Genomic DNA, 106546 nt, shown 5'->3' with positions numbered 1-106546 from the left:
AACAAAAAAAAAAAAAAACCAAGAAGCTCAAGGACAATTTTCTTAGTATTTGAAAGAAAAAACCCTAAGCAAGCTGCTTGGATGAGGGCAATAGGGAAGCAATAGAAAGTCATGCCGTTTAGCCAAATGTGGGGAGGGTAGTTTTTGAGAAATTGCTCACTTAGAAAACAGAAAAGTCTGCTTTCCAAAGGAAAGTGGAACAGCAACTGGGCTGGAAGGAGAGGATTCTGGGACGACTATTCCTCCTCCCTCTTTGGCATGAATTAAGGTAATAAGGCTATTAGCTAGTGCAGTTGAAAAAAGTTTCTTAGCCAGGCAGAGGTGGTGTGCACCTTTGGCCCCAGCACTCAGGGGGCAAAGGCACTCCGATCCCTGTGTGTTCAAGAACAGCCTGGTCGGGGTTGGGGATTTAGCTCAGTGGTAGAGCGCTTACCTAGGAAGCGCAAGGCCCTGGGTTCGGTCCCCAGCTCCAAAAAAAAAAAAAAAAAAAAAGAACAGCCTGGTCTAGAAAAGGAGTTCCAAGACAGCCAGGGCTACACAGAGAAAACCTATATTGAAAAACCGAAACTAAAAAAATTGAAATAAAAAACTAACCCATCCAAACCTTTTGTGTGTGTGATGAATATGGTCACGTGGATAGCATGTCACCTTTACATGGATTTGGAAATTAACGCAGGTACTTTTATGTACTGAACCATCTCACTAGCCCCACTGGCTACATTTTGTCTTAACTTAAAAAAAAAAAATTAACTACTTTGCTATGCTTGTGCTTTTCCTCCGTGTGCAGAGGTCAAAAGACGACCTGTGGGAAACGCCCTCCTGTCCCATGGTGCACTCCATGCCCACGATAGGCAAGAATTCTACCCCTAGGCTACACCTACCCAGCCCTCTAGAACCCATTCAAAACAAAGTGCCAATGTGAAAACTGATGCTTGCCAAGGAGCCTTAAAATGAGGGAGGTTAGTGACACAGGGCAGCAGGGGTTCCAAATCCAGACCACAAAACCACAACCAAAAGTCTATTTGTTTAATTTTATTTAAGAATTTTACAAAAACAGAAACGAAATCCAAACAAAAATGAAAAAAAAAAAACAAACCAAAAACAAAAACAAAACCACAAAACCACAACAAAAACCTAAATACAGAGAGTACTTTCCGTGTGAGGATCAAGCATTTTCTACTTGAGGACAAATGAGCTCTGCTCAGTGAGGCGGACACACTTGTATTGCATGAGACTGAATTCGAAAGTTACATATCAAAATGATGGTAGCACTGAGTTCTGGACACTGGGGAGCAGGTTCCCAGGAGAGGCTGAAGGCAGCAACGTGGCAGGCGGCGTGGAAAAAGCATGTACTTTTCCTCCGGATGGATAGTCCTATGCAGCGCAGCAGTACGAAAGGAAACGGACGAAGACAGAGGCCACCCGAGAGTCTACATCTGACGTCATTTGGAAAGGTCTCTGGACTCCTGCAGATGTCTCCAGATGCACCATGTCAGGTCGGGAAGGAAGCCCAGCGCCTTTATGTAAAATACCCTTTGCACAAGGAGGTAGAACCTGGCACAAGTTTTATTGCAGAGACACAGGGCACCTCTTCCACCCCTCACGGTCGATGATGAAAGTGGTTATTGAAAGAAGTTAAGAGTAGTTTGCAAATTCAGTAGAAACTATGAACTGGGTGACTTGTTTAGTGGTGAGGCTGTATTGTGCTATGTTTAAAACAAAAAGAAAAAAAAAAAAGAAAGGAAGAAAAAGGCCCCCGGGTCCCACAGAGTAGACCCAGGAATGGCTCAAGCCTCTTTACCCTCTTCAGTGCCAGTCACTGCAAGAACAGCAACCGCCTTCAAGACGCCTGAGTGGGGTCTGGGTTAGAGGCCAGAATCAGAAAGGCCGCACTAACTCGCCCCAGGAGACTGGCATGCTGACTCAGCCCTGAGGAAGCCTCCAGCGCAAAAGGCGGCCTCCGTTCCTTCTCCTGTTGCTCTGCACTAAATGGGTGTACATCATACTTAACTGTCTGCTGTAGGTTTCCTGGACTAACTGTGCCCTATCACATCCCCATAGACAGCTGGCTAATGTTGCAGGCCACAGGTCAATCTCAGAGACCAGAGGGAGGGAGCTGGGGTCAGGAGGGAATTTCTGCTGGAGCAATCTATCTGTGACAGATCCTCATTCGTGACAACTAACGTCCAAAGACTTAGCCAAATGTAGACAATTTGCAACCTGTCATCAAGTTGAATGTTCACTGAAATCTTTCCTGAGAATTGCAGAGGACATTTTTTGAGGGTGCAAAATCCTGCAAATAAACCTCACTGCTCTGCCCTGGGTGAAGATCAGCACCATCTCCACTGCCTTGTTGGCCTTTAGCACCAACGCCAATTCCGCAGAGCTCAGCACGTCTGCTTCTAGTCTGCCCAGCCAGAAATGAGTCCCCAACACTGAACCTGCCTTTCGTGCTTGTTGTAGCTCCCACAGTAGGACTACTGTCATCCCTTGGATGATGACTGTTCTCTAAGGTCTCCTGTCATGTACTACAAGCTCATCTCCTGCCTTCCTATAAATATTTTTGACCAACAGTATAATGAACAGATTATCCATGCTGGTTGTAAAATAAGTCTCTGATTGCCACCTGTGGGGTCAAAGGGTCAAAGAAATCCAAGGTCTCATACACACCATAGAATGGCGTGCAGCCAGGCTCTGAGCTACTGTCTAACTGCAAGGTTTTCCCATCGGGCAAACAGCAGGAGCGGGAGGACTGGAGCAGGCAGGTCTCAACTGGAGCAACAATGAGTCAGGCTTCTGAGGAGCTGCATCTGGCTGACTGAAGACGATAGAGGTGCTTAAGGGGAGTCCAGGAAGCATTTCCTTTCCTTTCCTTTCCTTTTTCAAATATGAAAGGATGAAGCTCACTATAGCTTCCAGAGAACGAAAAAAGAGCATAACCAGTCACCTGGTAACAGGATGAGGGGTGGTGCGCAGATGCATCCCAAGATGTGGGTAACAAGAACCCCAGAGCCACGAGGCAAAGACGAACTCTTAAACACAAAAGTACTGACTCTGCTAAGAAGTATTCCACAGTTTCCTAAGTTTAAAAAAAAAAAAAAAGGGACGAAGATGCCCCAGGTGGGAGTCTGGAAAAGAATAAATAGGAGGGAAAGGAAGAGGAGGAGCAAAAAACCAAGTGAACGGGTCCTGATTTACAAGATTTACACTCACAACGAGGAAGAGCTCACACTCGTCTATACATTCAGTATGTACATATGGAAGGACAGCACAGAGGAGAGGATGGGCACTCAAACTGCCACCTACTTGCATTTCCCTGTTTCTCTCCCTTGGGACTCATCTCATTTAGACGGCTAGCCTGGTGAGGCATTTTCTTGCAAATAATTTGTCTACTCAGCTGCAGCCATAACATGGAATGCTTGGTTCCTTTCAGCACTAGAGGACCAAAGTACCTGTGTTTTGTGTGTGTGGTTCACCAGAATCCATACCCACAGGACAGACTCTTAACAAACAAACCATAATAGCAGTTTCTCTTGCCATGGGGATGCCCCAACTAACTAAACATTCAGTGTGTCGATCCTGGATTAATAGCAGCTTTGCTGAAACTCCATTCCTAGGAAGTGCAAGAGTCCACAAGGGTCTTCCCTTAAAAACCAGGATCCCTGGGTAAGGTCTCACAGGATAAGAACCTCTCCACTTTCTTTCAAAATCACGTCACAATGGCCCTTGTGCTAATATGGGAAGAGGAGGGCAGGATAAGGGTCCCTCACTGTAAATGGTGGCTCCTCCTACCCCTTTCTATGCTTTCTCAGAAAGTGTTCAAATGGCATAGTACAGAAACCAGCAAATAAAAAAGGCTACAGCCAAAACTGTGGCTATAAAATGCTTACTTCCTCTTGAGTTTGGTAGTTTAGAACTTCTCTCTACACAGACAGAACAAATTATAAGCTTTATTGTTGCAGCTCGAAAGCTTTCGTAAGTGCTGAGTTAAGAATACATACACGTATGTACACACCTATGGCATCTGCAGTGCTCTGGGTACACATTCTTGCTAGTCTACACACAGGAAAAGAGACCCTGGAAGCAGATCTGAGATTTAGTAGTAAAGAGAGAAAACTGCTGTCTCACCAACTTGCATTTACAGAAATACTTTCTGACTGACCGCACCAACAACTATCTGACCAGAACACGGAGAGGGCAAGCCTGCGGCACAGGGATCGCTAGGGGAGGAGCATGGCCTCCCCAGCTAGCACACCTGAGCAGCGTGGGACCTAGGAGTGATTTTCAGCACAAACTTCTGTAAACTCTGAAAACACTGATGGGACCAACACTCGGGTCTGCTGCTCAGGGCTACGTTACAAAAGGCATCTCAGAGGCTGACGGCCATATGCTGAAGAGAGTTAAGTGAGGCGTGGGGTGCCTGCCTGCCTGCCTGCCTGCGTGGCATTCAGACCCCGAAGGAGACTGAACCGACTTTACAGGACAGTGGCTGAAAAGACTTGGATTTGGACAAAAGAAAACTCTTGAATGCCAAAGCTTGCCTTATGACTTTTGTAGGGGCAGAGTGCAAACAGCACATCCTTCCCTCCAGAGAGGTTGGGCACCAATCCCAGGCATTTCTCTCACACAGACACAGACACACGGACACACACTCACACACACCCCCCACAGTGGATGAAGGCTGACTAGCTTCTATCTGTCCTGCCATACTATTTGCCTTTTGAAGTCTGCTTTGAAAGGGCTTTCAGATGCCTAATATTTGTGGTCTTTTCCTTATTAAACAATAAAAATGTAAAGAAACGTTCTTTGATGAACAGGACACACAGATACTCGTGCTCCAGTACCAAGTGTCACAGCATCATCAACATGGGTGATGTGTCCACTAAGAACGGACTAGAGAAATCCTGTAGGTGCTGCTTTGAAAGCACTGGATAAACCAGGACCTGCATAAACAGACATCCACACACAGAACAAGGGGGCTGGCACCTTAGGACACAGCATCAATCTCATCCTCTGTCACTTGGTCTCCTGGAGAAAAAAGTCAAGTTATACTGCTCTTCCTCGGGCTTTTACTTCAGTATGACAAGAGAGCTGAATGGTCCGCCACTTCAAAACAAAAGCTCGGAGGCTGTGTAAAGGAGGACACAATCCCACTCTCAGTGGCCACCTGGATTAGGGCCACCGAGGGCCACTGTTTGATGTTCATGAGATCACTCACTGCCTGAGATACACGGAATGAGGATAACAGTTGCATCCACTGGGCAAAACGTGCCCAAGAACAGAAACCATTCACCATTTGTTCTTTGAGGCACTAAGAATAAATAAATCCAATGCAATATTACGGTAAACTTAATCCTAGTAACTGGACAGAGGGAGAGTCCCATGTGCTCCATCAGGTCTCTGTCACTAAACACACCTCACCCAATTCTTTGAGAAGATTAAAAAGCTACAAAGAAAACAATTCGACTGGAAAAACATTCAAAAGTACCATCATTTACCCCATCCCCAAGATGGCCTCAGACTTCAGCAAGGGGCTCAGTCAGACTCTAAGGCTACCTGGAAGGCTAAAGCAGCACCAGGCTCTACAGAAGCCCTGCTATCCTATGCCTGGAGTCCCCAGTGAGGGCCTAAGCAAGAGTCCACTTCGTTAGTATAATAACTTTTTTATTCAACATCTACAAGACTTTGTTGTCTTGTAGTTTTAAACCAGATTTATACAATCTCAATTTTTTAATAGTGCAACCTGTGCAAGCAAAAAAGGGGGGAGGGGAGAGGGGAGAAAAAATTTGGGGAAGGGGAGGTAAGGAGATAAAAACCAAAAGACCAATTGTCCCCTCACTCAATTTTTTTTTATAAACATCTATTATAGGCGAAACAAAACTTACCCATGTTATAGATAAGTGTCTATTCACATTTGTACATTAGCATTTTAAACAGCGGAGATAATCTCGACAATGTCTTACAGCACATTAAACAATATTCAAGTTACTGGGTAACGAGAACAACATACAGCAGAAAGAAGCCAAGTGTTTCTCACTGTCTAGTTTACAACTCAAGTACGGTTTCCGGTTCGAATGACAAAGCAGAGTCAGATAATGAAGTAGAAAAGATTGTGTGTAAGACAGAAGCCAATCATATTTCTTCCTAAAACTATGCTTAAGTTAAGGAAAACGTAACTTATGATAAGGCTCAGAGCCATGTTTGCAGCACAAATTAGGAATACTATTAACATATTAAAATGAACTTTTAAAGAGTTTTATCACAAAAAAAAAAAGTATGCACTTACTACTTTAACAAGAAACTTGGGTCAGGGAGGAGCGGGCAGGGTTGAGGGCTAGAAGCAACACCCAGGTATCAACACTAGAAATGCAAAACCCAATGCTGTACATGTCCAATGTTTCTCTCCATATGTGACTTCTGTGGTAATCTTGATTACACATGCTTTCAAAGACATGCACCGTCAACAAAAGCTACAAATGAACCTGAATGCATGGCACGCAACGCAACCCTTCACTTCATGCTGTAGGAGACATTGTTTAAGTTGGAAAATAAACCAATATATATATTCAGTATTTAGACTTGAAATACATGCATTCGGGGAACTCCCACAGTCATGACAAGGATGTACTGTGTTAACCCTGAGCACTGTAGAAAGGAAAAGTAAAGCCAGTTTGAGAAGTTCCAAGCCTTTTCAACCAACTGTGGCCTTGTAGCGTTTAACAAACTCACAGACAGACTGACACATATGCTCACACACACATACATCCGCTCTGCTCACCCAAGGTAAAAGCGCACAGGCAGCCCCATGGAAGCAGGAGGAAAGACATGTGTCCCCTCTGCTCTGTTCGCTGTCAGCTTTGCTGCCTATTTCCAGGTTTTCCACAACCCTCCCCCACCCCCCAAATTAACTAGAGAGCACAACTGAAGTTAAAAAAAAAATTCTTTGGAAAGTGTCCCTGATTTTTATGCAAGTGGTGCTCTCACAGCACTCAACCACGCGAGGAAGCCGCTGCTCTTTACACGTTGCTCAAGTTGGTGATGCTCTGTGGGTGATGCTGTTGCCACAGCTGCTTTTGTTGGACTGCCAGTTGCTGAGACTGGTCTGAAGTTGACAGGAGATTTACAAGAGGAGACACGCAATTTGCCGGAATGATTAAACCTGTAATTAAGAAAACACGATGAAGTGGAGTTGTCCAGTAGAAGCCACAGTGCACTATACTTTCTCAGAGAACTGTAAAGAAAGTTCCACCAGAAACCAGATAGGCAGCCAGCACTGGACATAAGCAATCCCAGGCTCCCAGAAGCCTCATGTGCGCATGCACACACAGGAACGCACGCCCCAGTGGATCGCTATCCTCTGAGGAAGGAGCTCGGTGTGCAGTACAGCACTTTCCCATTTACACTCATCAGCTTCATAAACCTCACAGACATCACCCACTCTGCCACTCGATAAGATGTGATGGCTTTAAGACAGAGCGAGAATGAACATCCGAGTAGTCAGGAACGGCAGAGTTGGGCACACAGTCTGTGAGGGCAACTGGAGGCTCAGGTCCCAGCTATGGGAGTTTCAGTTCTGTTCTGTGGAGGATCTGAACTCCACATAGCAGTTAAATGCCCTTTTTCTTTTTTTTAAAAGCCAGCAGCTAGAAACTCATTTATATGAAACTTTTACAATCATAATTGGAGTTCAAATAAAGTTTACTAATTAACAAGGAGGCCTACTGGTCTCCCCACCTAGTTTCTGGAGGACTCAAAGCCTGAAACTGCTCAGCCTGGGAAAGGAATCAGGTTGTCTGGAGAGCAGAGAGGGGCAGCGGGTAATAAGCATGAAGAGCTGAGAGAGAGCAGCCCCAGAGACAGACATTCACAGGGTAATTACTGTCAAATCACAATGTCCACGACAAGGGTCAAGTACAAGCAACCACGGTGCCTGCTTGTAATCCCATCTCCTTGAAGACAGGCAGCCAGATAATTCTAGGTTTGAAGCCAAAAACTGCAGAGTAGCACGTTCTGTGCTCACTACTAGAACACAGGTGAGACAACAAATCTCTGATGTCAGAAGTGAAAAATAACTGGGGAGGATGTGAACCTTTCCCCACCACCAAAATAACAATGACGCTTACCTACAATCCGCTGCCCGTCTTCGGTCCTGAGCCGCACTATCTGCATTTTCACATTTGTGCCGCTGACAGAGGCCAGAACACCCTCCACCTTTGTCCAGACGCTCAGTACTGAGCCACACAGTACATAGTAAGTGCGGCAGCGGAGACCAATCTCACAAACCAATCCTAAGCTTGCTTTTTTGCAATTGCCACGCCTAGAAAACATTGAGGAGAAAGAGGTATAGAAACATGCTACATACAGGAATCATCTGTAAAACCTAGCCACATTTCGAGAAGAAAATTGTTATTTGACTTTGTCCTAGAAAATCCTTTGGGCTATCCTTTCCAATCTAAGGTGTCACGTTACGTCTGCACGTTCGGCTGTGCGTGGGATGGCCTGTGTGCACACTGGGTTGGTGGTAATCCTATCTGTACACTTGACACCTCAACACAGTCTCCGCTGTGGGGCACCTGCTATGAGAACCACCCACCGGCTGATGCTGGCACTGAGCTAGGGCCTGCCTCAAGGTGGATGAGCGGGAAATGCTGATACCTGGAGCAAACCAACCAGAGACGTAAACTGAGAAAACAAAAGGCCATACAGTCCTAGTCAAACGTTTGCCAATTCACTGACACATGTAAGTCACCACCAAAGCCACATAAATGTAACACAAGGAAAACAAACCAGGTGTGTAGGTGGCTCCTCCAGAACAGGAACTGTCGTCCCAGTGACCTACCTCGACTCCTGGATCTACACAAGGTAGAGGCTAACAGCTGTCCTCTGACCTCCCCATGTGTGCCCTAAAATAGTATCATCGAAGTATGCTCATGCATGTAAACACCCCGTATGAGATTTGATCTACTTTTATGAATATGGATGTTGTTGTGCCTGCATTACGTAGTGACTCATGTGGGGCATGTCAGTAGAAAGCATGGGGTCCAGCAGAGCTAGTCTAAGTTACGGGTGGTGCCTCGTCATTTAACATGGATGCTAGGAATTGAACCTCAGTTTCCTGAAGGAGCAGAAGGCCCTCGTAACCACTGAGCCATCTCTTTAGCTCCCACACCTTTTTTTTTTTTTTTGGTTCTTTTTTTTTTTTTTCCGGAGCTGGGGACCAAACCCAGGGCCTTGCACTTCCTAGGTAAGCGCTCTACCACTGAGATAAATCCCCAGAACCCCCCCCCCCTTTTAGTTTGTTTGTTTGAGACAAGGTTTCCAAACCTGTTCTAGAACTCCCTCTGGAGACCAGGATGTTCTGGAACCCAGAGATCTGCCTGCTGAGTGCTCAAAGGAGCTCTTCGGCTCCTTTTTCATTTGCTTGTTTTGAGGCTTAGTCTTGTACACTGTGGCCTCAAGTCTGAATTTTTCCTGAGTGATGAGGCAGCAGACATGAGCCTCCAGGCCTAAGCAGTTAAGGTAGTTTTTGATTTTAAAGACAAAGACAAAGCAAGAGGGATACAGATACAAGCATGAACAATCCCAGTATCCAGGAGAAGTAGTGCTACGTAGGAGTGTGCCAAATTCAAGGCATCAACTACAAAGTTTCATGGTTAGCATGGACTAGACACCCCCCCCCCACACACACACACGGGAATAAGGGGAGTGAAGAGGAAATGAGAGAGAAAAGTAGTGAGATGCAAGTTTTACCAGAGGGATAGCAATTAAGGCCATAAGTTAGAGTTCAATGTAGTCCAGGCTGAACTCCACTCTCTATGTAGATTAAGATGATCTGGAACATTGTAAGTATGGGATCACAGGCACTGACTACCACGGCAAGTCTCTGCATAGAAGTCTGATGAAGTAAACTGTGCCTACCAATAGGCAACTCATTTATTTACTCGCAACCGCCCATTCATAAAGAACGGAAATGTACTTAGCCAGCCATTGTGGCTACTGTTCTTGAGTTTGGGAGGTAGAAGCAAAAGGATCATAAGAAGACTCAACACCGGGGTTGGGGATTTAGCTCAGTGGTAGAGCGCTTGCCTAGCAAGCGCAAGGCCCTGGGTTTGGTCCCCAGCTCCGAAAAAAAAAAAAAAAGAAGACTCAACACCCTCACCTCCCAAATTAGAGAAAAAAACCCCACATCTTTAAATCATGTCTTAAAGAAATAAGTGAGGCGACAGGAAACACCAACCAGTATGCGTGAGTACAGGTGTCTGCAGAGGAGTTGTACTGATCCAGCCAGTGTACCAGGGCATCGTCAGAGACGACCTGCAAAGACAAGGGAGAACCACGCTGCAACAACTGGATAGCTGACCTAGACAGTAACCCCAGAGGGAGTCCACGGAGACTGCATCTTCATCAGGAAGCCCAGCCCCATGTGCAGCAGGATGCAAATATCACCAAGAAAGGTAGCCAGCCCTGGGGGCTGAGCTTTGCAGAGAGCTAGTTGAACAGTCACTTCCAAATCAGAGTGCCCAGGTTAAGACAATACTTTTCAGAAGGTACAGAAGAAGTAATGCTGGGAAAAGCATTGACTATTTTCTGGAAATTCATAGGATAAAAACTTGCAGCTTCCTCATGGCAAGTCAAAAGCTGGTTGGAAGGACTGTCCCTTACTAAACTGCTGCAGGTCCTGGGTACTAAAGAGCACACTTATCTTGTCTCAATGGGCAGTAACCGTCAAACTGCAACAGCAGTGTATCAAAAACTCACTACTGTACAAGAATCATCATCCTTGAACCCAGAAACTTTGAAGACATGGCTTCCAATCATGGAGCAAGCATTGACACAGTACAATATATAAGTGACAAATACCTTCTTATATTTCTTTTTCAGATCAGCATAAATTTCTAGTTTCAGTTGCTTCCCAGTGTTTGGTCGATAAATTAAGAATAGTTTCTTCTTGGGGTTTACTTCTTTAACTAAGATTGCAGTTTTTTTGTTGTTTCTTATCTATAAATAGAACAGAAAACGTAAGAAATTGACCCTACATAATTAAAAAAATCCTATCACAATATCACAGCAGCAAACAGTACAAAGACACACCAGCTGGGCAGTAAATGTGTAACCAGGAGTCTACAGTTCAGGCTTCAGCCTGAGCGGAGGCTAATTCGTTAACTCTGAGCAAACTGAGGGTCATAACAGTGTTTGCTTTTACTTTTCTTTGAGACCTTCCTCCCCCACCCCCAAAGCTGGAACTCACTACATAGTCCACAGGAGCCATGAACTCAGGGTACTCCCACCTCAACTGCCAATGTGAGCTCCTATGCTTGTATCCACACAGGTCTTCTTGTATAGCCATTTATTTACTGAGGATTCCCCCCTTCCTTTCTTTTCTTCCTTTTTCTTTTGTTTTCAGAGACAAGGTTTCTCTATGTAGTCCTGGCTGGCCTTGAACTCAGAGATCACCTGCCTCTGCCTCCCAAGTACTGGGATTAAAGGTGTGAGCCACCACCACCCAATACAAATTTTTAAATTAAATATAGCCTTTCTCCCCTTTCTTTCCTTTGTCTCCTCCCACATGCCTCCAACTTCGCTCAAATTAATGTTTTCTATTTTTTTTCTTTCTTTTTTTCGGAGCTGGGGACCGAACCCAGGGCCTTGCGCTTGCTAGGCAAGCGCTCTACCACTGAGCTAAATCCCCAACCCCGCCCTGACTGTTCTTGAACTCAGAGATCTACCCGCTTCTGCCTCTGAAGTGCTGAGATCAAAGATGTGCGTCACCACTGCCCAGTAAAAAATTCTTTATCGTATAGACAAAAGCAAATACTTCTACTATTAAACAATAAGAGAAACTTAGAAAACCATCAAATTACGGTATTACTACAATATTCCAAAAAGCGAGCTAACTATGGGAAAAGACTGGGCTGGTATGGTAGCAGCACGTGCCTGAACCTGGCACTCTGAGTCTGATGTGCATACACAGCCAGCATTGATACACAGGGAGCCCTGAGCTAAGATGGTGGTTACAGGTCCCATCTCTAGAACTTAAGGGACACATTTAATGTACTCAGGAAAATGTATGCCACTGTTGGTGTCACTGTAGTAACATTGTCTCTGAAGTCCCAGCGGCACAGTCAACAGCAGTCAAGTTAACATAGGCCTTCCTAAGGCCTATTCTCCTCCAAAACGAACACTAGGCAGACAAAGCAAACAAAAGGCAGGCAGGGTGACTGATGAGAAGAGATTACGTTGATCCACAGAATTAACCAAAGGCTAACAGAAGAATATACTCTGTAACTGCCCCATGCTTCCACAGCACAGAACTATAACGGCCCAGTTCAGGGGGTTTGATGCCCTTTCTGGCCTTTGTGTGGAAGATGGTCCACACTCTGTACAGACAGACATGAAGACAAATGTCTGTAACCAAGAGTAACAGTAACCCACATTGGAGCGCACACCCATACACACAGTGATAGTAGGTGAAAAATTAACTTAAAGGCTATGGTGAGCCCGCAGAGTCAGACACACAGCGAACACTGAGTTCAAGGCTAGTCTAATCGACAAAAGGTTTGCAGGACAGACAGGGCTACATTGTGAGATACATAGGTAAGAATCAAAGACATAGGGCTGGAGAGATGGCTCAGCGGTTAAGAGCACCCGACTGCTCTTCCAGAGGTCATGAGTTCAATTCCCAGCAACCACATGGTGGCTCACAACCATCTGTAAAGAGATCCGATGCCCTCTTCTGGTGTATCTGAAGACAGCTACAGTGTACTTATATATAATAAATAAATAAATCTTTAAAAAAAAAAAAAGAATCAAAGACATAGATTCTTGGTAGGACTTTAAGAAAACTCAACTCGTACTTGCAACGATAAGTAAAAGCCATCGTCGGGTCCTGTCAGCTCGGCCCAAATCTTGGTTGCTTCATCCCAGGACATTCCCCTCTCCACACTAATCTGTGAAAGACATGCAGAGATTGAAATGGAGTTCATGTATGTCAACGCTAGTACGGAACTTGGACACGGAACATATATGTAGACTTACTGTATATAACTCTACATGGCCAGAGGTTGAGTATCCTGGAGTCAGAAACTTCTTGACATCACTCTTCCTCACCTTTTCATCTCCAGAACCCAGATCTTACATTAAGATAGAAACAGAAGCGTGTAAATGGAGAGACACTCAGGCCCGGGAGCAGAGTATAGTGAGGGTCCCACTCACCTAGGATTCCCATGTCGTATCTCCCATTCTTCTTGGCATTCTGAACAACTGCAGTGAGTGTGTCTGCAAAATACTGAAACAACGCATTCTGCTGATGCACCTCCATGCCCAGAATTCTGTTTAAGAATTTTCCTATATTATTATAGTCTGCAAAGACAAGATCGTAAGAAAAATTCCATGAATTCCCTTGTTAAATTAAACATTTATTCTTTAGCTAGGCAACCTTTCAAAGTGTGATTTGTGGGTGCAGTCTCTCCCCAGGTGTTGTGGTGCTGAAACCTGCCACCAGCAAAGCAGCACGAGCTCACAAGACAGTCCAGTTTCCTCCCTTTCCTTCAATGTAATTTAGCACATGAGATGGCTAACACCAAGTCTGTTTTTTTTTTTTTTGGTTCTTTTTTTTTCGGAGCTGGGGACCGAACCCAGGGCCTTGTGCTTCCTAGGCAAGCGCTCTACCACTGAGCTAAATCCCCAGCCCCAACACCAAGTCTCTTAGGTTTAATTTAACACATGTATATTTTCCACATATGGGTAAGTTTTGACTGGAAGAAATAGCTAGTGCTGTTAGCCACTAAGCCACTCCTCTAACCCTATTTACATTTTAAAGATAGGGTTTCTTTGCATTCCTTTTTGTCCTGGACCTCACTCTTGTAGACCAGGTTGGCCTGGAACTCACAGATCCACCTGCCTCTGCTTCCTAAATGCTGGAAATAAAAGCATGTTGTGTGTGAGGGTATGTGTACTTAAGTGGGAGAAAACTGAGCACAGATTCTCTGTAAGCTCTTAACTGCTAAGCCATCGTTGGAGAGTCCAAATTCTTTTGTTTTGAGACAGGGTCTCCATCTTGTCTCAACTTCCCCAATGGTGGAATTGATTACGACTTTGTGCCACCACACTCACCTTCCCATCATCCTCTTTACCATCATCTAAATTAAAGGCAGGTTTACTGGAAAGCTGCACTTGAGTGAATGCATTAGCGCAAATTCATTAGCCCCAAGGACCAAGGCCAAGTCACCATGGGAAGAGGGGGTAAGGAAGAAAGAAAGGGGTACTGGCAGAGAGAGGAGGGAGAGGGAGAAAGGGAGGGGTAGGAGGACAGAAGAGGGGAAGAGAGAGAGGGAGAAGGAGGATGGAAGGAGAGGGGGAGAACCCAACATTGAATATTTTTTTAAAGATTTATTTCTTTAATGTATGAGTACACTGTCGCTGTCTTCAGACACCAGAAGAGGGCATCGGATCCCATTACAGATGGTTGTGAGCCACCATGTGGTTACTGGGACTTGAACTCATGACCTCTGGAAGAGCAGTCAGTGCTCTTAACCGCTGAGCCATCTCTCCAGCCCCCACCCCCAACCCACACACCCCCACACACATTAAATTTTAACTTCAAGTTCAACTGCTAAATTTGTGGCTCTCGACCCTGGAACTGGAAAGCCTAAAGCTTTGGAAAAGGACTCATGCCTGAATTGTTTCTGGATTCAGATACTGCTTTTTTTCTTTTTGACAGTGTTTTTCTGTGTAACAGCCCTGGTTGTCCTGAAACTCCCTCTGTAGACCAGGCTGACCTCAACCTTTAGAGATGTTTCAGCCTCTGCCTCCCCAGTGCTGGAATTAAAGGTGTGTGGCAACTACATTCAGCTCCTGATAACTTTTAAAAAACTTAACCCCTATGAACTATGGGGATGGATTCAGCATTTCTTTAAACCTTAGCCAGAGAGGGTAACTTAGCTTATACCTGTAATGCAAGCATTTGGGAGGCTGAGACAGGAGGACTGCTGCAGCTGAAGAACAACTTTGGTTACATAGAGAGTTATAGCATAGACCACAGAGTAATATAATGACCTGTCTGGAAAAAAAAAAAATACCCAAAAAACAAGAAAGGCCCGACAAGGTTGATCACATCTGTAGTCAGTGCTAGACATAAAGGTGGGGTCCAAGTGCATGCAGCTCATCCAGTTATGTATGGACTAAGGCAATTGGCCCAAGACCTGCATACAGTAGACTACATACAGAGTAAGTTAAAGACAAACTTGGCTCATGCAGTAAGACTCTGTCTCAAAGCTAATCCAGAATACTCAAGGGCGGAGGCAGATGTTTCTTTCAGTTCCAAGGCCAGCCTGGTCTACACAGTGAGTTCCAGGACAACCAGGGAGACACAGAAAGACTCGGTTTCAATAAACAAATACACCAAGCAAGCAAGCAAGCAAGCAAGCAAGCAAATGAGAGGTTGCTTTAGCAAGATCTAGTCAAAATTATTGAGGTCATTGCCAAAAATCATCTGGAGAATAAAAGTCCACAAGAATACAAAAGTAGGGGTTGGGGATTTAGCTCAGTGGTAGAGCGCTTGCCTAGCAAGCTCAAGGCCCTGGGTCCGGTCCCCAGCTCCGAAAAAAGAAAAAAGAAGAAAAAAAAAAAGAAAAAAAAAAGAAAAAAAAAAAAGAATACAAAAGTAATGGCACCATCAGGGATGTAAGGAAACCCACTGTAACCCAAACAGGACGCTACGTTCTGGGAAAAACTGTTTTTAGTTGTGGCGTGGCTCAAGGCCTTAGCACACTTTTAATCCAAGAGCTTTCTGCTTGAATATTGTAAACTGGGTAAAGTCACGATAGTTCAAGAGGTGGAACAAGAACTGGTTGACAGGTAGGAACATAGGAATTAACAAAGAGACAGAGAGTAAGGGGAGGCAGGAGAACAGATAGAGATGCACAGGAAGTGGAAGTGAAAGTCAGCTGGGTGTTTCCTCTGCCTCTCTGGGCTAGCAAGGTATTTACCATAGCATCTGGCTCCCAAGACTTGACTGGTAAAATTCAAAGATTGACATTTTGTTAAAAAGACGATAGATACATTAGACCCCTGTTGGAACACTTTCTTTTCTTAGGAGATGGTCTGTAATTGATGGGCACATGTCTGTGCAAGGCCATGAAATCCGGGACAGGACACACATGGGGCTTTCTTCTTTCCCCTGCCCTGCCCTTGTCTCCTGTCTTACCTGTGACATTTGCATGGATACTTACTTTTAATAATTCCTATGTATAGAAACAAATGCTAAAAACACATAAGCAAATAAACAACACTGTACAAAGGAGGTGCCAAGCTGGGCACAGTGGCCGACACTTAGTCCTAGTATTCAGGAGGCAAGGCAGGCAGGTCTCTGAACACAAATCCAGCCTGGTCTATCTATAAAGTGATTTCTAGGAAGGCTAGGGCTACAAAGAGAAAACCTGTCTCAGGATAACAAAGCAAAGCAAAATAAACGAAACAAGATAAAAAATCACTAGAGTGCTTCAGATAACTGAGTGGAACAGCATTTCACTAGTACATAGAAAGCTCTGGATTATATTCTAGAACTACCGTAATCCCAGCACTAGGGTGTCTGAAGCAAAAGTAATGCCATGAGAACAGCAGGGCCAATCTAGCCAAGAATGTGACTGTGTCACAAAAATACAAAGTCACAACTTATCGGGAAGTGCTTGCCATCGGAGCCTAAGGAGTTTGATCACCAAACCACCATGTAAAAAGAGTCAGATCCAGTGGCTCCCATCTTGCAAGAAATCCTTGTAGGAGGGGGCAGACACAGGAAACTCACCCAGAAACTCAAGAGTCAACTAACTTAGAGTAGTCAGTACAGATGCAGAAACAGACTGTCTGAAAAGCAAAGTGGAGGGAAAGAACATTTCCCCAGTCATCCATGTGAGTTGAGGCTTCTTTAGTGCACAATAGCATAAAGGCAGCTCCATTAGTCCAAGTGACATACACATACAGTGTGATGTTACCTTTATCAAGAGTAAGAATTCCTGAGCGATCTTCTACATTAATCAAGCCCACTCCTATCAGTCCTTGCCGAACATCTGTAAGATAACAAAAATATGAAAATCTTCACAATCCAAATATCTCAATGAGCTGTTGATAGAGCATGAAGATCTAATGTACAGGGGTAGGAGAAATTGCTCAGCAATCAAGAACACTGGCTGTTCTTCCAAAGGACCAGTCATTCACGACTGCCTGTAATCCAGATTCAGAGGACCTGACACCTTCGCACAAACACACATTTAGGCAAAAGACCAATGTACATGAAATAAAAACGAATTAGCCTGTGTGTGCTGCTCTGTTGCACTCACCTTAATTGAATTGGTAATTAATGCACCCAGTAATCTGTCCAATCCTAACCCTAACCACCCAACCTCACTGAGTGCCGGGTTTGTCTTCTGAGTTTTTGTAGGACTGGAGACTGGACTGCAGCTGTCACCACTAAAACTAGAGACTGGACTGCAGCTGTTATCACTAAAGTTTCCCTCGCCCTTCCTTTTTTTTTTTTTTTTTAAAGATTTATTCATTTATTATATATAAGCACACTGTAGCTGTCTTCAGACACACCAGAAGAGGGCATCAGATCTCTTTACAGATGGTTGTGAGCCATCATGTGGTTGCTGGGAATTGAACACAGGACCTCTGGAAGAGTAGTCGGGTGCTCTTAACCGCTGAGCCATCTCTCCAGCCCTCCCTCGCCCTTCCTTAAAACAGCACTCAAGAGGTTGAGGTGGAATAGCTACAAGCTAAAAGTTCAGCATGGGTGAGTTTCAGGCCAACCTGAGTTTAGTAAGTGTGTCTCAAAAAACCAAAACAGAACTGCCGAGATTGCTCAGTAGGTAAGAATGCTTGCTACCAAGCTTCTGACCTCCACTAATGCTGTGAACATTGACCAACCAGCCCCAACACTCAATTATAAAAACATAAAAAGCCTTCTCTTTTAACAAGAGTGTGCTGTATATTCTAGATCCTTTATCTGGAAACCTAGACATAAAACTGCAGCAATCTCGCACAAGTAGGATAACAGCTGACCAGTGTTCACATAGAGACATTATATAAATGTGCTCACTCAGGTTTTGCCTACAATAATGCAAAACACTAAACATGGTAAATGTTGAATAAGCAGCCAACATTAATAGACCTCCCTCTGCATCCCCGAGGCAGGGTCTTGTCATGTAGCCCCTGCAGTCCTGTAACAAGGTCTGTAGAACTCACAAAGATCCACCTGCTTCTGCCTCCCAAGTGCTGGGATTACCGTTGCCCAGCAACAATGACTGGCTTGGTTGAACTTTTAGAAAAGATAGGTCTAGGTGAGTGCTAAGACATCTGGCACACTAGGCCCAAAACCATTTTCAATCCTAAGAACTGAAAAGCCCAAAAATAGAGAGGAATATTTGTGTTCTCCAACAAAGATATACAAATAAGATGATAGGATCAATATAGATCAACAGGACTCCTTTTAGGAATGAATCCTACTGGGTCAAAAAAACAAAACAAAACAAAACAATCAGATCACATACACCTAAAGAAGATACCTGTGGAAGCTCAGAGCTGCATTCTAGAAAGCATCTGTATGCCAGCAACAGTTGAACTTCATCAACAGGAAACTATTAGAAACTGGGTTGCCCATCATGGTGGTGCACAATGTTATAAATCTTAGCCCTCAAGGCAGAGGCAGGGAGATCTCCCTGAGAGTTCAAGGCCAGCTTGATCTATATTAGCATTTGCAGGCCAGCCAGGGCTACATGAGACCTTAGGAAAAAAATAAATGAATAAAAACCCAAAACAACAAAAAACCAAAAAGAAAGCCCTAAGTTCCCACTATAATGAAAACAACTGTTCTGTACAAGCACTGTATGTGAGGCACTCCTGCACACATGTGGCCCCTGACAAAACCAGAAAGAAATAAACAATAAAAGGTGACTTCTTTTTATTTTATGAGTATGAAATGTCTATATGCATATGCACGCATGTGCACTCTGTGCAGATTCCTTCTGGTGGCAGAAGAGCATGTCACATCCTCTAGAAATAGTTAAAAATTATAAGCCCCAATGTGGGTGCTGTCAACTGAACCTAGGTATTTTATAAAAGCTGTGAATACTCTGAACTGCTGAATCATCTATCTCCAGTCCCAGTATTATTTTTTAAAAGTAAATTTTTATCTCATTTGTATGCATGAGCATAGATACTTTTGCATGTGAAGGTTAAGACAATTAAACGGATATTAAATATAACATTCTCTCTCTCTCTCTCCCCCCCTCCCCCTCCCTCTCTGTTAAAATTTACCTAGGCAATCTTTTTTTTCTTTTTTTCTTTTTTTCAGAGCTGGGGACCGAACCCAGGGCCTTGCGCTTAGCAAGCGCTCTACCACTGAGCTAAATCCCCAACCCCATTACCTAGGCAATCTTGACAGTGTAAAAAGGGTTGAAAAACACCCGCTATGCAGGATTTTTACTAAGGATTTCTCAAACAAACACGAAGACATGTTACGCGCCACATGGGATTGGCACTCATTTGATGTGTCTTGTTACTTGGCTTTCATTTTAAATTTTTGTTTTGAGAATTAATTATTATTTGAATTTCTTTCAAGACAGGGTCTCACTATGTAACTCCGGCTATCCTGTAACTCACTCTTGTAAACCAGGCTGGCCTCCAACTCAAGAGATCAATCTGCCTCTGTCTCCGGAGTACTGGGATTAAAGAGCTGTGCCACTATGCTAGTCTTTCAAGATTTACTTATTTGTATGAGTGTTCTGCTTATATGTATGCCTGGTGTGCAGTGTCCATATAGGCCAGAAGTTAGCTTTGGATACCCGAACTGGAGTTACTGATGGTTTGTGAGCCACCTAGTAGGTACTGGGCCCCAAACAGGTCCTTTCCAAGAGCACTAGTGTTTCTAACTGCTGAGCTATCTTTCTACGCCCTGCTTGCTTGCTTGCTTGCTTGCTTTCTTTCTTTCTTTCATTCATTATTTATAGACAGGGTCTCACTATATAGGTTATTTATTTATTTATTTATTTATTTATTTATTTATTTATAGACAGGGTCTCACTATATAGGTCAGCCCTAAAGTCATCATCCTCTTGTCTCACCAGGTTGCATTCTGGGATTACCGGAATACAATCCTCTGCCTTGTCTGATACTGGGGATGGAAGTCAGGCCTTCACTCATGCAAAACATACAGTGTAGCAACCAAATAATATCTTTCCAAGTTATGATCAGTTCTAGGTTACCTTTAAAGAATTCTCCAGGGTAGTCTGGAGGTGGTGATACCATAGGAGAATCCAAGTTTACAATGGACTTCATAACAATTTCTAAAGCATTTCTTCCATACTGTAATAAAAAAAAATTATGTTTCAACCAGGTTCAACGTGTGGGTAATTCTTTAACCAAGTAAAAGCTATAAACTATAATTGTACCAAACATTCATAAACAATGGACATATGTTTTAGGACTACCTATTCTGTGCCTTTTCAGACAGTAGATGTTCAATACATTAATGACTTCTTTTATTTCTAATAACATATCTTGATGCCTTTCCAAATACTCTAAGAACGTTTTCCAATAGCAATGTAAAATGTGCGCACGGACAGATCTGTGATGTGCCAATAAGAAGATAGAGAAGGCAATGCTGAAAACAGCAGTAAGTAGAGTGCTTGGCTTCACACCGAGAGACAGGGAAAGGTACCTTGTTGTCAAAGTTGAACCTGCTGAGATCTCTAGATTCTGTTGCTCTTCTGTCGCCATGTGTAAGTGCCCCCTGGCAAAACGGAAAACTCCTGATCAAACCCTTATCAACTCTTCCCAGAAGTCAGTTAACATAAATGATCTGTAATGCACATCTAACACAACTCAAAACTCACCAGACTCTCAAGTCTCTTAGCAACAATAGACGCAAACCTCTGTTCTCCAGCCAGCTCCGAAATCAGAAAAACATACTCTGGAGCAGTCACTTGGTTTGACCTGTGTGTTCTTCCTGTAACAAAAATGTGTACAGTTCAATGATCATGCTCACTGGACAGAAATTAGGCTATTTTGAGACCCTAACTGTAGCTTTAATACTTAAAGGGTATTAAAGTGACAAGGTCACTTGTAGTAACAAGGTCTCATGTAGTCCAGGGTGGCCTCAAACACACTATGCAGTTTACGTCAGGCCTTACACCCCTGGTACTTCTCTGTCTACCAATCCTGTGTGCAGAGGACAAGCCTGCCAACCTGGCCAAGTTAGCACCAACAAAACACCCTAAAAAAGATTAAAGGTAACACAACTCTTTCCAGGTCCCTATAACAGCAATTTAAACTCTTAAACCTTGGCATCACGACTCAAGGATCAGAGCCTGCCATAAATGTCCAAATGCTGCCACCATTTGGCTAGCTAGTGTTCCTGCATAACCCCTTTGGATGTCATGGGTAGACAGATCACTAGGTCTTAGGATCATGCATATGAAAAGGAAGAGTAATGTTGCCCTCATGGAGCTATTAAGAGCTAAAATAACTGGGGAAATAGTGGGCTGCTGTGAAAGACCCAAATGGTGTACAAATCTACAATGAAGATACTTCTGGGGAACCCTGTTCTAGAAGGACAGGACTCCTTTGCAATCCATCAAAGATCTCAATACCATTTGAAAACAGGCAAAAAGGAGCTCATCATCCATTGCATACCACAATATATACAGAGAACACACTTCCAATACAGAATCTGAGAATTCTATAGGCTCCTGGTATCTCATACAGACTCCCAGAAACTCTTATCTGTCCTCCCAGTGGGATGCAGTGCAGATACTTACCGAACTGCTGAATGGCCCGATCAGCACTCCAGGGTAACTCTAAAGTCATATGAACTCTTCTCCTTTGATTCTTAGCTCTCCGATCTGCTTGTAATGAAATACCTGAGCTGGCAGCTTCTGAGATAATAGCAATATTCTGTGTCAAATTAAAAAAGGAAATAAAAATCACCTCTAGGCAAACTGAAAGAGAACAATCTTCAGTGGACAGTGATGGCCAGCAGTTTGTTCTCTGCTCTCTTTTCATAGGAATAAGATGCCCTAGTATTAGTTGGGAGGGAAAAATGAGTTCAAAGCCATCCTGGGCCATGGAGCAAGACAAAGACTCAAAAAGACAAAAATAGTGGTGGTCCTGCCTATTTCAGACGCTGAGGCAGGCGAATCACTTGAAATTTCAAACTGAAGAAAATGAAGACAGACTAGACAGAGTAAGGTCCTATCTAAAGAAAGGGACTAGAGAGAGAGGGGGTAAGAGAAGTAGTAAAAAAGCCTTTTGAGACAGTTTCCTATGTAGGCAAAGCTAGCCTAAAACTAAGGGTCCACCAGCCTCAGATTCAAAAGTTCCAAAATTACAAGCATATGATGTCACACACTTAGAAACATGTACACGACAGAAGAGGCATCTTATTTAAACCATAAGTAGGGAAAAGCAACTTCTGCATAGCCTGATCACCTGAGTTCAATCCCAGGAGCCAATGGGGTAGAAGGAGAGAACTGATTCCCATGTATTCTGACCGCCACACAAATGCCATAGCATGCCTATTCGCAAATGTACTTCTACACAAAAATAAATAAATAAATAAATAAATAAATAAAAATTTGAAGATACAATTTAGCAAAGTACTGAATTTGACAAATTCCTTTTATATTTGGGCCTAGGTTCATGAGGAAAAATCACATAAACTCTAACTCAAATCCCAGGGGACTTGACATAGTCTTCTGGCCTCCAGAAGCACCCAGAGCACACTCGGTGTGTGTATACACACTCAGGTAAAAACTCATACACCAACGAGCATGGTGGCACAAATCTTTGATCCCTAGTATTAGTTGGGAGGGAAGTTGAAAGAAGGGCAAAGGCATGGGAACTTCTGAGTTCCAGGCCAACCTGGACTGGACAGCTCCTGGCCAACAAAGACTACACAGTGAAAACTGTGAAAGAGGAAGGGAAGGGAGGGGAAAGCAAGGAAGGGGAGCAGAAAGTCAGCAATTGTGGCCTCACCCTTTACTCACAGCAGAGGCAGGCAGATTTCTGAACTGTAAGCCATCCTGGTCTACAGAGTTAAGTTCCAGGACAGCCAGGGATACAAAAAGAGAAACCTTGTCTGGGAAAAAAAAAAAAAAAAAAAGACAAGAGGCTGGAGAGATGGTTCTATAATAGGATCTGATGCCCCTCTTCTGGCATGCAGATATGCATGGAGATAAACCGCTCATTCTTTTCTTTTTTTTAATTTATTTACTTTATATATGTGAGTACACTGTAGCTGTCTTCAGATACACCAGAAATGGGCATCAGATCCCATCACAGATGGTTGTGAGCCACCATGTGGTTGCTGGGAATTGAACTCAGGACCTCTGGAAGAGCAGTCAGTGCTCTTAACCACTGAGCCATCATCTCTCGAGCCTGATAAAGCATTCATATACATGAAATTTTAAAAAAAGGAGAAAAACAGAACAAAACAAGAAAAATTCTCATACACAAAGAAAATAAATACAAAACTTTAAGAAAGCAATTACTTTCTTTGAGCTGGAGAGGACTCAAGTGGTTTGGAATACCTGTTCTTAGAGGGAACCAAGACTTGATTCCCAACACACACGCAATGGCACACTACCATCTATTACTCCAGTTCCAGGGCACTCAATGCCCTCTTCTGGCCTCTATGAGCACAGGCAAACACAACATTCATAAATATAAAATAAAGTTTTTCTTTCTTTGAGATATTCCCTGGCTGTCCTCGAACTCACTCTGTTATTAATCAAGACAGACTCACTAGACCAGCCTCTCTGCCGCTGAGCACTGAGATTAAAGTAATGCTGTAGCACTCACTTTCTAATCAGTTTGTTTGTTTGTTGAAACAGGGTTTCTCTGTGCTTACTCTGAAGACGTTGGCCACGTTGACCCCAAACGCAAAGAGATCTAGCTGACCTTACCTCCCCAGAGCTGGGATTAAAGGTATATCCCACCACTGCCCAGCAGTATTCTTACTGTTCTAGACTCAAAGTTAAATGACACTAGACTTCATGACATTATATGCTAATTTTCCTTGTCAGTTGACTAATGGGACAAATAAAAAAAAATTTCTGTGGGGTTGGGGATTTAGCTCAGTGGTAGAGCGCTTGCCTAGGAAGCACAAGGCCCTGGGTTCAGTCGCCAGCTCCGAAAAAAAGAACCAAAAAAAAAAAAAAAAAAAATTTCTGTTAAAGTATAGAATAGAGTTTACTCAGGGCATGGGGAGGGGCAGAGTGGGTGTAAGGAGTAGAGACGAGGAGTAGAGGGCAGTCATGAGCACGTAGAGAGAAGAGCAGAAAGGAATGGGGAGAGAGTAAGAGGAAAAGTGCAAGAGTGGAGCAATAGTGAGACAATTAGATCTTGAGGGCTTCTGTTGCTAGGTTCATTAAGAGGGCTCAGCGTTAAGAGTACTGACTGCTCTTCCAGAGGTCCTGAGTTCAAATCCCCTTGTGCTACCATTTTTTTTGGTTTTCGCTCACTGTCACAACATGAACAGAAGTGTTCCTCATGCTCTTCCTTTACAATAGACTGAAAGTGTGAAATCATCAGACAAAACACCTTCTGTCCTAAATGTTTTGAAGAATATTTAGTGGCAGCTATGCAAAAGTAACTGACACAAAAGGAAAAAGAGAGGAGGGAAAAGAGATTAAAGCAATCACAACCATGATCTACTATTTTTATATTCAGATAAAGGTATCCCTATCTCTCTCAATCTAAGTCTTCAGACAAAGCCTCATATAGTCCAGGCTGGTTTAAAATGCCTGCTCTACTGCCTCAGAAGAAGGGTCTTCTCTCTTCACTTCTCAGGCACCGCCTCACCTGGCCTGTGCATGTAAAGGTTCAAAGGTTCTCATGCACGATACACAACACATACTACATTCACCATATAGAACCTCAAGTACTTAAAACAATCGTTGCAATTACGAATTTAAAACAGTAAGCATATAAATGATACTGTGGGTGTGGGGAAATGAAGAACAGACCCTTCTGAAGCTGAAAAGCTGCCTTCTGATGAAAAGCACCCATGGAAAGAATACCTTGTCTCCATCCATGAACCTCTGCTTCTCCGTGATGTTCAGAATCTCCACAGGCACATCAAGTTCAGACCTTGACTCGTAGGATATGCTTCCATCATCATTGCTCACCACCCGCCCCTTGCGGCCAGTCATCTGAGAATAAACGGGTGCACAGTCACAATCACCAAAGAGGCACAACAGTACAGGAACCAAGCACCGACCGAACGATCAGACAATGAGGCAGACAAGGGCTTCTAAGGACACTCGATCACAGACTTTAAGATGAAGAAAGGGACTGGAGAGGCGGCTCCGTGGTTAAGAGGACTGGATGCTCTTCCAGAGCTCTCAGAGCAATTCCCAGCAACCACATGGTGGCTCACAACCATCTGTACCGGGATCTGATATTCTCTTCTGTCATGCAGTCACATAGGCAAATTGAGCACTCCTATTTGTATATAAATGAATAATTTAAAAAAAACTTTGGGGTTGGGGATTTAGCTCAGTGGTAGAGCGCTTGCCTAGCAGGAGCAAGGCCCTAGCAAGGCCCTGGGTTCGGTCCCCAGCTCCGAAAGAAAAAAAAAAAAAAAAAAAAAAAAAACTTTGAAAGGTGAAGAAAACGTCATCAAGAGGGAAGGCAGCGAGCGCTAACCACATCTATTTACCTCAGCCACATTTTCAGGACCACCGAGCTCATCGATAAGCTCATCCAGGGTATTAGGCGGGAGGTCCTCAGCTAACTTTTCCAGCTTATCAAGGAGGTCTTTCTTCATCTGCTGTGCCCTTTCAACAGCATCTTGGCTCGTTATGAGGCTGCTGTTACTGTTGCTGTTACTGTTGGCTGATGAAGAACATCTGTTAATCACCTGGCAAAGTTCAATACCAGATTTCATCAACAGCACTTTCCAAAGCAGCAGATTCGGTCTGGTACCTGGTGCACTGTTGGAAGCAGGTGAGATGACTGGTGCTGAGGAGAAACTGGGCCGCTTTGATCCAAGACCAGATGCTAACAAGGCACTTTGAATGGAATCTGGATCGATACTTTTCTTCTTTTTTTTATCTTTGCTTTTCTTATGATCTTTCCTAATTAACCATGGATCTAAAAAGACCAGGCAAATATGTATCAAATAACTTGTTAGAACATTATGGGATATCTTTTTTTTTTTCCCCCCCTCGGAGCTGGGGACTGAACCCAGGGCCTTGTGCTTGCTAGGCAAGTGCTCTGCCACTGAGCTAAATCCCCAACCCCCATTATGGGATCTTTAAAGAAGGTTAAGTTCAGTTTTGCTGACTATTTGTAGAAGTGTTGTCAAGTAGCAGTGCCCAGAGCATTCATTCTCACACAGAGAGCTACCATTCCATATTTGGAAGTTAAAAATTGCAAGCCCATGGACAGCCTGGCCTTGCAATCCCTTGATCACAGAACTCAGGAACACTGAGGAAGAAGGATAGGATCCAGAGTAAAGTCACATTCCCAAAACTTAATATAAAGAAATGAATGTTCAGGTCTACATCATCCAGGGCTACATAGTGAGACCCTCTCCCGACATCAAAAACAGTCACAAAGCTGAGCTCATCTCCTTTTATCTTAGGGCCAAAGCTCTAATAGGCCGACAAGCTTGTTCTACACTACGATTAAAATCTGTTGGATCACAAACGCTTAAATATATAAAAAAGCTCATTTATGTTCTGAAAGATTTGAGTAATTTTTTTTTTTTTTTGGTTCTTTTTTCGGAGCTGGGGACCGAACCCAGGGCCTTGCGCTTCCTAGGCAAGCGCTCTACCACTGAGCTAAATCCCCAACCCCTTGAGTAATTTTTAATCACAGATATTTGTGTATGTATATCTGTATGAAGATTGGTACAAGTCTCTTTGGAGGTCAAATGCTCCTGGAATTGGAGTCAGGAAGTAACAAGCCCTCAGACCTAGATGCTGGAAAATGAACTCAGGTTCTCTACAAGAACAGTATAACCACTGAGCCATCTCTCCAGCACCTAGAAAAGGTTCTCTTCCTTGTTTCTCTTTGAGACAGGGTCTTACTGTGTAAACTTGGCTGGCCTAAAATTCATAAAGATCCTCCTGCCTCTGCGTCCCACACAACAGCTCAGTCTCCTCCATGAACTCACCGTCCTCGTTGTCTTCGCTGGACTCATCTCTGAAGGGATTGAAATCATCGTCATCACCAGAGCTCATGTTTTTAGAGCTCTCATAGTCGCTTTCTTCATTATCAGAGACATCAGATTCACTCCCACTGTCGTCAGAGCTGCTTCCAGTAAGGCCACCAATTTTTCGTGCTTTTTTGGCTTCTCGAGTAATTTCTTCACCTACCCTCAAGACCCAAACAACATTCAGCTGGAAATTCATTGTGGTTTTTTTTTACTTTTGTTTTGAGATACGCGTAGGTGCATAGGTGCATGGGTGCGTGTCTGTCTGTTTGTCCATCACCCTGCCTGTCCTAGAACTTGCTCTGTAGACCAGGCTGGCTTCAAACTCAAGAGAGATATACCTTCCTCTGCCTCCCAAATGTTGAGATTAAAAGCATGTGCTGTTGCATGAAAGATAAACTGCCCAGCCTAAATTTAGTGTTTCTAAAGACCTACTGTGTCATATTTTAGTTTGTGAGTTGAGTCTAATGAGAAGTGCAGACAGTAAGAGTGTACATGTGAAGAACAAAGCAAGTTCACAAGAATCAGGACTCAGGTATGGTCAGCTGCTCAGCAGGAAACTAGATGTGTAAATACAAACTGGAAACTGACGGGAAAGAAAGTGAGGAGCTGAGTCAGACCACATGATATGCACACATAGTCTCAGACCACAGAAGTTAAATAAAAACTCAAGATTAAGTTCAAACAAAATCAAAGTCACACTCACAATGAACTATTAACTAGTTTTGAAAAGAGTTAATAGTAACTAGACATAAAATACCGAGAAAACTTCATGTATAAGAGCTGTGTGGTGGCACAGGTATCTAGTCCCAGGTCTGTCTCTGCCGAATCCAAAGCTAACCTAGTCTACAAAGTGAGTTCTAGGCACATTAGGATTACATGAGACAATGTCTTGACAGATAAAGGAGGTGGGGAGAGACAGACAGATGACATACTGATACATACAATCTGATTTTTAAAGGCAAATACGTGCTTGGTTTGAAGTATTTAATATTTAAAAAAACAGATCGTGAATGCTCAAAAACTCAAATCAAAACTCCAAGAAGTTCTCTAACTAATGGAACAGAGAAAATCTAACTTCTTGTGACACAGGAACATGTCAGCGTCTCTACGATACTACTGATCACAGGGCACCATTACTTCCTGTGCTCCTCAACTAAAATGGACAGGGTGTGTGGGACAGTGGTTGTAGACCACTCACTCACTTCAGGTCCCTTACAAATATGAAATCACTGAAATGGTTCAGCAGACAGAGTGCTTGTCACAAAGCCTGAGGAGCTGAGGAGGATCCCAAAACCTACATGGTCAAAAGAGGGGACCAACTCCTGCAGGTTGTCCTCTAACCTCCACACTCACAGCAATACATGTGCACCCACAAACGAGTTTAAAAAAAAAAAAAATTCAATAGGAAGAATGTGTATCTTGTCATATCTGCAATGATTCCAAGAGTGTCAGGTCATTAGTTAAACACAACAGAAAGCACCCAATCACATATTCTAGTTTATAACAATCCAAGCTAATCAGCAAACATGAATACAAGTTCTAATAACTAATAAGTACACTAACTTGATGAGCCTCTTAAGCCTTAATCATCAAGGCAAACAGAACTCTTGCAACCCCAGCTGCTCTAAAAACTGAAGCAGGAAGAATGCAAGTACTACCCACCCAGTACTACCAAAAACACAGGCAAGAGGATGGGGCAATGACCAACCATCACAATGTTTACAAAACCGCAGCTCTGACGACACAAAGAATAAATGAACTAAATGAACAATCCAAGCCACCCCTCTAATTCCCTAAGACTGACCAACAAGAAAAAGCATCAGCTCTTCCTACTCAGGGAAAGCAGGAGCATCAAACGGCTAATTCTTTAAACAAAGACCAATAGCACTGTCAGCATCAACTACTTAAAGAAAAGCACTCACCTTTCCGCTTCTTTATTTTATTCTCTTTACAAGGACTATCTCTTGGTGAACTGTTGTTACTTGGGGCTGTCAAGTCGATTCCTAGCAAACTATAGAGTTTCTTCCTGTCTGGAGCAGGGAAGTGTTTTTCAATCAGTGACTGCAATACCCCTCTGTAGGAAAAAAGCAGTGAAACTTACTACTCAATGTGGTGCCTGTGAAGTACTTACTAAATATTTTTAATACATTCTCTTCAATTTTAAGATTTTCCTAAGTAGCTCAAGTAAATTTTGAGAAGCCTGTCCAATAGCATTATGCAAGGCATACAACCCTTTCCTCTTAATAGCTTTTTGTGTGTGGATGGTATGTGGATGTGAGCACACCTGTGTGTAGACAGCAGCATGTTGAGTGTCTTCTGTTGCTCTCTCGATCTCTTGAGAAAGGGACTCTAAACTGAAACCCTTCTGTTTCAGCTAGACTGGCTGGCTAGTGAGGGAGCACTCAGGGTCAGTTTCTCCCCCCTCATGCTTGGGTTACTGTCACGTGCAGCCATGCTGTTTTTTTGTTTTTTTGTTTTTTAAGATTTTATTTATTTATTATATATAAGTACACTGTAGCTGTCTTCAGACACACCAGAAGAGGGCATCATATCTCATTATAGATGGTTGTGAGCCACCATGTGGGTGCTGGGAATTGAACTCAGGACCTCTGGAAGAGCAATCAGTGCTCTTAACTACTGAGTCATCTCCCCAGCCCAAGAGTAAAAGGTTTAAAAAGGGGGGCATAACAGTGTTTGCCTGTAGTCACAACTATTGAAGGAGACTTAAGCAGGAGGTGTCTTAAGCCCAGAGATTCAGGACTGGCATAGGAAATATAACAAACTGGACAAGGAGGTTACTGAAACTAATTTCAATAATAGTACATTTACTTACCTCAATTACCAGTCTTTAATATATAATCAATAAGATGTCTTACAATTACAACACACCTTACATTTACATTTGAAGATGTTCTCAAACAGTGTGCTTCACACTAACACCATGAAGGCCTTATACACTGCTCAAGTAGCTTCACATGTGAATAGCAGAAGTTTCTCAATGATTCAAAACAGAAAGACATTTCACCAGCAGTTTTCAGTGACAGGAATTCTCAAAGCTCTTGGACGGGTCCCCAAAAGGGGTACAGGACAGCCTCAGTTATCATGCTGACTTATTATCGCTTAAGATTTTCTAAGACTTAAAAAAGTTTAAATTCATTTTATGTGTATGGTTTTTGCCTACATGTATGTTTATTAACCACATGCATGCCCAGTGCCCTTGAAAGCCAGAAGACGCAGTCAGAGCCCTTGGAACTGGAGTTGTAGTTGGAAGCAACCATGTGGGTGGGAGGTCCACTGTAAGAGCAGACACTGAGAACTCAGAGCCATCTCCGAGTCCCCTCAATTAACTGTATTGTTCCCTCAGGATTTGAAGACAGTGACTCACTGGCCTAGAATGGCCTTGGACTCTCAGAGACCTGCTGCCTCTGACTCCCCAGTGCTAGGAACAAAGGCAGGTAGGTGCCACTATGTCTGATCTCCAATTATCATCGTTAAAGGTTTCTAAAGTTGCAATTTCAATTTCCACTTTTCATCTTTGAAAATTTTTATTTTAAAAAGAAATTATATGTATATCTGTATATGGATAGAAGGTATATGTTGTGCAGGTGCTCTCAGAGATAAAAAGAGGATACTGAGATACCCTGGGGCTAAGAGTTATACATAGGTGTTGGGAATTAAAGTCAGGTCCAATAGGAGAGCAATATGGGTTAAACACATCTTTCCATTCCCCAATATTGAATGTTTAGAGCAGATTTTATACATCAAACTAAGTGTCACTCAAAAAAGCAAGGGTTATTTCAAACACATAACACTAAATCTGATGTTAAGACAGCTTTAAAATTCAGAAAACAAAATCCAGCTCCGTTAAGTCTAAACACTCCAGGTAACGTCACCAAAATGCTCGGCACCTCAGGATCATGAGTTATCTATTATTCTCGGAAGATTTATTATAAAGAAGGAAAACACAGAACCCTGAAAACTCAGAGAAGGACAACTTTTAAAGGAAATGCTAAAGGTTCATCTAATTTAATATTCAAAAAGAAATTTAAAGACATTACTTGGCAGTTGAAACAAAATCATTTAGTTCTCCTCCACCCTCTTCCAAGGCCTCTAAAGTTCTGGCTTCTCCTGTGGACTGCAGACCAATTACAACACACTGGAAAATACAAAATACACAACTATGAGTAATATACTATGGCTTTTCACCAAGGCACATGCTAAATAGCTAGTAAAAAAAAAACAAACTTTTTTTTTAATTCTAAAAAAAAATGACCCAACACATTAGTTTGGGCTTCATTTTTTTTTTCTTTCTTTCTTTTTTTTTTTTTTTCCGGGGCTGGGGACCGAACCCAGGACCTTGCGCTTCCTAGGCAAGCGCTCTACCACTGAGCCAAATCCCCAACCCCTAGTTTGGGCTTCATTTATTCTATGTGAACTATGCCAAAAAGTGGAGAAACCGAGGCCTGGTGGCACTTGCCTTAAATTCCAGCACTCAGAAGGCAGAGACAGGCAGATCTCTTATTAGAATTTCAGAACAGCCAGGGATATGTAAAGACCTCACCTGTCTCCCTCCAATTCCCAGAAAGTAGGTTAGAGAAAATACATTATAGAGCACATGACAAATGTCCCTTACCTCATAAAATCCATAATGCTCAGTGAGGTTGCATGCGTGTGTTTCAGTCTCTATAGCACTGGCTGTCCTTAAACTCTCAATTTCCCTACCTGTGCCTCCCAAACTTTGGGATAAAAGGTGTTCATCACCACCTGCAAGACAACCTTTGTGTTTCAGGCAGGTACATCATCAACCAAAGCCAGCACAAACACTCCTGAACAAACTACAGCACTTGTGTTTGTTATAGTATGCTGGAATCTCTAAACAGTCGTCATGGAAGCCCAATTCAAACTGACACAGCCACAGCTGGCTTGAGCTGGAGATCCTCTGGTTCTCGCTCATGTGCTGTACACACACTATACACACCCTGCCTGGCTTGTTTCCGTTTTGTTTGTTTGCATTTTGAGACGGGGTTTTCTCTGTTTAACCTTGACTATTCTGGAACACATTGTGTAGACCAGGGTGGCCACGAATTCAAGAGATCGGCCTGAGTGTGCCTCCCCAGTGCTGGGATTAAAGACAAGCAACACCACTGTCTGGTTTGGAGCTCACTTTTTTTTTTTTTTGGTTCTTTCTTTTCGGAGCTGGGGACCGAACCCAGGGCCTTGCGCTTCCTAGGTAAGCGCTCTACCACTGAGCTAAATCCCCAGCCCCTGGAGCTCACTTTTAAGGGCATCCCAAACACTTTGCTGCAAGGCAAGTCACGGTGGCAAATCTCTACAATGGCAGTGGTTGTGATGCTGAGGCAGGAAGACTGCCACAAGGAACCAGGTCTAGGTAACCCGCAAACACAGTCAGTCTGTTACAGAGCAGTATGTCTGCCTCAAAACCAAACCAGTGACAAAATAAACTCACATGATCTTACTGCAGCACTGTTTCAGTAACGGCCATTTAAGACTGCTCCAGAGCTGGGCAGAATGGTACAGTGTCTCAGTAACGGCCATTTAAGACTGCTCCAGAACTGGGCACAGTGGTGCACACCTTTAGGTTTTCATCCCAACACTCGGATCTCTGGGAATCAAGTCCAGCCTGGTCTACATTCTGAGTTCAGGATAGCCAGAGCTATGTAATGAGACCCTGTCTCAAAACCCAAACCAAACAAAGGAAAGATTATTCTAGTCAAAGAGGTGTGGTGTACACTAATCCCACACCTTGTTTGAGGCCAGCCTAGTCTATAGAGTGAATTCTAACGGCTACACAGAACTGTGCCCCCTGCCTCCAAGACTGTTCCAGAAAGACGACGTCAGCCTACAGAGACTGGCTAGTTGAGCAGACTACACCAGACATCCTCCAACTCACCTTCCCATTCTTGATTTCTTCCCGGGCTAGCTGGACCACCCTCTTCACTTTGGACGCTATACACAGGTACTTAAAAAACCTCTGGTGAGCAGACCAGAACTGACCCCACATAGATTTCTTCATTCTCTGCTCAGCATCAATCAAATCTGCAGCTTGCTGAAATCGCTCTCTAGCGATAACCCACTGAAAAACAGACATTTCAAATATGTCTTTGAATATCGTTACATAAAAGTGATCCCTTAAGTCTCCACATGTCTTTAGTTCCATCACTCGGGAGGCATGAGAGTCTCTCTAAGTTCAGCCTGGTCTATACAGCATAGGGAGTTCTAGACCAGCCACAACAACACAGTGAGACCGCATCTTCACAAAACTAAAATTGACTCCTTCAACCGAAACAGTTTGCAGTCACATGGGAATGCCTGGACCATCTTTAAGATGCTCATACATAAATGTCTCAAAAAGCACACCACCTAAAGCCATCATTTTAGGATATGGTTATACTGAAATTTTGAGTTCAATTTGAACAGAATATGAATATGAATTATGATAAAAATAAAAACATTCTTCTATGTTGAAAATGTATCAATGGGTAATACTCATTAAGAACAATTATCAGGCACATTAAACATATTGATGACACTTCTCACCAGTTTGACTGCTTTGTTATACATTTTAACGTAGCTTTGAGAAAGAAGAACTTCCTCAATTTTGAAGGTCACTCCAGTAAAGCTCAGCTGTCGTGCAATGTACATTCCTCTAAGCTTCATATCCATAGCAACAATTTCCATGGCACCAACACCTCTGAACAAAATTAAAACACACAGTAACTATCAATAAACAAAGCAGGACTTCCACACAGAAACGGCAAAAATAGTGCCACAAGTCTTATTACCTGCGTTCCACAGCTTGGATAAAATCACTGAATTCTCTGAATGGAGTTCCCTCACCCCATATTCCAAGACGGTTCATATAGGCCATGTTGCGTGGTTCAGAAGCACCTAGTAAACATCCACAAATATTATAGCTGCAAAGGTAACATGCAAATATCTTTCTGGTTAAATGTATACTCACCGGTGGCACTGGCATACACGACTCTGGCTTTTGGCAATTTGTTTTGAAGTTCTAAAACAGCCAAGCCTGTCTTGGTTGGCTTTGAAGAACCAACAGGACATAAGTTTTTTGCTTTGTGACATTCATCAAACACTATCTGTAAGGAGGAGCTGAGGAATATAGCACAGGGCAGAAGGTATCTATTCAGGGGTGTGGTTTATTAGAACAGGAGTCTACAGAGGTCTTAAGATTCCATACATAAATGAAGACCTCTCTACCTGTCTCTAATCCTTCCCCTTATACTGAAAATTCTGAGGCATTCACTCAATGTGGTATTCACTTCAGCTGCGAACTTCTTTCTTAACAGAATGCAGGAAAAGATCCACTGAGGCAAGAACTATGCTCTACAGGGGGAATTTCAGGGAACCATAAACACCTGGTAACTAAGTTAAAACAGCACTTCTGATCCTGCATTCTCGGGACAGCAGAAGCTATACTGTAAGCAAGTGAGGTGGGAAGCACTAAGTGAAGGCTGCTTCCTTGCTCACCTCAAGCGTTCACCCCATCATGAGAATGAGCATCCGGGGGTTGGGGATTTGGCTCAGTGGTAGAGCGCTTGCCTAGCAAGCGCAAGGCCCTGGGTTCGGTCCCCAGCTCCAAAAAATAGAAAAGGAAAAAAAAAGAGAGAGAGAACGAGCATCAGGAATGAACCCCAGTGGAGAACAGGGGAAGTAGCAACCCCCCAACACCTGACAATGACTTCCAGTTTCCTGGGACTAGAATCCTGGGATGCTAACTATTAAACTGATCACCCACAAAAAACTCATTCTCATTTTTTCTAAAGGTCTATCTACATATAACTTTTCATGCCATTGAACCTCAACAGTTTCTACTGAAGGATACCACTCCATCGAAGTCGTCACCACACCAGTGCAGAAGCTGTTTTAACCTGGTCTTATATTTACCTCCAGACTGGCTTTCACCAATAAGGGAAGAATAGGTAGCAAAAATAACACCCTTTTTCACACTCCCATTGTGTTTAGAAGAAATCTTTCCATATTTAAACTAAAAAAAAAGAAAAGAAAAAAGAAAAAGAAAAAGACAGAATTTAATTAGTATACCTCCATTGAAGTAGTTATCTACTCAAAAATACGATAATCAACATAATCAACAGACTCTGAGAAACCAACACATATATGACAACTCATGATGACACTTTACAAAGATGCATGCTTATCACAAAAGTACCACCAAACACACACACACACACACACACACACACACACACACACACACACACCCCTATCAGATCAGATTCCCTATAGACGTTACAGCTGGCTGCATGGGTACCTCCTGTGCACTCGTTATGCTACAGGCAAACCTTGGACTGGGTTGAATAACAGAGGAACATGAGGAGGTTTAGCAAATAGGCTGGGGGGAGGGTGTGACTCAGTGGATGAGCACAGCACCTCCAAACAGAGAACTCTGAGTAATGTGCCCATTGGTTACACTGCTCAGAAATAATCATACCTAGATGTGAGATGCACGTTCTAGATTTAAACTGAAGCTATTCAAAACATAGCACATTGACTGCATATCTAGTCAACTAAATACAAGCTAACCAGAAAAGGCACATAGTACATATTACAATTTATGCCAAAGGCCAGACTTGGTGGCACGTGCCTCTAAACCAAGCACTCAGGAGTCAGTGGTAGGTAGATCTCTATGGGTTTGAGGCTATTGTGGTCTACATATTAAGTTCCAAGACAGTCATCAAGTTCCAGGACAGCCAGGGCTACATTGTGAGACCCTGTCTCAAAAAATATATGGAACAAGATTCATGTCAGGCATCTTCAATCTTAGCACTAGGGAGACACCAAGGCAGGAAGATAGTTGTGTGTAAAGGTCGAACATGGGCTAATATATGTAGTAAGACTACCTTAAAAAACAATAGAGGGCAGAGCTTCCAGGGACTAAGCCACTACCTAAAGACTATACATGGGGCTGGAGAGATGGCTCAGCGGTTAAGAGCACCCAATTGCTCTTCCAGAGGTCATGAGTTCAATTCCCAGCAACCACATGGTGGCTTACAACCATCTGTAAAGAGATCTGATGCCCTCTTCTGGTGTATCTGAAGACAGCTACAGTGTACTTATATATAATAAATAAATAAATCTTTAAAAAAAAAAAAAAAAGACTATACATGGACTGACCCTGGACTCTGACCTCATAGGTAGCAATGAATATCCTAGTAAGATCACCAGTGGAAGGGGAAGCCCTTGGTCCTGCTAAGACTGAACCCCCAGTGAACGTGATTGTTGGGGGGAGGGCGGCAATGGGGGGAGGATGGGGAGGGGAACACCCATAAAAAAGGGGAGGGACTAGGGGGGTGTTGGCCCGGAAACCGGGAAAGGGAATAACACTGGAAATGTAAATAAGAAATACTCAAGTTAATAAAAAAAAATTAAAAACAAAAAACAAAAAAACAAAAACAAAAAACAAACAATAGAGGGGGTTGGGGATTTAGCTCAGTGTTAGAGCGCTTGCCTAGCAAGTACACGGCTCTGGGTTCAGACCTCAGGTCAAAAAAAAAAACAAAACAAAACAGGGGTTGGGGATTTAGCTCAGGGGTAGAGCGCTTGCCTAGCAAGCTCAAGGCCCTGGGTTTGGTCCCCAGCTCCGGAAAAACAAACAAACAAACAAACAAACAAACAAAAAAACAATAGAACGTGCTAGGTAAGCATTAAAATTCTTTCCTTTTTAAGATTTATTTATTTTACCTATATATGAGTACACTGTATGCTGTCTTCAGACACACCAGAAGAGGGCATGAGATACCATTACAGATGTGTAAGCCACCATGTGGTTGCTGGGAATTGAACTCAGGACCTCTAGAAGAGCAGTCAGTGCTCTTAACCACTGAGCCATCACTCCAGCATAAGCATTAAAACTCTAATCAAGTTAAAATGTATTTTAAATATAGACACCCATTTTTGTTTCCACATTAACAAAAGCAAAGTCATAAAATTCCACTGTTAGACAAATACCAACAGTTTATAAATTAGAATGATTCTCTTTAGGTTACACAAGTGTGCTATGGTGATGGGCACACTACTTTTCTACATTGTATATATACAGACAGAGAAAGCACTCTTGAAATTAAGACAATGTAACACCAGAGACCAAAATGACAATGGCATTATACCACGGATCATGTCCACATTATCACTAACTCTGCCACTAAAACATCCATGGTTTGGCATGCGTTATGTGAAATAGCTCACTTAATCCTTGTAACAAACCCACCCCCCAACTCTCCCCGAAAGTTACTCCCACTCATATTCATCAGTCAGTAATGCATTCAATGATAGCTCCCTGAATAGGGAAGCTTCCATACCTTATTTAATGAATGGACCAAAATGTTTTTTGCTCCAATATCCCTTAAATCTCTTTCAGCATCATATTTTAAGTCATTTGATACACTAAACCTGTCCAAAAAAAAGGTAAATCAAATTAAACTTTTGGACAGAAGGAAAAAAGTCAGATCTTGACACTATAAAAAATAAATTCATTTAAATTCCTCCTGATATGCTAATCAGTCAGCCTTGGACTTACCACAATGCTCTTTTTCTACTCAACAAATAGTTTTCATATATGATCCCTGCTATCGTCCGGCCTTTGCCCACACCAGCACCATCGCCTATTAAGAAGCCAGCACGGTCTCCATTAGGAAGGAATGTTTCATGTTGCTAAAAGGGGAGAGAAATTGGGAAAATGTAGGTCACTTTCTCATCAAAGCAACTAGTGATAAGCTGGCCCTGATTTAATAAATAAGCTCCCACCCAAAGAAAACCACCACAAATGAGTGTCACCATTACTCCTTCATGCAATTTGATATGAGCGACCCCTCCCATGAACATTCTCTCTATAGGAACTGGACTTCTTCCTCCTCCCCTGCCACGCAAAGACAACAAACGGTTGAGGTGGCCCCACTCCTCTGAGCATCTGCCTGACAGTACCAACCTTCACATGACACTTAAATCCTGGGGACAGGTTCCAGTCACAACATTGCTCATCTTACAGAAATGAAGTTGAAACAAAATCTCTCCAAGCAGACCTGGAGTGAGCACCATTCACGTAGCACATTACCAACAGTATCTGAGTGGCACAGGACTGCCGGTTTAGTAACTATCCAACAGTGTGGGCACACAAGTCTTTAGGCAAGGAAATGAAGAGCAAACATACACCTCAAATTCCAAGACGCACAAGTCATAGATCTTTTTTTTTTCTTTTTTCTTTTTTTCGGAGCTGGGGACCGAACCCAGGGTCTTGCGCTTGCTAGGCAAGCGCTCTACCACTGAGCTAAATCCCCACCCCCAAGTCATAGATCTTAAATAAAAGACACACGCAGGCTCCACACTAAGGATGGGCCCATGTGAAATTAGAGGTCATGACTTGTTTCCTCTACTAGGAGGCACTCTTTAGATACCTGCTGTATCTTCTCTTTTCCTAATACCTAACTTTTTACTTTTATTTTTTCCTAAACAGGGTTTCTTTGTAGCCCTGGCTAACCTGGAACTCACTCTGTACACCAGGCTGGCCCAGAACTCAAGAGATTTGCCTGCCTCTACTAGGATTAAAGGCATGTGCCACCACTGCCCAGCTAACAGAGAACTTTTGAAAAATTCTGTTTCCAGGGGTTGGGGATAGCTCAGTGGTAGAGCGCTTGCCTAGCAAGGGCAAGGCCCTGGGTTCGGTCCCCACCTCCGGAAAAAAAAAAAAAAGAAAAAGAAAAAGAAAAAGAAAAATTCTGTTTCCAAGTGTTTCTGGCAAGGAAAATTTACCTTTTTTAAAACTGTACTTTACAAGCGCTTGCCTAGCAAACGCAATGCCCTGGGTTCGGTCTCCAGCTCCGAAAAAAAGAAAAAGAAAAAAAAAATCCAAAAACCAACAACTGTATTTTGCAGGGGTTGGAAAGCAGGTTCAGTGGCTAAGACCTGCTGTACTTCCAGAGTGTCTGAAGTTTGATTCCCAGCAGAGACCAAGTCAATGACAATGACTGTAACTCTATTGGGATGGAAGGGATCAAACGCCCTCTACTGGCCTCTGCCATTACCTACCTGACACATTGAAATACATTCATGAGACACGAACATATAAATAAGGAAAATGAGCCAGGTGTTGTGGTACACACATTTAATCCCAGTACTGGGAGGAAGAGGCAGGTGAATCCCTGTGAGTCTGAGGCCAACCTGGTCTATACAGAGTTCCAGATAGCCAAGGCTACACAGAGACTTTGTCTTTATGAATGAATGATGAATGAACAAACACAAGAACGAACAAATGAATAAAAGAAATGAAAAAAATGTAAACTTTATATACCAACATAGACCATCAAACTTAACTAATTACCTGGGCCGCATAGGTGACTGCCTCAAGCTGCAATGCAGAGAGCCAGCCATTATCGATGGTCTCCTCAGAGATGGACGTTTTGTACCAAACATCAGGAGGAGTGACGCTGGACAGTGAGCTTGTCTCCACCACCGCATCAGGGTGACGCAGGCCAATTTTTACTAGACAAAGATTTTAAAATGTTTCATTTAAGTCATTCTAATAACATTTCCAGTCGTATTACAAGATAGTATGATATCTGTCTTATGACAGAGAAAACACTAACTACTCACTTTGAGCTTCTATAAAAAGTTACTAATTGCAATGTACCTCTCAAATTTGACAAAAGTTACCTAACTACACAGTTTAGAGATGGGACAATGAAAAGACTTAGTTTAAAAGCAGACTTCCTCAGGAGGCCCAGACAGGCCCCACACAACCAAACGTAGCTAGATATGGTACCGCACACCACCAGTCTCCATCTACCATGAGAGATGAGGTGGTTGAGATCATGAGCTGAAGGACAAACGGAATACAAGGAAACCTGATATCAAAAGGTTAAAAAAAATATATAAACAATTTTCCCTCTTATTACTCTTAATATAGCAAAAAGGTTTAAATTTCTATGCAAAAACTAAAAGTTAACTTTCCACCTCATATAATGACCACCAAAAAGTTATTCACATTACATAAAAGACAGGAAAATAGCATTAATAAAAACCAACGAAGTCAAGCCTAGTGGCTCTTGATGGCAAACATCCCAGTATAGAACTGACTCGGGAACAAAGCAAGCACAAGCTTAAAACAAAGACTATCTCAGTAAACCAACACAAAAGGGTATGGACCCCAGGCAAGACAGGTCACACCGATAAGCCCAGCACACCAAGCACTCAGACAGTAGCTCTCTAGGAGTTGGAGGTCAGCCTTACTGAGAATTCCAAGCACAAAAAGAACTTGTCTCAAGGACAAACATCAAAACTCTCAAGAATCGGGGTTGGGGATTTAGCTCAGTGGTAGAGCGCTTGCCTAGGAAGCGCAAGGCCCTGGGTTCGGTCCCCAGCTCCGAAAAAAAAAAAAAAAAAAAAAAAGAACCAAAAAAACAAAACAAAACAAAAAAAAAAACTCTCAAGAATCAAAAGAAGGTTTCAGTGTGCCTATGATTTGGACAAGGTGCGAAAACTAGTGTAAACTCACAATGCATATTTGTATCTCCATAATTCACCTTAATTTTATGATCAATACTTACATAAGCGAAACTAGCTAGCAACAAAATAAACAAACCCAAGGACTTACTGTCATGGCTTTTAAAGACTTTAACCTCAAACAAGGTTCTAAGTTTGTCTAGAAGAGGGAACACAGAGTAAAATTTCCCAAAGGTAAATTCCATTGAAACCAGAACAAGGTATTGTGGGATGATTGCAATCCCACCCAGCAACTGTAGGGCCAAGGCAAGAGGAATGCCCATTTGAGGCAAGTCTGGACTTCACAGGACCTTGTCCATTAGAAAAAGAAAGGGGGAGGGGGAGTAGAGATGAGGAAAGAATTATTCATAGCTCACATCTGTCAAATCCTGAGGCACTTGACTTTGTCAGGCACTAACTATCACGGTTTAAGACAATTAAGTTCAAGAGGAACTTAAGTCTGTCATTTTGTCAAATCCAAAGACATACATTTTATTGGCATATACTCTGCATAGGTTTCTGCATGACCCATTTCTTCCTCATCTTCTTCTTCTGGTTCATCTTCTTCTCTCACAACAGGAACCTTCTGTAACACAGAAGTACAATCCATCATAAGTACAGAAACAAAGGCCCAGTCTGTGGGACCTCTCCTGCCTGTCCAAAGGTAGACAGCGATGACAAATTACACACAAATGAGCCACCCTCAGGGTTCTACTCCCTCAAGCCAACATCTGGAATGACTTTGCTCCTCAATGCTCACAATTTCTCTCCAACCCCAGTCTCTCTCTTCAATCCAGAACTTGAAAAAATAAGGTGTGGGGACGAATGGTGGGACATAGGAAAGGAAAAGCTATCAAACCAAGATGTATAGAATGTGCAAATATAAACAAGGATGACCATTTTGACATTTTTTTTCCCTTTCTCTTTGTAAATATTCCTCAAATCATGCTATCCACACTAACCCACGATTAGGCCCTTCCTTCCTCTAGCATGTATTTATAACCACAGTCCTTTATACAACGTGATCTCCCACTGCCATTTCTTCTGTATGCCTTGGCTCACTGACCTGAAAGCAGACCCAACAGCACCTAGTGCCTCTCAGTGCTTGTGTAATCAGGGTGTCCCTTACTCACGTGCCAGAGCCATTCTTACACCTTTTCTTCCCTCAGGTTTAAAGCAGTGTGCCACCACACTCTCTCTACATTATACCTTTTGATGTTTCTCATACAATTCCTTAAATATGTATGGTACTAAATATTATGTTTGCTGAAAAGGAACTCATGAAGCAAAGTCCTTAGGACACTCACTGAAGAGACACAGTGTCACACAGAAATACTATCTAACGAATGCATAGTGCCACCTGACCTGGGCACACAGCACTGCCAGTTAAAGAAAAACTTATTGTAACAATTTATTCAGATCACTGCATGATTTGACAGCTCTTAACCCGTCACTTATTTGAATTCTACCAAGTTATCAAAAGTATGGTAAACACTATTCTGTCATTACTGCTCATCAGGGAGATGAATTAAAAAGCTCAGTACTGCAGAAACACTACCACCTGTGTCAGATGTCAGTTCAGCCCTACTAAGTTTTTGTAATTAACCAACCAACTTGCAGTCAAAAAACTTCCTGAAACCCTCACCCCCACGCCCTCTCTCCCCAGAAGACAGGGTTTCTCCCTGGCTGTCCTGGAACTCAGTATGCAGACCAGGCGGGCGCTGAACTCTGTTGGATTTTTCTAAATTTTAACCAAGTAACTTCCACATTACACAAAACTAGCAACGCCGTTTATAACTCACCATAGTGGGGGAAAAGCTTCTCATCTTCATGTCATTTATCCATACCCTTGCAACTTCTTTATTAGAAGACTCCTTTTTAACTGCGCCATTGCTGACATCAGCTGCAGGAAGAAAAGCAGACTACACTTTACACATCTCATTTCTTTTCCTCTAGTTTACAAATTCAGTTTAAAAAACAAGAGTATCAAAATAATGTACCACTAAATTAAGCATAACCACGAAAGCACTCAAATTACTGTAGGTTAGTTTGAAGATTGACTTAGGATTTTATATATATTTATATGTATATGTGCCTAAGTATATGTATCATGTACCATATGTGTGCAGTGCCTGCAGAGGCTAAAAATGGACATAAGGTCCTCTTGGAAGTGGAGTCACAGTGACAGTGACCTGCCTGATGCGGGTGTGGAGAAGCAGGCCCAGGTGCACTTACCTAGTCACTGAACCTCAAAGCTATACAGTTTATAGACCACTTAGGCAGACCAGTAACTGAGAGGGGAATATGGGCCTGTGTGGATGGAAAATGCTTTTAATCCTAGCACTCAGGAAGCCATGGCAGGCAGATTTGTGAGACTGAGGCTATCCTGGTTCCATAGAAATTTCCAAGCCAACCTGGGCTATATAGTGAAATCCCGTCTCAAAAAAGAAAGGGAAAAAATGTACATGAGAAATTTTATAATTATGAAAAAATTCATTAAGCATACGTTAGTCAGAACTACTTAATAATTTAGTACAAATACCAAAAACTAGCATTACTTTTGAGATACTTCTCTGCTTCACTTCAAACAAAATACAGGGACTCCCTTAAACACAGACATTACAGCTGGAACAATATGAAGATGACTGGCATGCTCCCTTGGCAAGAGGACACACAAATTCATGCAATATTCCTTTTTGTTGTTTCTGTTTGTTTACAAATTTCCGATCAACACCACCACAGTAAGCCAGGGAGATGGCTTATGGATTCCTCAGCAATGTGCTCACTGCCCAAACACAGGGGCCCGAGTCTGCACGCTAAGAACGTGTACGAAGAGCTTGCTGTTGCAGAACACCCGTACTCTCAGCACAGGGAAACAACAGGATGCTTGTGGTTTACGAACAAAACAAGCAGCCATGTTTGTGAGCTACAGGCTCAGTGAGAAACCCTGTCTCAAAGTAAGGTACTGACCAGAGAGCAAGGGCAACTTCACAGTCTTCTGTCACTTCAGTTCCAAGGAATCTGCTACTGCTTCTAACTTCCAAGGATAACCCACACACATGGTGCAGATACACCCAACACCTAACAACAGTAAGGGTCTGGAGAGATGGCTCAGTGGTTAAGAGCACTGACTGCTCTTCCAGAGGTCCTGAGTTCAATTCCCAGCAACCACATGGTGGCTCACAACCATCTGTAATGAGATCCGATGCCCTCTTCTGGTGTGTCTGAAGACAGCTACAGTGTACTTATATATAATAAATGAATAAATCTTTAAAAAAAAAAGTAAGAAAGCCACTACACTTAGCCAAGCAAGATGCTATATGCATGTCTGTAATTCCTGTAGTCAGGTGCTTGATTTGAGGTAGGGAGGCCACTGAGAGTACAGTGGCCTGGGCAAGACTGTCTCCAAAAGAATAAAATTCAAAATAAAAAAAATCTATACTATAGTTTGAAATAAAAAAAGGAGGGGCTGGAGAGATGGCTCAGCAGTTAAGAGCACTGACTCCAGGGGTTGGGGATTTGGCTCAGTGGCAGAGCCTTGCCTAGGAAGCGCAAGGCCCTGGGTTTGGTCCCCAACTCTGGAAAAAAAAGAACCAAAAAAAAAAAAAAAAAAGGCACTGACCCCAGAGGTCCTGAGTTCAACCACATGGTGGCTCCCAACAATCTGTAACGGGATCCCCAATCTCCATTCTTGTGTGTCTGAAGACAGCTATAGTGTCCTCATATATATAAAATAAATAAATCTTTTAAAAAAGGGAAGGACAGGGGTTGGGGATTTAGCTCAGTGGTAGAGCGCTTGCCTAGCAAGCGCAAGACCCTGGGTTCGGTCCCCAGCTCCGAAAAAAAAGAACCAAAAAAAAAAAAAAAAAGGGAAGGACAGACCACCCCTAATTTACTCCTAAAATGTTATCTTAACCATAGTAACTAGGAAATTTGAGGGCTTTATAAAAACCTATCTAGCTCCTAGAGCAGAATAGTTTGTAAATGACCAGAATTTCATGTTCATTCCCAGACCTCATATTTAAAAAAAGAAAGGGGGGGAGGGAGGGAGGGAGGGAGGAAGGAAGCAAGAAAGCGAGCCTGGTGCTGAACTACAGAGATGGCTCAGTGGTTAGGAACACTGGTTGCTCTTCCAGAGAACCTGTGTCCAATTTCTAACACCCAGTGACAGCTTACACCATCTATAACTCCAGTCCTGGATGACCCAATAACCTCTCCTGGCCTCCACCAGCACTGCATGCATGGTACAGCCATACATGAAAGCTTATATACATGAAATATATATATGTATAATATATATAAATATAAATTATATATATTAAATATATTAAATTATATAATAAATATATATAAAGTTAAGTCTTTGAAAATAAAAAAGCTACAAGCCTTTAATCCCAGCACTTGGGAGGCAGAAGCAAGCACATCACTGAGTTGGAGGCCAGCCTGATCTACAGAGCAAGTTCCAGACAGGAATACAGAGAAAACCTGTCCCAAAACGAATCCAAAACAACAAAAACAAAAATAAGGTAAAAATGAAAAACAACAACAGAAAGCTGGTTATGGTCTTAACATGAGGATCCCTGGGAAACACTCCCCACCAGGAGACTGGGGGAAGGAGTTGATGGGCAGAAGAGACAAAAGGCAGGAATGCACATGCACCAAACACACCACAACGCACCTTTTACTTCTCTTCACAGCACCAGGGCTGTCCCAGAAATAAATACAATTATTCACTACCCACCTCTGCCATACAATATGGGCCCCCAGAGAGTACTGATTACAACTTTCTTCCCAACAGGATCTCAAAGTCCAGAAGGGAGCTAGAACCATACACCCACCATAAGGTATTTATTAAGTGCGCAACAAAAAGATGTTTCAAAGACTGTTAACACCCACTATTAAGACAGGCCGTTGTGGTACAAGCCTTTAATTCCAACACTCCGGAGGCAGAGGCAGGTAGAGCTCTAGGGCCAACCTGGTCTACAGAATGAGTTCCAGGACAACCAGGGCTACAGGGAGAAACCATCCTCAAAAAACAACAACAAAAGAAAAGAAAAAGAAAGTAAATGTAAAGAATCTAGCTCCCGTTCCAGTGGACTCTGACAACCTTTTCTGGCCTCTACGGGTACTTCATGCATGTGGTGCACATAAATACACTCAGGCACACAAAAAGAAAAAATAAATATTAAACAGAACATCCAAAACCACTTGTAGGACTGGGGAGTTAGCTCAGTGGTAGAGCGCTTGCCTAGCAAGCGCAAGGCCCTGGGTTCGGTCCCCAGCTTCGAAAAATAGAAAAGAGAAAAAAAAAAAAAAAAAAAAAAACTTGTAAAGAACACAAAAAACCAAACCTACTTGGGAAAGACAGAGTTCCAGTAACTGAGAATGAACTTACTAGCCGCAGTTGCAACTGGCTGAGCAATATTGGCAGGTGGCTTCAGTTTCATGAGTTCATTTAAACTATTATTTTTGAGTAAATCCTTTAGCTGAACTTGGTCTTTTGCGGGAGCAGGGGGGATGGCATTCCGTACTGCTGGTGCTGAAACTGAAGGGCGTGTGTTTGCAGTGGTCTGGATGAACTTAGTCAAAGTGATGGTTTGCCTATTCGTTGTTGCAGGTGGTGTTTTAGTCATTACAATTGTAGATCCCAAGGTTGGAAGTTGATTGATTTGATTCAGCACAAATGTTGTAGTGGATGGAGGCTGCTGCTAAAAAAGAAAATTATTTCACACACTCAATTTGACTTTAATAGTCTGCATCAAAACCACATTAGGCCATTTAGAAATCTAAAACTAGAGGCTGGAGAGTGGGCTCAGAAGGGTGAGCTGACTATGGTGAAGACAGGAGAGCCTTGAATCCCCAGGATCCAGAACGCACCTGTAATCCCACTGCTCCTGTGTGGGAGGCAGAGACAGACCCTGTCTCCAACAAGGTTAAAAGAGTGAGGATCAGCACTGAAGGTTGTCCTTTGACCACATGCCTGCTGGGCATGTATAATAAGCCCAGAGTCAACACACACCCAATCTAAACTTTATTCTATTCTTGCTTAAGTAATGGGACCTTATTTCTAACTTAAATGATTAGCTATAAAATTATCAGGTTAAAACACAACACTCAGGAAAGGGTATAGTAGTAATCTGACGTTTATACAACCATCAAGGGAACTCTAAGAGCAGCTATCCTAAACCACTGTGACTTAAGTAACTCCAATATAAGCCGAGTAACAAGGAAAGGTTCCACAGCCAATACTGCCAGCTAGGCAGACAACACTGAACAAACTATACAACCATTGGAGACCTAGATTTTACTGAGTCCAATTTTTTTTTAAAAAGATCTCTATTCTTGCGGAGTGGTGATCACAGCACCTCAAAAGCTGAGACAGGCAGATCTCCCAGGTTGAGGCCAGCCTGGTCTACAGAGGAAGTTCCAGTCAGAGAGCTACAGAGAGAAGCCCTGTCTCAAAAAAAAAAAAAAAAAGGGGGGGGGGGGGACGACGACGACAAAGTGTCTCCAATGCCATTTTTTTTTTCTTTTAATCTCTATGGTTACGAGTACGTGCAGGTGTCTGTGGGGCTAGGAGCATCAGACAGCCCTTGAGCTGGAGTTACAGGCACAAGTAGCTGCCTGTATAGATGCTCTACAGTACCAGCAGCTCTTAACTGCTGGGTCAGTAAACTGCTTGAGCCCTTTGAGGCCAGGTTTGTGGGTTTAACATTGTATTTCTTTCTTTTCCTTTCATTTTTTTTTAAATTTAAAAAAAATATTTTATACTTTTATACTATTTTATACTTCAGACACACCAGAAGAGGATATCAGACCCCATTACAGATGACTGTGAGCCACCATGTGGTTGCTGGGAATTGAACTCAGGTCCTTTGGAAGAGCAGTCAGTGCTCTAACCACTGAGCCATCTCTCCAGCTCCATAGTCCAGCTCTTAACTGCTGAGCCATCTCTCCAGCCCCTGCATTTCTTTTTTAATTTAAAAAAAAAAAAAGTTAAATTTTCTCCACAAATAGATTTACTATAGAAGTCAGAGGACAGCCTACCACATGGCTCTAGGAGTCCAGGTTGGATCTGAAGTATGGCAACAGTGCCTTACATCTGACCACAGAACAGTGTCCCTCCTGGTCAGTGCTGTTTGCTGTCATACAGGCTACACTAAAGCCTAGAACTAAAATCACTGGATAACCTAGCCAGGTGAACTCCAAGTCCTAGAGCTAAGGTGGTTACTGTCAACAGTCTCAGACAAAGCCACACACTGTTGGTGTTGTTAAGAGGAGGAGAAGTGAAAAGAAGATGGGGAGGAGCAAAGCTGAGCAGAGTAGCCCAGGCCTGTGAGCCCACGGCCAGGAGACAAAGAGCAAAAGCTGAGCGCATACCGAGCCTGCACAAGACCCGATCTCAAAAATAAGGAAATAAATGGACAAACAGATAAGTAAATAACGAAGCCAATTTGAAAATGCTAGCTTGTGGCTAAAGGTCACTGAGTATTTCTGCATATCACTGGTGTAAATGTCCCCCCCCCCCCCCAAGCTAGAGACCGAACCCAGGGCCTTGCGCTTGCTAGGCAAGTGCTCTACCACTGAGCTAAATCCCCAACCCCCGGTGTAAATGTTCTTATGGTGCTGGGCTCATCCCAGGCCCTGCAAAATAGGAGTATTCTAGCACTAAGCTAGAGAAAGTGCCCTTGTCCCTTTACTTACTTTCAATAAAAATTTTCTAGACTACGATTTACCACTTTTGTTATTTTGTCTCTCCCCCACCCCTGGCGCTGAGGACCGAACCCAGGGCCTTTCTACCACTGAGCTAAATCCCCAACCCCTACTTAGCACTTTTAAACTAATAATAAAAATTGACAAATTTTAACCAGTTCAGTTCAACCAATTATTTTAGATCCCTTGAATTCTATTGATATTGGCTACACCTGAGGTAAGAGTAAAAGAACTGCACGTAAAGCATAATTAATCACATAAAAGTTAGAGCATAATAAGCAAAAAAAGCCAAGGCATTCAACCATGAAAGAAGTGAGGTAACATTATATTCATCCTCTATTTTGACTTTTAAAAAGTGTTTTATGGGGGCTGGGGATTTAGCTCAGTGGTAGAGCGCTTGCCTAGGAAACGCAAGGCCCTGGGTTCGGTCCCCAGCTCCGAAAAAAAGAAAAGAAAAAAAAAAAAAGTGTTTTATGATTACAATAGACTAGCATCCTATTACTAGGGAGATCAAGGCTAGCCAGGGCTAACGATCTTCTATTTATATTTTTGCTACCAGTCTAAACTACTTTAAAATACTAGCAAATCTCTGTGGCTCTTACCCTCACATTTAACAGTGCCGGAGTAGACATCATCTCGGGTTCTTGTTTAACAGGAATTGCTGCTTCTGTCTCCAAACCTAGTTCTAATGCACTAAGTGGCACCGACTGTAGAGAAAGTAACAAAGAAAAGGGCGGACAGCAATGACATCTGTTTCAACAAGAGTTGCATTTATTTTATTAAAGACAAACCCTGCAGAGTGGGATTCTACTTGAGTGGTAGAGAACTTGCAGAGCCTGCAGAATCCTTGCTCAGACCCCAGAACCACACACACAAGAGTTTTACAGGAAAACAGAAGGCCATGGTAGCTCACTCCTTTAACGCCAGCACTACTGAAGTGGATGCAGGCTAGATCTCGGAGTTTGAGGCCAGCCTGATCTACAGAGTGAGTTCCATGACACTATACAGAGAAACCCTGTCTTGAAAAAAGGAAAAGAGGAAGAAGGGAAAAAAAAAAGAGGAAGAAGAGGAAGAGAATACAATCAAACACAATGTGCAATCAATCGCTACACCTATTATAACATCACCCACATAACGTCACATATTATAACATCAGCATAAAATCTCCACAAAGCTAAACTAGTATCAGAATTTTATATTTGCATTTAGCAAATGTAAACACAGAAGTCACAATAAAGACCAAAGGCAACTGCAAAGGAAATTAATGTTCTTCCCATACAAATGCTAAGCAATAAGGAAAGCAATGTCTTGGTTTTGATGCCAATAACCTCTATCTCATTAAAAAAAAAAAAGCAAACAGCTTAAAAACATTCTCATGTATCTTTAAAGACAAAGCTTACTAATAACATAAACACATTTTTTTGTTTCTTTCTCTTTTGAGATAAGGCTTTTCTGTCTCTGTGCAGCCCTAGCCATCCTGGAACTCACTCTGTAGACCAGACTGGCTTGGAATTTGGAGCTCCATCTGCCCCTGCCTCGCAAGTGCTGGGATTGAATGTAGGTGTGTGCCACCACTGCCTGGCAATAGTGTCTTTTCCTAAAATGTCAATTAAAGGGCTAAGGCTATACATCCGCAGTAAAGTGCTTGCCTAGCATGCACAAGTCCCTATGGTCAATGCCCAATACCACAAACAGGAAACAAATTACTAGTTTTAATAAATAACAATAGATATTGCAAATTAAGAAGAAATTCTGGAAGATTGGACAAACTGTTACCTGTTGAACTGAAGGGGGAGTAGGGGTGGCAAGTCCAGCATCTCCACCATCAACATCAAAGAGGTCATTCGGACTAATCCCACTCTCGCTCAAGGCCGCAAGTAGTAAATCTTGCCCTGGTTCCACCATCTTTAGGAAAAAATGAAAAATATTAACTCTCTTCTGAACACAATCAAACCTTTTCCACCAGAGCTGTTCATTCAGTACTTATGAGGCTCCTGCTACATGTGAGAAAAAAAGATAAAAGAGGAAGTCTTTGATCCCGGAGCCCTCACAATAAAATGAAAGGACATAGAAACACAATTAAGAGTTTATCCAAGGGGTTGGGGTTTTAGCTCAGTGGTAGAGCGCTTACCTAGGAAGCGCAAGGCCCTGGGTTCGGTCCCCAGCTCCGAAAAAAAGAACCAAAAAAAAAAAAAAAAAAAAAAAAAAAAGAGTTTATCCAAAACACTATGAAGATGACCATGGTGGCTGGCGCATGCCTTTAATCCCAGCACTTCCAACACAGAGGCAGGCTTCTATCTGTGAGTCTGAGGCCAGCCTAGTCTACATAGTGAGTTCCAGAATAGCCAGGGCTACAAATAAAAGAAACACACTACAAGCTCGAAAGAGGCAAAAGTGAAGTGTGCACATCTTCCTAGGTTGATGACAGCACTGAGTTCAGGGGAAGAAATAACCAGAATGACAAGTATCTTCTAAACACTACCTTCCAGTGAAGTCACCGGGAGCCCATCCATGAGCAGGTTATGGTCTATGACCTCATGCATCCTTCTACAGTGATACGGGCCACTACAGACACAGGACAGCTTGCCAATTAAGTTTCTGATTGAGAAGAGTACTGACACCAGCACAAAAGCAAACAGAGAGGCTGGAGCAGAGCCTCTCCACAGTGGACACAGGAAGACGTCCACTGCAACAGGTGTTAGTTAGAAGTGCTGCAGTGGTGGGGGCTGGAGACATGGCTGAGTGGTTAGGAGCACTGGCTGCTCTGCCAGAGGTCCTGAGTTCTAATCCCAGCAACCACATGGTGGCTCACAACCATCTGTCATGGAATCCGATGCCCTCTTCTGGTGTGTCTGAAGACAGCGATAGTGTACTCATATACATAAAGTAAATAAATCCTTTTAAAAAAGTGCAGTGGTTGGAAAAAGAAAGACATACGTGTTCCAATGTATTTAGCAAAGAAACTCTGTATGTTTAGGGCTGGAAAGAGCACTTGCTGCTCTTCCAGAGAACGTAGGTTCAATTCCTAACACTCACATCACTGCTCACAACTGTCTGTGTCACATTATAGGAGATCCAACACCCTCTTCTGGCTTCCTGGAGCAAGGCACCAACATGGTACACCAACATACATGCAAGCAAAATCCATACCCATACGTTAATTTTAAGAATTTTAGGGGGCTGGGGATTTAGCTCAGTGGTAGAGCGCTTACCTAGGAAGCGCAAGGCCCTGGGTTCGATCCCCAGTTCCGAAAAAAAAAAAAAAAGAACAAAAAAAAAAAAAAGAATTTTAAACATCGGGGTTGGGGATTTAGCTCAGTGGTAGAGCGCTTGCCTAGGAAGCGCAAAGCCCTGGGTTCAATCCCCAGCTCCGAAAAAAAAGAACCAAAAAAGAATTTTAAACATCTCCAATTTAAAATTTTCTAAGTTACATGTACATTACTGTGAGCAGTTTTTTCCCCTGGAAACAAATATGCGCTACATAAACGATACCTCAGCTGTGTGATGCAATGATGCATCCATGACACTCCACAGAGGGCTAGCAAAGAGCCACAGCCACAATCTAACATACAGAACTCAAGAGAAATTCTCTGCTCTGCCCAGGTCCCATCTACCTGTGTATCACTTAGACACAAGTTCTAACAAATGCAAATATCAGGTGGATATCCTGACTGAAGCTGAAGGCAGAACCAGGTAGAAAGGAAACCAGTTTTCTATGAAAATTCCAGAGAAAAAAACCATCCAAACAGAAAACCATCTTGGGCAGAAAGGAGGAAAGGTTAAGTAAGTCAGTGTGGGTAATGCCTCAACATGCTGGAGGCAGACTTTTTACACACCACACACTTCACCTCACAACAATCCATGTAGCAGGTTATACATCCAGGAGTACTACACCCTCCTATAGTTTATATAGACAAAGTGATCCAAGCTCACTGGTGTCCTTTCCAGCTAGGAAATAGAAAATGACATCAAATTTTAATGTTCTGCCTTGGAATAAATGCTAGACACTTAGACTAAAATGGAAAGAATTCCAGGTTAAGGGGAAGCTGAGGTAAAAGTGAGCTGGAGACCAGGCCAGAATTGCCTGTACAACCAACCCTGGCTCAAAACAAGAGAGAACTAGGGCTGCAGAGATGGCCCAGAGCTTAAGAACTTGTTACTCTTGCGGAGGACCAGGATTTGGTTCTCAGTACTCATTTAGGGCTAGGATTAAAGGCCCGGACTTCTATACTCAACCTCAAAGAGCTTTTTAAGTGCTTTAAAAAAATAAAACAACGACAACAGGATTTCTCTGTGTAACAGAGCCCTGGCTATCCTGGACTCCCTTTATAGACCAGGCTGGCTTTGAAGTAACAGAGATCCTGAGTCCTAGGATCAAAGGCCTGTACAACTATGCTTTGACCTTCAAATGATTTCTTTAAAATGAACATTAAGGGGTTGGGGATTTAGCTCAGTGGTAGAGCGCTTACCTAGGAAGTGCAAGGCCCTGGGTTCGGTCCCCAGCTCCGAAAAAAAAAAAAAAAAAAAGAGGTAAAATGAACATTAAAAGTATAAAAATGTGGGGTTGGGGATTTAGCTCAGTGGTAGAGCGCTTGCCTAGGAAGCGCAAGGCCCTGAGTTCGGTCCCCAGCTCTGAAAAACAAAAAAAACAAACAAACAAAAAAAAAAAAAACAAAAAAAAAGTATAAAAATGTGGAAGGGAAGAATGTTTTGATATTCATACAAGATGTCCAGAGAGCCCTAAGCACTCCATTAGCATGCATCTCAAACTGCACTTCAGAGATAAAGGTTCTTTGGCCATTCCAAAGGTTCTGTGTATCAAAAACAAACATAGGAGTCAGGCAGCGATGATGCACACCTTTAGTCCCAGTACTCAGGAGGCAGAGGCAGGTAGATCTCTCTAAGTTCAAGGCCAGCCTGGTCTATGGAGTAAGTTCCAGGACAGCCAGGACTACACAGAGAAATCCTGCCTCAAACCTCCCACTCCCTCCCACCAAAAAACATATGCAACTTTTACCTGCCAACTTAAGAGGATAAAACTCAGAGATGATGCCTAGCATACATAAATAAGGCTTGGGACTCAATGCCAGCACTGAAAAGACAACAAAACACAAAGGAACAGGTGAGACTCTCTGACCTCACTAGAAACAGTGAGGAGAATAGTTGATGTGTCTTTCTCATATGCAAGATCAGTCTATGGAGCTTTCCAGGCAGTGGGGCACACATTTTTCTAGTCGTCCTCTTCTGCAAGAAGTAAGAGAACAGGCAGAGCACTTATTGCATTTTCTAATTGCATTAAGCAACTCTTAGTATTTAATCATAGTCTCATATGAGACAGACTCACAGAACTTCAGTGCTAAATGGAGAAAGCCCTTAAGAGTTGCCCTGGCTAAGCTCCTGGTTTCATAAAAGCTGTTTAATCTCAAGGGGGAAAACATTTTACAGTATAAACTCAAAACACAGTTGCACGTAGGAAACTGACACTGTGTCTGCCAAGGAGTTTACACCTCAACTCAAGGGGACCTCTGTCATGAAGCAATCTAACAAGCCCAACAATTAACCCACAGAACTGTCAACTGCAAATGTACATCAAAAAATTCCACTTTTGCCAGGGATATACAAGGAAATCGTATTTGAAAAACAATAAAACGGTTCCACTTTTACCAAAATCGCATTTTAAAGCATTCATAGAGAGGCTAACTGAGGAGGGTGTGTAGAAGTCATGTACTACTTTGGCAGGAAATCCTGAAAAGCAATGTCACCCAAAAGAGCAGGAGGTAAATAACAACACTGATCCTTATCAGCATGGACAAGACAGCAGAGACCTAGAGCTCTTCATGTGAGACGAGGGTAGGAAGCAGCTGAGGCACTGCAGAGTCAGAAACAACAGAACAAAAGAACTGCGCACATCCCCTAGTGCTGTAACAGCCAAGTAAAACACCAAGGTTGTTTCTTCATCTGCAGACAGTCTTAACTTCTAAGACTCTTGTGTTCAATGAGAGAGAGAGAGAGAGAGAGAGAGAGAGAGAGAGAGAGAGAGAGAAAATGAATACCTAGAGTGAATGTTTGCAGCCAATTTTTCCCTGGTTGTTTTTTCTTTTGATAGTCTCATCACATATAACCTAGGCTCACCTTGAAGTCATAATCCTCCTGCATACTGTCATTACAGTTGTGTGCTAGGTCTTAAAATTTTCTGTTAATGGTCAAGCATGGAAAATGCCTTTAATCCTAGTACTTAGCACTAGCCAATCTGAGTTCTAGGCTAGCCAAGCATACTGCTTCAAAGAGAAAGAAAAATTATTTTTAAAGTGTATATATGTGTGATAACAAGGCATATGAGGAAGTAAAAAGGACTTTATTGAGTCAGGTGTTACCTTTACAATGGGATCAATTTCAAATGGTCAAGCTTTTCAGCAAGCACATTTACTGACCACTGACAAACCTGAAAATACAAAATGATCTCTTTTATATAAATGCCACACCATTGGACTCCCCAGAATACCAACTTTAATGACAGCAATCTATCTAATAATTCATTTTTAAATAGTTCTACAAGCGGCTGAAGGTGGCAGTGTCATTAAAGAGCACTCACTGCTCCTCTAGAGAACATGGGTTTGGTTCCCAGCACCCACTTGGCAGCACACGACCATCTATTAGTCCAGTTCCAGAGGACCTAACACCTTTTCGCCTCCTAGGGCACCAAGCATACATGTGACATACATGTATACATATATGCATACAAACACTGGTATACATGAGATAAAACAATAAAAAATTTATATATCTAAAATTAATGGGGGTGGGAGGGACAGTGAACAGGATGTAAGTGAATGAGTTAAATAATTAAACTTAAAAATTTAAAATAGTTCTATAAAATACAAGTAAAGTGTCTCAAATTGTTCAGACAACCAGATGTGAAGGCAACTGGCAATCATTTCCAAATGTGCACAGATACTACTTAGCAAGTACTTTTGCCTGAATGAAAAACAAAATAGGAAGACTGGAGAGATGGCTCAGAGGTTAAGGGCACTGACTGCTCTTCCAGAGGTCCTGAGTTCAATTCCCAGCAACCACATGGTGGCTCACAACCATCTGCAATGGGATCGAATGCCCTCTTCTGGTGTGTCTGAAGACAGCTACAGTGTATAAAGAAATAAATCTTTAAAAAAAAAAAAAAAAAAAGGAACAGCAGGGGAGTAAATGCCTTTAGTCCCAACACTCAAAAAGAGGCAGAGGCAGGAGGATCACTACAAGGCCATCCTGGTCTTCGAAGTGAGTTTTAGGATAGCCAAGGTTACATGAAAAAAACCTTGTCTCAAAAATACAACCACGGGCTGGAGAGATGGCTCAGTGGTTAAGAGCACCAACTGCTCTTCCAGAGGTCCTGAGTTCAAATCCCAGCAACCACATGGTGGCTCACAACCATCTGTAATGGGCTCCGATGCCCTCTTCTGGTGTCTGAAGACAACTACAATGTACTCATATACAAAATAAATAAATAAATCTTTAAAAAAAAAATACAACCAAACAGGTGGCTTGTTTTTTCCTCCTTATTCTTAAATAGCATAGGGCCACCTAGTAGCATAGACCTAGGACCCTAGCTACTCAAGAGGCTGAGATAGATCACACAAAACCAGGCTGAACTATACAGTCAGGCCAGCCTCGATGATTTAGTAAAAACCTCTATCAAAATAAAATCCAAGACCCATCTTCATCGTATACCTTTGAATTCCAACATTCTGGAAGCAGAGGCAGACAGATCTGAGTTTGAGACTAGCCTATCTACAGACTGAATTCAAGGACTTGAAAAACAAAACAAAACAAAAAATTCACCATCAGAACAGACTAAAGACGGACATTCAGTTTGAGGATTTGAAGGAGCCTGCAATCCCAGCACTTGCAAAGTGGGGATAGAAGGGTAAGATGTCCAAGGTAATAGTCAACTGATTAAGGAGTTCATGGCTAACCTGAGATACACCCCCCCACACACACACACACCCTCCACTGAAAATTATAAACAGAGCTGGGAGTGAAGTCAAACACCTTTGATCCCAGCACTCAAGAGACAGAGGCAGGTGGATCTCTTTGAGTTCGAGGCCAACCTGGTCTACAAAGTAGTTCCAAGAGAGCCAGACTGTTACGGAGAGACCTGCCTCAAATAAACAAACACATACACAGAGACCTCTTTAACCCCAGCACTTGGGAGGTAGAGGGGGGCAGATTTAGTTCTTTGAGTTACAAGCTAGCCTGGTCAACATAATGAGTTCTAGGAAGGCCAAGACTATGTAAAGAGTCGCTGTTTCAAATACTTAAAAAAAAAAAAAAATTGGAGAAGGGAAAGCAAAAACTCATCACCACTACCTCAAATTTAGTTGACCAATACCTCTGTTAAGTTTTTTGAGGCAGGGTATCATTTATCCCAGGGTGACCTTGAATTACTGATCCTGACCCCAGTGCTAAGATTACAACCACACACTCTGGTATCATTAATACTTTTTATGATTGGGTTTTTCTTTTCCTCAGCATAACCCAAGAGTATCCTCCTTATCACAGAGAAGGAGCTAAAGCCTAGACTGAAGAATGCAACAAGCTAACAGCTACACAAGCTTGGAGCCCAGTACCACACGTTCCCACAATCCTGCCCTTCTCACCCCTGTAACTGACCCCCACACCCACAGGCACCTACATTCCAAAGTCAATGGAGAAGGTGGTATGTCATTCCCACACATGTAAACCCAGCACTGAGGCCAGCTGGTCTACACTGGAACTTCAAGGCCAGCCAGGGTTACATAGTAAGACCTAAGACCTTGTCTCAAAAAACAAAACAAACCAACCAAACAAACAAACAAACAAAAAAAAAAACCAAAACACCAAAAAGCCACCTTCTCATCAGAAGATTAAAGCGCTGCATGACAAGTAGATGGTTCACTGGGTAATCAGGGCCATACACCTGCTGGGCTGTGTGAGCAATCTGGAGACTGAAGTGAGGAAGGGCCTACATTACATTCAAATGTGACATTATTATATAAGGGATTTAAACTCCTATAGACTTTTGCTATTTTCCTGGGTTTTGATCCCCTACAGATACTAAGAGACTGTTTTCCATCTGTGGTTGACAATCTACAGAGGATTCACTGTCAAAGTAGCTTACAGTATTCTATGGTAAGCATAATTAAATATTTCAGTATAGAACAGAAAACTATTCCAAAACACACAGGTGGAGAGAGCAAGCATTTTGAGACTTTTTGTGTTTTATTCACTACCATTCGGCCACCAACATTTTAGAGTAGAATGTAATAAAAACATCTGAAAATAGTTTTCTAATTTATTTGTTATATCCCAACAATTAAATTTATCTGGTATGTTTTGAACCACCTTATATACTGAAGACTTCCTGCTCTTCAAGAAATTCTCCATTGCTGGGCAGTGGTGGTGCACACCCTTGATCCCAGCACTCGGGAGGCAGAGGCCAACCTGTCTACATAGTGAGTTCTGGGACAGCTACTGAGAGCTACATAGTGAGATCCTGTCTTGGAAAAAAACTTGTCATTACATTCAGTGGAGGGGGCCCTCAGTGCTATGGCTCCCATGTGTGGATGTCCGAAGACAACTTGTCCCCTCTTCCACCAGGTGAATCCCAGGTATCAATCAGACTTAAGGTAGTCAGACTTAGTAGCAAGTGCCATCTCAGAGGCCTCTTTAGAGAAACTTTAATTTTAAGCAAGAAAGCTTAGGACCTACTGTACCTCATGACAGATCTTTGGAAAGAACAGACCTGTGTATTCTTGCCCTTGGCAGGTGGCAAGACTCAACTCAAAGTTCAACTTAAACTATGAAAAGCACCAAACCCACATCTACACGATGGAGCTGTTTGAAGCACATCTTTCTAAAGTAAAGAAGAGACTGGGCATGACGACAATGCGGGCCTGTAATCTCATCATCAGGGAGGCTATGACAAGAAAATCTTGAGTTGGAGGCCAGCCTGGCTACACAGTAAAATTTTTGACAGCCTCAAAAACAAATTCCATCCCCCCACCCAAGTATCACCAGTGTCCCCACTGGCCATTTTTAAGTAGTAACTTCAAAGATCTAAAGACATACAAAAGTGCAAACATAACATTCAAACAAATAAATACAAGCTCTTTTTCAATATTTAGACAATTAAGATGAAGTTGGATGTAAAATTGTGAAGGAACTTGCACAGAATGAAGTTAAACTGCACACAGAAGCCAGGAGAAAGACTTCTTCCTTGATCAGAAAATGTCTGGGAATAAAAAAGCTTTAAAAAAACAGAAATTAATGTTCCTATGCTATCGAAATTAATATCCGACTGAAGTCACCTCTGCAAATGACATTTCATCCCAGCATTCTACGTAAATGATTCTTTCCCCAATGCTTATGAAAATCAACCCTGACTTTGGGGCATCAAGGCTATTAATGTGTAGTAGCACTGTATGCAAATGCTAATAAGATCTAGAGCACTCTGGATTTGACAGTTCAATAAACCGTCCATGAAGATTCTTTACGAGCCGTATTCTACCCTTAATTCTTCAAGTCCGGAGAATATGAATATTTTACTCAACATACACTGCAAACAATCGACGTTTAAAGGTCAAAGGGGACCTTTTATAACCTTCCCCTAACACGTGTTCAGCACAAACTTCCGGGTGCGGCTACAATTGGCTGCGCTATTCAATGGATGAAAACGATGCTTTCTTGGGCTCTCATTTTATCTCCAGCTCCCTCCACCCCGCACAATTCTCAACCAGTGACTCCCCCAAACAAAAGCCTCCCACAGTAAACGGAGCAAACACATAAAAAGAGCTTTCTATATGGGTGCATCAAGTTAGTGGTCCGCAAACATTAACCAAACAGAGGCACAAAGCCGGGATGGAAAGGGGAGGAGCTGGATGCCGGGGTCAGGAAAGCAACAATCACACCGGTTCGGGCAAATCCAAGGCTTCAGAGCGATGGAGCCCATCCCACGCCACTCCCGGGAAAACACCAGCAGACACAGCTTTGAGGAACTTGAGTGTTCCCTACAACCAACACCGCTAAGGTGAACAAATGCCCAACCGCCATCGCCCTCTGCACGGACTGAGCTCAGAGTCTGAAGGTGCACTCACTCACTTCAGGGAACGCTAAGCCCACCACGGCGAGGCGTAAATATGTCCCCCCACGTGTCCCACGCACCCCACCCGCCAGAGAACCAGGTCCAGGAAGAGAGTCCCGGTGCCTCCCTCCTTGCTCCTGGAACCGTGAGCAATGGGCCGGCGGAGTCTAACAGGGTGTCCGCCTCAGTTTCGCCACACGTTCCAGGTCGGAGAGAGGAGAGAAGGCAAGGAAGGCGATCCCCGGTGGAGTCCGCATGAGCCGGCCTCGGAACTGCTATCCGGCTCGGGACAGCGGGACTCCGTCAGGGCCGGTGGTGTCTGGCTGAAAATGCCGGAACCAGCGGGGCGGACAGCAGAATGAGACCAAGCAGCGGGCGAGCGAGGCGCGGACAGCAGTAAAGTGGCCGCCTCCCCCCACAGCCGGCCCCACACGGACCCTGAGGAGCCGTGGTGGGAGTGGGAGGCTGTCCGGGAGGATGAGCGTGGAAGAAAAAAAGGGTTGAGGGAAGGACTTACTTTCCCCGCCGGACCCGACGAAAGAATAGCTTCTCCCGGTCCGTGAACGGGTGTGGAGCTGGAGGCGACAGGAGCGGAGGCGGCGGCGGCGGCGGCGGCGGCGGCGGCAGAAGCGGCGTCCGGCTCTGCCTACCTCCCCGCCGCCATCTTGATGCCCCTCCCCCCGACCCCCCGCCCCGCAGGAAGAGGGGGCGGGGCGACGGGTCAGGCGCCGCGCGCACACAGCGCGCGACACGCACCACGTGACTTCCCCATACCCCCCCACACACACTCCCATCCCATCACCGCCCCGCCTCCTTCCTAGGTGAAGGAAGCGGATCCCCCCCCCCATCTTGACTGCCCCCTCTGCTTTTGCCACCCAAACCGGACTCCGCCGAGTCCCGCTAGCCTGGTACCAGAGTTGGGATCCAAGGGAATTCCGGAACCCAAACGGTCCATTACCGCGGCTCTGGGGTGGGCGAAGGGTGAGGGGGCCGGGTTTCCGAGAAGGGGGAGGGGGCAAGGCGAAGGCGGCCTAGGACAGTCACGTGTCCGCTACTTCCGCCGCCGCTGCTAGCCGAGACCTCGCGAGAATAACGTTTCCCCACCGGTTGTGTTCCGCGGCCCGTCGGGAAGAAGGTCCGCTTCACTTGGGTGCCACCAGGAGGTCAACCTGTGAACGTGCGCGCATGCGCCCCACACCTGCCGTCGTAGTCTGGCTTGGAAGGCCCAAAGCTATTTTCAGATTCTTGGAAATGGGTTGCTACGACCGGTCGAGTCCTTGTGGGATTTCTGTCACATGACGGGCACATATTGTGCTTGTTTAAAAGGGAAAATAACTTGCATAGTCATTGCTTTTGAGGCTGATTTGAGCTTTATTGAGTTTTATTGACTTGAAAACCTCCGTGAGCCTCTGGGGTACTCCATGGTCATTATCTCAAGAAGAATAGAGCTGGAGGATCCCGACTCTTATTTTCTTTACACAGGCCCAGACACCTGCACCCACCGTAGGTCTCCATTCGCGATTGCTGCAGACCAAGGCTTCTTTTGCAGCGTCTCTCTTGTTTATTTTCATGTGTTATTAAGAGGCCTAACAGACTAAACACACTAACTTCTTGGTCACTGTTTTGTAAAGTCATTCTGAGAATGCAGTTTGACTCCGTTACTTAGGAAATAGACGTGCCCGGACGATTCCTACTCTCTTCTGACTGTGCATCTGTTTTGCCCTGTCCTGAAAGTAAACGGTCTGGGCGTTTCGACAGTTGACATGGAAATGTGTAAACACCGCTGGCCTTTAATCCCAGCACTCAGGAGGGAGAGGTGGTTCTATCTCCTGGGTTTAGATTAGTTTGATCTACAGAGTCAATTCCAGGACAGCGAAGACTACACAGAGAAATAATCTCCTTTAAAAAAAAAAGTGGGTTGGGGATTTAGCTCAGTAGTAGAGCGCTTGGCGCAAGACCCTGGGTTCGGTCCTCAGCTCCGGAAAAAAAAAAAAAAAAAAAAAAAGACAAAATAACAACAACAACAAAAAAAGTGAGAAGTCTTGCAGACAAATTATGGGCATGTGTTTGGTTTTCTGTTGCTATGACAGTTTATTTCATCTTACATTTTATAATCCATCATCGAGGCACGCCAAGGCAAGAGTCTGGAATCAGGAGCTGAATTACAGTAGAGTTCAGCTGCTTCTGACTTGCTTGCTTATAATACAGCCCAGACCCACCGTGGACTGGACTCACCTACAGGAATAGCAATTTAGAATACTCTCCACAGATCATAGGTCAGGTTATTGAAGGCAGTTCCTCAATTGAGATTGCCCTTTCCTCAAGTATATCTGGATTTAACCAAGTTAGCAAAGACCATAACAGCAGATAAGTAAATATAGCAATAATAGTTATTCTGACTTACTGTGCACGCACTTGTGTTATAGTTGTAGGCTACTTTTTTATTTTAGTTATATTTTTTGAGACTAGGGTTTCTCTGTAGCCCTGGCTGTCCTGGAACTCACTCTGTAGACCAAGCTAGCCTTGAACCTAGAGATTCACCTCTCTGCCTCCCAAATTCTGAGATTAAAGGCATGCACCACCATGCCCAGATAAGATTATTATTTTTAATTACGTTTACTGAGGGAGAAGTAATGTTCACAAGAGTGCAGGTACCCTCAGAGGCTAGAACTGGAGCTGGAGTCACAGGTGGTTATGAGATGCCATAGGAATTGAACTCAAGTCCTCTGGAAAGACAGTATATGATTCTAACCACTGAGCCATCTGTCTCTGCAGTACCCCTCTGTTTTACTTTTTGAGACAAGTTCTCACTAGGTTTGACAGGTTAGTGTTGAAGTCACTGTGGATCCTAGGCTGGCCTCAAATTTGCAACTGTCCTGCCTCAGCCTGCCAAGTCACTCTCGTTTTTTTACTTTAATTAAAGGCAAGGTTTCAGTAACTTGCCCATGCTAACCTTGAACTTGGAATCCTTCCACTCCATCCACTTAAGGAGCTGCAACGAGTACCAACCAAGCCTGCCTCTGTACTTGATCGGGTCAGCTTTTTAGTTAGTGTATAAATGAGAGAGAATGTGTATATGCCTGATTTCTCTCATTTCCAGTACTGCCTAGCCAGTTCTTCCCATGTTGCTTCAAATGACATAAGTACAATCCTTTTATGGCTGAATAGTATTCCTCTTTTGTTTTGATTCTGTCTAATATGGCCTTGATTGATCCAAAATGCTCCATGCAGCCATGAATGACCATGAACCCTTTTTTAAACTTATGTTGTATTTGTGTATATATATATATATATATATACATATATATATATATATATATATATGTTGCGATAAAAATCAAAAAGGAACTGTTTCTATCAGTTCCCATGAGCTGAATCTGTTCACTCCAACTGCTATTCTGCCACAAAGTCTGAAAGCCACCCTCTCCTGGCTATCTTCCTTTTAGCTGCCCTCTCTGCCAGGTCCCCTAGGCAGCAATTACCACGCCTGGCACACACTGGTTCTGCAGGCCCTGCGCGTTCTCACTCCCCACGGGCAACAGAACCAGACCTGCACACTCCAACTGCCTCTCAGCCATTTCTTTCACACACTGTCCTCTTTGGCCCGGTATAATCAAAGTTCCAAAACCTTATAATTTAGCAATTAGATTTATATGTTAAATTCTCAATCCACAATTCATCCACACAGTAAATTCACTGCTAATTGATAAAGATATAAACCACCCACCTAGACAAGATCCGTCTTGATCTCCTCCTCCCTCCTCTCTCCCACCCGCCCCACTCCCACTCTCTACTGTCGAATCATGTATCGCCTGGACAGGAACCTACACACACACACACACACACACACACATTTATGTTGTATTTGTTGTTAGTTTTATTTTATGTTCACTGGTGTTTCACTTGCATGTATGTCTGTTTTCAGGATGTCAGATCCCCTGGAACTGGAGTTACAGACAGGCTTGAGCTGCCATGGGGGTGCTGGGAACTGAACCAGGGTCCTCTGGAAGAGCATCAAGTGGTCTTAATCCCTGAGTCATCTCTCCAACCCAACCTTGAACTCTTTATCCTCCTGCCTCTGCTTCTCAAGTGGCTGAGATAACACTTACTTGACTACACCATGTTTTCATTGTCGTTCATCCACTAGTGAAAGGTTAACTCCCCATCTGGGTTTACCGAACAGTACCATAATAAACATGCCAGTGCAGGTGTCTCTTCAGACTTCGGCTCCTTTGCTAGTTTCCTGGTCGTGGCTTGCTAGGCGACAGAGTTGTACTGTTATGACAAGTTCTGAGAAATATGGTTTCATAGTTAGGGTTTTACTGTGGTGAACAGACACCATGACCAAGGCAACTCATAGGTAACATTGAGTTGAGCTGGCTTACAGGTTCAGAGGTTCAGTCCATTATCACCAAGGCTGGAGCATGGCAGCATCCAGGCAGGCCTGGTGGAGGAGGAGACGAGAGTCCCACATTTTCATCCAAAGGAAGCCACCAGGAACAGACTGAGTATCCTCAGACAGCTAGTGGGAGGGTCTCCAAGCCCACTCCCATAGTGACACACTTCCTCCAACAAGGCCACACCTTCTAATAGTGCCAGTCCCTGGGCTAAACATATGCAAACCATCACATATGGAGTTTTGGTTTCTTTAAAAAAGTACAGAAATATAAAAATGAGCTTGTATTTTCTTCCCAGGTGTAGGGATATGGGGCTGCTTCAGCATGTCTGCAGCAGCAGCTGATTCTGACTTGCCTCGTGCTCTAGCAGACCTGTGGTTTTGCCAGCTGCAGATACTTTCTGCAATTGTGTGATGTTTGGAATTCTGGGAACTTATCAGAGGTTATATAAATGGTAAAGCCCTGCTAGGTAGGGTGGGGATGTTGTATTTGTAGTTAGCAGTCGGGCTCAAAGAAGAAACAAAGGAAAGAGATTAGATTTTCATTATCTCTATCTCTCCCCCTCCCTTCTATCCTTCCTTCTCTCCTATCTAGTGAATGGGGGTGAAACCGGGGAGTAAAGGGTGGGGAAAAAGAAGAACTCGCAAAATAGCAAAGACCAGCTGCAGTATCTGAGCACTGGGATTAAAGGCCTGGGCACCGCAGGGCCCATTTCTGTCTTCTTTTTCGTTTTTAAGGTATATCTTAAAAATATGGCAGGAGTGGTGGCACGTGGCTTTAATTTGAGCCCTTGGGAGGTGGAGGCAGGCATACAGCTGAGAGTTTGAAACCAGCATTGTCTGCATATGGAACTCGCAGCCAGCCAGGCTGTATGGCGAGACTCTGCTTGTGACAAACAACTGTACACACAAAAGCAAACGAGAAACCGATTAAGCTGGTTTTGCACATTTTACATCTAATTCTACTATGTAAATTTGCTACTGTAGTTTAAACTCCTAATGTACTCTGGATCTTTACCTCTTATTGGATAAATATATTGCACGGCTTTTCCTCCTTTGGTGGCTATCTCCTTATTCTGTTGATGGTTTTTTTTTTTTTTTTTTTGGTTCTTTTTTTCGGAGCTGGGGACCGAACCCAGGGCCTTGCGCTTGCTAGGCAAGCGCTCTACCACTGAGCTAAATCCCCAACCCCATTTTTTTTTTTTTTTTTTTTTTGCTATATAGAAGCTTTTTCTTTTCTTTTCTTTTCTTTTTTCAGAGCTGAGGATCGAACCCAGGGCCTTGCGCTTGCTAGGCAAGCGCTCTACCGCTGAGCTAAATCCCCAACCGCATATAGAAGCTTTTTTTTTTTTTAAATAGTTTCCCCCACCCCCACCCCCCCCCGGAGCTGGGGACCGAACCCAGGGCCTTGCGCTTGCTAGGCAAGCACTCTACCGCTGAGCTAAATCCCCAACCCCAGAAGCTTTTTAATTAAACATAATCCAATTTGCCCATTTCTTGGTGGGATGGTTTGTATATGCTTGGTCCAGGGAGTGGCACTATTAGGAGGTGTGGCCCTGTTGGAATAGGTGTTTCACTGTGGGCGTGGGCTTAAGACCCTCATCCTAGCTGCCTGGAAGCCAGTCTTCCACTAGCAGCCTTCAGGTGAAGATGCAGAACTCTCAGCTCCTCCTGCACCACGCCTGTCTGGATGCTGCCATGTTCCCGCCTTGATGATAATGGACTGAACCTCTGAACCTACAAGCCAGCCCCCAATTACATGTTATCTTTTATAAGACTTGCATTGGTCATGGTGTCTGTTCACAGCAATAAAACCCTAACTAAGACACTTGGTGACCTATGTTTTGAACTCTTATCCAAAAAGTGGTTGCCTCAATTAATGTCCTGAATATTCCATTTTTTTCTAATGGTTTTATAGTTTGAGGCCTTACATTTAATTCTTTGATCAATTATGGAGATTTTACTGAGCAGCTTTTTTTTTTCCAGAGCTGAGGACCGAACCCAGGGCCTTGCACTCTACCACTGAGCTAAATCCCCAACCCCTGGAGATTTTTTTTTTCTTTTTCCCTTTTCTTTTTTTCAGAGCTGGGGACCGAACCCAGGGCCTTGCGCTTGCTAGGCAAGCGCTCTACCACTGAGCCAAATCCCCAACCCCGGAGATTTTTATCTGTAGTAAGAGATATAAGCTTCCTCCCATTTATTGAGGAAAAAGAACTATAAACATAAAGTACAAAGCCAGGGGCTGGAGGGATGGCTCAGTGGTAAAGAGCACTGACTGCTCTTCCAGAGGTCCTGAGTTCAATTCCCACCAACCACCTGGTGGTTCACAACCATCTGTAATGGGATCTGATGCTCTCTTCTGGTGTGTCTGAAGACAGCTACAGTATACTTCTACATAATTACATAACAAATAAATAAATATTTATAAAAAAGAAAGAAAGAAAAGACAGGGCTAGGAAGCTTGGTGATGGTGTCAAATGCCTTCATCTCAGCATTCAGGGGGCAGACAGGCAGGTCTCTCAGTTCAAGGCCAGCATGTTATACAGAGTGAGTTCTAGACAGCCAGAACTAGACAGAGAAACTCTTGTCACTGGGGGGGGGGGGGGAAGACAGATGGGAGATGAGACTCATTTTGGAGCACTTACCTTGCATTTTAAAAGCCCTGGATTCAAGCACCATATAAAACTGGACGCTCGGTACATGCATGTCATCCAAGCTCTGGAAAGGGAGACGCAGTCAGATCAGTAGATTAAAGTTATCATCTGCTTCATAGTGAGTTCAGGACCGGCCTGGGCCACATGAGACCTTGTCTCAAAGTTGATTTGTTATTGTTTGTCTTAATAAGACAGAGCCAGTGATATAACCAACTTGCTAATCTGAGTTTCATCCCCGCAATCCACATGGTGAAAGGAGAGAACCAACTCCTATAGGCCCTCTGACCTCTACACACACACACACACACACACACACACACACACACACACACACACACGCCATAGGAGGCAGAGGCTTATACTAACACCCAAATGTTAAACAACAACAAAAAAAAATCAAGATTTTTTTGTGTGTGTATGACTGTGTTTGTTTGTTTCTACTCTGGCTGTCCTACATCTCTCTTATGTAGACCATGCTCGCTTGGAATTCACAGATCCCTATACCACTGCCGAATGCCAGGGTTAAAGGCATGTACTACCATACCCAGCCTTAAGATTTATTTTTACTTTGGGTTTGAGTGTTAATCTCCAGGTACATGCATGCAATGCCCTTGGAGGCCAAAAGAGGGCATGGCATCCCACAGAACTAGAGATATAGATGGTCATGAGCTATCATGCGGGTGCTGGGCTAAGCCATCTCCCGAGACCCTATTAAGTTTTTCCTTTGAATACAAACAACAATTTATAAGACACAAACAATACAAATATATTTCCATTGATATTCACAAGGTCGTTCAAACTGAAGTGCACACGACAGCAAGAGGCAGATAGGAACCCATCGTGTACGTAGTACAGGCAGATGGCTCTGGGAAGGAGCTGCAGTGTATGACTGTCACCTCAGCACTAAGGTTCAACTTTAAGGTCAGCCTGAGTGACAAGAGTGGGATCCTGTGTCAAAAAAGGAGGAGGGGAGAAAGAAAAAAAAGAAAGAAAGAAAGACAGGGAGGAAGGAAGGAAGGAAGGAAGGAAGAAAGAAAGGAAGAAAGAAAGAAAGAAAGAAAGAAAGAAAGAAAGAAAGAAAGAAAGAAAGAAAGAAAGGAAGGAAGGAAGAAAGAGAGAGAAAGGAAGAGAGAGGGGTTGGGGATTTAGCTCAGTGGTAGAGCGCTTGCCTAGGAAGCACAAGGCCCTGGGTTCGGTCCCCAGCTCCGGAAAAAAAAAAAAAAAAGAACCAAGAAAGAGAAAGGAAGAGAGAAACAAACAAAGGCAGATAGATGGGAGTGGACCAGCAAGAAAGCTATCTGAGGAACTATAGTTACAATGTTAGTGCCTTTGGAGAATGCTGTCCTCCAGGGACAATCACCTTCACCAGGGCAGCTGTGACTACTCGATACAGACACCATCGAGCCTGTTTGTTTCTGACACTCCAGCTGTTCCTTCCTTCCTTCCTACACCTCCCAGCCAGCTCTGTGCGGCTCCGCCCTAATTATAGGTGGCCCTGTGGCCTCCAGAGGTACTAGAAGACGGATGGTTGCCTGAAGGAGGAGCTCTTCCTCTACAGCTAAGGGAAGCTGGTGATCCATAAGACTTTCCAGTGGTCCAGGAGTGCCTTGAGGTCATCCGTGCCTGTAAGTAAGCCCCCCTCATTCATTGATTTGGCCTCATACTTTGGTCTGTTATTGGTGCACTCTGAGGAGTGCACCTTTGTTCCAATCTGTCCAAACTAAAGTTCACACAAGTGTCTTTAGAATTACAAATCACTGCACTATTGGAACAGGTGAGTATAAGCTTTGATAGTGAGGCCTGACTTGGGTGCTCTATGAGATTCTTTCTGAGCATCCCGGTGCCTGGGGCTTTCTCTGCATAATCTCTTTACATTGACGCCATCTGAAAGATGGCATTTCAGGAGCTGCTTACAACAGCTCGTGCACACAGCATTGAGGACAAGGTTACCCACGGCAGCAAGATTTGTAGAAGGAGGGGTTGGGGATTTAGCTCAGTGGTAGAGCGTTTGCCTAGCAAACGCAAGGCCCTGGGTTCGGTCCCCAGCTCGGGGGGGGGGGGGGGGGGGAGAACAAAAGATTTGTAGAAGGAAAAGACTGGAAACCTAAAGGTCACTGAAGGACAGTTGCAGCTACACAAAGAAACCCTGTCTTGGGAGGAAGGGAGGAAGGGAGGGAGGGAGAGAAAGGAAAAGACAGACTATTTTTCTCTTTTGTTAAATGGATATTTATTTGTCTATGCATGTGTGTTTGTGAGGGTTGTTTTTATGTATCCCTGCATAAGAGGGTATCTGATTCCATTATAGTTGGTTGTGAGCCACAATACGGTTGTTGGGATTTGAACTCAGGAACTTTGAAAGAACAGCCAGTGCTTTTTTTTTTTTTTTTTTTTGGTTCTTTTTTTTTTTTTCGGAGCTGGGGACCGAACCCAGGGCCTTGTGCTTCCTAGGTAAGCGCTCTACCACTGAGCTATAATCCCCAGCCCCTCTTTTTTTTTTTTTTTTTTTTTTTTGGTTCTTTTTTTTTTTCAGAGCTGGGGACCAAACCCAGGGCCTTGCGCTTCCTAGGCAAGCGCTCTACCACTGAGCTAAATCCCCAACCCCCTCAGCCAGTGCTCTTAACTGCTCAGCCATCTCTCCAGCCCACACTAGTTTTCTTTTCTTTTTTTTTCTAAGATTTATTTATTATGTATAAGTACACTGTAGCTGTCTTCAGACACACCAGAAGAGGGCATTGGACACATTACAGATGGTTGTGAGCCACCATGTGATTGCTGGGAATTGAACTTAGGGCCTCTGGAAGAGCAGTCAGTGCTCTTTACCACTGAGCCATCCCTCTAGCCCTCCAGACTAGTTTTCTAAACTATGGTAATTGTGTGTGATGTCTTTGAATGTCTGTGGAAAGACAACATAATGAACTGATTTAGGGTATAGGAAGTAAGATAGTGGGGAACTCTGTGCAGGAGGAATACTCATTTAGGGGACACCTAGAATGGAGATGCTACTGAAAGCAGACAATTAAGAATCCTATTTGGGGGGTTGGGGATTTAGCTCAGTGGTAGAGCGCTTGCCTAGGAAGCGCAAGGCCCTGGGTTCGGTCCTCAGCTCCGGAAAAAAAAAAAAGAACCATTTGGGTGGGTTGGGGATTTAGCTCAGTGGTAGAGCACTTGCCTAGCAAACGCAAGGCCCTGGGTTCAGTCCCCAGCTCCGAAAAATAGAAAAAAGAAAAAAAAAAGAATCCTATTTGGGCATAGCGTTGACTATTTACCAAACACTTCTCACTTCATTTCATATCTGGAACCAGGCTTCCACGGTAGCGGGGCATCCAAGGGCAAGAAAACCAGGGCCTCCTCTGCTGTTGGGACCTCTGCCTTTATAATCGAATACACATCAATCCAGCAAAAAGTAAAAGCATAATTATAATTGTGCAGCAAACTGGTGTGTGTGGGTGTGTGTGTGTGTGTGTTCTCCTTGATACAGGGTTTCACCGAGTGGCTCAACTGAACCTTGACCTCCATAGCACTAGGATTACGGATGTCTGTATACCTTCATGCCTAGCAACAGATGTTTCCTCTCCTTCTTCTCCTTTTTTCTTTTTAAGATTTATTTATTGTTGCTTTCTGTGTGTGTGTGTCTGTGTCTGTGTCTGTGTGTCTGTCTGTGTGTCTGTGTGTGTTTCTGTATATGTGTGTGTGTCTGTATATGTGTGTGTGTCTGTATGTGTATATGTGTGTGTGTGTGTATCTGTGTGTGTGTGTGTCTGTTGTTGTGGTTTGCCCTGACATTATCTCTATTTTGATGCTAATTCCACTGCCCCAAGGACAGCTTCCTAGTCACATACTCAGGAATCAGGTGGGGCTGGAGAGATGGCTCAGTGGTTAAGAGCATTGACTGCCCTTTCTTTTTTTTTTTTTTTTTTTTTTTTGGAGCTGGGGACCCAGGGTCTTGCGCTTGCTAGGTAAGTGCTCTACCACTGAGCTAAATCCCCAACCCCGACACCCAATCTTTTTTTTTTTTATTCATTTATTATATATAAGTCCACTGTAACTGTCTTCAGATACACCAGACAAGGGCATCAGATCTCTTTACAGATGGTTGTGAGCCACCATGTGGTTGCTGGGAATTGAACTCGGGACCTTTGGAAGAGCAGACGGTGCTCTTAACCGCTGAGCCATCTCTCCAGCCCCCGACACCCAATCTTAAAACAAACAAAACAAAACAAAAAAACAAAAAACAAAGCTGACTGTGCTGTCATATTCCTTTATTCTCAGCACTTGGGAGGCAGAGACAGGCAGATCTTTGGAGTTCCAGGTTATTCTGGTCTGTAGATCTAATTCATGGACAACACAGAGAAACTCTGTCTTGAAAAAGAATTATTTTGCACATATGTATATAAGATGACCTCAAATTCTCTTGCTTGTTGAGATAGGGTCTATGTAGTCCTAGTTATCCTGGAACTAAAAACATAGACCAGGCTGGCCTCAAATTCAGGGATCTACCTGCTTCTGCCTCCCGGGTGCTGGGATTAAAGGTGTGCACTACCATGCATGGCAATTTTCTCTGTGTGTGTCTCTGTCTTTACTTTACAAATTCTTTTATGTGCCTGCATGTCTGTGAACCATCTGTATGCCTGTATGCCTGATGCCCTCAGAGGCCAGAAGAGGGCATGAGATCTGCTTGAAGACTGGAAATTGTGAACTACCATGGAGGGCCTCAAACTCTTGACAGTCCTTCAGGCCCCATCAGGGGTGCAGGACTTACAGATGTGAGCGGCAACAGTCAACTCGGAGGATTGAAAATAGCAAACTGGGGGCTGGGGATTTAGCTCAGTGGTAGAGCGCTTACCTAGGAAGCGCAAGGCCCTGGGTTCAGTCCCCAGCTCCGAGAAAAAAAAAAAAAAAAAAAAAGAACCGAAAATAGCAAACTAGCAAACTGTTTAAGGAGGTGCTGCAGGACCAGCCGAGTGAAAAGGAAGAATGGAAGATACTGAAGTGACAAGTGGAGAAGCGGGTTCCTCCTAGCAGGCAGGGGGAGTGAGCAGAGCTGCACTAGTGGAAGAGTCCCAGGAGAGACTGCCCCCTGACCACTTAATGAAAGGACACTACCAAGTGGTCGAAGGCCCCTCAGGCCGTGGGACTCCAGGCCTGGAGTACTCTTTTAACCTTTTTTTAGAGACCTCCTGGGCTGGAGAGATGGCTCAGTGGTTAAGAGCATGGACTGTTCTTCCAGAGGTCCTGAGTTCAAATCCCAGCAACTACAAGGTGGCCCACAACCATCTGTAATGGGATCTATACTCATATATAGTAAATAAATCAATCTTAAAAAAAAAATAGAGGGGTTGGGGATTTGGCTCAGTGGTAGAGCACTTGCCTAGCAAGCGCAAGGCCCTGGGTTTGGTCTCCAGCTCCGAAAAAAAAAAAAATAGAGACCTCCTTAGCCAGGAGTCTTTTTGGTTTTTGCTTGTTTGGAGACGGGATTTTTGTTTTTGTTTTTAATTTATTTTTGTTTCGTTTTGTTTAGCCCAGGCTGCCCTGGAACTCACTGTGTGAGCTCAGAGATCTGTCTGCCTCTGCCTCTCAAGTGCCCTGTGTGTGCGTGTGTGTGTGTGTGTGTGTGTGTGTGTGTCTGTATGTGTGCATTTATTTGTATATGTGTGGAAATCAAGGACAATCTACAGGAATCCGTTCTCACCTCCTGTCACACATATCTCGGTCATCAAATTCAAGTCATCAGGCTTGGTGGCTGGTACTTTTACCCAAGGAGCCCCTCTTATTTTGCTTTCCAACTACCCTATTGCAGTGGCAAAATCCTTGACAATGTGGGGTAAACTAAGTGTGTATTCCACAAAGAAAATACGTAGTGTTACCTTCACTGCATCTAAAGGCAAGACCACTCAGGATACTTGTGCTTATCTGGGACCTTGCCCTGAACTGCTTTTCTGGAGTTAAGGTGGCTTTGTCCTAATATTTACCTAGGGTCTGAAGGGAAATAGTCTACTATCCCATCTGTAAAATCAGCAGGCAGTTTGGGCCGCATTTTTGAGGTTGAGTTTACCCATTGATCCAGTTCATAGGAGTTGTAACCACAGAGTTTACATACTGGGAAAACATACTTTTTGCAGTAAGCCTTTTGCAACGTAGGAATTCGAATGACACTGCCAAAGTAAGAGTGGACGTCAAGGTGATAGAGATGACAAACTTCTGAACGTGACCGGTGCTCAAGAGCATAAGGAAAGGTCGACAAGTCAAAGGTCTGATTTCCGGTCAAACCTAAGGGAAACCGGAAGTTCCTGGTTAGGTTCACCTCTATACCGGGTCCTCCAACTGACTATTGAAGAACCTGAGGTGGAGCTTCATGCAGGGAGGGCGGAGCTTACGGTTCCTCCCTCCCAATAGCAGAAGATGATTTTTTTCTATCTCAGCCAATCAGTGTCAGGAGATGATCAAATTTAAAGTCACCCCCTCCACCTGGCTGCAGGCCCAGCCTCCTGCAGAGAGGCGGGGAGAAGGGCGGGCCCTGGCCTCGTGCCCGCCAATCACAGCGGGCAGCTCGCGAAAGAGCGGGCGACGGCGCCAATCAGCATCCGCAGCCGCGGTCTAGCTGAGCAGTTGGCTACAGTTGTTGCAACTTTTTTCGAAAGCTGGGTTTCCCGGGAGATTCCAGACGGTGACAGAGCGGGGCCATGGCTAGAGGTATTTGTTAGGGTGGCCAGCGCAGGGGGACTGCCTAGGAGAGAGCCGCACTGCTGAGAATGCAAGGTGCGGGAGCGGACGCTCACAGGCATCCTCCTACGGTGGAGTGCGGGGACCCAGAGGGACTTGGGACTCTAGCTGCTTCCGCAGGCGGTTACCCTTGTTGGGCAGCGCTTTCCCCGTCTGGACGCGTGGGCGCCTGTGGTTCAGCCAGTCTTCCCGGAGCTGGTATATCCGTATGTCAAAGCTCATGGAAACTTGAGCGCAGCGCCCCTCCAGGGAACGTTGGTTACTGATGCCAGGAGCCTGGCTGCTGGAGGGGGGTAACCCCGAGGCAGGGCGCAGATTGCTGACATGCATCTCCAGCAGTGCGCGCCCCTGAGTCAGCTCTGTACCGTGGCGTCAGGCCAGGTCCCTGGTCCTTTTCGGGGTGAGAATCGGGTCCCCCAGGTGCCTGGTGGAGCAGCCCTTCACCCCTAAACCGGGCAGGACTTCAGCCTACTGGAGATGGCATGGGTGGATTCGTGCGGCCGCGCAAGGCAAATCCATCTTTGAAGACATAATTTGCTGTCAGGACAAAAGTCCCCCGTTATGCGGCAAAGGGATCTTCACCTGCTGGCCATTTCTAGCCGCAGTGGCACATGCAAAAGGACCTAAAACTTGAGGGTGACTGGAGAGTCAGTTTTGTTTGTTTGTTTTTGTTTTTATAACGTGGAATATTTTCTCGAAACACCAAGACCTCACGTCTTAGTGGAAAAGTACCTTAGTGCAGACTGCTCTGTAGAGTAACAATCAGATTAATTCGTCATTCATTCAGAGAATATTTATTGGGCCCATTGGCATGCTCTGCACCCTATTGCAGTATTTATTCTCCCAGCATTCCCACAGGGTCTTTAGAGACAAGACTTCTTCAGATACTAACCAGAAATGAGGTATAATGAACTTCACGTTAAAGTGTTTCATTACCTAAAGAATATTAACATTAGTTTCACTCTTAAACCATCCATCTATCCTGTTTCTTACACTTTCCAAGCACCTTTTTGGGTTTTGGGTTTTTTTTTTTTCTTTTTGTTTTTGTTTTTTGATACAGTCTCAGTACATAGCCTTTACCAAAATGCAAGTCATTATGTAGACCACGCTGGCATCATACTTGCAGTGATCCTCTTGTCCTTGGCCCTCAAATTCAGGGATTTTAGGCATACACCAAGCACCATGCCAAGTTTAACCTAAAAAAAACCTTTAAGTTTTATCTAGAAGTGTATTTAAATTGTCTGACTTAGTTATAAAAAGGTGAATTTCTACCTGTATCACCACCAAACACCTTTTTAAACTTTTTTTAAAGATTTATTTATTCATTTATTACATATAAGTACACTGTAGCTGTCTTCAGATACACCAGAAGAGGGCACTGGATCTCTTTACAGATGGTTGTGAGCCACCATGTGGTTGCTGGGAATTGAACTCAGGACCTCTGGAAGAGCAGTTGGGTGCTCTTAACCACTGAGCCATCTCTCCAGCCCCTTTTTAAACTTTTCAAACTATTACTTTTATTTAATGTGTAGGGGAGTTCTGTCCACATGTTTCTGTGCACCATGTGTGTCTACTGACCACGGAAATGAGAACAGGGTCTCAGATTCCCCTGAAACTGGAGCTATAGAAGGTTGTGAACAGCCATGTGGATACTAGAAATCGAACCTGGGTCCTCTGGAAGAGCAGCAGTGTTTTGTTTTGTTTTGTTTTTTGGAGCTGAGAACCGAACCCAGGGCCTTGCGCTTACTAGGCAAGGGCTCTACCATTGGGTTAAATCCCCAACCCCCGAGCAGCAGTGTTCTTGACCACTGAGCATCTCTGTATTCTACCACATGGTAGCATTCTGGAAACATTCTGATCTCCAAGGCCACTGCACACATGTAGTATACCGACATACATGCAGGCAAAGCACCAATGTATGCTTAAAATAATGAGTTTGGGGGAGTAAAACTTGATTTGATTGAGCTGTGTATAGGGTGATTGAAAGCCTTTAATCCCAGCAATCAGGAGGCAGAGGCAGCTGGGTCTCTGAGTTCGAGGTCAGCCTGGTCTAGAAATCAAGTTCCAGGATAGCCAGAGCTACACAGAGAAACTGTTTAGAAACATCAAAACAATAACAAACAGCTTAATTAAATTAGAAGAAAACTATTATTGAAATATGGGAATAATTATAATTGAGATCCAAACATTATTTCAGTTAACCTATATAAATCTGTATGTCTGTATAAACCTGTGAAACATTCTACAGAGGTCAAAGGTGAAGTCTGGAGTCACACACTTTAGCTGTGCTGTGTATTTGCTATGCCACAGCCTCCATTTCTCAGCTAAAGCTAAGGACAAAGTTGTTTAGCTTCTGCCCAGTATTTTGACTCTCACGGCTAGCTATGTGCTCCTAGGACCTGGAGCCTAACACTTGCTAGGTAAGCTCTCTTACACATCCTTCTCCTCTCTCTACACCCTGCCCCCACTTCTTCAGACAGAGTCTCTCTGTATAGTCCCAGCTGCCCTGAACTCACTGTGCAGACTAGGCTAGCCTCAAACTCTCACAGAGATCTGCTTGCCGCCAGAGTACTAGAATTAAGGACATGTACTACAATATCTGGGGTCTGGTTTTGGTTTTGTTTTCACGTGGAGAGTTTTAGATGGAGACTCACTCTGTAGCTCAGGCTGGCCTAGAATTCAGGCACTCTCCCTGCCTCAGCTTCCCAAGGACCTGGGTGTTAACTTTTTTTTTTTCCTTTTCTTTTTTTCGGAGCTGGGGACCAAACCCAGGGCCTTGCGCTTGCTAGGCAAGCGCTCTACCACTGAGCTAAATCCCCAACCCACTGGGTGTTAACTTGATTTAAGCCTCTGAAACTTACTGCTGAACAAACACATCTTTTCTAGTTCCTTCTGAACTCTGGCCAACTAGTTAGCTCAGCTGGCTGGCTCAAAACTCCTCCCCAAGCTGACTGATTCAAATTGTCATCTCTTGGCTTCTAACTGAATTGCCTCCTACCAACTCTGGCAATCTGTTCCAATCTTCTGGCTCCTTCTCATTCTCTGGCTTGTTCTGTCTTCACCCATGAACCTGTAAATACCTTGTTCCCTCTCTGCAACCTGTCTCTGTACACCTGCCCTGGTAAAAGTGCCATCTCTTCCTTTCTTTTCTCTCTGCACTGCTCTCTAAGTAGCCTCTTCTTTTCTCTCTGTTCCCGTGAGAGTTGAGCATATCCTATTCTGTCAGATCTTCCTCAGATCTGCCTCTCAATCAGACATCACTTTCAAACATAGGTGCTTCCACCTACAAATGAACTTCATTATTCAGGATTAAGGGTATGTGGTAATGGCATAGTCGCCGTGCTTCTGGATTCAAATCCCTCTGCAGTTTGGTTTGGTGTAGGGCTTGCAGGTGTGAACCACCATGTGCTCTATTTTGAGGCAGGTCAGCCCATCAACTCTCCTCATCTCTTCTGTTCCTTCCAAATGGGTTCGCCTTTCTTCCACGTTCAGTCTCTCAGCAGCTTAACACTACAGATTTCCTTTTTTTTTTTTTTTTCTCTTTTTTTTTTTTTCGGGGCTGGGGACCGAACCCAGGACCTTGCACTTCCTAGGCAAATCCCCAACCCCCAACACTACAGATTTCTATCACCTGATTTTTACTTCCCCTATTCTCCCATTGCTCATGGGATCAATTCTATAACAGTCCTCGTGGCCTACAAGGGCCCTCTGCCACCACATAGCAGAAGTGGGCTCCAATCTCATTTCTTCCTTCTCACAGTAGATAAGTCGTGTGTCCCAAGCCTCAGTTTCCGTAGGGGTGAGACAGGAATAATAAATAGTATGACCTTGGTTGGGGATTTAGCTCAGTGGTAGAGCGCTTGCCAAGGAAGTGCAAGGCCCTGGGTTCGGTCCCCAGCTCCGAAAAAAAGAACCAAAAATAAATAAATAAATAAATAAATAAATAAATAAATAAATAAATAGTATGACCATAGTCAGGAGTTTTAATTAATTGATGCTCACTGCAAACATTCAGGATACAACATCGTTGTCAGTTTATGGTCCTCTGAGGTCCTAGCAAGAATAGAGTTTGTATTTCTATGTTGTTTTTTTTCTTTTTTTCGGAGCAGGGTACCGAACCCAGGGCCTTGCGCTTGCTAGGCAAGCGCTCTACCACTGAGCTAAATCCCCAACCCTTCTAAAACGTCTTTACAGCTCAGAGTGGCTTCAAATCTGCAATCATTCGGCCTTAGCCTGCCAAGAGGAGACTGGAGGAGCCAGCCATGTACAGTTCAAATGGGATAGTTCCCATCGCTTGTTTATTTGCAGTTCTCGGGATCGAACCCACGGCTTCGTGTGTTGGGGGCTTGTGATTTATCACTGAGGGTCGCTTTTAGTATCTTTCTTTTTTTTTTTTTTTAACTTCCGGTAGTCTCCAGGATCCAAGGTGGGAAGTTAGAGTTGGGAGTAGGCCTCTAACTTTGATAGTTATTAAAGCAAGTAGATGAGGTGTTAATGCCCTGAGAGTGGCTTGTCCTGTAATCATCCTCAGTATAAGGCCTTTTAACAGGAGGGAAGGTGAAGAGGCGCCTGTAACAGCCCTTTATTGTGGATGTTGGGAGGTCCCTTGGGTTGGTCTTGGAAAACAAGGCTTTGGAATTTTAGCTACTAAGACATAGAGGGCCAGACTCTGGAAGTGACTTAGTCGTGTGGTCCTAATGCTAAGGCAGGAGCTGGGTACCTTCTGGTGTCCTTTGCGTCTATGACTTTGCATAAATACAGCAAAGCTTTGGCCGCAAGCCTTAACACAGCCACCGTACAACGGCACAAGGCAGTAAGCAGCCACCAGACTGCCTGGAATCCTGCCTACCTAGGCAGTTTTCTTACAGGGAGGGCCACAGGAACACAAGGTGGGTGACCTGCTTGCAAAACCCTTCTGCCTCCCTGTAGCTCCTCCCAATCTCAGTTTCTTCATCTGAAAGAGCTAGGAGTAGCGGTTTAGGAGTGCAGTCACTCTGGTCTGTTGGCTAGGGCCGGAATCTAGATGTGAGAACTTGGCCAGGTCCATCGGCCAGGTCCATCGCTTCTCTTAGCCTCAGTTTCCCCATCTGTACGAAACAGGTAATAATGGTGTCTGTCTTCCCCGGGCTATTCTGGGGCGTAAACAAGATAGCATGGCAGAAGAACCCCAGCAAACTTATCAAGGCTAGCCAGGGCTCCCAGGCTCCTCAGGGCCTCCTACCGGCTACAGGCTGAGTCTGCCTAGCTTTGGACGAGGGCCCATCACTTCCTGGTTCTGTGGCCCTAGAGCCTACCCCCCTACTAGGGTGCCCACAGGGTGGACACCCGGGCTCGCGTGAACATCCCACGCATGCAGACGCGGCCCGGGTGCGGGCTCGGGGCGCCGTGCAGTCGCTGCGCGGAGTGGCCGGGGGCGCGCGCGTGAGGGGCTGCGCTGAGCCAGGATTGGCCGTCGCGAACCCTCGCGCCCGCCCCGCAGGCGCCTGGCAGCGCCGCCCCAGCCCCCGCCGTCCCCGGCCTCGCTCCCGGCCCCGGCTGCGGCGCGCGCGGGCGCCCGGCCTGCTGCGGGCCATGGGCGAAGCGGGCGCCGTGGGGCGCCGCCGGCCCTTTCCCGGGGCGCCGCGGCGGCGCTGGTGGCGGCGGCAGCAGCAGCAGCAGCAGCGGCGGCGGCAGCGCTGGTGGCCGGGCCGCGGCGAGGGCGAGGGCGCCGGCCGTGCCGCCATGGGCCTAGCCGGGCTGCAGGTGGGTGTGTCGGGCCCGGGCGCATGGGGTGGGGCGGGCGCAGGAGGCCCCGGCCGGGCCGGGTGGGAAGGGCGCCGCGGCTCGGGCCCGGGCCCCGGGACAGCGCAGCCGGGCCCCCTGCGTGCGGGCTTGGAGACATGGCTGCGGCTGGCCCCCGCGGTCCTGCGGCCCGCGCCGCCGCGCCCTGAGCGCCCCTCCCCCGCTTCCCCCGGGTCCCCCCTCTCCAGGCAGGAAGATGTGCAAGCCCCGCGCGGTGGAGGCGGCGGCAGCGGCGGTGGCGGCGACGGCCCCGGGCCCGGAGATGGTGGAGCGGAGGGGCCCGGGGAGGCCCCGCAGCGACGGGGTAAGCAGGCTCCTTCCCCGCACTGAGCAGCGCGCCTGCCGGGCCCGGGCCTCGCGCACGTGGGCACAGCAGGGGGCCCCCCATCGGTGTTTGCGGGCAGGACTGGCCTGGGGCAGCTTCTTTCTCTGCCGCCTCGCCACGAGTGGTCCGGTTCCACTGTGACCCTGGCTGGTAGTGTCTGCCCTCGAAAAGTTTGACTGTGGCCTGGTGGCATTTCCAGCCCCTCCCGAGACCTTGAGTCCTGGGAGGTGGCAGCCTTCCCAAGGGTGTCCGGGGCTTGCTCTCTCCCCTCTAATAATCAGAGTGTCTGACTTGGGTGTTTAGTGGCTTATCAGGCTGCCAGTTTCTTACCAGGCTGAATTGTTTCTGGGGAGAGCCCACTCCGAGGAGAGGCTCCACACCCAAAGACACCAACACAGCAGTGACCTGTACCGACACCCCCACCCCACCCCACCCTACCCTGCTCCAGTGTTTGCTGCCAAGGTGCGGTTTGCAGTGGAGTGACCGCCCTAAATGCGCTGGCCGGCAGCCTGTGCTCTCATTGGCCTCCCATCACTCAGCTACAGTACTGGGAGGTGCTGAGCTGCAGTGGCTTGAGAGGGGCCAGGCCTGGCGCAGAAGGTTCAGGCAGGAAACAAGCCCTCCCAGTTGGCCTCGGCACCCTGTGGTTAACCAGGTTCCCTTAGGCCTGTTTCTGTGCTAGTGGCTGACTCCCTAGCCTGGGGGGCTAACCCCTGACTCAGCCCAGCCCTTCGAATCCAGAGTCAGTTTTCCCTGGGTCATTCTGACCTCCCTGCTGCTGGTAGGTTAGCTCTTCCCTTAAATGGACTGTACCTTCCTTTAAGGTCTTGTCCTCCGCTGGTCAGACTTCTCCCTTAGGGACTAGGTTTTTAGAGAAGGGTATGTTTCCCCCAAACTTGGGACTTCAAAGTCTGCCGCTTCTCTCCTGAGAGAGCTCTCCTGGGGCTGGCATCTTCTGGTTGGCATGTCGTGTAGTGGTGATGAAATCTCTTTTGTATTCTTACTTCCCCTTCTTCCCTTAAAACGCTGTGGGATTGTCTTTGTTTCTCTTTCAGAATATTGTGTTTGTCTTTCCAGGAGAACGTGTTTGCTGGGCAGTCAAAGATCTATGCCTACATGAGTCCGAACAAATGCTCTGGAATGCGTTCTCCACTGCAGGAAGAGAACTCCGTCGCACATCATGAGGTCAAATGCCCGGGGAAACCATTGGCCGGAATCTACAGGAAGCGAGAAGGTAAGTCCCGAATGGCCTCTTTCTGCCTTCAGCTGCTCAGATTGTACACACTCACACTCTCACACTTCTTCCCAGTGCCAGGCGTGAGGGAGAGAGTAACCATGTTCCTCCTCACGGTGAGAAGCACATACAGGTGGAGAGGAGGCGGATGTGTCAGGGTGTGTGTCCTGTGGTCTGACAGGTTTTTCCTATTCTCACAGAGTTAGCATATCCTTCAGGCGTGTCTTGCCACAAAAAAAAAATAAATAACACACCCGACCTGCAGTTGGAGAGGCTTGAGATTGTTAGAAATGGCAGAAAGAGTGAGTCCAGGTCGTACAGAGCAGGCAGCTGCCTGCAACGTGAAGTAGACCCAGGGGATCAATTAACTTACTGCGTATGGCAGGGCCTGACCCCGTTTCTACAGTTTCTTTCCATTCAGGCGGTCCGTGTTACTTTCCGAAATGGTATGCACTGTGTGAGATTTTGAGCTGAATCATGGGCGGGCGGTAGAGCTTGGTGGGTAGAACACTTGACGAGCATGTGAGACTCTGGGTTCCATCCTGGGCATCTTACAAAGGGGGGTGGGGGAGGCACAAGGGTGTGTGGAAATTCTGTGGAAGCCAAATTGCAGTGATTTCAAAACCAGCATGGCTTACAGTATGATACTTTGTCCCACCCCCACTGCCCAGAATAAGGAGGATTGGGATGTGGCTCAGTGCTGTAATGTTTGCCTAGCGAGCATAAGGCCCTAAGCTCAATCCCTAAAACCCCAAGGCCCACTCAGCTCTGCGAGCAAGGCGGGTCATCTAAGAAGCTTGCCTTCTTCCAGACAGGCCCTCTTAGAGCCTCAGTGAGGAAGGGCTCCTGTCTACCCCCATAGTTCATTCCTGTGAATGAGTCCTGCCCTACTGAGCAGGGCGCCCCCGGCTACCAGCAGTTTTTTGGGATGAAAGTGTGTTCACCAACAGAAACAGAAGTGCTAAAGCCCAACCTCTCAGGCTGTCTGTGAGAACTAAGGGGGGGAGCCCTGTGCCTGTGGAAGGAGCCTCTCCACCCCCATGTATGGGGCTGTGCTGTCTGCCACTTGGAAGGAGGAGACTTGGGCAAGCTGCCATTCTTTTGTGAGTCCTGGGTGACATTCCTGTCCGTTGAGAGGAGTCCTGTCTCACCCATTGGGCTGTTTGGATGTAGAAGGGCCTTGAGATGCTACGGCTGTAAGCACAGTCCCACCGCATTGCCTTATCCTTCACATCCTTGTGTCTGCAGCTGTCAGGAGGGTACCTGCTGCCCAGGCTTGGCCAAAGTCCCCGTCTGGGGCCTTAGCCACCCTGCATCCCTTCCAAAATTGGGCAGAGTGAACATTGTCCGTGTGCTGCTGGGGGCTTACTGATTCCTGGTGCTGTTAAATGGGCAATAATGAGAATTTGGGGTCAAGTGTACATTGGAGTCTCTGAGAAAGGTTACCGTCTCACCTAACTGTGCTGTGGCACAGATCTCCTCGTAGGCGTCAGCGGACCCTGTGTATTCATAGGCGGGAAGGATGGGAAGGAGTGGGGCTGATCCAGAAAGGCTTGGGGGTTTTTGTTATAATTACATTTGTTTGCTTGTTTGTTTTGTACGTGGGTGGGTATCTGTGTGCTACGTATACGTGCGGGGGAAACTTACAGGAGTCATTTTCTCCTATGAAGAGCCTAAGAATCCGATTGGGGTAACTAGACTTGGTGGCAAGGGCTTTTACCTGCTGACCCATCTCATTTTCAACCGCACCCCCTTTCCCCAGCTTTTCTTTATGCCTGTGCTTGGAAACTGAACACAGGTCCCCCTGTTATGTGGGTCACTTTACTGACTAAGCCAGCTTGCAAGCTTTACCTTCCTGGATACCTGTGATACATCTTTTTCCTTTTTGTTTGCTGAGCTATGATTCAGCTATCGATGTTTCTATGCTTGTTTTGTAGAACCTGGGATAGAACCCAGAGAGTGGGCAAGCACTCTACCACTGAGCTAGCCCAGGTCTTTATTTATTTTTATTTTCAAGACAAGCTCTTCTGTAGCCCAGGCTAGCTTCAAACTTCCCAAGCAGCTGAGGGTGGCCTTCAACTTATGTTCTGCCTCCACCTCCCACGTGTGCTGGGATTACAGGCCTGTGCCACCACTCCACAGTTTACTCGAGCTCCCTCCCCAGATCCAAAGTGTGCGCTTGGGTGATTTTTTTTTTTTTTTAAAGATTTATTTATCATATATAAGTACACTGTAGCCATCTTCAGACACACCAGAAGAGGGCATCGGATGCCATTACAGATGGTTGTGAGCCACCATGTGGTTGCTGGGATTTGAACTCAGGACCTCTGGAAGAGCAGTCAATGCTCTTAACCACTGAGCCACATCTCCAGCCCTTTTTTTTTTTTTTAAGTGCGTCTGCAGTCGTACAACTGCCACCTCTAAGTCCAGACCATTTGTTACCCCACAAAGCACATACCCACTAACACTCACTCTGCACTCCCCATCCCCCCACAGCCTTAGGCAGCCTTGAAACTCCTTTCTGGGTCTGCAGCTTTGCCTGTTGTGGGCATTTCATGCAAACGAAGTCATGACAGAAGTCATGACACGTAGCCTTTTGTGCTTGGCCTTTTACTCTTTACTCAGCGAGCCTCTCAGAGTCAGTCCTTGCCGTGCGTTCGTGGTGTGTGTCAGTGCTTTGTACCTTTCTGCTGCTGAGTCGTAGTCACCCCCAGTATGTGGACACACCACTTTTCAACTATTTATACACTGACCGGTGTTCGGAATGTTTGCTCTTTCAGCTAATGTGCATAAGCTACCACATTTCACGGACAGATTTTTTTTGTGTAGACATGTGTTTTTAATCCTCAGTCGATGCCTGACCGTGGACTTGTTGCTGGGTCATAGGATAATTCTACGTTTAACTTTGTAAGGGAACCTCAAAATTGTTTCCTAAAATTGGTGTGCCATCTCATATCTCTGGGTAGCATATTAGTTTGTTTACTTTAAAAAGTAAATCATTAAATCCATTTTTTAAAAATAGCACAGTTCACCAGCACCAGATCTGCGCACGCTGTTATCAGCAAGGCTCTTTGTTGTGTGCCTCGTGACAGGGTGCGTGCCAGTCTGCCTAGGTGCCGTCCGGAGAACCTCTGGGAGCCTGGGACCTCCACCTCTTTTCGAAGGAGGCTTTGTTTGGCTAAGATTCTGAAGTAAAGCATGCCAGGCAGTGAGGGGAGAAGAGTCTGGGCTCTGTCCCCTGGCTCCACCCGCCAGTGTCTGGAAGCTGAGACTCAGGCTGTCTCCCATGCCCACATACAGAGGGCCAGGCCCTGTCTCCAAGCGCTTCTGCTGGGTTGGCTTCCGTGGACACTGGCATAGTAGGCTCCAGCGCCTCCTTCCTGGCCCTGACAGAATGCTCCTGTCTTAGCCTGTCTTAGAGCACGGTGCATGGAGTAAATGAGTCCCTGTCTCCCACCTATCCCGTGCAGAGAAAAGAAACGCTGGGAATGTTATCCGAAGCGCTGTGAAGTCAGAAGAACAGAAGAGCAAAGATACCAGGAGAGGTCCCCTGGCGCCTTTTCCAAACCAAAAACCTGAAGCAACAGAACCTCCAAAAACTCCACCCCCGTCATGTGATTCTACCAGTGTAGCGGTTGCTAAGCAAGCCCTGAAAAAGCCCCTCAAGGGCAAGCAGGCCCCTCGGAAGAAGTAAGTAGCCTGGAGCCCTTTCAGCACAGCACCACTTGGTTCCCAGGGACCTGCTCCCTTGACTATTGTGGTTGTGTAGTCCACTGCCAGGCCGGCCTCTCCTCTCCTGAGTCATCTCACTTTCTGGTGTTTCCCTGTGTGTGCGTCAGGGTCCAGAGGTCAAGGCCTCCCTCCCTATCTCTTCCCCAGAGAGGAGTGAGCAGCTGTCCTTGGAGTCTGGGGCCCGCCCAGGTAGATGAGCAGATGTGCACCTAGGTCCCAATGCACAAAAGTGTCGGAGGAACAGATTTACAGGGAGTCGCCCCCTGGGTCTGAGCGGGGCAGCAGGCCTCATGCTTATTTTCTTCCCTCCCCTCTTACCCAGGTCTCAAGGGAAGACACAGCAGAATAGAAAACTCACAGATTTCTACCCCGTGCGAAGGAGCTCCAGGAAGAGCAAAGCTGAGCTGCAGGTAAGGTCTGATGAGCTGCAGCTGGGAGGGGCGCGGAGGCCAGGCCCGTGGGTTTCCTTTAGCCTGTGTCCACCTGGACCCTGGGGTGAAACATGTAGCACAGGCCATCCTGGTGCAGGAGGCATACTTCAGACCACCGTGGAAGGAAGCCTTGTGACTTGTTCTTCATGGCATAGAAAGGTCAGATGGGCTTTCCCAGGATGCTCTGGCAGTGCGTTTGGAGCCTGCGGGGAAAGCTGCCTGTTCTTTCTTTTCTTTTTTTTTTTTTTCGGAGCTGGGGACCGAACCCAGGGCCTTGCGCTTGCCTCTACCACTGAGCTAAATCCCCAACCCCTGCCTGTTCTTTCAGGAGCTTCTCCTGTCTTCAGCTGAGAAGTTCCGCTGAGAACGCTAGCTCGGAAGTGCTCACTGCTAGTGGTTGACTGCACTCTCCTGTCTGTAAAGTGGTCTGGTAAAGTCCAGGGATGGAGACACACCTATAATCCTAGTATTCAGGACGGAGTTGAGAGAACTGATGGATGTTCTGATGAGAGTGGTCTGGTCTGAATAGCAAGTTCCAGTCCAGACAGGGCCACATAGCAAGACCCAGCCTCAAAAAAGAAAAGAGACGGTAGCGAGTTGTTACAAAGATGAAAGATGGGGATCCACACACATGCAGTGGCGAATCGCACACAGGAGAGTGAGGGCAGAGCTCCAGTTCGAGGTCCTCCTTGGCTGCATAATAAAACCCTGTCTGAAAGCAAAACGCACTAATAAAATGGCCGCCTGGGGCTAGAGGCACAGCTTATTAGAGTCCTGGCTTGTCATGTTCCAGAGGGCCACAGCTTCCATCCCTAGCCCTGCATAAACTGGAGACGGTGGGTCTTGTCTACAATCCCAGGACAGGGGTAGACACAGAAAGGCCAAGTGGGAGGAGGTGCTACATGCCTCTGATTCCAGTACTTGGGAGGCAGAGGCCAACCTCGTCTACAGAGTGAGTTCCAGGACGGCCAGAGCTGCACAGAGAAACCCTGTCTCGGGGGAAAGAGTTAAGGCTGCGTTACATAGAGAATTTGAGGCCAGTCTGAACTAGATGAGATATTCTCATAAAAGACTTTGTTCTGTAATGGTGTAGGAGTGCAAATGGCAGCGAGCTGAGACTGTCACCCTCCCTTGCTTCCCAGTATAGTCCGTTCCCGTCTGCGTCTGCCTATTTCTGGCTAAATGTGAAGTGGCTTATAGGGAGGAAGGTAGCCAGTCTGGGCAGCCCCACGCCCATGTATGCGGTACCCAGTGGGCAGCCTTATCAACATTGGTGCAGTGGGGTGTGGTTATTCTCTCTGTTCTGAATCCCACTTGGATGCCCAGGGCGTCAGGGTCAACACCTCACTCTCCTTTAAGACTTTGACTCTGAAGGCTTCAGATCACCTCAGAGCAGGGGAGAGGGGATTGATTTGGGCAGCCTGGGTGTTCTGTATGCTGCTGAGGTCCCCTCAGTATCCGAGATGGCAGATCTGCATGCAGAGCTTCAGGTTAGTGCAGCTTTATCCAGATCAAGCCCAAGGGAGGGGGGCTGCTTCCCTCCCTCCCCACCTGCCCACCCCACTAGCTTTCACTTCATTTCTTGTGAAAGGCAGTGCCTTGGCCAAGAATGAGCTGTTAGAAATGCCTGCCAGCAGTGGGACGGTGTGCTGGGTCACTCTCAAAGGCTGCATTGCAGAGCAGAGGTGGTGCCTGCCCACAGAACCCAGAGCTCCTCCCAGCCAGGCAGGCGGCATGGCAGGCCCCACACGGGCAAGTGCTGCTGGGTGGGAGTACCTAAGTCAGTGGTGCTAAAGAAAAGCCAGGCTCTTGTGCCTGGAGAGCGGAGGCCGGAAGGCTGCAGAGCTGCAGGGGGACTGCAGAGCTCACCTGCTCACTGCAGCTGATAAGCAGGCAAGGATAGCACACCCTGTTTCCAGATAGATAGAGCAGGAAGCAGCACCAGCAGGCAGGCACCATGCTGTGCCCCTCTGTTTGTCTTGGCTCTGCTGAAAGAGCACTGTTCCCCTGTCGCTGGCATGGCAGGGAAGTGACAGCTGCCCGTGGCGCCATGGATGTGACTGTTGCTGGCAGAGTTTGTATTCTGTTGACTGCAGAGAAAGCTGGAGGGCATGGCAGTGAGGTCTGTCAGGGACTGAAGTTCCGCCTGCTCACCTAACTAGGTTAGTCTAGGGGCTGAGTAAGTGGACTGAGAAGCTGTACTTGACCAGTGGCCAAGAGTGAAATCAAAGTACCAAGTGGTGGGACACCTTGTGGGGCTTAAGAAAAGCTGCTGGGGCAGAACCAGGTCCAGAGTTCAGAGCCGGAGGGAGCTATTTAAGCACAGGGCAAGCAAGCCATAGGGAAATGCCCCCAGCCTTGTGGCTGCCTGGCTGGCCTGCTCCTCTGTGGGGGGCAACTGTACTGCAGCAGAGGCAGCTCCCTGGCTGCCTCCTCTCTGATACTCCCTGGGGACTGCAAGGAGCCATCTGTCCTTCCTGTCCATCTTCCCTCAGACCTTGCCTACGCTGAGAAGACCCCTAGGTAGTGCTGGAGTGCAGCGGTAGAGCCCTTGTCTCACATGCATGAGGATGCAGGTGTAGTCACCAGTACTGTCAGGAGGACGAAACCTAACTCTGCCTCCTTTGGATGGTTGGTGAGATGGAGTAGTTTGGTTCCGTGGTGAGCCCAAGGCTCCTTAACTCCAGAGCAGAGGAAATAAGCAGGCACATGGATCAGGGAAAAGGTCACACTAGGCAGGAAGGACAGCTGCTCCGTAGCCTAGAGGCTGGAGACCGGGCCTTCTGGAAGAGCCTGTTGTGTGGGGGATGGGTGGAGGGGAGACATTGACGCCTGTACCTTACAGAATCTATCCACATAAGGAAAAGTCCTGCACAGTGACACACGCCTTTAATCTCAGCACTCAGGACGTAGAGGTGGACAGATCTCTAAGTTTAATTCCAAACTCTCAAAATAGAAAAGTTTAATGAGTGGACGGGTAACTCACATTCTGGGTGAGGTTATGTCTTGTTTTAATCTCATTAAGTTCCAGGCCAGCCTTGACACATAGTAAAAGCCTAGTTATTTATTTATTTTTTAATTTTTTTTTTTTTCGGAGCTGGGGACCGAACCCAGGGCCTTGCGCTTCCTAGGCAAGCGCTCTACCACTGAGCTAAATCCCCAACCCCTATTTTTTAATTTTTATTAGTGTTTGTTTTCCAAACAGTGTCTCTATGTAGCCCCAGCTGCCCCAGGCTTATAGTTCTGAAAGCTTATAGTTCTAAGAGTTCTTATAGTTCTAAAAGAGCTGGGTGTGGTGGTGCCTTTCAAAGTAACAATAATAACAATCTTTTCAGAACATTCCTGTGGCAATAGGTAAAGAACTGGGTATTGTAGTGGAAGCCCTGAGACTCCGGAGATGGCTGTCAGATAATGGCTTGAGGGAGGACAGTAGGGGCTGAGGAGAAGGTGACTAGATCTCAGACTGTCCTGAGGTCACCCGTTCACACTCCCTCAGCACTGTCTCCATCACACATCCCAGGGCCTGTTCCAGGGTAGGTGTGGACTGAATGACTGGCTAGCTATGTCCTGGTCCCAGGCTCTGCCTATAAGGTCTAGCAAGGGTGTGAGTTCCACAGGTGGCAAGACCTCCACGGATGGCATCAGCCTCGAGGAAGGCCCTCCGTGCTAGTGAGCCAGAGCTGTGGGCACCTGGTGTCTGTAGCCCCTCTTGTTCCCTAGCATCTTGTGTAATGAGAGGGCACAGTGAGACGGAGTAGCAGCAGGAGAGAACCTGTGGTGGTTCCCTAGCTCCTCTGTTCCTTGCTGTGTTGTTCTGCTGGTTAGGAGCACAGGCATAGCTCAGAGAGCTGGCATAGACCTCCAGGGGGAGTATCGGTTAGCTTAGCCAGGAGGGACAAGGAGCAGGTATGTCCTGCCTGTGATCTGCTCTGCTCAGTTCATCCATTTATTTGCTTGGTGGTGCTGGGCATTAAAGCCATATATATGCTGAGCAAACATTGATTCTTTTTTTTTTTTTTTTTTTTTGGTTCTTTTTTTTTTGGAGCTGGGGATCAAACCCAGGGCCTTGCGCTTCCTAGGCAAGCGCTCTACCACTGAGCTAAATCCCCAACCCCACATTGATCCTTTTTTGCCTCCTTTTCTATTTTCCTTTTTATTTTGAGACAGGCTTTCACCAGATTGCCCTACGCCGGCCCACATCTCACTTTGTAACTCATATTGGCCTCAAATGTCTGAAAACTGTGCCTCAGGCTCTTGAGCAGCTAGGATGGCAGGCGTAGGCCACCATGCGCATAGTGAGGGATGGTCACTTCGTAAGGAGTCAGCCTCCAGGTCTTACGTTTACTTGTAGCAGGGGCATTCGTGAGCTGTGGTTTGTGTATGGTGATCAGAGAGATTGTACATTGTTCTAGGGATCAAATTCAGATGGTCAGGATGGCCAGCAGTTGAAGTGCCTTTGCACAGTGAGCCTTCTCGACAGCCCTAGAGTCCTGTTTCTTAGATCCTGGTGAATTAAAAACCATTTTTTTAAAGTACTCTACAGGATAAACTTCATGTTTAAGCCTCTGCAACAAATGCCCGAGACAGTAAAGGTTCATCTCTGTTACTGTGGCAGAGACTTGAGGCTGTTAGTTGACGCCTGTTGCTTCGGACATCATGGGGGAGCATGTGGGACAAGAGTGCTCTCCTGACTGCTGAAAGTGAGAGACTAGGCCGGAGTCTCACTGTCCCACGCAGAGCAGATTCCCAGGGACCCTGGTAGGACCCACCTCTTAGTGGATTGAATGTTTCCAATGCTTACCATAGTGTGGGCCGGCCAGTTCTTCACAGGGACCCTTGGGAAACACTGAAGATCCAGACGACTTAGGTATGCTGATGCCCATTCATAACCCACACTTCCCAGGCTAGGGCAGGAAGAACGTGAGTCAAGGCCAGCCTGGGCTTACAGTCTGAATTCCCTGACTCAGAACCAACCAACCAAACACACACCAAAGACTGAAAATACAACAGGCCAGAACTGTGTGCCTCTTGTCCAGGCAAGGCTGGGTGATGGCTGCTCATGGCAGATGGTCGAGGAGAGGTTGCTGAGGGCAGCACAGGTTGGCTGTGGCGTGGCATGTGAACACTAACACTGTTCTTAACTCCACACAGTCTGAAGAAAGGAAGAAGATAGATGAGCTAATTGAGAGCGGGAAGGAAGAGGGCATGAAGGTAAGGTCCTCTCCACACAGCAAGACACGCCCCAAGACTGCCTTGAGTGCACATGCTCAGTGTCAGCGCCAGACCCAACAGCTATTGTAAGCAAGCACGTCAGGAAGGTGCAGACTTACTGAGATGTCCGGGGTGGGTCACCCACTTCACTCCAGTGTTTTTATCTTTTTGAAATGAGTGTTTTGCTTGTGTGTGTGTCTGTATACCACATGTGGGCCTGGTGCACCCACCAGTCAGAAGAGGGCTTGAGTCAATCCCCTAAGACCAGTAGCTGGTTAGGACTTACTGTGTAGATGCTGAGAATTGATCCCAAGTTCTCTGGAAGGACAAATGGGTTTTTTGTTTGTTTGGTTTTGGTTTTGGTTTCTTTTTTTTTACTTTATTTACATTTATTTTATGCTGAATTTATCCCCGTGCCATGAGTTTTTGTTTCTTCAGTTTCTTCTGGGATATCTTTCTTCTGTGCAACCTCCACTTCTGACTTTGGAACACTCTGTTCCTTCTCAGTGTGGCAGGGGGAGCTCATGGATGGATTAATCCGGCCTTGAGCTCTGTAATATCATCAGCACATTGCAGATACTTGTTCGCCTGAATATGTTCAATAATAAAGAATCTACGTCTAAACCCTGCAATTCATCACTGTCTACACTTTTAAGCATGTGCAGCAAAAATTCAGCACTCTCTTTTGGCCACCATCCCTGTGTCCAGCCCCAGCGTTTGGCTTGGGTGTATCTACTGACTCCACCATTATACTGCCGGAATGCCACACACTGTGTCTTTAAAGTGACAGCCTTCAGATGCTTGGGGGTTTTGCGGATATGCATACCCTTGATGGCCTGGGAAGTTTCCAGGGTCTTCTTAAAGTGAACACGAAGGTTTGAACCTCTTGACTTGCATGATTTTGTGGGGTTTTCTAGGTCAAGGGAGTAGCAAACCGTCTTCACAGGTCACCTCTGTCCGCTTACAGGAAGAGGAGGACAAAGGTTCTTAATTGCTGAGCTATCTTTCAGCCCCGTTTATTAATGTAATTTTTTTTTAAAAGACTTATTATATATAAGTACACTGTAGCTGTCTTCAAGCACACCAGAAGAGGGCATCGGATCTCATTACAGACTGTTGTGAGCCACCATGGGGTTGCTGGGGTTTGAACTCAGGACCTCTGGAAGAGCAATTGGTGCTCTTAACCATTGAGCCATCTCTCCAGCCCTATTAATGTAATTTTTAAAAAGATTTTTATTTAATGTGTGTGTGTGTGTGTGTGTGTGTGTGTGTGTGTCTGTGTGTGTATATCTTTCTGTTTTATATAAATGGAGTAGGGCTACCCACAGCCCAGAAGAAGACATCAGATCTCTTGGAACTGGAGTTACAGCTGCCCAGTGTTGGGTGTGGGTGATGGGAACTGAACTGGGTCCTCTGCAAAAGCAGCAAGCACTCTTGACTGCTGAGCCATCTCCAGCCCCTTTCTCTTTCCCTATGTATTCCTGGAGCTCCTCATTCTGTAGAAAAGGTTGGTTTCAAACTCACAGGCTAGATCTTCCTGCCTCTACCTCTAAAATGTTGGGATTAAAGGCCCATACAACTACACCTGGCCTGGGCAATTAAATAAAAAGAAAAATTGCAGTGGGAATGGAGGCAAAGTTTGTTAGCCCATCTGTCTACTCAGGAGGCTGAGGTAAAGTGGTCTTAAGACTGTAAGATCTGGTCCCCAGCTCCGGGGAAGGAAAAAAAAAATGTAAGATCAAGTCTTGCCTGGATTATAAAGTCAGTTCGATACAAAAAGGGGCTAGAAATGTAGCTTTTGGGTCCATGTCCACCTCTCAGCTGGGCACAGCCTCGGGGGGAGGCAGAGCGCTGGCAGTTCTACTGTGCTTACCCTACACCCAAGCCCTCAGGGCCACTGGGCAGGGAAGTGCCGAGGCTCAAGGTTGGGAAAGCTCAGTCAGAGGTGTGGGAAAGCCAGAGCTGGCTGGGGTTCCCTGGACCTGCGACAGCTGTGGGGTTCTCAGACTCTTGGACATCCAGGTGTCCTGTGAGTCGAGGAAATGCTGAGAACAGAGTCTGGGGGCAGTGGGCTATGGCCTGTGGCCAGCGTTCATCCTGGGACCAGGGGAAAGCACAGCTCTGGCTTGTCCCAGCGGTCATGAGAGTTCTTAGCTTGGTGGAGGAAGGCTTGACAGCTCAGGGAGGCCTTCTGTGGGAGAATTAAGCAGCAGCTCTGTAGCTGAAGGCCCTCTCCAAGGCTCTGCTAAGGAGGTCTTGATGAAACAGTCCATGGTTCTTTTTTTTTTTTTTTTTTTCTTTTTTTTTTCTTTTTTTTTTTTTTCGGAGCTGGGGACCGAACCCAGGGCCTTGTGCTTCCTAGGCAAGCGCTCTACCACTGAGCTAAATCCCCAACCCCTAACAGTCCATGGTTCTAAAGGAACTGTTTATTGGCTGTTCATGGTGGAGAATGGATGCTTGCTGTCCGGTACCCACTTCTCAGGCTAGACCAGAGATTACATATCTTTTGTAGGGAGGGATGCTGGGAAGGGAAGGTTATTGGCCAAGCCCTCAGGACCACTAGGTACCTTGTTAGCATGGAGGACTCTGTTCTGGGCCTATGTGACCATAGGTCACTCTTCCTTATGTGAGGAGTGTGGCATGTGTCCCAGGCCAGGAGTCTAGCAGGGAACAGGGAGTCACCTAAGTCTCAGGTGTGTGCCCACCAACGGGTCTCAACCTGCTGGACCCTACCACGCTTCCTGGCATGGTTGACCGTCCATCAGTAGCTCAGTGATGTGCCTGCAGAGCATCAACAGAGCCCTGTGTTCAGTCCCCAGCACTCACCCCTAAAGAAGGAAAGCAACAGATAATTACACAGAGAGGATTAGTCTATCCCTGGGGCCAGGTCTAAGGAAGGCAGGCACTTTTCTCCACGTGGGTCTTGCTTTGTGTTGAGGCTGGGGATTTACTGAGCCCTGTGCATGCTAAGCATGTGCTGTATCAATGGGCCCCAAGACATACATCTCAGTGTGTTTTGGCTGAGGGGCTGTACCTCCAAGGTGTGCTGGTAGATGGATCTGTTCTAGGAGTGAAGGATCAAAAACCTTTTCTTGGGGCTGGAGAGATGGCTCAGCGGTTAAGAGCACTGATGCTCTCCCAGAGGTCCTGAGTTCAATTCCCAGCAACCACCTGGTGGCTCACAACCATCTGTAATGAGATTAGATGTCCTCCTCTTGTGTGTCTGAGGACAGCTACAGTGTACTCACATACATGAAATAAATCTTTAAAAAAACAACCTTTTCTTTCCACCTATAACCGAGACTCAAACTTAGTCCTGGGCCCTTGGAGCAGCCATCTATTCTGTAACTCCCATGTGTGAGAGAGTGAAGAGAAATACCAGAAGTTATTGGTGGATCACAGGAAGTGCAGGACACTGGCCTTGCTCATCACCCAGTGAGCAGAGACCCTTATGGACCAGAGTCCCCGATGTCACCATTTCCTAGCTTCATGGCCTTTCTAAGCCTCATTTTTCTCATCTGCAAAATGGTGTTTGCCTACTTAGCAGATTTCAGCTGGGAGCCAGACTTACAACTTTGGGCAGAGTGGAGCTCTTAGTGGGATGGAGTGGGTATGGCCTGAGACATAGTGCACACAGTAAAAGCTATGAAGCCACGGTGCTGGTGGGTTTTATTTTTATTGATGTCCAGCCAGTAAAATTGGCAAAAAGTATGGTTCAAGCCCCTTGGAAGGCATCACGCCTGTTGACACCACTCATATTTTTGAAGCCATGTTGTCTTGTCCCTTCCTGACAGATTGATCTAATCGATGGCAAAGGCAGGGGTGTGATTGCTACCAAGCGATTCTCCCGGGGAGACTTTGTGGTAGAATACCATGGAGACCTCATTGAAATCACCGATGCCAAGAAGCGGGAGGCTCTGTATGCACAGGACCCCTCCACGGGCTGCTACATGTACTATTTTCAATATCTGAGCAAAACCTACTGGTGAGTACGAGGTGTGGGGTGGGGGAAAGGCAGACAGCCGGATGCCCAGGGCCATTCCCGAGTCTGATCAGTCTCCTTGCCTGTTACAGTTAGATCAGGTCTTACTATGTAGCTCTGGCTGGCATCAAACTGAATCGTCCTCCTGCCTCAGCCACCTGAGTGCTAGGTTTGCAATTGAAATCATTGTCCAGAGATCTGTTCCTTCTCCTCAGTTAGCTTTGGGATTGGAGCTCTCCTTCAGCAGGAGAGGACTCAACCCCTAGAAACCTGCTCTGGTCACAAGCCCTTTCCCTCTGGGCATTTGTCTGCAGAGGAGCTCTGCAGAATGGTAATTGCTCCTTCCTGGTTGAGGTCAGGAGAGCCCATTTGTATCCGTTGATGTGTTTGAAACACTAGCTACTTCCTGGACTCCAGAGAGAGTTCTTGGGATTCTGTTCCCAGGCTCTGCATGCAGGCCTTTCTGGCTTTAAAAGTAGCCTCTGGAATTAACTGTCTCCCAAGTGAGGCCTCCCAGCCAGGTTCAAAGCCTCTTTTTTTTTTTTCTCGGAGCTGGGGACCGAACCCAGGGCCTTGCGCTTCCTAGGCAAGCGCTCTACCACTGAGCTAAATCCCCAACCCCTCAAAGCCTCTTTATCAGTGTAATCCCCTCACTCTCCCACTATGCCAGCGTGGATGCCACTCAAGAAACGAACCGCCTGGGGAGACTGATCAATCACAGTAAGTGTGGGAATTGCCAGACCAAACTGCATGACATCGACGGCGTGCCTCACCTCATCCTCATAGCCTCCCGAGACATTGCGGCCGGGGAGGAGCTCCTGTACGACTATGGAGACCGGAGCAAGGCCTCCATCGAAGCCTACCCTTGGCTGAAGCACTAACCAACCATGTGGCCTCCCTGCCTCCCTGCCACCCTGCCTCCTTCAAAGGACAAAGTGCCCTCAAAGGGAAATGAATTTTTTACACACACACACACACACACACACACACACACACACACACACACACACACACTCACACTCACTCTTAGCTAATTACTTCAAATGTTTTTAAAAAGTATATTAAAGATGCCTTTTCATGTAGTATTTAAATATCTGTTACAGGTTTCCAAGGTGGACTTGAACAGATGGCCTTATATTACCAAAACTTTTATATTCTAGTTGTTTTTCTACCTTTTTGCATACAAGCTGAACATTTGTGCTTCCCGCGCAGTGTAAGACTCGGCACAGGTTTTAGAGAATGGAGTTGAACATGAACTAGGAAGCCGGGCTCTGCCCAAGATGAAAGCCAGGACTCCCCCGCACCCCACGTCCGAGGACAGGCCGGTGTGAGGGTGCTGCCACCCCCACGCACAGCCTGGACGGGATGTCTCCAAGCTCTTGTTCTCCTCAACGTCTTGACAGGTGTACACATTGACGTGTATGAATATTTTTTAGCAAAAGTTTCACAGTAAGCTAGTCTTCCCCTCTGCTTTCTCCAAAGCTTACTGAGCCCGGGGCTCGGAGGCCCGGCCAGGAACAGACCTCTTCCACAGGCTTACGGCTTTTCCAGGCACCTTGAAGCATCAGGGTGGGCAGTCAGACTAGAGGCGGGCCGGGAAAAGCACTGTTCTCCTGCCCAAGAAGGGCAGGTCTCCTGAAACTGCATTAATTCTTTATAGAAATGTGAACACTGAATTTATTTTAAAAAATAATAATAAAAAAACAAAATAGTAAAAAAAAATTTAAAAAGAAAAAAAATGGAAAAAAAAAACCCACAGAAAACAACTTAACATGTATATAGGTTTTGAAGGGAGTGAAATGAATGCAGTTTTCTTTTCTTCTGGGGTTTATTTTTCTTTTTGGCTTGGCTGGTTGGTTTGTGTAGAGAAGATTTGAGATGGTACTCTATTCTAATCAAAAGTGAGGTTTGTAGTGGGACCAGAAATTACTAAGCCCACACCCCCTCCCCAACCCCAATTCTGCTACGTGGGAAGTTCTCTACCTGCTGTCAAGGCAGAACCCCTGGTCTCCCGTGAAGATGCCGTCAGTCCTGTGGGCATCAGACACCAGATGTGTTTGGCTCTAGGGTACCTGGCAGCCCGCAAGGCTTAGCAGCCAGAGATCAGGAGGATCCTTCAGTTGTAACCTGTGATAGCAAGAGTAGGCTTCCTTCTCCCTCCTTGGGGAGGACTAACCATTCACCTTCAGTCCAGGGGGCCTGGGGTTCAGGAGCCAGGTGTAAGAGCCTACCCTTGTCCCCAGTACCTCCATCTCCCAGCCTCATGATGGTGCTACCTAAGAAAGTCTTCCCCGCACCCTTTGCTAGCCCAGTCAGTGGTCAGACTTGGAGGAGGATCCGACAGGAGGGTGTAACTGTGAGATAAAATGTCTTGGTTGTACCTGTTTGTGGCTTAGCTTTGTATTTAAATAGCAAACAAAAAAAGGAAATAAACTTGAAACTTATTTGTCATCTTAAAAATAAAGCAAAAAAATTAAAGTATTTATTTCCAGGCAAGGGCACCTATGTATGTGGTGTTGTTCTTAGTAAAGTGGAAGTGGGATAAAGGGGGAAAGTTGACTGGTTCGCCCTCTAAATGTTCTTGCTGTTGGGGTTGGGGATTTGGCTCAGTGGTAGAGCGCTTGCCTAGGAGGTGCAAGGCCCTGGGTTCAGTCCCCAGCTCCAAAATAAAGAAAAGAAAAAAAAATGTTCTTGCTGCCGAGCCTGACTACCCAAGTTTGATCCCTGGTGCGCACACTGAAGAAAGTGGGATCTAATTTCCTGCAGAGTGAACTTTGAGGTTTTTCCTAGGGAGCTAGAGTTCAAGCATGCTTAGAATTTGGCTTCTGATTAACTTATAAAAGGGGGTATTCAGAGGGTTCTTGGGAAGGTTGGGGATGTATTACTACCTCTGGGTAATGGTCAACATGTAACGTATATCCTAAGTGGTAGCTACTTAACTGCCATGATTGTTGGAAGTCACAGGTATGCCAGGCTGGCCTGATTTTCCTAGTGCTGGGATCACAAGTGTGCATGCATGCCCACACCAGCTCCATTGTCATTTCTGGTTTAAATGTGACTACCCACCCCACCCCTGACTCCCAAGACAGGGTTTTCCTGTGTATCCCTGACTGTCTTAGAACTCATTCCATAGATCGGGTTGACCGCAAACTCAGAGATCTGCCTGCCTCTCCCTCCCAAGTAAGTGCCTGGGTTAAGGGCGTGCACCACCTCGCCTACGTGGCTGCAGATTTGCCTTTTAAGAGGGATGGATGTCTTCGCATCACTCTGTCCTGCCTAAAGCTGCGGCGTGGCCTCAGCCACTTGGCCATGGTTTTGTGGTTTCCGTACTTAGGACCTGCTGGAACTTGATGGCATAGAGATCCCATGTGCCTGTCAAAGGGGGGAGCAGCCTGTCAACTGCCTACAAGGGGCATAATGCAGACTTGGACTGAGCGAATTTTCACACCATCCCTTTTTAGGGATTCTGTGGCCTGTTGGTCATCCATGTCTTCCTACCCAACACTGATGCAGTCAGTATACCGAGGTAAGGTTTGATATACGATCCTGCAAAGGCCCATGGTGATCAATACAAATACCAAGTGCTTGAGGCTGACAGCTAGTTAGTTCAATGATTCCCTGTTCTGATATCTGAGGCTGGATGTAGGAGGTGTGGCTCTGTGTAAAAGCACTAACTGCTACCCCTAATCTCAGAACTCAGGAGGCACAGACAGGTGAGTTTCTGAGTTCAAATTCAGACTGATGTACACAATTGTAGGACAGCCAGGGCTACGCACTATCAACATAAACTGATGACCCAAGTTCAATCCCTAGAACCCACACAAAAAAGTAGATACTGGCTGATTGTGGTACACCCTTTGATCCCAGTGCTCAGGAGGCTAAAGTATCTTGAGTTCCAAGCCAGCCAGGGCTCCAACAGGGAGAAGGAGGCAGAAACTGGAGAATCCCTCAGAAGTCAGAGCCGGCAGTCCTAGGGTACATAGCAAATTACAAAGGAACAAGGGAGACCATGCCACAAGATGGAAGTCTAGAACTGCTTCAGAAGTTGTCCTCTGTACACTGGGAGGGTGGTTTAGCAGTTAAAGAGTAATGACTGCTTGTCCTGAGGGCTCGGGTTCAATTCCCAGCACCCACATGGCAGCTAACAGTCTAAAACTCCAGTCCTAGGGAATTTGACATCTAATGTTTTGCTCGTTTTAGTAAAAAAAAAAAAAAAGAGAGAGAGAGAGAGAGAGAGAGAAGTACTTTGCACTACTGAACTCGAAAACCTGGAGTCCTCTTTGAGTCAGATCTTCGGCATTTCCTTCAGTCTGGAGAGACAGCCCCCCTGGCTCACCTTACTTGGGTTCATTTGGATACTCGAAAGGTGTATGTCCACAGGCATACACACCATATTAACTCTTTAAGAGACCAGTCTGAAAGTAATAGAAACTCTAAAGGTCTTTTCATTTTAATACAAAAGTCATATAAAGAAAGTTGAGTGAGAGAAATCAAGTATTCACCAAATATCAGTAAAAGCGATTCCATACTTTCCTACTTTTCCATCTTGCTCTGACCGGATTACCGCTGAGGCAGGAACAATCTGCGGGCCAGAGGCCTCTGTCCATGAGTGGAGGCCACGCTCAGTGTTCCTTTGCTTTCTCAAGTTCCTGATCATGCCTCACTTGTCCTGGCCAAAGCTTACTGCCTATCCAGTTCTGTCCCCGGGGAGCAGGTGAGCCATGAGAGCATCTTCCTTTGACTTTGCTCTGAGGGCAAAGCTCCAAAGCACAGAAAGATGGTTCCAGAAGACATATTGGCAATTATCTTCTCAAGTCGAGAGGGTCGCCATCTTGGCAATGGCCTTCAATCTAGGTGTGCTTCCCTGACCGGAAAGAGAACCTGTGTGAAAGGAAAGGAAGAGAGCATGGTAAAAGACAAAACAAACAAACACCATGCAGACTATGGACTCAGAATCCATTCAGAGGCCTGTGTGATGTTACAGTGGGTATAGATGGGTATTTGCCCCAAGCTTGATCCCTGGGAAGAGTATAATTTGTCATCTGACCTCCATACATCTGTTGTGGTATGAGCATCCATAAATAACCAAATAAGTACATATAATTAAACCTAAATTTGTCCAGGAGCCAGGGGTGGTAGCTAAAGTTTTTGATCCCAGCACTTGGGAGACACAGACAGGATCTCTGAGTTCGAGGCCAGCCTGGTCTACATAGCAAGTTCCAGGACAGCCAGGGCTACATAAGAGAGACCCTGTCTTTTGTTATTGTTGTTGGGGTTGGTTTGGTTTGGTTTGAGACATGCCTTCTCTGTGTAACCCTGGCTATCCTGGAACTCATTCTGTAGACCAGGCTGGCCTTGAACTCAGAGATCTGCCTGCCTCTGCCCCCCAAGTGCTGGAATTAAAGGCGTGTGCCACCGCAGTTATCTTTTTAAATAATAAACATTTTGCTCAGGGCTTCTAATGGGATAGCATTGTTCTAGATGTTTCCAACTTTCACTTATTTCACACTCATAGAAATTCTGCAGTTGGCATGATTAATACTCCCATTTTACAGATGAGCAATCTGAGGTCCTTTGGAACAGGCCAGACTGGGTAATAAGCCAAGCAACCGGCTTCCTAACTCCTGTCAGACGATAGCCTCTGGGTTTTGTTTGTAGGAGTTTCCTGATACAGGGGGATAACAATGGCTTTTCAACATAAATTATAATCTGAAGACAAATCTTTATGATGAGAAACACCCTAGAGAGCTGTTAGAACTGATAACCAAGCAGGGCAGTGGAAGCACCAGTCTTTAATCCAAGTCCACAGGAGGCAGCCACAGGTAGGCGGATCTCCGACTTCAAGGACAGCCTAGACTGGAGTTCTGGGACGGCTAGGACTACAGGGAAAAACCTATCTTGAAAACCAAAAGACTGGGGACCACCCAAACCACAGGGGTGAGTACACTTGGCCTCCACTGTACCCCAGGCCCACTCACTCACAAAGCCCTTCCCTGGGTCCCATTGTTTTCAAGACAAACAAAAATCCTTCTTAGCTTGACCTATTTACTCAGAAAGTCACCTGTCCCTCCCTTCCTTCTCTCCACCAGTTTAATGAGCTTATATGATGGGAATCTCCAGCCTCCTGGCCACAGACATTTGACTTTTGCCATATTTGGCTCAGATGCCTGTGAATTGGCTCAAAGAAGTCCCAAAGGGGAGGCTGAGAGAAACCAATGGTTTCTGCCTTCTGGGGGCTTCTTTTAGACTGAGATATACAGAAAAGGGAGAAATACCTCAGCCTCTCCAGAACACAGACAGCAGAGCACCATGGCACAGACAGCAGAGCACCATGGTCACGTTGCTAGACTGCTGAGAGCCCCACTGTGTTCCCCTCTCATGGAGAATGGGACCCCAAGCTGGGTGTAGTGGTAGTGACACACATCTGTAACACTTGGGAGGTAGAGGCAGGAGGATCAGGAGTTCAAGGCCAGTCTGGGCAACATTTAGTAAGAGTGTGTCTCAGAAAAAAAAATTTAATGCAAAATAAGAAGAGGGCCAGGAATACAGCTCAGTGCACTGCATTACAATGTAGAATAAAGGTGCCTTTGATCTCAATCTCAGCACTCGAGGCAGAAGGAGGTGGATCTCTGTAAGTTTGAGGCCAGCCTGGTCTACATATCGAGTTCTAGGACAGCCAGAGCTGCACAGAAACCATTTCAAAAAGATTTTTATTTTAATGTAGGAAACGGCAGCTAAGGAATACTGAGGGGAAAAAGTATTTCCCAGGCAGGGAAGAGCCCCCAAATTGGCTTTCCAGTGCCAATGGTCAACCCTGAAATCATACATATAAGTAACATATGATAGACCGGGAAGGTTGTGTTTCTGTATTTAGGTGTGTGTGTGTGTGTGTGTGTGTGTGTGTGTGTGTGTGTGTGTGTGTATAATTAAAGAAAATAGAAGCCATGAATTTCAGAGAAATACAGGGCACATGAGAAGGGTCAAAAGAAGGAAAGGAGGGGCTGGGGATTTAGCTCAGTGGTAGAGCGCTTACCTAGGAAGCACAAGGCCCTGGGTTCGGTCCCCAGCTCCGAAAAAAAAGAACCAAAAAAAAAAAAAAAAAAAAAAAAAAAAAAAGAAGGAAAGGAAAGGAAGAAAGGCCATGGTGGTGCACACCTTTGATCCCAGTAGTCGGGAGGCAGAAGCAGACAGATCTCTGAGTTCCAGGTCAGCCTGGTCTACAGAGCAAGTTCCAGGACAGCCAGAGCTACACAGAGAAACCCTGTCTTGAAAAACAAAGGAGGCAGTTGGGTCCTGGTGGTAAGGCACACACATACTTCTAAGCTGCCACCCAGCAGGCAGAAGCCAGCCTGGGACAGCCAGGATTACACAAAGAAACCCTGTCTTGAAAAACTAAACCGGGGGCTGGGGATTTAGCTCAGTGGTAGAGCGCTTACCTAGGAAGCGCAAGGCCCTGGGTTCGGTCCCCAGCTCCCGAAAAAAAAGAACCGGGAAAAAAAAAAAAAAAAAAACTAAACGGGGGGGGGGGGGGGTTGGGGATTTAGCTCAGTGGTAGAGCACTTGCCTAGCAAGCGCAAGGTCCTGGGTTCAGTCCCCAGCTCCGAAAAAAAAAAAAAAGAAAGAAAGAAAAAAGAAAAACTAAATGAGGCTGGAGAGAGGTGGCTCAGCGGTTAAGAGCACTGACTGCTCTTCCAGAGGTCCTGAGTTCAAATCCCAGCAACCACATCTGTAAGGGGATTTGATGCCCTCTTCTGGTGTGTTTGTGACAGCTACAGTGTACTCATATAAATAAAATAAATAATTCTTAAAGAAAAGAAAAACTAAACAAAAATGTGCTGTAAGAAGCCTGTAGGGCATTTTCTTAATTTGCGATTGATGTGGGAAGATCTAGCCATTGTGTCTGGTGCCAACCCCAGGTTCTGGGTTCTATAAGAAACTATCAATAACATTATGGTTCTACGTACTTGAGTCAGAGAGATTCTCATTCCGTGAGCAGACTCTCGCCCCACACCTTGCTGGGATTTATCCAGTGCCTGACTTCCTCCTGGTATTGGTTACAGCTATAAAATGGGGCATAAGACTTTCCTACTGGCTGCAACCACATCCCAGGAGAGAGAAGACACTTACCATCCCAAGGCTGCCTAAGCCTCCCCTCAACCCACCACATCTCACGCTCATGACAGAGCAGGGAGGGGAGCATCCAGGTGACTCACAGCTTCTTCATAATGGTCCTCTCCTCCTTCTCGCCGTTGCCCATGGTAACCATAGCGTCTTTCTCTCTTCTTCCTCCTGGAGTTTCTCTGGGTGGAAGGAGACCACTGGGAAAATAGGAAGTGAATAAACAGTTGTGTTCCTTACTGCTTTTCTAGGGTTTTAGTTCAGGGGTACAGCACATGCTTAGTACACACCACGCCTCGGATCCCATCCCTTGACACCAAAAATAAGTAAACTAAGGCATTTGTGGTCGTCGTGGTTTGAGACAAAGTCTCATGAGGTAGACCAGGCTGGCCTCTAACTTACAGAGGTCTGCCTGCCTCGGCCCCTTGAGTGCGTGTACTAAAGGGGTGTTCTATCAAGTCTGACCCTGCTGTCTTGAATCAGTGTCTCATTATACCTTGAACTCATGATTCTCCAGACCTTACATTAGGATCACAGGTCTGCGTGACCACACAGGCACAGACCTCTTTTATGTTTGTCTGTAGAGAGGTTCATGACCTTCCTGCTTCTACCTCCTCCGTCCCCAGCCTAGATTTCCCTCCCCTACCCCAGAAGACGGGGTTTCTCTGTGTAGCCCTGGCTGTCCTGGAGCTCGCTTTGTAAACCGTCTGGCCTCAATCTCACAGAGACCCACTTGACTCCGCCTTCCACATGCTGGGATTAAACACACGCACCCACGCTGCCCAGATGCCTGGACAGATCTACCCACTAGACTGTCAAGGCCCTTGGCTACTAAGGGCCACACGGCTGTGCCTTTGGTGCCTGGCACGTAGTAGGCGTTCAGTGAATTGAGTGAGCTAGCACAGGAGCCGGTCTGTAACTCAGTGAGCATCCTAGGCCGCCACAGGGAGCTCACCTCCTGTAGCACTGCAGTTCCTCCTGCACCAGCAGCAGCTGCGACTTGAGCTTGTTGCGTTCCTGCAGAACGTCCCTCAGCTCTTGCAGGGTAAAGCGGGGCCGGTTGGGGTCTGTCAGATCAACTACCATCTTGTCCGGTCCCAAGTTCACCTGAAAGACAACATACCAACAGGCTCAGTCACTACCCTGGGCCACACTGGTCCCCGAAGGGACCCGCCACTGCTCCAACTGAGAAGGACTCAAATATCAAAATGACAGACGGGAATGTGACAGGATTCATCTAAGAAAACCGGAAGTCCAGGGCTGGCAAGATGGCTCTGCAGTTAAGAGTACTCAGTGTTCTTGCAGAGGACCCAGGTTAGGTACTCAGGACTCACACACCCGCTCGCTCACAGACACTGATAATGCTAGTTCCACAGTCTGTAACGCCCTCTTTTGGCCTCTGAAGGCATCAAGTAAACACGAGTGGTGCACACATATACATGCAGGCAATACACCCATACGGAGGAAATAAAAATAAATACATTAGGGATGGGGAGATGGCTCAGTGGTTAGAGCACTGACGGCTCTTCCTGAGTTCAAATCCCAGCAACCACCTGGTGGCTCACAACCATCTGTGATGGGATCCGATGCCCTCTTCTGGTGTGTCTGAAGAGAGTGATGGGGTTGGGGATTTAGCTCAGTGGTAGAATGTTTGCCTAGCAAGCTCAAGGCCCTGGGTTCGGTCCCCAGCTCCGGAAAAAAAGAACCAAAAAAAAAAAAAAAAACAACTCACAAACAATTGGGAGTCCACAGACTTCCTTCGTGGTGTGTCAGTTCCACATTCAGTTCGGAACTCTCATCTCTGATAACAAGACAGTGGGAATTTTCCAAGTTCACAGAAACACAAACACATTCCTCATATTTTTTAAAAGAGAATGCTGACTCAGGACTTCCCAAGTCACTCCCTGGGCAGCTGAAGGCCCCTTGGGAAATGTTTTCCCAGCTCCTGACGGCAGAGACTAAAACAAAAATAAGGCCAGGCATAGTGGTACAAATCTTTAATCCCAGAGCTTGGGAGGCAAAGGCAGGTGGATCTCTGTGAGTTCAAGGCTAGCCTGGTCTACAACAGGGAGTTCTAGGACAGCCAAAAGTACACAAAGAAACCCTGCCTCAAAAAAAAAAAAAAGCGCAGTGGGAGGGGCACTGGCACTGGGAGAGCGGCTCATCACTAGCTCTGTCTAGAGGATAAAAAAAGAAACAAAGAAACCCAGGTTTCCTTTTGGGGGAAGGGTTGCTTGCTTTTGAGACAGGGCCTGGAACTTGCTCTGTAGACCAGGCTGGCCTCTGAACTCAGAGATCTGCCTGCCTCTACCTCCCGAGTGCTGGGATTAAAGGCCTGAGCCACCATGCCGCTGGGCAGTTTTCAGGACTTTTCATTTCGTTTCTGTTTGATTGGTTGGTTGGTTTTGGCCTGTTAAGCCCAGATCTCAAACTGTGGCTCTGGCTGATCTCATTCTTTAGTAATACTCCTGCCTCTGCCTCCTGGCTGACTGACATGCTGCACCACGTCCAGAGAAGCTCTTCTCCTTCTGGTTATGCTCAACTTTCAGTCACATTGCAGGAAAGTCACGAAGAGGCAGCGAGGCGATCACACAGTTGCAAAACAAGGGAAAATTACAGCCGCATGCTTCTCTGTGTGGGCTATCGCTCACAGAAGGGAAAGATCACTCAAAATCTTTCCGAGGAAGAGGGTTAGGGAGGGAGGGCAGGGAGACTGGGGTTGGGGAGTGGAGGGTGGGGGTTTAAGTCAATTATTTTTATACTACCTGAATTTTTTTTTTAAATTTGTTTTAATTTTATGAGTACACAGTAGCTGACTTCAGACACACCAGAAGACAGCATCGGATCCCATTACAGATGGTTGTGAGCCCCCATGTGGTTGCTGGGAATTGAACTCAGGACCTCAGGAAGAGCAATCAGTGCTCTTAACCACTGAGCCCTCTCTCCAGCCCATACTGTCTGAATTTTGAAATTAGATTTCAAAAATGGAAAAAGAAGAGAGGAAGGGGAGAGGAAGGGGAGGGAGGGGGAGGAATACTAAGATACTAATTGTATACGGCTGGCCATGCTGGCTCAGACCTGTCACGACAGCACTTAGGAAGCAGAAGCAGGAGGTCCAGGAGTTCAAGGCCAGCTTTAGCTACGTGGTGGGTCCAAGAGCAGCCTAGACTACATGAGATTCTGTCACAAAGAAGGGAAAGAATTGGATGAGGCGAACTGCCTGCCACAGATCAATGCACAGAGATAGAAAGCAAGCTGAGCACAGCAGCACCTGTCTGGGACAGTCACCCAAAGGCTGTGACAGGGAGATGACATGAGGCCAGCCTAGGCAAACCAGGGACACAATTGCGCTAAACAAAAGCAAAAAGCAAAAAAATCAATTACAGCCAGAGATGGCTCAGCAGGTAAAAAAGTTGCTGTTGGTGTGAATATGCTTGGCCCAGGGAGTGGCAGTATTAGGAGGTGTGGCCTTGTTGGAGGAAGTGTGACACTGTGGCTTAGCACTGAGAACTTTCTCCTAGTTGCCTGGAATACGGCTCTTCTGTTTGCCTTCAGAACAAGATGTAGAACTCTCAGCTCTGTCTGCACCATGCCTGCCTGGATGCTGCCATGCTCCTGCCTTGATAATAATGGACTGAACCTCTGAACCCCTAAGCCAGTCCCAATTAAATGTTTCCTTTATAAGAGTTGCCTTAGGGGCTGGGGATTTAGCTCAGTGGTAGAGCTTACCTAGGAAGCGCAAGGCCCTGGGTTCGGTCCCCAGCTCCGAAAAAAAGAACCAAAAAAAAAGAGTTGCCTTAGTCATGGTGTCTCCTCACAGCCATGGAAACCTAGTTTAGACAATATTTCCCAAACCTAAAAACCATGTTTTGATCCCCAGATTGCACAAGGTGAAAAGAGAGAATCCATTCCAGAGGGCTGTATGCACATCACCATGCCCCAAACACATAACCAAATAAAAAAACATAGAAAGAACTAATTCGGGGTTGGGGATTTAGCTCAGTGGTAGAGCGCTTGCCTAGCAAGCACAAGGCCCTGGGTTCGGTCCCCAGCTCCGAAAAAAAGAAAGAAAGAACTAATTTCTGTATGTGAATGAACGTGGTGCCGCTGAACATGGTAAGGGCGGACAGGGGAAGCCACTCAATGGTAGAACGCTCGCCTAGTGTGAGCCAGGTCCTGAGGTCTACCCCCACTATAGGAAAAACAATCCATAATGATAAATTAACTTCAAAAAATACAAATTAGGGGGTTGGGGATTTAGCTCAGTGGTAGAGCACTTGCCTAGCAAGCGCAAGGCCCTGGGTTCAGTCCCCAGCTCCGAAAAATAGAAAAGAAAAAAAAAAACAAATTAGGGGCTGGAGAGATGGCTCAGTGGTTAAGAGCACTGAC

At 45.5% G+C, this 106546-nt stretch overlaps 3 protein-coding genes across 23 annotated transcripts in view; 1 reads left to right on the top strand and 2 right to left on the bottom strand.

Moving 5' to 3' along the window:
* Window positions 1-1017: 1017 nt before the first annotated feature.
* Window positions 1018-61573, bottom strand: Sbno1 (strawberry notch homolog 1). Of its 10 annotated transcripts, none has more exons than XM_039089440.2 (32): window positions 60091-61573; window positions 50237-50365; window positions 49063-49167; window positions 46143-46455; window positions 42550-42650; window positions 41237-41333; window positions 39588-39748; window positions 37791-37924; window positions 37573-37663; window positions 35079-35240; window positions 34197-34332; window positions 34018-34123; window positions 33773-33926; window positions 33126-33308; window positions 31273-31370; window positions 29137-29288; window positions 27173-27370; window positions 25978-26145; window positions 25712-25887; window positions 25071-25202; window positions 21810-21945; window positions 20886-20998; window positions 20711-20782; window positions 20256-20355; window positions 16989-17063; window positions 13213-13359; window positions 13036-13130; window positions 12849-12947; window positions 10861-10998; window positions 10238-10314; window positions 8124-8317; window positions 1018-7159 (listed from the first exon to the last, which is right to left on the bottom strand). In XM_039089440.2, the coding sequence occupies exons 2-32, from the start codon at window positions 50363-50365 to the stop codon at window positions 7017-7019; spliced, it is 4185 nt and encodes a 1394-aa protein (XP_038945368.1). In that variant the 5' UTR covers window positions 60091-61573; the 3' UTR covers window positions 1018-7016. The 10 variants fall into 10 exon arrangements, with proteins under 10 accessions (XP_038945368.1, XP_038945369.1, XP_006249363.1 ...); XM_039089441.2 differs by having other exon boundaries at window positions 46143-46452; XM_006249301.5 differs by having other exon boundaries at window positions 12855-12947; window positions 46143-46452.
* An 11599-nt stretch (window positions 61574-73172) lies between these two features.
* Window positions 73173-96540, top strand: Kmt5a (lysine methyltransferase 5A). Of its 12 annotated transcripts, none has more exons than XM_006249328.4 (8): window positions 73173-73313; window positions 79313-79428; window positions 80527-80683; window positions 84154-84373; window positions 84738-84825; window positions 89998-90057; window positions 93852-94042; window positions 94710-96540. In XM_006249328.4, exons 1-8 carry the CDS (start codon window positions 73304-73306, stop codon window positions 94918-94920), a joined length of 1053 nt encoding a protein of 350 aa, XP_006249390.1. In that variant the 5' UTR covers window positions 73173-73303; the 3' UTR covers window positions 94921-96540. The 12 variants fall into 12 exon arrangements, 11 of the variants coding, with proteins under 11 accessions (XP_006249390.1, XP_017453947.1, XP_063127749.1 ...); XM_039089771.2 differs by lacking the exon at window positions 73173-73313 and adding an exon at window positions 73342-73379; XM_063271675.1 differs by lacking the exon at window positions 73173-73313 and adding an exon at window positions 77503-78232.
* A 1926-nt stretch (window positions 96541-98466) lies between these two features.
* Window positions 98467-106546, bottom strand: part of Rilpl2 (Rab interacting lysosomal protein-like 2) — an 11536-nt gene continuing 3456 nt past the window's right edge. The window contains exons 2-4 of the mRNA NM_001004205.1: window positions 103113-103264; window positions 102253-102357; window positions 98467-98920 (exon numbers count right to left, since the gene is read on the bottom strand). Coding sequence (NP_001004205.1) covers window positions 98890-98920; window positions 102253-102357; window positions 103113-103264 — 288 coding nt within the window. The 3' untranslated portion in view covers window positions 98467-98889. The remainder of the gene's footprint in view (window positions 98921-102252; window positions 102358-103112; window positions 103265-106546) is intronic.

Source organism: Rattus norvegicus, chromosome 12 (assembly GCF_036323735.1).
Source record: "Rattus norvegicus strain BN/NHsdMcwi chromosome 12, GRCr8, whole genome shotgun sequence".
NCBI lineage: Eukaryota > Metazoa > Chordata > Mammalia > Rodentia > Muridae > Rattus > Rattus norvegicus.
This window is presented reverse-complemented; position numbering and strand designations above follow the sequence as displayed.

Bases quoted from the DNA above. Each gene is read 5' to 3' on its own strand.
- Kmt5a (XM_063271675.1), top strand. From the start codon at position 78,085: ATGACTTTGCATAAATACAGCAAAGCTTTGGCCGCAAGCCTTAACACA. The intron at 90,058-93,851 runs GTAAGGTCCTCT...CCTTCCTGACAG, and splicing joins GGAAGGAAGAGGGCATGAAG to ATTGATCTAATCGATGGCAA. The intron at 94,043-94,709 runs GTGAGTACGAGG...CCACTATGCCAG, and splicing joins TATCTGAGCAAAACCTACTG to CGTGGATGCCACTCAAGAAA.
- Sbno1 (XM_039089440.2), bottom strand. From the start codon at position 50,365: ATGGTGGAACCAGGGCAAGATTTACTACTTGCGGCCTTGAGCGAGAGT. The intron at 35,241-37,572 runs GTATGGAAGCTT...CTTTTTTTTTAG, and splicing joins TGGTCCATTCATTAAATAAG to TTTAAATATGGAAAGATTTC. The intron at 31,371-33,125 runs GTGAGTTGGAGG...TGTATTTTCCAG, and splicing joins AAGAAATCAAGAATGGGAAG to TGTGTTGTAATTGGTCTGCA.